This window comes from Triturus cristatus, chromosome 2_2 (assembly GCF_964204655.1).
Source record: "Triturus cristatus chromosome 2_2, aTriCri1.1, whole genome shotgun sequence".
In the NCBI taxonomy this organism is placed as follows: Eukaryota; Metazoa; Chordata; class Amphibia; order Caudata; family Salamandridae; genus Triturus; species Triturus cristatus.
The window spans coordinates 190,759,225-190,903,403 of NC_140582.1; positions in this window are offsets into that span (position 1 = coordinate 190,759,225).

Genomic DNA, 144,179 nt, shown 5'->3' on the forward strand with positions numbered 1-144,179 from the left:
TTTTTTTCAGTGAATTTCTAAGATATTTTAACATTATTTGCTAACTATAGCGTCCCTGTAACCTTTGGGTTCTGGGGGTTATTTATTAATGTAACTGGGGACCGAAGTTGAGTGTGGCTCCCCTCCCTAGGCCAATTTAGGCTCTGGGGACCCCATCCCCGAAGCCTGTCCGAGTTTCAAAAGTGGGAGGGAGCTGTGTGGCCCACTCCTGTGTCTATTTTGGCCCTGGGAACTGTAGTGTGATGTTCTAAATTACATAATTATATATTGTTCTTAGAAGTGTAAACACTGTAGAAGTGATAATGTCTTCCTAAGAACTGCCCCCCCCCCCCTCCCTGCCAGACCTGCCCACTCCCACTGGGCTACGGCACAACACTGAATGCAGACAGAAAAATAATGTTTTTAAATCCCGGACCATAGTGCTGACTCGTAAACCTGCATGTGTATGAGCATGAAAATGCACACATTCTGGCTACATTTTCAAAGCTAATATGTCTCTTAAAAAAACGGAATTATTGAAATCAGAATGGTGTTAATAACCGAAGATTCTGTAGTGTCTACATAAACCATTGTATTTCCTAATGCATATCTGAGGGTGGGGAGGAACGCAGTTTAAATATCTTTTCTGTTGAATCTCGAGGCTTGTCTACAGTTTAATGTCAAATGAAATCAACAAGTCTCTGTTATTTTAACGTTAGCACAAAATTCATCTTTTTACTTGTTCGAAGCATGACTCTCAAGGATGGATGAGGTTTTAAAAGTTCTGAGAGACTCCACAGGTCTCTTCCTCTCACACACCAGTTTTCTTCTCCCATACTACTTCTCCCCCTCTACTTCCTGTGCATCACTGTCAATGTCCCTCCAGTACAGTCATGTTTCCAGTGTACTGCACTGCTCCTCCAGTGTGGTACTGTTTCCAGTACACTGTACTGCCCCGAGAGTACTATACTGTTCCTTGTCCAATATACTGCCCCTCCAGTACAGTAATGTTGCCAGTGCACTGCACTGTTCCTCCAGTACAGTCATGTTTCCTTTACACTTTAATGCCCCTACAGTTCAGTAATGATTCCAGTGCAGTGTACTGCTCTTCCTGTACTGTTTCATGCCTATGCAGCTCCCAGCCCCTCCCCATTACAGTCTGGTTTCAGTAATCCTGATTCATCTCATATTGCTGCACTATCATGTCCTCTGGAGAGTGTGCAGAAGTTCCTTAGATTAGCGGTTTAAAAAGTGTATCAAAACCCCTCCACATTCCTGCTTTCTCCCATCGTTTCTTACCACTTGCACTTTCCTCGCTCCCATACGTCTACCTCTTCGACCTTTTCTATCTCTCATAGCATGTTCTTGCACATTGCCCACCCTCGACCCTCCCTGCCACTTACCACTTTCCACACAAGTTTACTCCTCCATTTTCCATTTCTCTCCCCTTCTCCCCACTGCACCGCTTCTCCGCATCCTGCTGTTTCTCACCATCTTCCACCCACCGCTCCATTTACCTTGCGACACCACAGACAAGTGCTCCCAACCGGCTGTACTTGCAGACTCTCCAGTGCACTCTCCATACATATCACCCAGCCCTCCCCGGTGACCAGGTGGTGTCAGGCCACTGCACCTTGGTCCTTGGACTGCCTTGCTTTGTCACCTGGACATAGAGGAGTCAGGCAAGTAAAAGCACCGGGGAACTCAGAAAACACACACTGCCCACTGCCTGCATACTTCTAAGAGCCTTTAGTTAATTTGCTATTCACCAGACTTCTGAGGAGGCGAGGGCTAGTGGGGAGACATAATTTCATTTTCAACATTCTTTTCAACACTTTGCTAAAAATAAATGCAAAAACGACAATTGATGGACAGAATGCAGACAAATGTCATACATTTACCCCAGTACAGAGACCTGGGCCTAAATCCATCGTTTTTTTGCTCACCATGTCATTCCAGTTTGGACCCAGCCATACGGAAATCAGTCTTGACCCTGCGCCAATGGAAACAGTCCAGCCCGAACTGCCAGGCCAGGTCCTCCCTGGACTGGAAACAAGCATGCTAGGACTGGTTTCAGGCTTTCGGCCCTCATCAGCCAGGTTAGCCTGACTCCAGTGGCATGGAGATCACGGGACGCACGTCTGGGCATACCCGTCCCACTCGGGATGACGAATGCAAAAACAATTGATGAACAGAATGCAGAACACTGTCATACATTCACCCCAGTACAGAGCTCTGGGCCTAAATCCATCGTTTTTTTGCTCACCATGCCATTCCAGATTGGGCCCAGCCATATGCAAATCAATCTTGACCTTGTGCCCAATGGGAACAGTCCAGCCCGAACTGCCAGGCCAGGTCCTTCCTGGACTGGAAACAAGCATCCTAGGACCGGTTTCGGGCTTTCAGCCCTCATCCGCCAGGATAGCTTGACTCCAGTGGCATAGAGAGCACAGGACCCGTGTCTGGGCATACCCGTCCCACTCGGGGTGACATATGCAAAAACAACAATTGATGGACAGGATGCAGAACAATGTCATACATTCAGCCCAGTACAGAGATCTGGGCCTAAATCCATCGTTTTTTTTCTCACCGTGTCATTCAGGTTTGGACCCAGCCATATGTAAATCAGTCTTGACCCTGCACCCAATGGGAACAGTCCAGCCCGAAATGCCAGGCCAGGTCCTCCCTGGACTGGAAACAAGCATCCTAGGACCGGTTTTGAGCTTTCACCCCTCATCAGCCAGAATAGCTTGACTCCAGTGGCATGGAGAGCACGCGACCCACGTCTCGGCATACCCGGGGTGAATGTTTTGATTTGTTCTGCATTCCGTCCATCAATTGTGTGTCTTTTGCTTTCTCACCCTAAGTGCGCCTGGTATGCCCAGACGTGGGTGCTGGGCTCACTGTGCCACTGGAATTAAGCTAGCCTGGCTGAAGAGGGGTGAAACCCCGAAACCGGTCTAGGATGCTTGTTTCTGGTCCAAGGAGGACCTGGTATGGCAGTTCGGGCTGGACTGTTCCCATGAGCCACAGGGTCAAGACTGATTTGCATATGGCCAGGTCTAAACTGGGGTGGCATGGTGAGCAAAATAATGATGGATTTAACCCAGATCTCTTGACTGGGGGTGAATGTTTTGATTTCTTCTGCATTCTGTCCATCAATTGTGTGTCTTTTGCTTTCTTGCCAAAAATAAAGCCACTAGTGCGTATTGTTTCTGCCAGTGCTGCCTCTCTTGCAAAAACAAATGTATCTATCAGGGCTGTCTTCCCCTCTGTGAAATTTCTCTTCCTCTTCAACACAGGCAGCATTGTGACTTCTCAGGAATGCAGTGGTAGCCGCACAATCCCAATGCTTAAGAAGAAAGAAACAAGATCTATGCTGAGGATAGTATTTATGTGTTTGTTAGGTAATGTAAGTCAGGTGTTTCTGATTTCGTACAGGTGCATATCATATTCCTATTAACTGCTATACAGAGGTCTGATATTCACTGCCATGAGTACCCTGTGAACGGAGATTCTCCTCATGTTTTGAGATCTCCTATTTACTACAGTGTGGAATCTCCACATTCGGGGAGGACTCTCTGCAGAGATTCTGTCAGACATAAAATATGGTTCTAAATTACATGTAGTAAATATACGGTCTTAAATTACAATTGTTCTGACTGACGGGGTGGACAAACGGAAGTCTACACTTTTGAGTAACTTTACAGTCAGAATTTGGGACTAGCCAAAAGTAAAAAAGTTACTCAAATGTGTAAGAACAAACTACATCTGTGTATATTTTCACAAGTGTAAGTTACTTTTGTGAATATCCCTCATCAACCAGCTGCTACAAAAGGTTAAGATATATGGTCGAGTAGTGATTTGTATTCTAGAGTAGTGTAATTTTGGTTTGATTTGGTGGATACGGAGAGGTTTGTTGATAATTGCTAGTCCTCCAAGCAAATTGAGTCAAGCTCATGAGGCTATTTTTAGTAAGTTAATCAGGACTAACATTTACAAAAAACAAGTGGTCACTATGGCGTATTATCTCTTAACCTCACCCTTCGACAGTCTTTTCATTCACTATTAACACGCATTATAAAATGTACCTACATTTATATTGAAATATAAGTTCTGACTGCATTACAGAGTTTACAATTGGCTTTCACAGATGTTATCAGCATCTGAGTAATGTTAATCATAATTGCTATTTCTACTAATCATACTTTTGTGCTATTACTATTTCTAAAAATAATAGCAGAAGATGGTGGAATGAGAATACAAGTGGGAGGGATCTTCCATCCAGGCTTGGATTAAACTAAGTTGCTGTGGGTCTCCACTGGATCTAGAGATGCCTAAATTTACAAGGTAGCCTTGGAGAGAGTAATAAGTCCCTTGAGATACAGTTGTAATCAATTTCCGAGGCACCTGAAAAGAGTAAAGTGCCCTCTGATGCAGAGGATGACACAGTGGCCCTATGCCTAACTACACAGCTGTGCAAGGCAGCTGCAAAGTATGATGGGTTGAACTACACCCAATCACAAACAGACGCTTGTTGCAAACAATCAGTTCATAGGGCGAATTACTCCAAGATAGCTTGTGGAGTATCACACTGCAGAGTACTCTGAGATGAGACCCACGCATGGCTTGGTGCTTCTGGTGAGCGCTATGCCAGATCCAACCCAGTGCTCTAAAAAGGCCAAGACTACCAGTATGGAGTCCACCGCTTTACTGTGTGATTTGTGATTTTACTGTGTGATTTGTGCCTAACGCCGGCTTAGAGAGATATCCAGCTATACTGACATCATTGATCTGCTGCAAGCACCTGATGAAACGTGTGGCAGCCTGATCCCACAAAAGTTGGAGAAAGGTGCACGGGATCAGACTTGGCTCGTGGATACAAAGGTAGCAGGTCATAGTACCGATAATGCTGGGGCGCGATTTACAACCAGAGAGGCACAGCTGGAGGTCCTGATAAATTTGCAGGTACAGGAGGGCCGAGAATACCCCAAAAATAGAGTACATGGTGCGGTGCAGGACTTATTTTGGATGGATTTTCCTTTTTTCTTTGTTTTTTAAATGTAAGTAACATTTAACTGAATGCGGAGGGGGTTATACACTTGGAGGAACCAAAACTGCAGCACAGGTAAATACAGAAGGGGGGTATATGACATCATGCAATCATTATCAGTCAACATTTCGCTGTAATCTGTCACTTATGATTACAAAAGTATAATTTGCATTGATCCACCACCCCATACTCTATGATGCAGCACAACTTAAAATAGTTAGCTTCAAAGCAAGAGGCCTGAATAACCCCTCCTAGAGATTAGCAATTACAAATATGCTCAAAAGCCGAGATAGCGAAATATGTTTGCTACAGGAAACTCACTTAATTGCTCAAGACTGTCTCAGACTTAAGCCACAATGGTTCCGCAGGCAGTGCCTGTCTTCAGGCTCATTAATAAAAAAGAGTGTTCAGTATTCTCCTGTTGCATGGATTCAAAGTTGAACTGGGAAAAAGATAGCATAGATCCCTGATACTCAAAGTACGGCCCGGGTGCCGCATGCGACCCTCCTGACCTTTACATGCAGCCCTCCTGACCTTTACATGCAGCCCCCTGGGCAGCAGCAGCACTGGGCTGCGGTTTACTCGATTCAGCACTAACATGAAAAAAAAATTAAATATACATCAAGCACTTATTTCTATGTTAATTGCAGTTAGCGAAAGGAAGTTAACTAGACTCTTAACTTTAGGCACACCTTAATTTCTAAGACAGCAAATGTGTACAAATAGGATAATCTTCTCAAAATTCAAAACGTGTATTTCATTGATCTGTAGAACTATTTCACCTTAGTAAATCAAATTATAGCAGTGCATTCAGAAGTCATTTTCTTAAAGTGATGTTTTTCAAACATGAATTCAGAAACGTTCATGCCCCCCCGCCCTGACAACAATGCCATTAGAGATTACATCCAAGCTCAGGAGATGGGTTTGAACAGCACACATCCTGACGCCATGTATTTCGAATTCCTTTTATATGTGATAATGAAGAAAAAGGAGGAAAATTATAATAAAACAATTGCCTAGGGTCACACAATTTGGTCAAGTGGAGAAGCCAGGATTTATCCCAGATTTTCTGGTTTCACATTGCCACTAAATATACATGCTTTGCTTCCCTTACACCGACTTTACACCCGCTGCTGAAATCAGTCCGGCCCTCAGTTACATCAAAGACCAAACTTTGCAGCCCCCGGGAAAATGTTTGTGAGTACCCATGGCATAAATAAAGGGACACATTTCAGCTGATAGATTAACAACAGGAGGGGAGTCCTTTACATTGCTTTTTTATATGCCCCTAATAATGAGTCAGTTCTCAAAAGAATAATTACGAAAGTTCTACAAACTCCTGACAAGGATATCCTGATAGGGGCGACTTTAGTCTAGTTTTTTACAACAAGCTTGACAGATCCTTACAGCGCTTGGGGCAGACTTAGACTTATTCCCAAAATGGCCTCCAGCAGCTTCCAGAAAGCAACTTATGAAGACCTATGAAGAGGAATAAACCCCACACAAAAGATTACTCCTTCGATTCATCTGCCCATGATGTATATGCATGTGTAGATTTATTTCATAGAACCACCTCCGTTATAAATAAAATTCAGGAGACAGACATGGGTGTTATATCACTTTCCGACCGTGCCCCTATTAGCATTAGGCTTCAGATTGGAGCTGCACATTTACATTGCAGCCCTTGGTAAATAAGAGATGTGATTTTACAATCCCCAGCCCACTGATTGAACATACAATCAGTAACAGATCAATATCTAGATGTGAATGGCACAATGACAGTGTCGCACCTAACTTTGTGGTAGACTTTAAAAGCGGTTGTAAGCAGAGAGCTGATGGTGATCCCTGCCAAAGAGAATAAAACAAGGTAGGAAAAAAGACAAGATCTGTAGGCGACAGTCCAGGAGATGAAAGCCATACATAAGAGAACTGGAGCACTCAGGATTCGGCGTAAATCATAACGAAAGAACCCTCGGCACAGATAAAGTTGCTTGGGTGCTGCTGTGTTTCTACCATAGATTTTATATTGAAGCCAATAAAGCAGGTTGATTGCTGGCACATAGGCTGAGTTCAAACTACTATAGATAAGGTTCGAAACATACTTAATAGTCAGGGTAAAGAGTTCACTAATGACACGACTGGAGCAGTAATAGGATCGGTTTAGTGTGCTGCTGAAGTAGCAGATGCAAAATCACAGTGGATGCCGTATTGCTCTTCTTCACCACTACGGAAGATGTTTATAGTTGTAGTAATTGGTGAAGAATTTACAGCAGGGAGCTATGAGTCGAGACCTTGTTTGGATACCTAACCAAGTGCTGACTCCGGGGGCTAGAGGACCGTGCACTACATCGCCCAGCATCGCTAGCGGCAGGACACACCGCCGAAGCTCTTCCACTACGCCGCGAGGCGCTATTAAACCCCACAACACTCTCGCAGAGTAGGACGTGCGAGAGCGTGCCCGGGCCACGCCCGGGCAAAGCCCGGGCCAAGGGCAGGCCCGTCTGCGCCTGTCAGAGGCCGGAGGAGGCTGGGCTGGGCCACCCTTCTGAGCTCCTGGATCTAAGGTCCGTCTTACTTAACTTGTGATTTGTCTGGGTGCTCTGGTTCCAGAACATTACCTGTGAACAAAGTTGGCAATAGTGAGTAAGCGAAGAGTTACCAATGGCCAGGGGGCCGCAGGCACTCTGGATGCTTTTCTACAGAGGGCGGAATCAGTGCTTATAAATGAAATTAAACTCACGGAGCAGAGGCTGTCACTAGAGTCGAACCCTCCTCACACCAGACTTTCCATGATGTCTGTGCTTATTGAACCTTGCGTGATGATTAACACTGACGTATCTTCTTCCCGGTCTGGTTCTATTCAACACGCTTGAGAAGACCCCTTAGTAGATACTGTGCCCTTGTCACCCCCTGAGTCAGAACTTAGCTCCGCTAGGCCTACAGTTACTACCAGAGGGCAAAAAACTAAGCCTAGGATAGCCCCCACTGCAGTGCCCCCGCCAAAGAAAAGGAAGACTAGGAATACCCGGAAGCAGAGCAAACCTGGGCCAAAATTAAACAGGAAGGCCGCGGAAACTTCAGACAGCCCTAGAGTGCGTAGCTAGGGCCAAATGATTGTTAATAACTCTAATGAGCTAAATAATTGTCTAGATAGTTTGCAAGTCGGAAATTTTTGGGGCAGACTAGAAACTATGATGACAACTCTTCTGGAACCTATTCAGCTAAAAATATCTGCTGTTGAAGCTAGGTTAGCTAAGGTGAAAGAACACATTAGCCACATACATCTACCCGCACCATCACACAGCCCCATTCTAAGCTCCTGCGTCTCAAATAATAGAGAGGTTGACATAGGGTCTGGCCACCCTATCAGTATTATTAAACGAGCAGCTACAGGGCAGGAATTCTACCAAAAGTAAAGACTCATGTGTAGCAAACATCTCAGCTCGCACTAGGCAGCCCTCCCTCAAAAAGTAACTCCTGCGAACATCTCAGTAATTCTTCAGACATAATGAGTGGAGTACCGACTCTTAGGTCATCTGGTCTGCTCAAAGATAGTGTTAGAGGTACTGCCCCTAGGGACCACTTTGAGTCCCCCAACCACCCTCCATCTACTCCAAATTTGCCTCCAGATGTCACCCCTTATACAGTGGTCCTGGCAAATGTTCCTCCGTTATCCCACAATACTTTCAAACATTGGGCAGCATTAAAGAATACGTCACTCCACTATTTGGGTTTAAGAACTGGTCTAGGCAATTCTCTTTTATCTGAATTTAAAATGGCCCGAAGAATAGGATGGGTTGGCCCCTCGGGGAAGACTCTTCAAAGGGCCCGACATCGCCATCGCCGTCCCAGAGGGCTACAAGATCATCCGGAGAGACCGCGACAACCAGACTGGAGGAGGCATCGCCATCATCCACAGAGACACCATCCGTATCTCGACCAACGCCGACAACACCCTGACATCCGCCGAACACCTGCACTTCCAGATCCACACCGACCCCAAGACCACCCTCAGAGGCACCCTGATCTACCGACCCCCGGGACCACGCACTCAATTCAGCGAAGACATCGCCGACTTCATCAGCCCGCACGCCCTCCCCTCGGCCGACTACATCCTCCTCGGGGACATCAACTTCCACCTGGAGAACAACAACGACCGCAACACCACCACCCTGCTTGACAACCTCGCCACCCTCGGACTCAAGCAGCTGGTGACCACCCCCACCCACCTCGCCGGACACACACTCGACGCCATCTTCTCGTCCAGCAAAGACATCTCCTTCAGCCACGCCACTGGACTCCACTGGACGGACCACAGCTGCATCCACTTCACCTTCAAAAGAACCACGGTCCACCACCACCAGCAACAGGCCGCACGAAGAAGCTGGAACAAGATCACAGCCGAACAACTCACCACATCCCTGAGCCAGCACCCTCCCGCCAGCTCACCGAACCCCAGCCAAGCCGCCGACAACCTCACGAAATGGATCTCCACCTGCGCGGACGAGCTCACCCCTCTGAGGACCCCACCCAGCAGACCCGGAAGCAAGAAGGCCCCTTGGTTCACCGACGAACTCAAGAGCTCCAAGAAGAACTGCCGAGCCCTCGAGAAAGCATGGAGAAGAGACCCAACGCCGGACAACATGACTACCCTCAAGCTCGCCACCCGAAGGCACCATCAACTGATCCACGCCACCAAGAAAACAGCATTCAAGGACCGGTTGGACAACAACGCACACAACAGCAAGGAACTCTTCAACATCGTCAGAGAGCTCTCCAACCCCAACGCCGGAACCAACGACATCACCCCATCGCAAGACCTCTGCAACTCCCTCGCCTCCTACTTCCACAACAAGATCGCTGACATACACAACAGCTTCAGAACACAACCAACGCTCCCCACGACCAAACCAACGCCCCCCACCACCACCCTCAACGCCTGGACACCGATCAACCTCGAAGACACCATCAGCACGATGAACTCCATCCACTCCGGTTCCCCAACCGACCCCTGCCCTCACCACATCTTCAACAAGGCCGACGCTGTCATCGCACCCCACCTGCGGGACATCATCAACACCTCCCTCAACACCGCCACCTTCCCTGAGAGCTGGAAGCACGCCGAACTCAGCGCTCTACTAAAGAAACCAACGGCGGACCCCACCGAACTCAAGAACTACCGCCCCATCTCGCTCCTCCCGTTTCCTGCCAAAGTCATCGAGAAGACCATCAACAAGCAACTGGCAGCCTTCCTCGAGACGACCGGTTCCCTCGACCCTTCCCAGTCAGGCTTCCGGGCCAACCACAGCACCGAGACCGCCCTCATCGCTGCCACAGACGACATCCGAACCCTGTTGGACAACGGAGAAACAGCGGCCCTCATCCTCCTGGACCTCTCCGCGGCATTCGACACTGTCTGCCACCGCACCCTAGTGCAGCGCCTCAGCAACGTCGGGATCAAGGAGAAGGCACTGGAATGGATCATCTCCTTCCTCACCGGAAGGACACAGAGAGTCCGCCTGCCCCCGTTCAGATCAGAAGCCACGGAAGTCACCTGCGGCGTCCCTCAGGGCTCCTCGCTCAGCCCCACCCTCTTCAATGTCTACATGAGCCCCCTTGCGGCCATCGCACGCCAACATAACCTGAACATCATCTCTTACGCCGATGACACCCAGCTGATCCTCTCCCTGACCAACGACCCCGCCACCGCCAGAGCCAACCTACACGAAGGGATGAAAAACGTGGCCGAGTGGATGACGACCAGCCGCCTGAAACTGAACACAGACAAGACGGAAGTCCTCATCCTGGGCTCCTCACCCTCCGCCTGGGACGACTCCTGGTGGCCCCCTGCCCTGGGCAACGCACCCAAACCGACAGACCACGCACGCAACCTGGGCTTCATCCTGGACTCCTCCCTCTCCATGACCAGACAAGTCAACGCCGTCTCCTCGTCCTGTTTCAACATCCTGCGCATGCTACGTAAGATCTTCCGGTGGATCCCCACCGAGACCAGGAAAACAGTCACCCAGGCCCTCGTCACCAGTCGACTGGACTACGGCAACGCCCTCTACGCCGGTACCACCGCCAAGCTCCAGAAGAGACTCCAGCGGATCCAGAACGCCTCGGCGAGACTCATCCTCGACGTCCCCAGACGAACTCACATCTCCAGACACCTGAGAGACCTGCACTGGCTCCCGATCAACAAAAGAATCACCTTCCGGCTCCTCACCCACGCACACAAAGCCCTACACAACCAAGGCCCGACCTACCTCAACAGCCGCCTCAACTTCTACGCTCCCAAACGCCACCTCCGCTCGACCAGTCTCGCCCTCGCAGCCGTCCCCCGCATCCACAGAGCGACAACAGGAGGTAGATCCTTCTCCCACCTGGCCGCCAAGACTTGGAACGCCCTCCCCACCGAACTACGCCTGACCCAAGACCACCTCTCCTTCAGGAAGAAGCTCAAGACCTGGTTGTTCGAGCAGTAGCGGACCCCCCCCCCCCAGCGCCTTGAGACCCTCCGGGTGAGTAGTGCGCTTTATAAATGCCTTTGATTGATTGATTGTGTTGTGTTAACTTTTAGCTCACCTCCTCTGGTGCGCACAATCCTGGAGAGGAGTAATCATGGGTCCCTCAATCCTAGTGACATACACATCTTACTATTAGGCTACTTTTATAAACCACCGAACCCCTTTGAACCCCGAGGTACTACCTCCTTGGGAGGCTACTCGAGGGGTTTCAGGGAGCCTAGATTCTTAATCCCAATGTCTAATCGCTTTGATGCTCTGCGTTCATTGGAGGACATAGATTGACTGTACACGGGAACTCGAGTACCTACAAATTCTGTAGTGGAAGGGCTTAGTGCGGGATGATCTATTAGCCCTCCCAGCGAGGACTTAGCTGGCCTGTCTCCTAGTTGTTCCAAGCTTTGTGTTAGTCAAGAGGTTCAAAAAAGGTTACAGGGGAAGATTACACCATCTGATGATACTTTGGATCCCCCAAATATTCCTCTACCCCCTAATAACATACCAGAGGATGCAACCAGGACAGATATAGTTAAATATCCTGTGAGTAGTAAATCTGACCTTTGCAATGTTCTTTCTTGGAACATTGCTGGTATATCCTCCAAGTTAAATAATCCTTTATGGGGAGAATTGATTAGCCAGTTTGAGATCCTGTGCTTACAGGAGACCTGGATTAAGGAGGCGGTTCACCTGAACGGTTACAGGACTTACCTTATGCCAGCAGTCAGCAGTTTGAGTGGTAGGGCTAAGGGTGGCCTTTGCACATACATATCGAGTATCATAAACTTTAAAAAGATAACACTGTATGCACACGATAAGTATTATCAACTAGTTATGGATCTAGACTCTATGCATTCGTTGGTAGTCATTAATTTATACAATAAAATTCCCTCTGACAATGTGAGAGTCGTGATTCATAATATGTTAAAAACGTTAAAAAATATAGGCAGAAGTAAAGATTTAATGTTGATTTTGGCTGGTGATTTTAACTGTAACCTATGTGCACATGCTGGGGATAAATTATGTGAAGCGCTAAACGACGAAGGAGCATGAGTATCCCATTTCCGACTTCAGCTTTGGGGGAACAATTTAATGAGCTTATTTTTACTCTTGACCGGGGATTTGCTAACGAAATGTGACCAACCCCTGCTCCCATGTCATGCACATTCAATGGTAGGGGCCTTTGCTCCACTATTGATTATGTTTTAGTCTCTAACAGCCACGCACACACTCTCCATTCTTTTTATGGGTCCCAAAATTCCCTTAGCGATCACTTCCCTCTTTGCCTAGTATTTTCATTTCCGTCCAACATAACATCAAGAATGAAAAAGAACAATTACTTGCCAGGTAAACTAGCCATAATGAGCACCAACGGGTATTCCTTGCATTGGACTATGGTGGATCAAGATGCTCTGATCAAATCAGTGGTGGGCAAAACCAAAATAGAGATAGAGATATGCCTGAGTGATATAGCCACCTCAGAAGTTATATTAGCTTCATTTCAGGCTATCTCAAATGCCATTAGAGAGTCTTTAACCAAACACAGAAATACCAAGGGCCCCCATAAAGGATGGTTTGATTCCAGGTGCACACAAGCCTATTCCTATTTAAAAAAGGTACTACATAAAACCCCAAGAAATAACACTGAGGTACAGGCGGCCAGAGATGCATACAAACTAGTGATTAGGGATAGGATAGCCACTATTAAGAAGGCGTTGTGGGATGCATTACTCACTGCGTCAGTGCTCAATGAAAGCACAGCTTTTTGGAAAGTTGTTAGGGCCCCTTTCCTGTCTAGAGAGGACAGCCCATCACTTGAAATAGCAATAACTGAGGAGCAATGGATTAAACATTTCACTAAGGTCTATCAAGGCACGGGAAATCCTGCTCTGAAGGACCGTCCTGCCCAGGATACCTGCAATTTGAACCTACTCTCCCAAGCGAATGCACTAACGTTTACATTGGATGAAGTAGCACGAGCCCTGTCTGTTAGTAAGGGTGGTAAGGCACCTGGTCCCGATGGGGTACCAATAGACTAATTTAATTCTGATATTACCTTGTGGGGACCTTTCTTGACACAAGTTCTAAATGCTAGCTGCAAAGCCGACTTCCCACCTACTTGGGTAGAATTAACTATTGTCCCCATATTTAAAAATGGGGCTAGACCGGATCCGACATGCTATAGGCCCATTTCACTACTAGATGCTATAACAAAAGTAGCAGGCAGAATAATTCTGGAACGTCTCCAGGAGTGGGCGGAGGAGAACTCTGTTCTGTTGGACCTACAATATGGCTTTCGAGCCGGTGTAGGAACTGTTGAGCAGGGTCTGAACCTGGTAAATACATTAGGACCAAGGTGGGGAATCTATTTTTAGCTTTTGTTGACCTCACAGCCGCATTTGATTGCATGATTCATAACAAACTATGGTTAATTTTAAAAGTGATGGGGGTTGATCCACAAATTATTTCTTTTCTTAAACGCTTCTATAGTGATGCCAATGCACAAGTGTGCTGTGGTCTGCAGGGTGAACGCTCGGCTCCCGTCTCGATCAAAAGCGGAGTCAGGCAAGGTTGTGTCCTTGCTCCGTTTCTTTTATTTTATATATAAATGGTCTGGGAGAGGCCATTTTAAATGACAATCCCAACTTCCCCCAAGTGACGGGACGACCTATTCCAGCCCTCCTATACACAGATGATGCGGTTCTGATGTCCCGTACTAATATCGGACTGCAGAGGGTACTGGATAGCTTTTCCAAATTCATGAATGAGCTAGGCCTAAGAATTAATTCCTCTAAGACTTTTATTATGCGTTGCGGCACTGGCATCAAAAAACCTAAAGATATGTTTGTGTTAGAAAAAAAGATCAGGGTCACTAAGAAATTTTCATACTTGGGCATTCTTTTTGCCCACAATGACTCATGGTCACAGGTGGTGTCGGCAAAAAAACAGGCATTACTGCGCACTACATCTGCCCTTAGAGCCTTTGCAATTAAACTTAGCAAAAGACCACCTGAGGAGCTTATCAAAATATATAAAGCTAAATGTGTCTCAGCTGTAATTTATGGGACCGGGGTCTGGGGACCAGTTGATCTGCTTCCCATTCAAAGAGTAGAAAACTCTTTTCTAAAATACATCTTATCTGTCCTGAACGGCACTTCCGCAAGTATTTGTCACGCGGAGTTGGGCCTCTCCTTTGTTTCAGATCTAACACAACTTGAGCCTGTGCTGTTATGGCATAGACTCTGGACAAAGGAAGAGACAAAACTAAACCGAGATATTGTTATGGACGTTTTGAAACTGGATGGGGCCCTGAAGATCCCATGGATAAGCTATGTTCAAAGGTTTTTTCAAGATCTTGACCATCCAGAGTACTTCACTAATCCCTGCAACATCAGGGAAATAACTAGGAAGGAACTAAAAGCAAATGGCTTGTCTCTACTAGCCACCGCCAGACTATCAACTGAAATTGCAAAACCTACAGTCCTGCACAACCAGTTGATTTTAATTACTTTTAATATCCAACCCTACCTCACCTTGGTCCTGAGTGATTTTGATAGTTTCCTTTTAACTCGCTTCCGTTTGGGATTTTTTAATAGGTTAGTTACTCTGCCCAAAGCGAATGACTGGTCCCAAGTCTTACAGTTGTGCCCCTGTGATAAAATCTCTAAACAGACCTCGATTCATGTCATTCTTTTTTGTAAACTTTATTCTAATGCCAGGAGAATGAGTATAGTCCCCGTGTTAAAATGGTTTGGGCTTCGTCAATGTCGACCTGCCCTTCTGGCATTACAACAACTAGACAATGTATATATTGTTTTTAGGATGGTAACTTTTCTGAAAAAGGTCCTGTGTCTAAGAAAACAATTGTCTTTTTCTTAAATGTTTTTGTTTTAAATTTCAGGAAAGCCTGCGAAGTTTAATAATATCTTATTTCTTCAATGAATTTGAATTAACTTGTTTAAATGTATTTTATATGAATTTTAACATTTGTTAAATGCTGCTATCGTGCTTTTATGATTGTTTGCTTACAATCGAATAAAGCTTTCTTGACTTGACACACAAATTGCAGAATTTTTGCGGAATATGGGTCCATTCACCAGACCCTGTACACAGCTCAAAATCAGACACAAGACTTGATAGGGCCATTTCTTGCGCAAACACCAGTTTTGAGTCTCGACCCCCACAGTTCAGAGATGCTTGAAAGACTGATAATGGTAGATGGAGTTATAACAACTATTGCAAAACTTAATCTAAACAAATCTCCTGGCCCAGATGGCTATAGCCCATTTTTCCATGAAACCCTTTTGCAATACACTAGTCCACTTTTAACCAAATGATTCAGTTTGTTTGCTGATAGCAGCATCCTCTGCCCTACCATGCTAAAGGCCGTAATAATTGTCATACCTGAGCCAATTAAAAACCAGCGACTGTGGTCTTGTTATAGGCCTGTCTCCCTTATAAATGTTGACACAAAGTTTTTCACAAGCATGTTAGTACACACACTTAGTCCATTCATAGAGTATGATTGAGCCTGATTAGGCTGGATTTATACAAGATTTTATGCGTTCAGATAATCAGATCCTACCAAAAGACTCCAAACATATTACAGATAAAGCCAAGAGCGTACATAGCCCAACTCTATCACCAAGTATTTTTCCTGAAAAAGCATTTGACCGAGTCCACTGGCAATACTTATTTGCTGCACTAAATCACTAGGGTCTGGGAGACAAGTTCTGTAGCTAGGTCATCCACAGCTACAGTTCGTCGACAGCTGGAGTATGAGTGAACATCATTAACTCCTCTATGTTCCCTATACAACGAGGAACAAGACGGATTGCCCCGTTTCACACTTCATTTGTGCTATTCCACAAACCTCTGGCACAATGAATCAGATTTATAGAACCATACAAGGAGTTAGGATAAGACCAGAAACACACACACTCTTACGGTGATGATGTGATAGTTGCTATTTCTGACCCAGTCAAATCCCTTCCCACACTGATTGAGGAAATACAGTGCTTCAGAGAATTCTCCTGCATTAAATGAAACCTTCAAAACTCATAGGGCTCGATTCACAGAACTAACTTAAGACAGAATCCTAAACTTACTACTTTTGGTATTCACAGAAGTTAGTATTTTGTCTTAAGTTTGTCTTAAGAATTAAGACAGACTTAAGACAGACTTAAGACAAACTTAAGACAGACTTAAGACAGACTTAAGACAGACTTAAGTTTGGATTTTGTCTTAAGTCTGTCTTAAGTCTGTCTTAAGTCTGACTTAAGTCTGTCTTAAGTCTGTCTTAAGTTTGTCTTAAGATTGTCTTAAGTTTGTCTTAAGTCTGTCTTAAGTCTGTCTTAAGTCTGTCTTAAGTTTGTCTTAAGACAAACTTAAGACAAAATCCTAACTTCTGTGAATACCAAAAGTAGTAAGTTTAGGATTTTGTCTTAAGTTAGTTCTGTGAATCGGCCCCATAGATGGTTAATAGGACAGAGCCTACTGACCAGCAGGAATCACTCCATACCCAATTTCATTCAAACAATTATTTGGGCTTACAAATAGCATACTCTTTTCCCACGATGGCTCCCTGAACTATCACATATTTCTCTGCCCAACCAGGAAGAGCCTAGAATAGATGTCCAACTGCAACTTGTTTTGGTTCGGAAGAATAGCAGGGGTAAAGAGTAATGTTCTATCTAAACTGTTTTTTGTCTTTCAATCCATTTCTTTGCAACCACCCTAGCCTACAACTAATCAAACAAGCAATTAACAACTACATCTGGAGGGAGCAAAACTCAAATGCATCACAATCAAGTTTTCTATTATTCAAGAGAGGGTGGACTTCATACTCCTAATGTGACTCATTATCACTCAGTGGCTAAACTCTGCTATATGGGTGAATGGCACTGAGGAAAGACAGATAGATATTGGTGCTTTCTTGATCAACAGGTAGCATGTTTATACATATGGTAAGCTCCTTGGCTACATCGGAAACTTAGACCAAGGGGGCTATACAGGGGCGTAGCTTGGTAAATAAGATTTGGGGGTGAGCTTCAAATTTCCCAACAGTCACACTAGGATATTGTTCTGAATAAAAGACTCCTGATCCATGTATATTTTAGGTTGGTTTATTTGAGATGGATATAATCATCTAGAGCCCCACCAGGAGCAGTCTTCCTGCTGCTCAGCCCATCCTCCAACTGACTCTCTCACTCACCAACATTCCACAGCATCCTCACACCAACATTCCACCACCACAGTCAAACTGGCTGAGCAGCAGGTATAACAGATATCTTGTTATAGCACATTATATGAGAAGCAGGACATAAAGGGGGTTTGAGGGAAACTTGAAAGAGAAGCAAGGGCAGATTGTTATGGGCACCTCATACGAATTTTTAAGGCATACAAAACAGAGACAGGAGAGAGTGTGTGTTTTTGTCAGCGTAGGCATGTAAAAATCCCCGGTGAAATTTGACAGACTCTTCATCCCCAACTGAAAGCCCTTGTACCCAATAATTTACTACAGAATATATTTTAGGGGGTGTAACACCCTAAGAACCCCACTGGAAAATACGCCCCACGGCTATACTTCTCACCACTAATGAGAGCCCTGTTGGCAGTCTGGGATGCAGTTACAGTCAGGAAAAACCTGTTCCATTTCTTCTGACTCCTATACTTTTCAACCCAGAATTTATTTCAGCTGCTCAGTGAACCAGCTATACATCCTGGCAAGTAGTTGGATGTCAGATGGCAGGCCAACTGTGTGACTCAACAGGGCTTATCCCTTTCAAACATCTTAAAACGTTTCAACCCCAACTGAGTAGACAGCTAAAACCATTAAAAAATGTCTGCTCTCCAAATTGGCTGATAAACATTTGCTCTCCGATGTAAATAAGATGCTTATCAAGGGTACCACCACTGAGAGTACGGCAGAGAAGTATACATGGAAGGAAAAACGTTAGCACACCTTCTCAGATGGAGTCAGAGAATCTATTTCATAGGGTATGCTAGAAATGGGATTCCTGATTGGTGTAAGTATGCACTCAGGTTAGGCAGGAAACACCACTCTAGTCAGGGTAAGCTAATTACATACTAAAAGATAACCTTTTCTCATCCCTCTCGAAGCTTGACACAGATCAGTCAGGTTTATCTAAAGAGTTAATGTGTATTTGAACTGCAAAACACAGTAACACAATAAATCCACCACAAAAACACTCTACACAGGTTCAGAAAAATACTGAATATTTATCCGAGCAAAATAAGACCAAAACCACAAAAATCCAATCATTAGAAGTCGGGCTACAATTCTTTAAAGATTACATACAAAAAAAGTGCTTATAAGACACTAGCTGTTAAAATGTTACTTGAGGCCGCAAGGGATCGGTGCAAATCCAAAGTTCAGGCCCATTACAATGAAGGACAGGCTCGCGACAGGACCCATGCAGGGCCCGCTGAGAAAGGACCTTGGATGGAGGAAAGCACAGATGCTTAGGACACAATGCGATTATCTTTTCCATGCAGTTGGATCACTGCGTCATTGTCGAGCTTTGCAGAGGGGAAGGCATGGCGTCACCATCAAGCCACGCAGCGTGTCATAGTCTGGCTGTACAGGCTGTAAAACCACTGTCGTCAAACAGCCTCGGGTTTCGAAGGGCTATGTGTCAGTCCTGATTGGTGCAAATGTTATAATGTGTCCAATTTGTAACAAACACAACAGCTGCAGAACCCACTACTGAGGCCCAGACATTGGAGAGGGCACCTCAGGCAAGGGTAGGACTCACAGAAGGCAGGGGCCAGCAGCACCAGCAGAACTGCGGGAAGTCTTCTGCGTCCCTGACACTTCAGAAAACAGGAGGCAATCCAGCAAGCCCTTTGAGTTCAATTGGTGGGAAGGCAGAGTCCAGCTCTCCTTCAGCCGAGTCAGGGAGCAGCAGGGCAACAAGAAGACAAGCAGTCCTTCCAGAAGAGCAGTCAACTTGAGTCCTTTAAGAAGCACAGCAGTCCTTCTGACAGAGGTTGAGTGTCAAGATCCAGAATTGGGGAGTTAGAGACCCAGTACTTATACTCAGTGCCTTTCATGTAGAGGGTGACTTCAAAGCAGCTCTCTGAAGTTCTAAAGGTTCCCTTTCAACCCAGTCCTGTCTGCAAGGCTATCTATGGGGGGTAAATTAGTGCTTTGTGTGTGGGCAGGATAATACTACTTATTGAAGTGTAGGTGTCAGCCCCTCCCACCCCCCTGCACAGAAAGATCCATCAGGATGCAGATGAATGCAAATGAGTGCTCAGAAAGCAGATGAGCCTCATGTTCCTGTATTTGGGGCTGTCTACGGGGAACGCACAAAGTGCAGCTGTCACCCAACCCAGATGTGTATTGGAGACAGGCTGTAAGGCACAAAGAGCATTACGTGCAGAGAAATGTCCACTTCCTAAAAGTGGTAACATATAACAATGTCTCAACAGTAATCAATAATGGCATGCATTTGAAAAGATAACTTAATTATAATACACATTAAATTATAACAAGAATAGTCTCAAGAATAAAATGTAATGATGTAATATTGTCAAAAAGGTCAATCAGATCAGATTTGCATAAATGAAGTTGCAGCTTCAACCATGCTTTTACACTTGTGTATTAAAGTGAAATAGTGAACACGTTGTGCTTGTGAAAACATGTAAACGACAACAAGTGAAGAAATATAAAGAAAAATGGTTCAGCGTATTGGGCCAGAATTCAAACTGAAGTTATGTGTGAATCAGTACAGTTGAGAAGAAATATAAAATCATGTTATAAGTCAAAGCCCAAACTTTAGCTTGTGCAAGTTGACGACGTTTCAACCTTCATGACTTGAGGTCATCATCAGGTTATCAATAACAGAACAGTAAGTGATAGCAGTCTGGAATAGTCGTGGGTACAAAAAAGGATTCAGACAAGAGTGGTGAATCCAAACGTCTAGGCATGAGTCATTGGTTCACGTTCTCAAGGGTACAGACATCCGTTGTGGGATCGTGTCTTAAAAACACAACCCATGAGTTGGACAGTTTTGGGATAACCACAGTAGGGGAAATTGTTTGGAGAGAAATCCTAAGATAAGGGTCCTGATGAGGTCCCCGGGAGTAGGAAATAAATCTGCTCAGTCTACCAGCACGCCGTGAATGAATCGGGAATGGGACACCACTCTTGTCCGAAACCTTTTATGTACCCATGACAAATCCAGGCAGCTATCACTCATTGTTGTGTTATCTATGTCCTGACGATGACCTCAACTCATTAAGGTCAAAATACCGTCGACTTGCAGAAGCAAAAATTTGGGCTTTTACGGTTGTTTATTAAAGTAAAAATAGTGAACACTTTATGCTGGTGAAAACATATAAACGGCGCAAGTTGAGTCCACGCTTCCCATTGTACATATTGTTGGAGTCTCCAACCAGCTAACTTTTCCAGAATATTCAATTGCAGACAGGCAAATAGCTTTGGCACTGTGTGCAGCGCATCAATCTATTCTTGCTATGGGGCACAAATAAAATCCATGAATCCAGAGAAGGGAATCACAGAATCTGGAATTTGCTAGGAATGGATAATCTCACTATGTCTATAGATTACAAAAGGAGGGTTTCAGATAGGTATGGGCACCCTCCCTAAAGCTTCTATCCAGCTAATGTAAGGAATTCGCTTGTCAGACTTACTTAAACTCTCTGGGGCTTATTTGCAAGCCCCTTGTGCCGCCAGTGCATCAGTTTTTGTGACACACCGGCAGCGCATCTTGCTGCACCATGTTGGACTTGGCCCTTCTGGCAGGTTCACCCCTGACACTTTTTGCTGTTAATTGTGACCTGGTGTTAGTAATTTTTGGCTTCTACGCACTTTACCACTGTGTCCCAGGGTAAAGTGCGTGCGTGTAGTGAGGTTGGCCTGCCCTCCCATAGGAATGCATGGGGGAATGTATGTGTCCCTGGTAGTTCCTGATGCGTGGGGAGTGCAGGTGTGAGTTTGGTATGTACGGACTCGTGTGATGAAATGCTGCGCGATGATGTGTGCGGCGTCAATGTAGCTAGTATGGACGTGCCACTTCTAGACACTGGCATAAATGTGCAGTGACTGCCTGGCGCATGATGGGCTGGCTGAGGTCATGTGATGGGCTAGGGAATCCCCAGTCTAAGGAGGAGTCACCCAGTGGTGAATGGGGAGATCAGCAGCCAGATGGGTGGGAGGAGTACACCTAGGACCTGAATAGGGCTGTGCTTTCCCCACACAATGCTGGCTCCGCCCCCTGTGGTGCGACTGATGACCCTGCGCATGTGCATTTGTCAGAAAAGTTGGAAACCAGGAAGAGGGAGCTTCGGAGACGCCGCACTTCAGGTAAGTGGTGTTTAATTTTCTTTATTGTAAATTAATGTTATCTTTTAAAAAGGAGGGCGGGCGGGAGGCGGGTGGTGGGCGGCAGGCAGCCACGCTTCGCCCTCGTGTGCGTAGGCGCTGCCTGCTTCGCCTACTTCGAAAACTGCGAAGCAGGCAGCGCTACGTACACTACGTGGGTGAAGCGTAGTTGTCAGCCCAGGGTTAATAAAAAGGGGCTGTGTCCCCTTACAAAATGTTCTCTTTCTGATCATAACTTGAGGGGGGCCTGCTGCGGCTGGGCGGCAGGAGAGACCGCCACTGGGGACTGCCTCCCTGCTGGAGGGCCCTGTGAGCTGGCCCCTGGGCCCAGTCTTTGCCCCCCTGCATCTGAAGACTTTTCCTGGACCTTGCCTGCAAGCGCCTGGAAAGCGCTGCACCTTTACTTGCTGAGGTTGTGGCCAGCAGCACTGATCTGCAATAATTAGCAAGGGAACCCCGACGTAGCGATTCCCCCGCTGTTGCCGGGATTTACAGCGGGTGCCCACCCCGCATTGTGGCGCTCGTTGGCGGGTGCCTACCTCGCTTATTTGTTTCATTTCACCGCGGGTCCCACCCCGCTGTATATTTGTTTTGATTACGAGGGAGCCTACCCCTCTTACGGCCAGAGAATCACCGCCGCTGCTGGGGAAACCCAGGAAGTCAGGCAGCCTTTGCAGGACGTGGGCAGGGCATTAGCAGGAAGCGGACGGGAGCCTACCCCACGCTCCTGTAGCCGGAAGTGTCGAGGAAACGAGGAGTCCAGACGGAGGACGGGAGCCTACCCCGCCTCCGTCGGTGAAAAAAGCCCTGTGTCTGCCCAAAAGCCGACCGGGTGAAGCGAGGTCGGCGCGGAACCAAGGAGACGCCGCTGAAGCCGCCCCCGCTGTGGGAGAAGCCCGGAGAAGTCCCGCCACCGGAGTGCTACCGGCCGGCAGCAGAGAGCGGAGAGCGGAGACGATTCGGGAGTCCCCAGAGCAACAGCCCGGTGAGTTGAGCAGGGCTGGGGGACTCCGTGCGCGTGTTGTGGGTGCCGGTCCCAGACCGGTCGATATCCTGAGCAGCCCCCCCGCCTAATGAAGGGGGCGCTCCCACAAAGGGGGACATTATTGAGTAAGAGTCCCCCGAGTGGGACTCCAACGACGGGGCACAGTTGTCAGAGCCCCGAGTGAGGCTCTAACGTGGGACCTCATATGTTTAGAGCCCCAAAGGCTCCAACCTACGGGGGCATTTGATCTTGCTGAGTCCTAGCCAAGGGCTCAAACGGTTGGCCCCATAATTTCCATAAGAGCCCAGAGAGGCTCCAACGTGTGGCATACACCATTCCAGAGCCCAGAGAGGGCTCCCAAGGCACCGTGGTGCCCAAGCCTTTTCCCAGCTGCCCAGCACTTAGTGGGCAGCTGCAACGTTCAGGTTGTGCCCTTTGCGCTGGGCGTTTTGCCTTGACTGCGTGCGCAGTCCAGCCCTGACTTTGGACAAAGGGCGTTTGAGCCCCTGAAAGGCCAAGTTGGCCTGGGGACAGTTTTCTTGTGTTGTGCCCTCACCTAGGGTACATGATTGTTTTTACCTGTGTGTGTTGGCGCAAAATTCTTTCCTTTATGCTATGTTGATTTCTAACTGTGCCTATGCGTAGGAGAGGGTTTTTCCTAGTATAGGTTACAACTAGTAAGTTCATGGTTCCCTGCGTAATATTTTCCTAAGGTGGTTAGGGTTGCGTAGGTGGTACTTACCTGTTACCAGGGTTACTGGTTGTGCGCTACATTTGCTAATTGGTGCTACAGTGATTGTATGTGCTATGTTATAAAGTGTATTCCTACCAAGTGTTAGTTCTAAAAGTGCTTATTCCTGACAGTGGTCCGTGAGGCCCTGTCCCATGTAGATAATCCCCCTGTAAATTCTGCCCGTGCCAGTTGGCACATTGTAAAGTGTGTATGTATTATCTAATGTGTTTGGTATAATACAAAGGCTATTTTTATATAATACCTTGTGTGGAGTTTCTTTTGTGGTGGGCCTTGGGTGTTGTTGCTGGGTGCACGCGCAAACGCTTTACACATTGCCTCCGGGATAAGCCTGACTGCTCGTGCCAAGCTACCAAGGGGGTGAGCAGGGGTTATCTTTGGCGTGTAACTTCCTTGCCCTGACTAGAGTGGTGGTTTCTGCCTGGCTTTGGCGCAAGCCCTAGCCAACCAGAAATCCCATTTCTAACACACTATATTTATAAGGACACGTAAAGACACTCTGCGTGGCATTTTGTGGCTTTGTAAATACAGCCCCTTTACTCGTAGCACTTTGCGTGAAAGGGGCATTCCATGGGTGTTGCTGTGGGTGTTCCCACGCAACACCCATGGCTTCTGCAGCATTTCCAGATTTACGAGAAATCGTAAAACCAGGAAATGCATCAAAATGCTACGCCTCCCATGGGGAGGCATAGAGAGGAGCATTCTGCAACACGCATAGAAAGAGGAAATCACCTCTTCTGATTTTTGTGCAGGAAGCTGTCCCTTCCTGCACAAAAACAATCATCTCTGCAACGCAGGCACAATTGCACTATGGTGCAAGGGTGCCTTCCTCTGCACATGGCAGCCCATTGTGCGCCAGCGCAGGGGAGAGCAAAGGTATCAGTCATTCCGTTGTAGATATTACGCATCCCTTTGATTCCAAAGTAACGCAGCATGTTGTAGCCAAATGGCTTGCGGCACCACATTGCGTTATTTTATTGTAAATAAGACCCTCTATGCCTCATCCCCTAAAGATGCATTCCTGACTGAGAGCGAACACATGCGTGTAGACGGGAGTCTTATGCCTGGACCACAATGCTGAACTATATTATTTTAGCATCATGAAGCTTGTCTCCGGTTGTGGGGTGTCCTACCACTTGCCTGCCTCCAGGTTGTAGGCGTGGTTTGTTTCTTTGCTGTATTTCATGCATCTTAAAAAAAATTAAAACATTGATCCCAATCATAATAGCAATACTAATAATAATCATACTTTAGACACAATTATATACCTTTTTGAAACATATTTCTTTTTTTTTTTTTAACAAAGCATCTCTGTCAAAGAGAAAAGTATAAATGGAGCGCACTTCTACAGCAGCATATGTTCCAGTTAATTAAACAACAGTAAGTGTTATCTGATTTCTGCCTCGCTGTTTGAAGTAATCTTTTATCTCTCCCTTCTCATTATGGACAGAAGAACAAAAACCGGTGTAAATTTCAAAGCTAGCTAATAATGATGGGATAAGTAGCTCCATGTTTCTCTGCATCATTGGCTTAGAGAAGAGTGCCCGCTCTGTTTCATCTAATACTTTGATCTTCATAACAGTTATCTGAAATAATGTATGCCCGCAGAAACAGTTTAACTGTAGTGATTTACTACTATAAAATGCAGCATTTCTTCTATGATACATTTTGATGAAACACGACTATGATTATGCGGTAATATTTTAGGCTTTTGAAGCAGGTCTGGGAATTTTTTAGTCTTTGTTAATCAAACATTTATCACCGTTCCAGCAACTACATAATCCAGTAAAAAGGTATTAAAAATTCCCAAGCGGCACTTACATCAAATGAACAGTGGAGACTGCAACCAATGGGGGTTATTACAAAGGGCAACAATCATGGTACATGTCATTCCATGGTGACACACACAAAAGAGGCTTGACCCAGGCAACTTAAACCTCAATTTCATGATCTCCCCCTTCGGTGTGGGTAAATACTTCAACTGAGTTAACTGAAAATAGGCCACCTCACCTCAAACACTGGGATACAGGAAAACTCCAGATCTCTGCAGAAACAACCACCGTAAAAGTGATTAACCAGAACAGCTGTATGAAACAGAACACACTGATACACAGAAAGGAAAGAGAAGGGTAACAACAACAGTGCGTTCGTTAGCTGTATGGCCAATAAATGAAAAAAACAAACAGCTGAGTTCATGAGATATAAATTGAAAATAATTGAAAATTGCAATAAAAGATAGGAAACTTTAGACACATCTTTGGCCTTTTCTTCCACTGGCCAAGGTCATGACTTTAAAATCAAATACCAGAAGCCTCATCCATCAACGTGACCATCAATCTGACACTTCAAGTACAGAAGATACAGATGTAATGGTCGACCTTTCCACCACAGGGGCTTCTCCCTATTCAGTATCCTATTTGTGACTGGAAAGTACCAACCTAAAATTTAGAAGAGTTGAACACTTCATTTTCTCCCTAACGGCATTCTCATTTGGAATATGTCTTATGCAGTCATTTGCCTAAATCAAACCTCTCCTCTTTACCTAGGCTCTCACAACTCTTGTGCTTTCAAGACTTTATCACTTATTTTGGGTCATATGTGTGGTGGGCTATTGTAGGCACTGTCCATCACTGGTGGACAATTGACTGGTATCTCACCATCACTTCTAGCAAGTATGCTATAAGGCTATTTGCAATCTTTTCTCATGTGTATCCACAACCCAAAAGCACTCTAAGGCCAAATTATGGTGATGGTTAGCAACACTTTATAGCATTTTGTAAGTAATACAACAATGTTTAATGTAATATGAGATTGGTTCTCCTTATATTAAGTCTGGCATTAGCTAAGACCTTTTGATTTTGCTAAAATTTAGTATATAATATCTCTACTCCAAGGAGCTTTCAGACAGCCTTCTATATACGTTGGTCTGTTGTGTTATTCATATTTTGCTTACTTCCACTAGAGCACTTAGCTTGGGTCAATGGGTCAACCTACTTCAACCAATGGCTACCTTCACTCTGAGTGCCTGCATTTTGCTCTTTCACAAGGAGCACATCTGAACAAAAAGTAGTTCCCTTTAGGGCCAGTTTTGTTTTTACTTTATTTCTACATTCGTGTTGGCTTGGTGTTTAGAGCCTAATGTGATGGCAGAAGCTTTCTTCCAGCTCATGTTTTTGAATGTGAGCTCAGGGCACATTCCAGATTTATCAGTTCCTTATTCCTGCCGTTGTAAATTCCTTTTGGGTTGGCCTTTGTTTATCTTACTGCTGCTATTTCACAGCATACCAAATTGTGTCTATTTAAAACTGCTCCCTATAAAGTCATTCTTTTTGTTAGTATGCATGCAGTGAAGTGCATTTATAACAGCACTTATGTATCTCATCCTGGTAAGTAGTTTCATTGAGGAGTACATTTATACTTGTAAACAAATTAAATACATATATCCTGCTTGTATGGCTTTCTAGTTTGTTTTCATTATTCTTATATGGCATGCTTATATAGACTTTTAACTATTATATTACTAATTGAAGCTGTGCTATTTGTTCCAAATTTCATACATGCGCTGTGGCAGAATACTCACTCTGCTCTTCCTCACGGTACCTTCCCCTTTGTACACCCAATGTGCTGTTCTTTTTAAAATCGCTGCAATTGTTTTAAATAATCTTGAAGAAATTGATTTTTAAAAATACTTAAAACTCACATGCTCTTCTGCACCCTTTGACACCTGGCACCCCGCATTCTCCCCGGTCCACAACGGGAATTCTTCCCGATTGATGTGGAGAGAGGCGCGGTCACAGTAACAACTTCCGGGATAGAGGGGAGGAGGGCGCAGCGTCATTCTGCACTCTGCTAATCAGCTGCATAAAAATATCATGCCACACGCTACACACAGCTGACGCGCGCAATGGGCGTGCTGGCGGCGCGCCAAAGGCACGCACGTCTGCACCCATCCGCGGCCAGCCGGGGCCAGGGGCCACGACCCCTGCTCGTATTTCCACTCACATCAGGAGCTACAGCCACAGCTCTTTACTTAAATTAAGAGGAAAGGCCTCCGCTCCATGCCTTTCTACCTGCAACCCAGCAGTCGAATGCACAACCTACCCACACTGTGGATTTCAGCCTCTCCCTGGCCCTCCAAACAAAAACACACAGCGAAGCATGTTCCTCCTGAACTGCAGGTCACTCCCTAAACACACCACAGAGATATCCCTGCTCTTAGATGAGTTAAAACCAGATGTCCTATTCCTAACAGAGACCTAGCTCCATTCCGAGTCAGAACCTGATCTTATCCAGGCTCTAACTCAAGGATACCAAATTTTACGTGAAGACCGCCTAATGGGAAGAGGAGGTGGCTTAGCAGTCAAACCCACAAAGACTGCTATGAGTGCTGTAGCTCTCCTAACCCTATACCAGACTGCGAAAGTCTCTCCTTCTCCATAGACTTTTCCCCCATTAGCACATTCTCGGGGATACTGATATATCGCCCACCTGGGACCCTGGGTCAATTTCTCAACTCCCTGCCTCCCACTATAGCCAACCTAGCTTGTAGCACATCAAATTTTACACTTTTAGGGGACCTCAACATCCACTGTGATGATATTACGGACCACACTTCCCTAGAATTGTCCACTAGCCTCTCTGTGCTACAGTTTAAACAACTAGTGCTAAAACCCACCCACTCCAAAGGTCATCTTCTTGATCCTATCTTCAGTAATTGTACAGATCTCTTAGTGGGAACTCCATCCCCCCTTCCATGGACGGACCACTTCCTTATCCTCTTCTCCTGGGTTACCCCACACACCCACCCCTCCACCACTACAGCTATCCGGAGAAAACGCAACTGGTCAAAACTTCCCCAGGCTGAATGGTCAACGAGTCTCGAGACCTCTAGACCACCCAACAATTCTGACCCCACTCTAGCTAATGAAGACTATAATAGATGGATCTCGAACTCACTGGACTCCGTACTCCCCATAAAATGCACTGAATCCAAGCGTAGTACCAGGACTGCTCCCCGGTATTCCCCTGGTTTACGGGAAAAGAAACGCCTCTGCAAAAAACTGGAGAAGAAGTGGCGATTGGATTACTCACCCTCCAGAAAAATGGCATATAGAGCTGTGATAAAAACATATAAAAATGAAATCCAAATCGCGCAAGCAAGCTTTTTCGAAAATAAGATTAACGCAGCAGCCTCCAGGCCCAAGGAAATATATCAAATCGCGAAAACCCTCCTTAAGTTCCCAGAAAAACCCCAAAACCCCCTTAACGCACAAGCCCGTTGTAATAACCTGTCAGAGTTTTTCTTCCAAAAAATACAAACCATTTATACTTCCTTTCCCCACATTCAGACCCCCATTACACCCACCAAATTACATGAGCCTGGGCTTCAGCCCCCAACAACACTCGAAAACCTTCCACATCTTGATTCCACCTTGCTACAATCCATCATGAGTCAGGTGAAATCCGTCTCGCCCAATGATCCGGCACCCCCGCGCACTCTGCTGACAGTCACCAGGCACACTCTACCCACCACCCTTGACCTGCTTAATGCCTCTTTATCCACTGGCGTTACAACAAACAAATGATGGACGGAATGCTGACAATGCAGACATTCTCCCCCAGTCAAGAGATCTGGGTTAAATCCATCGTTCTTTTGCCCACTACACCACCCCAGTTTAGACATGGCCATATGCAAATCAGTCTTGACCCTGTGCCTCATGGGAACAGTCCAGCCCGAACTGCCAAGCCATGTCTTCCCTGGACCGGAATCAAGCATCCTAGGACCAGTTTCTGGCTATCAGCCGTCATCAGCCAGGATAGCTTGACTCCAGTGGCGTAGTGAGCACGGGTCCCACGTCTGGGAATACCCATCCAACTTAGGGCGAAAAGCGTTACAACAAACAAATGATGGACGGAATGCTGACAATGCAGACATTTTCCCCCAGTCAAGAGATCTGGGTTAAATCCATCGTTCTTTTGCCCACTACACCACCCCAGTTTAGACATGGCCATATGCAAATCAGTCTTGACCCTGTGCCTCATGTGAACAGTCCAGCCCGAACTGCCAAGCCATGTCTTCCCTGGACCGGAATCAAGCATCATAGGACCGGTTTCTGGCTATCAGCCGTCATCAGCCAGGATAGCTTGACTCCAGTGGCGTAGTGAGCACGGGTCCCACGTCTGGGAATACCCATCCCACTTAGGGTGAAAAGCGTTACAACAATCAAATGATGGACGGAATGCTGACAATGCAGACATTCTTCCCCAGTCAAGAGATCTGGGTTAAATCCATCGTTCTTTTGCCCACTACACCACCCCAGTTTAGACATGGCCATATGCAAATCAGTCTTGACCCTGTGCCTCATGGGAGCAGTCCAGCCCGAACTGCCAAGCCATGTCTTCCCTGGACCAGAATCAAGCATCCTAGGACCGGTTTCTGGCTATCAGCCGTCATCAGCCAGGATAACTTGACTCCAGTGGCGTAGTGAGCACGGGTCCCACGTCTGGGAATACCCATCCCACTTAGGGCGAAAAGCGTTACAACAAACAAATGATGGACGGAATGCTGACAATACAGACATTCTCCCCCAGTCAAGAGATCTGGGTTAAATCCATCGTTCTTTTGCCCACTACACCACCCCAGTTTAGACATGGCCATATGCAAATCAGTCTTGACCCTGTGCCTCATGGGAACAGTCCAGCCCGAACTGCCAAGCCATGTCTTCCCTGGACCGGAATCAAGCATCCTAGGACCGGTTTCTGGCTATCAGCCGTCATCAGCCAGGATAGCTTGACTCCAGTGGCGTAGTGAGCACGGGTCCCACGTCTGGGAATACCCATCACACTTAGGGCGAAAAGCGTTACAACAAACAAATGATGGACGGAATGCTGACAATGCAGACATTCTCCCCCAGTCAAGAGATCTGGGTTAAATCCATCGTTCTTTTGCCCACTACACCACCCCAGTTTAGACATGGCCATATGCAAATCAGTCTTAACCCTGTGCCTCATGGGAACAGTCCAGCCCGAACTGCCAAGCCATGTCTTCCCTGGACCGAAATCAAGCATCCTAGGACCGGTTTCTGGTTATCAGCCGTCATCAGCCAGGATAGCTTGACTCCAGTGGCGTAGTGAGCACGGGTCCCACGTCTGGGAATACCCATCCCACTTAGAGCGAAAAGCGTTACAACAAACATATGATGGACGGAATGCTGACAATGCAGACATTCTCCCCCAGTCAAGAGATCTGGGTTAAATCCATCGTTCTTTTGCCCACTACACCACCCCAGTTTAGACATGGCCATATGCAAATCAGTCTTGACCCTGTGCCTCATGGGAACCGTCCAGCCCGAACTGCCAAGCCATGTCTTCCCTGGACCGGAATCAAGCATCCTAGGACCGATTTCTGGCTATCAGCCGTCATCAGCCAGGATAGCTTGACTCCAGTGGCATAGTGAGCACGGGTCCCACGTCTGGGAATACCCATCCCACTTAGGGCGAAAAGCGTTTCAACAAACAAATGATGGACGGAATGCTGACAATGCAGACATTCTCCCCCAGTCAAGAGATCTGGGTTAAATCCATCGTTCTTTTGCCCACTACACCACCCCAGTTGAGACATGGCCATATGCAAATCAGTCTTGACCCTGTGCCTCATGGGAACAGTCCAGCCCGAACTGCCAAGCCATGTCTTCCCTGGACCGGAATCAAGCATCCTAGGACCAGTTTCTGGCTATCAGCCGTCATCATTCAATTGTGTTCATCTGTGTCTTTTAAATTGCTTTTCATTGAATCTGCATTGAATCCAGATTGTGGGATTACCTACATGTTTCTATTTTTGTGTATTTATGTTATGTGGTGAATGACGATATTTTTGAATGAGTGTTAGTATGATTGTGCTGTTGTGAAGGAGCTTTGTTTGGGACTGTTAGTAATTTTATGTATAGGAATTTTGTAATATATATATATCTACTCTTGGTTCTTGATGTTAACCAACACACGTAAAAGATCACGTTATCTGCATGAACAAAAAGGATAAAAATAAAAAATTATCAAAAATTCTATAAACCTTTTTGTATCATTAAATGTTTGTCTTGGTCTGCCCAGTGGCAGTGGGTATTAATCATTCGGACCCGTATTAGGGCCTTGTTCCCCTATCAATTTGCGGCAGGCATTCTCTCTTTCTTTTGGTATTCTATGTTCCCCTGTTTTGCCTGCCTTTATTCGTCCTCAGGGGTCCCCCTTCCTAGTGGATATCAGCCGTCATCAGCCAGGATAGCTTGACTCCAGTGGCGTAGTGAGCACGGGTCCCACGTCTGGGAATACCCATCCCACTTAGGGCGAAAAGCGTTACAACAAACAAATGATGGACGGAATGCTGACAATGCAGACATTCTCCCCCAGTCAAGAGATCTGGGTTAAATCCATCGTTCTTTTGCCCACTACACCACCCCTAGTTTGTGACTGGGGGTGAATGTTTTGCCATTGTGCAACATTCCGTCCATCATCTTGTGTGTTTTGCTGTTCACCCTATGTGGGAAGGGTATGCCCAGACGTGGGTCCTGTGCTCACTACGCCACTGGAGTCAAGCTATCCTGGCTGATGACGGCTGATAGCCAGAAACCGGTCCTAGGATGCTTGATTCCGGTTCAGGGAAGACATGGCTTGCCAGTTCGGGCTGGACTGTTCCCATGAGGCACAGGGTCAAGACTGATTTGCATATGGCCATGTCTGAACTGGGGTGGCGTGGTGAGCAAAATAACGATGGATTAAACCCAGATCTGTGACTGGGGGTGAATGTTTTGCCATTGTGCAACATTCCGTCCATCATCTTGTGTGTTTTGCTCTTTATCCACTGGAACTGTCCCACCCCACTGGAAGCAGGCCATGGTAAAAGCCCTCCTTAAAAAATCCATCCTAGATCCAGACAACCCAGGGAATTACTGACCAATCTCCCTACTACCCTGGCTAAGCAAGATCCTTGAAAAACACATCAACAACGTGCTGGTGGAGTTCCTAGAGATCAACCACCTGCTCGACCCTTCCCAGACAGGATTCCGTCCCATGCATGGGACCGAAACCGCCCTTGTTGCAGTTACAGAGGAGGCAAGAAAGAACATGGATCAAGGAGGCTCTGCAGCCATCATCCTCCTCGACCTAAGTGCCACCTTCGACACTGTAAACCATAACATCCTACTGCAACGACTTGCCAGCCTAGGAGTCTCAAGGAAGGCAATGGCTTGGTTTGAGTTTTTTTTGTCAGACCGCTCCTTCCAGGTCTTTGAGGGCTAAACCACCTCCCCTAGCAAGCCTCTTGGCTGCGGAGTGCCGCAGGTCTCTTCTATGAGCCCTACCCTCTTCAATATATATATATATGAGCAACCTAGCTGAGATTGTCCGCCCCTTTGGGTTAAAAATTATCACCTATGCGGGCGATACTCAGCTAGTGGTGGCTCTCAACCAACCACACACCGCGCCCAACCACCTGAGGGACTGCTTAGAAGCAGTGTCCTCATGGATGACATCGTCTTGTCTCAAACTGAACGTAGACAAGACAGAACTGATGTTCCTTGGTAACTCCCCTAATCCTACCAACGATTCCCTGTGGCCTACCTGCCTTGGACCCACCCCCACAACCAAGGACACAATTAAGAGCCTAGGCATCCGGCTGGATAAATCCCTTAACTTTAATTGCCAAGCAGCCAAACTCTCAGCTACCTGCTGTGGTCTACTTAGGCTTATTCGGAAAATCCTTCCCTTATTACCCTTCCAAGCAAGGCAGATTATGATCCAAGGTCTCATTCTGTCGCGTTTGGACTTTGGGAAGGCCCTTTACCTGGGGGCCCCTCAGGCCACCCTGCGCAAGCTCCAGGTTATCCAAAATTGCACAGCACGAACCCTCCTCCAGATCCCTCATCGACTCCCTGTCAAAACTGAACTGAAGAATCTTCATTGGCTCCCAGTCAGGGAAAGAATTGAATTTAAGAGCTTGTGCATCGTTCACCGAGCCTTCTGGAAAACGGGCGCCATCATTAATCAATCACTGAGCTGTCGAACAGACAGCTCAGATCAACTTCTTCCTTTCTTGTCACAGTCCCCAGGATTAAGAGAGTCAGATGTGGGGGCTGTTCCTTCTCCTATAACTCGGCTAAACTCTGGAACTCCCTCCCCCTCCATCTTCGATCAGAGCCCAACCTACTCTCTTTCCACAAACAGCTAAAAACCCTACTTTTTAACAAATCAGACTAGTATCCAACTGCTCATCCACACGCTGGTCCGTAGCACTAGGACGCCTCAGGGTAGCTACCGCGCTTAACAAATGGTCTTTTCATTTCATATCTATCGATCTCTCTCTCTCTCTCTCTCTCTCCCTCTTTGTCTACCTTTGCAAGTTTAGCTATCAATCGATCTATATAGCTTGGAAACCCCTCTATCTATGTAACCTTCTCTATATATGCAACCTTCTCTATCCAGATATCTATCTATTCAAACATCTCTGTCTATGTAACCACCTATCTAATTGTCTATATATCTACCTACCTATTTGTCTATGTTACACTATCTAGCCATACATTCCTTGCTATTTGCCTTTGGAAACCTCTGTATCTATTTTGCAACTCTCTCTTTTGGCAGTTGTAGGTCTAGTATTAGCCAAGAACATTTGATTTTTCCAAAATTATGCATATAACATAGTTACTTATGCGGGTTTCAGCCAAACTTCACCCATTAGTCTGTTTTGCGTCATTCACATTTTAGTTCCACCCACTACAGCGTGCATCATGGGGCAATGGGAAAGCCAACTTTAAGCATTGATTGACTTCACTGTGAGTTATGGCATGCTATCCTTTTGCAAGGCGGGTATCGTATACAAAGTAGATTTCTTCAGTGACAGGGACCACTATGACAATGTGTGTGTATTCTTTTAACCAAAAACATATTTTTGTCTTTAGTCAAAAGCTTTTTCTTTAAATTGATGAGGGTCTGTCAGTTTCTGCCACAATAAAGTTTTGCAAAAAACGTGACAAAACAGAACAAGTATTGCCAAAAGACTGGTTGCCAACATCAGGCTTCCTGGCTTTGACAGTGTTTGTTGTTTGATTGTAAAGCATGCTGATACCCTTGGACAGAGCTCTACAGAGTAATGCAAATAAATAAATTGCAAATGAAATACAAATGATACCTCATTCACTGCATCCACCTACCACAGAAGTAGGAGTACTGCACTCAGGGGCATCATGTGTAGGTCACAAGAGGTGACAACTGCAGCTGCTAGATTGACCCTTGGTACCTGTGGCACTGCCTTTGTGATACTTAGCCATAGATGTGACAAAGAAAATAAATGAGCAGGAACAAAAGTCGAACAAAGGCTCCCTTGTGGTGGCTTGCAGTTACCTTTGACTATATCCTAAATAGGGCAAATGCGTTCAGGAGTGGAACACACACGGCAAACGAAACAAAGGGGCATATTTACAACGAAGTGACAGAGTGCGGAGTTAGTCTTCCTGGCTTAAAGCTGCACTCAGCCACTTCAGAAATGCAGGGCAGCACCATATTTACAACAATATGGTGTAGCCCTGCGTTTCCCTCTTCACTGGCGCAAAAGTGTAGCAGCCTAGCGCCAACGCAGATACCCTTGCACCATGGTGCAAGGGTGTCTGCGTTGAGGGGAAGATTGTTTATGTGCAGGAAGGTCTCCCTTTCTGCACATAAAAAATCTTTAAATGACGTTTCTGTAACTTTCATGTGTGCTGCTTAATTCAGCCCACATAGAAGTTGCAAAACGCAATTTTTTAAAATTGTTTATATGCAGGTAGAGTCACCTTCCTGCACATAAACAATAAATGGTCTTTTGCTGTTTCTATGTGTGCTGCACAACGCAGCACACATGGAAACAGCAAAAAGCAGGAGAAATAAAGTTTTTCTCCTTGTTTCACTTGTTTAAGACTAGTTTTTCCCTAATCTTAATTTTGGCACTGCCTCCTATTTGCGCCACCCTTGTAAACAGGGAGCAGTGTCAAAATCAATGTGTGTTTTGCTGTGGACACCCACGGCAAAACCCATTGCCCTCCCCTTTCACGCTAGGTACAGCGTGAAAGGGTGCCTTATTTACTAGGAAGCCTTAGTTTAACACTCCCTTGTAAATAAGGCGAAGCCCCTATCACCACCACAAAGAAACTTGACAATGGCTCCACTTCTGACTTGAGGGCTCTTCTCTGGGGTGCCCCTTAGCTAACTTTACAGTATGCAAATCTGCACACAAGATGAGATCAGAAAGTTACAAACATAATATAATGTGTTTATTTGATGTTGGAATGGGCCAAGTCAAAGAGGCGTCTCAATGTCTTGGCTGTCCCTGAGCTTGTGAGAGGAGGAATAAAATCAGCAGTGGGGAAAGGTGGGAGAAAACATTGATTGACAGAGATTAAACAGGGGAAGATGATACGGGTAAGCAGAAAGAAGCTAGGAAAAGGACTCTGCAGAGTGTCAGGTCAAAGACAGGTATTTGTGTTTCTATGGGTGTGAGCAAGAAAGATAATAGGGAGACAACTGAGACACAGAGGAGACCTGTTTGAGACCGATAGAGATCAATAGGTGTGATATCACAGGATGTTGTGCATTGAATTTTGGTGGGTTTTGTTTGTGTTATTCCTTCTTGCTTAATGGCGAATTTACTTTTTATCTTTGGTAGATTTCATCACTTTACTGACAAACAGTTTTGCTTACTGTAGCAAAGATGGAATTGAGAACAAGTCATTTTTAGCACGGTTTTTGTCACTGTAGTGAAAAGTACACTACACTTAAATATTTAATATTCTCGACGTCCCTCCAGGGTGGGGCAATAGATGCCCTTTGGCCTCAATGGCAACACAGGAAGTGACATCACACTGACTTAGTCTCAATGAGATGCCAGAAAGACGATTAAAAACCCTACCATAATTGTTTTGTTTAAAGGTTATCTCACAAGTCAGCATGTAAGACGCAGTTTGAGTTCAGGATTCTGAAATGAAAAGCAGCAAAGGGGGTCACAGCTGCAATCATTATGTTTCCTAAATTAAGCTTGGGTCATTAGGTACGGTGGCATAAAATGCCTGCTTTCAGTTCCTTACTAATTACTGCAGAAGGGAGTGGTGAAAAACAACGTTGCCCCACTCTTGAGTGTGCTGGAGACTGTAGAGATGCCTGAACTGCATATTAAAATGTTCGAGATCATGGGGCATAACTGATGGACACAATATAATATTAGTGGTATTTTTAGGTTCCATGTCAATTGTAACCAAATGTCAGAATTAATGCTAATGGACTTCGGTAGTTCCCTGTTGTGGCCTCTTCTTATACTAATTCGCAGTTGCTCTAGAATTGCTACTTTTTAAGGCTCCCATGCAATAATCTTCAGATAACTTCCTAGAAAGGCCATTTTCGGTGGAAGGGTGCCTATCAAATTTTAGAAGCTGGAAGACTGATATGTTAAAGTTTAGATAGCAGATATGGGGCAGCAATATAACACAACTCATCAGAACAAAAGCTAAATAAAACCCTAAAACAAAACAACACACTACCGCATAAATAAGCAACAGGGCATGATTCTTTGCAGCCACATACACAGCAACAAGACAACAGAAAACGAAAATACAGCACAACATAGAAAATCAACAATGCAACTGTCACGATGGTATTGTGTGAAATATGTGTATGTGCATGCTTCGACGATTCCGGAGCAAACAATACAACACCAGTTCACAAAAACAGATCACTATAATAACACAACAGCAGTACAATAGTACATAACAGCATGTACAACACAACACCTCTCAACATCATCAAACACAAAACATGGACACAATTCAAGAACGTATAAAAGTAACGGAAAGTATGGCAATAATACAACACAACAACACAACAGACCGACAGTAGCTCAAAACATGAATAACACACAACAAGAAAACATAACACAACAACAAAACAGTACACTGCACTACACCACATCAGCAAATCAAAATGCAAGAAAGCACCACAGAACATATAAAGAAGCAAAACTAGCCATTGAATCCAGCTTAAAGCCAGCAGAGAGAGAGCGAGGGGACCCGAGGGAAAATAGAAGGAGAAAGAAAGCAAATGTAAAAAGATATGACAGAGTGGGTGCACAGAACAAGACGTAGGCAAAAGTAAAGAGAATGCTTTTAGCATCTTAAATATGCTATCTGTGCCTGTTGCTCCAGAGAGTCCGGCTGTGATATGGCAGCTCACCCAAACTGAAGAGGAGGTTGAGAAGCTGGGGTTGCTGCCCCCGGGAACCCATGTACAGATACAAAGAGTTTAGTTCACCCTTAACTTTCACCATAAGAATTTTAGAACCCACCGTACACATACACCACCAATGGCGCCACCCTCTGTGAAAACTGCAGTCGAAAGAACCCCCTACCATGTCTCAAACGCTGTGCAAGTTACTGATGACAAATACAATTAAAGTATCATTGATAGTTTATACCACAGAGAATTTCAGATCACTTAATGTGATACAGCTAATACCACTTACAAGTTCAAAAACCTTCTCCAAAAAGTGTCTATCTAACACAGCCCCAGAATTCCTACCTAAATTCAGATCATTTTGACTCTTATCTCGAGGTTTGAAAGAAACATTTGATTTTGTGAGACAGCCATCTCAGGCTACTATGAGTACTTGTACCTCTCTTCTCTCCTTCCAGAAGACAATGATGATAAAGATACATTTTCGACAGACACACCCACCTATCCCAACTTTTATTGGTTTCTTGGCACTACTGCCACCTATTGTGACGTGGATAAATAGGAAATGAGTCCTATTAGATGTCCAATGACTTAAACAGAAGAAATGTGATGCTTCACTCCCTGAATTATGAGCAACTGCTGTGTTGTGTGCAATACAACTAGTCAGCCTGCCTGAGTGGACTGAGCTTATCGAATTTGATGCACAAGAGGTGAATGTAAAGTCCCTAGTACAACATTTAAATGGACAACTTAGTGACAAAGTGGCTGGATAGTTATAGTTGGGCCTGCATTTCCATAGGAAAACCCTTTTTTGTTTTCCTAATAACTTTGTCTCTGTTTGACGAATCTTCACAAAACTTCCCAGAAAAAAGTCTGTTACACCTCTGCTCCTTCCCAGAAAGTTTCAGGTGATCAGACAAGTGGGGGCCAAGAAAAAGGGGATGTCCCAAAACATATTTTCCTCATTCATTTTTCCATAGGAAAATTGAACATTGATACTACAAAAACCACTCTATTAATAAATCAATCAATCAGCATTTGTATTGTGCACTTATCACCACAGGGGTATTCAGGCGCTGCCAAACCACTGAACAAATTTGGCAGAAAGTTGGTCTTGGTCCAGAAAGAGTGTTTTTGTTGTAAATCTTTTCAGTAGATTTTAAGCAATAAATGTTAAAAAAACTTTGCACATTTCACACATTGGATGATCTGCGGGGGCAACAGGAGATTTGATTGTTTGCCACGACATCAACAATGATGTGGCAGCAACCATCTTAGGGCTCATAAGCAAAAGATTACAAAAATACATGAGGGGAAGGGTAGGGATACCCTGACCCGCTAGGCCTGGTGCAGGGGTCCCAGAGGGAGCCTGTCATGGGCCAAAAACATATTTTTTAATTTACTACAAATTGGTATCAATTTAAAAAAAAAGATGTGGGTTCCTACACTACTGCAAAAATTACACCTGGGGTGGGCCAGGATCATGAGGGGGCCGCAGAAAATCTCATTTAGGGGAGGGGGCACGTGCCTCCCCACCCGAACCGCTGAGAGGCATCAAAAATCCCATCCCTTGGGGCCATCATCATAATAAAGGGGAGTGGCAGGTGGCCCCTCTCCTTACCATCTATGGGCCCCAGGGAGCCATCCCCTGGGGATTACATAATAAAAAGGGGGAGGGGGTACATGGCCTCCCTCCCCTAGCCTCAAAAAGGCCACCTGGACCCTATTGCAGAGGGCGATTCAAAATTAAAGGAGAGGGAGCATACAGCCCCCCTTCCCCGAGCCTTAATAGGCCCCGTATACCCCATTCCCACACCCTGGCTCAATTAATGTGTCCCGGGGAGTCCACACCCAGGGCACAGTAGTTTCCCTGCCCACATTAGTGTGGGCATGGAAACCTGTCTGCTCCCACCTGCCAGGAGCATTTTTAAGGCTCCCATCAAGTTAGAGCAGACATGCCTTCCCTGCCCACAAAAATGTGGGTAGGGAAGGTATGCCTGCTCTCACTTGGCAGGAGCTTTAAAAATTCTTCTGCTCGGTGTGAGCTGACTTTTTTCCACCTGCCCATGCTCTTGCGGGCAGGGAAACACACATTCCTTTTGCTCGATGGAAAAAAAGCATTAACACCTGCTCCCGCTGGGCAGGGGCACCGCCGGCTCCCCCAGCATGCAGGCAGCTGGCTGGGGCCATCGGGGCCCTGTGGCCCCCTCCCAGAAGGTCCACAGGCCCGGAGGAACGGGGTCTCCTGGTCCTATCAAGGCTTAGAGAGGAGGGCCACCATCAATATGCTTATCATAAATACGGACAAACGAAAGCAGATCAGTACGAGGTGAATATAAGAGGAGTGTGATTTAGGAAGTGTTTAGAAGGGTTATATAGGAAGTGCTGTTTTAATAGTTTTTTTTAATAAAGTGATAGAGGGATCTCTACTGCTGTTAATTGGTGGTACAATACAAATCTTGGGTACACTGCGTTAAAAGCAGTGCTTCAATGTGGACGACTTTTAAATTCGGGTATGTTCTTTTGTTTCTTCCATGGACATGGTCTTTATGATGAAGCTATTCAAGGGTGTATAGGAATTTTGCGCGGTTTGTGTTATTCATTATACAGGCTGTTTTATATGTGCTAGGAAGGCAACCTTTTTTAAATGAAATTAACTATTAAATAGGCTATGTACATGTATGTAGCTGGCATTGCTGGATTGGGGTGCTCATATAAAATGGGATGGTGCTTTTGGGCTCGTGGTTGGTCCTGGTGCATTGTGGACATAGAGAGAAACAGTTAGCTCTAATGTAGTAACCAATAGTAAATGCAAGTATAATACATTTCTCAAAAAACAGTAGAATTGAATGGGTAATTTTCAGAGAGTTTTGCTTTTTAACAGGTTCTGGCATATATTAGGCATAAATACTACTTAAAATGTGGGCTTGAGTTCACCTAAAGGCTTATGAGACTTTACCAGAGAATATGTACCAGGGTTCAAGCTACATATAAATGTCTACTTCTCTTGAAAGCAATGGAGGCTTCCCAAATGGGTTTTAATTATTGATGCTTTGTGGATTCTTTCAGACTAATAGTTTGGACAAATACCCACATGCAGCAAGTAATTGTCCTGGATTGGGAGAAAGAATATGGTATACAGAAATGAAATTAATTATAATTTCCTACATATCATTAAGAAATCTTTCCTCCTTTTTGGTGCAGAATTTGACTATTAGCACCAAAGGAAAAATAGTTTTGTAAACAATATTTTGGACACAATATTTATATCAGACAGTATTCTGACAATAATATTCTGATACTCTTTGTAAATTAAAAAGCAAGACTCTGTAGTTCAGGTTCAGCTTTGTCAGTTAGTATGGTCTTCAGAAATCATTTGATGCTTGATTGGACTAGCTAAATCCAATGCTTGTAAGCTTAGTATTGTTGATCTTACGTAGTTTGGTGCACATGTTTAAAGACCCCCTGGCCTGGTCATTTTGAATAACACCACTGCTTTGCTACACATATTTAAAAGCCTCTTAATTGATGTGGTATGTTTTACAACCACTGGACTTTGGCTGTTTTATCTGCTAGTACATCTTTTCCAATCAAACCAGCCTTAGCTCAAAATATAGAATGTATGTCCTAACATCAATTCTCTCTAACTTGCTTTCCAATATGTCACTTGCTTTCCAATATATCACAGTTGTGTTGCTATGGGTGCTTATTTCTTCTTAGGTCATAGAAGCTTCTTTTCAATATCAGTGACTGTAAAGGCCAATGATAAACACAGAGTGCTATGAAAACACCAAGGGCCAGATGTACGGCCCTTTATTTTAGCGCCACGTAATTTGCGACACATTGCGAGTCGCAAATTGCGAGGCGCTAAATGAAATGTACAACAGTGTGTAAACACTGTTTGCAATTCCCAGGGGGTCGCAAATAGCGAGGCTCATTAATATTAATGAGCCTCACGCAATTTGCGAGCCCATTGTGAATGCCAGCCCTTCCAGGGATGGTGGCCTACTGGGCTCAGCAGACCACCATGCCTTGTACTGCTTTTTAATAAAGCAGCTTTTTTTAAAAATGCAGCCCGTTTTCCTTAAAAGAAAACGGGATGCAGTTAAAAAAAAAAATAAAGTTTTTGTTTCATTTTATTAAGGGCAGGCTGTGGTCCCTGGGACCACTGTCTGCCCTTAAAAAAGTATTTTGCATGCATTTGCAAAGAGGAAGGGGTCCCCTGGGGACCCTTTCCCCTTTGCAAGTGCATTACCACCTACTTGAAGTAGGTGGTAATAGTGAGTGTTTTGCAACCACAATTGCAGTCACAAAATATTAGTACATTATTTTGAGACTCACAATTTGGAAGGGAACGCCCCTTCCAAATAGCGTGTCGCCAAAAATTACGAGCCACTAAATGGGCTATGTACATGGCCCAATATGTTTTTGCATGCGCAAACAGAATCGCAAACCTGTTTGCGCTTGCAAAAACGGGTCATACATCTGGCCCCAAATGACTGCCTATGAAAAGTAAGTTAAAAAATCAAATGTAAGATAATCAAAATCATACCTTTGCATTTTAATTTTCTTTAAAACAGCATCTTAACTATAAAAGAATATAAGCTCTGGCAGTTATGTATTATACTACTGCTGCACCAAAACAGCTATAGGCTGGGAACCCTTTGCTACAACCTGTCACATTGCCCAACACCTGTAAAGGTTTAGGGACAGATTTTCAAAGATTTGGCTTCGGGTTTGCTTCACCTGTTTGATGCAGACCTAACACAAAATCCTTTGTGGTGTTTTCAGAACAATGCAAATGATTACTTGTGTTGCTTTGTAAAAAAAAAAGAAAAAGTAACAATACTCAGCGCATTGTGTTGTCTAGCATTACATTACATCAGGTAGGCATTCCACAGGTGGTGCCTGGGCATATCCATAATTCCACCGATGTTTTTTGACACAAATCCATATAAAAAAAGACTTATATACATGGGATTGTGCCTGAGGCTGGCATAACGAGGGTAAAGGAGGAGAATTATCTTTATTTCTCCTCATTACTTCCTCTTTGCTTGTGTGCTGCAAAAGAGGAACTAGCCTCAAGGGATAGTTTTTGTGCAGGAAGGGTGCACTTCCTGCACGAAAACTAGACTGATCCTCAGAGCTAAATCCTCCACCAAAATAAATTCCAAGTTAACAATATACTGTGGTCATCCAAGTTTGGGCTGTAAAACCCAACACAGATGAATTCAACATCTACACATTTCATTCCTGCTAAAACCCACCTACTAGTGCCATCCATTTTGGAATACTTAACCTCCACGCCTGAACCCTTTCTTGTCAGGATCACTACCTCCTTACAGCATTGGTCTTGACCTAACACTGCAAAACTCTCAATCCATTTATACATGCAAAAAAGATCTTTACTCTCCCTTGCAACCAGATGCGTCCCCTGAAGAAAAATAATCTGAGCGTGACTTTCTTCCAGATATGTCAGCACCACCCTCTGCCTCACGCAAGACCGAAGACCATTCAAATTCCAAGTTAAGAAGTCTATGTCTTTACATGCGCAAGCACACCTCCTACACCTCCTACCCCTGCTTTTAACAAAACAAACATAGCTAATTTGGTGATACTGAGGACTTTTTTTTAAATGGTTTTTGCACAACTGCTCCCCACCTGTGTCCCACCTCCACCCCAAACCCAACCTCTCCCCTGTGCCCATCCCTGGGGAGCCCTCCCTATCCTATTAGGCAGATATATGCCTCCTGAGATGCCTACTGGGGATTACAAAACTAAGCTCTTAATCAACATATTTGGCCGTTCTATTACACATCAGGAATTTGGCTCCCGGCAAGAAAGCTTTTGGATCTATCCTCTACTGATTTTATCTTTTTATAGAGTCAGTTAGTGCATCCACATCCTCTGCTGCCCTGTAGTTATACATTTAATTGTAGCACATTATGTGGAGCATTGCAGAACATTTCAATTGCAACTTTGCCCCCAATGTCCTCAGCTCCTCCATTCTATTGCCCAACTCCCATTGCCTCTGCTCTGTTGCTTTACGTATATTGGATCTTATGATAACAGAGAACCCCATAACCGCATAAGGCACATCCCTTACTGAGAATAGCATCCTAGACCAAGTACGAAAGTCAATTTGCCAGTATCTTCCTTGGTCCATTGAGGAGTCCCCCTAAAAGGATCTCTGTGCACTCTCTGGATCTCCTGTTCTAAATTGATATCCTCTCTGTCCTCTAAGAATGTATCTCGCAAAAAAGATTTTACGTGCGTGCCTTCCTCCATCTCCGGGATAATCAAAAATCTTAAGTTGTTCCTACAAGAGGGATTTTCCAATCCATCAAGATCCTCTCTTAAATATTGGTTTTGTTTAACCAGCAAAGTGATCCCCATGGCATTTTTTACCACATCTTACTGGAAAATTCCAACTTCTTCCTGTGCTTTAGTTCGTGAGGCGATCTCATCGAGTTTCTGCACTAGCTCCAAGCATGAGGCCTGGGTGCCCACCTGATTGGCCTCTGAGACTTCAAAACGGCTCTTGATTTCTTCTTTTAGCCCCAAAAGGCTACCTATCAATGCACCTCCAACATTTTCCTTGGGTGCCTCGTCAGGTTTGCCTTTCGCCTTACTCCTTACGGGTAGATCCTTCATTTTTCCTGATCTTCCCCTGCCGCCAGTGCTTCAAACCTGTTCCTGAGAGGGACAGGGACAGTGTCTATATTAATTTGAACTCTTTGTGTCATTGATTCTCCCTCATTAACCTCCATTTGGGGTCATTCTGCTGCAGCACTTGGCTCATTTATGGTAGAAACCTCAGCAGTTGTTTCCACTCTAGGGCTTTCCATTTGAGCAACTCCAGTAACATTCTCACTCCTCTGAAGGTCCAGCAACACCCGGAAAAAGGATTTAAGCGAGGGGGTTATTCTTATCTGTTACGTAATTGATTTTATACCTCTCTTTCCTGTATTCTTAATGGGGGATTTACCTACTTTTTTATTTTGCTGAGACCACGCCACCCCTCTAATGGCTCTGCCTAGTATCCCGTGCTTACCCTTCCTAATGTCCTTTATGTTTTGTGTGGTACCTAAGAGGGTTTCAAAGGGGTGGTCAGGGACTTGTCCCACCTTTCCAGCCCCAATAATCCTAGTGTGCAGAGTGCGTCTTGGTGGCTTGCCCCCAGACTTGACCTCAATTTTATTCTCAAATGAGGCGCCTTTCACAATGCGCTGGAGACATCTTACTTGCGCTTCCTCTGGTCCATGCTTCCACATTTCCAGCTTCAGATTGTACAGATCTCCACAACTCCCCAGCTGCAGGGGCTGAGGGGAGCTCTAGTATCTTGCAGCCTGACTTGTGCTGCCTCTGCCACCAGTTCTGGCTCCAGCCGATCGGCAGCGCCACAGCTCCCTCACTGCCTCTTCCAAACACATGGCCATGACTACACTGCTGAGATCCTCACACGTTTCCAGTACCTTATCCCGGGGCATCTTACTACCTGCAGTGACATCTGTTACCAACATCAAGGGCCCCGGTCAACTCCGTGATCCTGCCAGTAAGCACTATCTCCCGCCGGGGGCATGAAATTAATTAGCGTGCTGCAGCATAATCAGTTTCTCCAGGGCATCTGTGGCTGCTTAGATTGCAGCCGCCATGCTTGAACGATCAAATTGGCAAGTAGGTGCCCAGACCCCCTGGACTAGAGGAGCTCTCAGGAATATGCTTCAGGATCTATGGTTGTTGGATGTATGGAGGTATTTAAGAGAGCAAGCGAGAGGGGGCACTTTCCACAGTAAACAGTATGGGCATTATTCAAGGTTGGACTATCTTTTTGTGGAGAGGCAATTAGTAAAGAACATAAAAGAGGTTAAACACCATCCAGCACATATTTCAGACCACTCTGCTGTTACTATGACTATACAAGTCCCCACAAGTAAGACTAAGATTAGGCGGACTTTAAAGCGTAGCCTTCTTTTTGATAACAAAGTGGTGCTGGCACTAAAAAAGGCTACATCTGAGTTTTTCCAGACAATACAGGATCAGCCTCCCCAGGAATGGTATGGGATGATTTTAAAACATATATTCAGGGGGTACTGAAAAGTTTGCGCTATTCAAAAAGGAGGAGAGGAGAGTGCTGGGTTGCATGCAACAAGTTAATGTAGCTCTTGCGGCCTCTCTGCAGGCCTCTCTGCAAGTGATGACTGGGTGGAGAGATACGGAGATACTTCTGAAACAGCTTGAAGAGGCACAGCTAAATTATAGAGTTCTGTTGAATTCAAAATTCAAGGAAAAGTGGAGGATTGGAAATTTGACACAGTTTGAGTATGGGGAGAAAGCGGGAGCTATACTGGCATAGAAGGCAAGGGTGGATAGATCAAGTAATGTGATCAAGGTATTTGTAGTGGTTTCTCAGAGTGAGGTTGTACACAAATTGGGAGACATGCAGACTCATGTGGTCTCCCTATTTTCTGCAATTTATAAGGAAGAGATTTTTCCAGAACCACGAAGCCTTAGAGATTGATTATTTGACGTTGGCTTAACTGAGTTTACGAGAGAAGGAAAGGAGCGTATTAAATCCCTGATTACCCAGGAAGAGATTAGAAGGGCCATGTCAGATATCAAGGGTCGGAAGGTTGCTGTGCATGATGCTATCGCTGCGGAGGTGTACAAACTCCTTATGTAAGAAATCGTCCCAGTTTGGGAGACTTTGTTTAATCTGGTGTATAAGGGGAAGACACGGGTCCCTTGGTCTTGGAAGAAGGCTCTTATAGTACTGATTTTAAAGCCAGCAAAAGATCCCAATTAAACGCAGATTATAAGGTATTTGCAAGCATTCTGGCATGAAGATTGGCTAAACTGGCACCTTAGTTTATATACATAAACCAGAAGGGATTTGTCCCAGGTAGGCACATACATGAACTTACCTAGCAGTTAATTGGCAGTATCGATCTTGCCACGACCCGGTCAAACCCCCTGGCCATTGTGACACTAGATGCATCCAAGGCATTGATCGTGCCTGCTGGGCTTTTTCGTGGGAAGAACTGGCGGCTATTAGAATTAGTCTGTGTTTAATTGGAACACTAAAAAGATTATATGAGCATTCTACATCTAGAATCCTCCTTAATGGCTTTCTCACATGCAGTTTTCCGGTCACCAAGGGCACTTTCACCATTACTGTTCGATATTTACATTGAGCCACAAACTCAGCTTTTGCAGAGGAATGGGCAGGTTGTTCCATTCAGTTCAGATGGCTACAAAAATAAAATAGCATTGTATGATGATATTACAATATTCACCTCAGATCCAGGCCAAACTATACCAAGGGTGGAAGTTTTGGTGAGAGAATTTGGAGCATTATCCGGATATTTAATAAATGATCTGAAGTCCGGGGTAATGGGTTGAAAGATAACAGACAGGAGGGGGGAAGTACAGGGTGAGATCAGGTACCTTAGAATTACTATTTTAAAGTCAGTAGAGTTAAAACCTCAGCATAACCTGGAAAGTGTAATGAAGGAAGTGGATGCACTACTTATTAGATAGAAGAATTTGCTCCTGACCATATACGGAACAATACATTTGATTAAAATGGTGGTCCTCCCTAAACTGACGTACCATTTTAACTGCATCCCCTGACATTTCCAGGAATGTTAATTGATAAGATCCAGGGGAAAATAGTTGGTTTCATTGGGCCATCAAGGGAAGTATGGATGGCCTGGAAAAAATTAAGAATGCGGCTAGAAAAAAAGGTGGATTGGCCTTTCCGGATATTAAATTATACTGTAGAACCTTTCAGTTTAAAAATTGCAGGGTGCTCCTCGGTAAACCAGGCCCCACAATAGTGGAAGGTATGCTGGAGGAAATGTTAAAAGAATGGAACACTAAAGTCTTCCTATATAAGTTTGGTGCAAGAAAGTTTTTCAAGAAGGTTTGGTTGAAGATTTTAAAGGCAGCTTTGACTGTCTGGTTTGGAGTTAGAAGGATTCTGGGGATGGGTTACTTCTCGGATTTCTCCCCAATTTTGGATAGTCCTGGCAAACCGGAATGTCTTAAGGATGGTTGTGTCTCCCATCGAGGAGAGCTGGAATAGAAGTTTGGGGGGGAACTACTGACAGTACAGGGTATGTTGCCCTGGGAAGTGTTAGCGGCAAAGACTGGCAATTCTCTGTGCAGATTTAAGTACTTAGAGTTATTATCTTGGGCCACAACCAATGTAAAAGAGTTTGGGGGCGGTGGGAAATTGAGGTAAAACTGCAGGATGGGCTCTCCAGGGAAAAGGAGGTCATGCTGTGTTACTGGATGCACCATGATGCTGAGGATGGGAAACGGAAGGCATCGTATTCAGTTTGGGAAGCAGTTATTCTGGAGACCGAGTTACGAACAGTATGGCTTTCCTCCTTAAAACTACAATACTCTGTAATTGAGCCAGCCAGTTTAAAACAGAACCATTTTTCTTTACTATCAACTGGATATACTGGACACCTCAGAGGCTACCGACATTTGCACATGACCTGGTCCCAAAGTGTCGTAGGTGCTTCATTCTAAGAGTCAATGACCAACACATGTTTTTTAAGTTCCCAGATTTGCAGGTGCACGGGCAGGGTTTGGAGAATGTGGTTAAGAATATCTGCGGGGTGAATATGACGTTAGGTTTAACATTGGTATTAATGGGGGTGGAAGCCTGCCTGAGCCACCCACTAACAAAATCTAGGAGGTCCTGATATTTTATATGATGCTCCTATCCAGAAGAGAAAACTGTAAGCGCTGGACGGAATCCATGCCACCAAAGGCGATTGACTAGGTTTAGGCGGTCAGAAACATTTGTAAATTGGACATCAGTTCTGGAACCGGGGGGCTGATTGCAGCTGCCTATGGGTTAACCTCCAAAGATGGAGTGGAATGTTAACGACTTAATGTGTGGTCCGTTGATTACACCTGTGAGATACCAGGTACCAGGAAACTGGTAGGACTGGTCTGGCGGGCCAGAGATAATATGCAACGGGCCTAAGGTGGCAACAGGTTGCGTAGAATGGCCTGGCCTTGCAGATATTGGTGATATGAAGACACAAAAAAAAGAAAAACTTTCCTGATCTTAATGCAGACACCTTTGTACTATGGGGCAAGGGTGCCCGTGCACCAGCGCAAGGAAAGGGCAGAACTGAGCTATTTCTTTGGAGATATGTGCACTTCCCCTTTCTCTGTTCATGTAATGCAGTGCAGCAACATCATTTGCTGCACAACTTTACGTGAACTCCATGAAAATACAACCATTATTATGAAAAGCAATCTATAAATTACCACAGGACAAACTGATTGAGGCGGGAGCACATTTTGGGTCTGTAATGGCACTAAGGAAATCAGGATCTTTCAATAAACTGGCAAGTATCATTAGCGAAGACTTAACTGCACATCTAATTTCATAAATAGTCTGGCTGTCTAATTCCAAAGAGCATTCTAGCATACATAAGACAGCGACCTTGCCAAGACATATGGATGCGCAGCACCTACGTCTAAATGTTGAGTCGGCAGCAATTTAAACAGTAATCCCTTGTATTATTTAAAGCTTGATTTAGAGTTTGGCAGATGGGTTACTCTGTCACAAAATGCTGGATATCTTGGCCTTTCTTATTACAAGTACCACAGGATATAACCTACTTGTATTAAGGCAGACGTGATATCATTCATGTTTGTGAAGGAGTACTGGTGTGCAAAACTCTTAATCAAGCCCTTAGCTTAATCTAGCTAGAAGCTGTCCCTAGATTTCTTTTTTATAATATGTTGAAACTAATTATCAAGAATAAAGACATGCACATTCAGATGGGGTGATATTATGTCACATAACCAATTTGTCCAATCACAAGAAATAATATAACAGTGCTCAAACCAACAGCTGTAAAAAAAAACAGCCATATATATGAAGGGAGAATGGAATGCACAAGTCTTAATTTGACTTTCTTTTTTAAGTTTGAGTTTATTGAAGAAATAAAGAAGGGAAGGAGAAGGGAGGGGAACGGGGCATAGTCATCACGATGAACATATACAAAAAATAAGCAATTCAATGGAAACTCTCAATAAAAGCAAATATAACAGCATGAAGCTTACCTAACAGAGCCTACATATAGGAATAAAAAATATCATATAGTATAGTAGAACGTAAAATCATAACAAAAAAGGCATTAAAGAAACAAGAAAATCATGGTGGCTTACGCACCTCAACTGTGTTAGGGTCTGGAGAGGCGTGCGCTGGAGCAAAGGTGGAGAGATAGGATACCAAAGGGAGCCAAATCAGGTCGCGTTTAATTGCTAGGGAAACGGGAGATACGTAATTAGTATCTAAGCGATGATGGAAGCAAACTGCATTCCACCAAGATTGGTAGGAGACATTTGCAGCCTGCTTCCAATTAGAAGTAATGGTATGGAAAGCCACAGCAACTAGAAGGTCAAGTAATAGATAATGGGAAGGAGATTGCGGGAGTCTCGGTGATAGGGAACCTAGAAAAACTTGTGGAGGGGAAAAGGGAAATTGAAGTTGGAATATCTTTTGTATTTGCGTCCAAACTAGGTGCCAGAACTTGGAGATAGGAGGGCATTCAAACAACATGTGTTTGAGATCTGCAACGGGACAGGAACAGGACCAACAAATAGGGGATGTGTCAGGTGAAAAACGGGATAAAGCATGTGGAGTACATAAAGTTCTGTCATAAATGAAGTATAAGGTTTGGGTAGTATTAGCAGCTCTAGAGGATATATGAAGCTTAGCCCATATTTTGTCCCACAAAGGTATTGGCCAATCCTGAGAGAGATCCAATTCCCATGCATTCTCGATTTTAGATTTTAGTCTGTCAGTGGAGTACCGGAAAGAGTTATAAATAGCAGAGGCTGAGGGAGACGTCTCCAATAATAAAGAAGAAGTAGCTTTGCGGTCCAGAGGAATACCGGTAGATGGCGCCAAAGAGCGAAGATATAAGATCAGGACTGGGAGAAGGGCATTGTATTGCGATCGAGCAGAGGAGGGCAGTGAGAAAGAAGATTGAAGTTCCTGGAATGAGAGAGGGGTGTCTTGGGAGATTAATTGAGAGATCCAGCACAAGAGTTGTGCCATATCGGTTGTTCGTGAATGGAAAGGAAGGAGGGGTAAGATGATATTATGTAATGGAGAAGGAGAGCACGAGAATGAGAAATAACAGGCGTACGAAAGCGAACTAAAGAAGACGTGAAGGATAAAAACTCGCAAAAGGTAAAGGGGGATAGAAAGGAAGATTCCATACTTAACCAGACGGGCGGATAGTGCGGAAGATTAGAAGAGAACCAACGGGTCGATTGTTTCAAAGAGAAAGCTCGATGATATTCTCTGAAATCCGGAAAGCGCACACCAGACTGAGCCTTATCCTTGCGCAATGAAGCTAAAGCTATCCGAGACCGTTTGCCATTCCATAAGAATTTCAGCAACAAGGAATCAATCTGTTTGAAGAAGGAAACTGGAATGTGTACTGGAAGCATGGAAATGGTATAAAGAAGAAGAGGGAATAACATCATTTTTATAGAATTGAGCCGGCCCCACCAAGACAGAAAGAGTGGGTTCCAACGTTGAATAGCCGTGTCCATTTTCTAGAAGACATAATCAAAATTAAATTTGAGCGTGTCAGACAAGAGAGGAGCGAACCAAACACCCAGATATTTGATCTTAGATGGTTGCCAGGAGAAACCCGTTTGAGAAAAAAGATGCTTTTGACAAATAGGGTTTAAAGGTAGAATCTCGCACTTATCAGCATTTAGGCGATAACCAGAGACCGCGGAGAAGGAAGACACCTGTTGGAGAAAAGAGGGAATAGAGGAAACAGGATCAGAGCAATAAAAAAGAATATCATCAGCATAGACCGAGAGTTTAACCTGACGCAAACCAAATTTAAAACCAGAAATACTGCTGTTCAGACGAATTTTGGTAAGAAAGGGTTCCAAGGCTAAAACAAAAAGTAGGGGGGATAGAGGACAGCCTTGTCGCACCCCCTGTGTAACGAGAAATAATCCAAGGTCATCCCGTTGACAAAAATGGAAGCCTGGGGATTAGAATAGAGTAAAGAAATAACAGAGATGAATGTGGAAGAAAAGCCGATCCAGCGCAAGGCCTGAAACATAAAATCCCATCCAATCCTGTCAAAGGCCTTCTCCGCATCTAAAGAAATTATTTTCAGGATTGTTCAGGGCCAATGAGATCGGGTAAAAGGGGATCCATGCGCAATGCCAAAATTTTAGCCAGAATTTTATAATCCGTATTGACCAGGGAAATTGGTCTATAATTTTTGCATAACGAGTGGTCCTTATCTTCTTTGGGAATTAAACAGATTAAAGCCGTTGGAAGCAGCCGCTGGAAGAACCCGCTGCAAGGAAGGATTGGAATAATAGTTTAGGGAGAAGTAGAGAGGCGAAGTGGCTGTAAAATTCAATAGTGAAACCATCAGGGCCTGGAGACTTACCGTGCCGCAATTTAGAAACAGCATGGGAGATTTCAGAAAGCGAAATGTCCCTATCTAGGGCAGTAAAATCAACGTGAGAAGCCGGGGGGGGGGGGGAAGCGAATGAAAATATGAAAGAAGATCCGTAGTCTCCGGGATGTGTTCGGGGGTATAAAGATTGTCATAAAATTTAACAAACTCAGAAAGAATGTCTTTATCTTTAAAGCAAGAGTTCCCAGTGGAAGTCTTAATGGATTCAATCTTTGTACGCTCCTTTCTTATCTTTAAGTAATTGGCCAAAAGTTTTCCCATTTTGTTCTTACCCCCAAAATACCTGGAATTACATTTTAGCAAAAGGTTAGAGGCAGCATCAGTTGCAAACCTATTGAAGGAAATTTTCGCATCAATAAGCTTTTTAAGAGTAATCTCAGATTTAGAAGCATGATAATCAAGCTCTAAAGTCTTAATATTAGCTAAAATGCGTTAGGATTTGGCTTCTCGAAGTTTCTTTCGTCGGGCTACAAAATTAATGATAAAACCCCTAGAGGCTGCTTTAAAAGAATCCCAAACAATAACAAAAGAGGAATCAGGGGTATGATTGAGAAGGAAAAATTCAGTGGCAAAGGCAGTAAATTCAGAACAAAAAGTAGGTTCCAAAAGCAAAGTATTGTTGAAACGCCATCTGCCAGAGTGAGGGGAAAAAGGAAGTAGGTCAAGGTCCACATGAACCGGAGCATGGTCCGAGATTAGGATGGAACCAATGTCAGAGCATATAGCGTGCTGGGATAGGGATTTACTAAGGAAGATATGATCAATGCGGGATTGTGATTGATGTGGAAGGGAGTAAAAACTGTATTCTCTAAGATCAGGATTACACAATCTCCAGATATCCACCAAGGCATTATTTTGAAAGGTGTTAACAAATTGAGAGTGCATCCTAGAGGGGGCAAATTTAACATTGGAATGACGATCGAGGAAGGGATCAACAACTTGGAGAAAATGGCTGCTGGGAAGTGGCCACGCAGTGCCGTAACTAATGTTGTTATGCAGTGTCAATTGCTGCCAAGGTGAGCCCGCTCCAACAAGAAATGAAGGGAACGGCCACTGGAAAAATCTACGCCACGACATCTAAACCATTGAGTGAATGCACAATCCCAAGATTCAGCGCAGCACACAGGAAGAGGATTATCTGGAATCAACATCAAGAGCACACACACACAGGACTGCTGTCAGGAAACTGAAATTGCTTGGAAGTCAGAGAATGAAAAACAGCATCATCCAAATTGCATTGCCAGCACTGCTCCAACATCCTATCCTTGTCACCATTGTTGAAAAGAACAATCCAGACAAGTAGCTTAACTACTTTAACTTTCTTTCCAGGAAAAAAGAACTGGTAAAGGAGTAATGCTGGCTGTTTCCAGCAATGATATTGTCAGTGCTCCAACTGTAGCTCACCATTTGCCCCCATACAGAACTCTCCCAGTGTTTCTGTTCCACCCTAGCATTCTCCCCACCCTAACATTTCACCTGGACAAAGCCATATCCTACACTGCCTCATGTATAAGGGGCTAGAATAGATCTACTCATGCAGCTGATATTGCAGTGTTTGTTGGAGTAAGAAAGTCAAATTAAGGGTGTGGCTAAGGCGCCACAGGAAATGGCCGCAGTTCTGAGGAGTTCCGTCATAGCGAAGACGAGACGGGAGCCTCTCGGGTGGTGAAAATGGTCATCCGGCTCTAAAACTGCATCAATCAACCGCGGTATGCTGATAGCATCTCAGGAGGAACTTTGGGACATGAGGAGCTAGAGGAAACTAGACAATGAAAACATCAGAGGGTCCCTGTACTCAAGAATAGCGGGGTACAGTATCAGGGAATACACAGTTCAAAATACGAGAGAAGAACCCCTATTAGAAAGATAACCTCTCAAGACCCCCAAGAAGTATGTAATCTCCAGAAAGGGAGGACAATTTAGTTGAGATAGAGGGCCAAAATAATCTGTCAATCCCAGTTGGAGCATACACATTAAAAAGAGTAATAGGAATATTATCTATAAGCAGTGTAACAATAACCCATCGACCCTCAACATCACATTCGTGAGAAATTGAGGAAACATTTAACTTTTTATGTAATAAGATCACAACACCATTTTTCTTGGAAACTGTTGGGGAGCAAAAAACATGACCCACCCAACAACGCTTGAGTTTCAGAGCCTCCGATTCAGAGAGATGAGTCTCCTGAAGGAGGGCAACATCAGACTTAAGTCTCGCTAAATGTGATAAAACCCTTTGCCTTTTAATGGGATTGTTTAAACCCTTAACGTTCCACGATGTAACACGGAATGGAACAGCAGAGAAAAATAGCTAACAGCAACATGCTGATTACTGCAGAAAAAATAACTTGAAAAAACTGAGAGAATTGTAACGAATTGATGAAGGAGAGAGGGCAGAAGGAGAGAAAGCAAAGAAGAAGAAAAGGAAAGGAAAAGAAAGAAGGAACCACTATGAATATAATACTGAATCCAAGGACAGGAAGGAGCAAGAAGGGGAGATGGGAGGTGAAAGAAAGTGAAAAGAGAGAGGAAAGAGCGAAAGGTAGGAGATCAAGTGTAGAAAACAGGACAGACACAAAAACAAACAAGAAGACAGTACACGTTCGAAACGAACGACTGAAAAACATACTTACGGAACGAAAAACTCAAGAACAAGGATGGGGTGGTGGCGCCGGGAGACAACGACGACAACAACATCCAGAGCAGATATCAAACCTCAACCACCATGGATCCAAAAACGCAGCATATAGAAAGTAGCATGGCACATCAGGGTAGAAGGGAGGAAGGAGATGTTTGTAGAAACAAGAGAGATATACAATTGAAGGGAAAGACGTGTCACAGGGGAACAGGAAAAAACAAACTACAATTGAACTACATAGGGGACACATGAGAAGGAAACGGCTATCGGAAGAAGAGACAGTAGGGGATTCACAACATCAGCGATAATGGAGAGACAACAGAATCATAACACAACGAGTTCCAAGAAGAAGTAGCAGCAGGTCTTGTCAACCAGGTCAGGATACATCCATAACATCTGGGCCTTGCCGTTGGAGAAACACCTGCAAGGCTGCAGGATCTTCATACGTGGTTGTTCTGTCTTTATATGTGACCTTGAAGAGACAAGGATGTAGTAGACCATATCTAGAATTCAGGGCCCGTAGTTGAGGTCGCATGTCCAAGAACTTCTTCCTTCGATCTGCAGTGGCCTTGGAGACATCTTGTGAAAGATAGAGGCGATGTCCTTCCCACATAACTTGCTTCTTGAGCTTGGCAGCTGAAAGGACCTGTAGGAGGTCAGTGAATTGCAGGAATAACATAATGACACCTCTAGGCTTACTAGCAACCTTCGGTCCAAGGCGATGAGCCCTTTGGATGTTAACGGAAGTTAAGGCCGGAGCATCTAAGATTTTGGCAAGAAAGGATTGGAAGAGGACGGTGGGGTTTGACCCCTCTGTAAGTTCTGGAAGGCCATATAGGCGTAGATTGTTCCTACGATTCCTGTTTTCCAAATCCTCCGTCTGACGTTTAAGTAGAAGTATCTCCGCCTCCATTGACGGAATATGGGAACAAGAGGATTGCAAAGAGTCTGTGGACATTTCCAAAGTTTGAACACGGGACTCCAGAGACGACCATTTTTACTGCATAGCCTGCATGTTCTTTGTGGTAGCTTCCATAAAGGGTTTGAACGCACAAAGTTCTTCCAAAATGAGATCCATGGAAGAGGATGAGGAGTTACTCTCTGGGGATGGTGGATCCTTCTTCAGGCGCTTAGAGAAAGCCAGAGAGGACGCCACCTTTCCTTTGTTGCGCGCTTTTGGGATGGCTCCTCGTATTAAATCTGATTTTGGTACCATGGCGTCTTCCATGTCCTGAGGAGGAGACTCCGAATCTGAGTCCACAGGTAATTGAGAAGAAGTAGCCAGCTTTAAATTCTGAAGTTTTCCCATGAGGAGTCTAAGAGTCAGTGGAACGAAAGCAATAGGTCAATGATGAAAATACAGGAAACCTGAGTCCATGGAAGACAAGCAAACACGAAGGACAGGCAGAGTTCATCACAAGGCGAAGCAATGCTGAGCCGAAGCGAAAGCAAGCAAGGTCACACAGAGGTAGAATGAAATAACAAAATGTGTGAGAGGAAATGTCCACCTGATGGGTGTAGTACGTTGAATAAAGAATGAGCAGCCAGGTATGATGATGTATCCTGTGAGAACTATCAAGCAGTCAAATCTTAACGGAAAGAATCACTGCAACAACTGTTGTACATGTAATATACTCCATCAGAGCAACTTAATCTTTTTTTCTTCTTTAAACTGCTTCATAAGTGCCAACATTTAGAACCAATGAATGAAGAAATCGAAAATAAGCAGCAATTGAAAGGAAAACAGTATCCTGAACTGTATGGTAAGGATGGCAAAGTAGAACCATAAAGAACAAAATTGTAGTTGCTTCTAAATTATGCTATAATCCACTTACTCCAATGTCGACAGAATGCACAAGTCAAAGTTCAGCTTATTGTGGCATAAAATGCTGGATGGCAGTGAAATGGTTCATTAGATACAATCAAAATGATGATTTTCCCTCAGCTATGAGCTTGAAAATAGCAACAAGAGAGTGGATTTTGAAGAACTTCTTACCCCGTGTATTGATAATGGCAACATTCCAAATTGGAGTACAGGGTATTATGAGGTAAAATATGCAGAAGATACAGAGAATTAGTGAAATATTCAAATATCAGCCGCTCTTCATGCACAATTTGCCGATGATAAGAGTAAGAAAAATAAGCGGCAAAAATCTACATCAGAGTGATGCTTATTTCTTATTTATGTAGTAGTAAAATAGTCTCTGAAAAGAAAAAAAAAAAGAAAAGAGAAAAAAAAAAATGAAAAAACCTCTTACCTCATTTATTGGTAATGAGGGCATTTTGAAACGTGAGGCTTTTCTAGTGATGCAGCACTTTCTTGATTAAACCCTTTGTTTGAAAGGGAAACGCAAGGTGAAATGAGCACAGAGAGCGCCGAGGATTATTTGAGTCTCAAAATGGCGGCCGCTCTTCAGGCGCGATCCGCCGATGCAGATATTCCGAGGTATGGCAGTTTCCTCTAGCTCAAAATACGAGAGAAGAACCCCTATTAGAAAGATAACCTCTCAAGACCACAGAAAAGAAACAGTCTGCTATAACATTCTTTTGTTTTTTATTATAAAAATATAAAGTTGTAGATACATTTTTCTTTTTTTGAATAAATCATTTCATTTTTTGTTCAGAAATATTACAAATAGCCAGCTATTCATCAGGCTAGAATCGACGAAGCAGTACAAATATTAACCCCTTCTGTGCCACGCCCTTTCCCCCTCCTGTGCCGGGCGTTTAATTAGTGGGTGGGGTTCATGACGAGATAGTCTCGTCATGGGCACAGCGCGACCGTGCTCCATGACGAGACTATCTCGTCATGGGCACAGAAGAGGTTAAATAATACATAAACAATAACAAAATAACATTTAGACAATAACAATCAGTGCAGTGTATACAAAAGTGAACAGTTCAATAAGAACATACACAGTAATCAAATACATATATGTGAACAATACAATACAAAAACATAAAAAACACACAAAAGCGCCGACGCGCGTTTCGGAGTCTTCCTTCCTCAGGGCGTAGATGGCATTTCACAAACAGTGAAACTCAATACAATATGATACGGTGAACCAACAAATAAATCAAAAATGACTACCATAAGTTAACTTTTATGCCTCATCAGTCTTATCTGTGGGAAAAGAGATAGCTAGGTTATCTTATTATTAAGTGCATGATAGCTAATATACAATAAGGACATAAGAAAAACTTCAAAGGTGCTTAGATAAAAGGAGAGCTACCGAACAAACAGTAACAGAAAAATAAGAATAGAAAGTGGAGGCAGAAAAATGGAAAAATGAAACCTCATAAACCATTGGTGAAAAGACTAAAGAAAAATTCAAACACCTTCAAGTGCACCCCCAGAAGAATGTAGATAAGTGTAAATTATATAGACATAATACACACTTGTTAGGCCTCAATAACTTCAGGTCAGATATAATCCTGAATCGTCAAAATGAGTCTCGGGATCCAGTTGAACGAGGGATGGGGAGCAGGAGAAGAATTTCCAAAAATTGTGTACACTCTGGTACAGAATAAAGAGGCTTGATGTCCCAAATCTAATTCATGTTCCACAATATGTCTCAAGAGACTGTAAAGAAGAAAAAACATCAATATGCTTGAGAAGCCCTAGTCAATAATTAAAGCTAGAAGTATTGCCCGATCAAGCTAGTCCATTAATATAAAACGTCTGGTCATATTTAAACAGATACATAGGACTTACTTAGTACACTAGTATTATCATAGTGAAGGTGAGGACTCATGCTCCCAGTATCAGAATACTTACGGAGCAAGCAATAACAGTCTTGCTATCATGGCCAGAGATCAATCTATATTCAACAGAATCTGTAAAGAAAACGAGAAAGAACTCCTAATTGTGACAAAAAGGACTAATAACCTAAACTCAAAAAAGGGGGAGTAGCTGACACGAGCAAGATTTAGATTAGACCTAGTAGTATCAACAAACCCACAAAATATAAAAATGGGCAACTCACGCTTAATGCGAAGCATATCGAGAAAAAGGAAACAATTTAGATAAAAAGACGAACAGTGAAATTGGCTATGCAAGATGACAAAGAATGAGAGTAGAAATAACAGCTATGGCCCACCGTGTTGACCCTGTTGGCAATGCTTGATGCTGTGTGGCAGGGTTTTACACGTCACTACAGAGGCTTTTTTCCTCTGGCTTCTTGTTGGTGCATGGTCATCATAGCAATGCTTGACGCTGCGCTGCGTTCTTCAGGTTACGAGTGTTCATGTCAGAAGGGTGTCTCCAAAGACATACGTCATGCATTCACCTGCATTTCGATGGATCTATGTTTGTTTCATTTTTTGTGAATATAAGCACTGTGTAACTCATTCTTCCAGTGATAGGCACACCAAGTAATTATTATGTATGTACAGTGACAGTGTCAGTCATTTTTCCGATGATTGGAACACCAAAAATGTATTACGCATGTCCAGTGTCACAGCTTATATTTGGTATTTAGAATTTTTTTCCAGTTCTTTTTTTGCATATGTTGTGCTTATGTAGTGTCAACTGACAATACTTTATTTAGTATGGGGCATTAGTTCAATTTTATTCAGTAATTTGTATGTGGTTGTGAATTTATTACAGTTCAGTACTATTTACATCAGGAATGGCAAGCATACAAACTCCACCATTTTTCCTAGCCGAACCTGGAGATCTCTATTACAAAGGGAATTGTTGCTTGATTTGTTAGAAGCCCTTGTGGAAGTATTAGAAGATGGCGATTGTACGTCTGAAAGACGTTTATCTTTACTCAAGGAAAGATTGGGTAGCATTGGAATAAGGCAATTTAAGAATTTGCCCCCTTTTAAGAATACTGGTAAAGTGGATGTGTACCAGTATGCCATCATACAGATGCTTGAGCGGAATGTCAGACAAATTAATGTAGTTATGGAGCTGTTAAAATGTTATTTAAAGTATCAAAAGGAGGATGACATTTTTTTTAGTGTCTCTAAGAGGGTTGGCGGTGACGTGTTATTTTGAGCATATGTCATTTGACCAAGTATTAACAGATCAAATATTCATGAAAACTAAATTCAAGATAATACAAGCAAAAATATAGTCATGTGGGGAAATGTGCTTGAAGGCAGTAGTGGACATTGCTAGAAGTATAGAAGTATCAGATAAATGCATACAAGCTGTGAGAAAAGAGAGTGAAAGCATTTAATCTGTTTGTGCAGTTGGAGGAGGTAAGGATGCTAGAGAAAAAGGAAAAAATAATGAAGCAAAAATTTATGATGCAATGTTAACTGGTGGAAAAAGACTGTCTTTGTATCAGTGTGGGTCAGTTAGGCATATGCTAATTCAAAATGTCCTGCAGTAAACAAGATTTGTAGTACTTGGAAGAAGAAAGGGCAATTTAGCAGGGCATGTAAAAGTACAAGTAGAAGAGTTAATCATATCATTGAAAATGCTTAGGAGAAAGAATTGAGAATGCAGGAAGTAGTGTTGCGTATAAAGGATAATGTAGTAAGTGATCAGAAAAAACAATGAGATAGCCTAGTTGTACATAAAGCATTGATGGAGTACAAGTAGAAGCAATGGTTAGTTTGTTTGCTTGGTACACAATTATAAACAAAGACATGTTAGACAGATTGTGGCATGGTAGGAACTTGCGCCAATCTGATGTATTTCCAGGAAGTTATTCAGGTCATAGAATTCCAATGGTGGGGTTTAATAGGCAAGTCTGGAATTCAGTTCCAAGAATTGCCATGGAAAAGCTTACTTGGCCACTAAAGGTGCCATGATTTTGGGTTGGCCTCACATCGCTGATCTAGGTGTTAAAATAGATCCTGGTGCTAATCCACCAGTGTGTAGTTCATAATGGAGAACAAGTAACAAATGTGGTGGACACAGAATATGTGAATTTAAAGAATTAATTATCTTATGTTTTTGGTGACTGTTTGGGTAAACTAAATGGTTTCAAACATAAGATAATTCTCCATGCAAATGCTCTGACTGTTAAGCAAACATTGAGGAATGTGTCTTTGAACTATAGAGTCAAATTAAAAGAAATACTTCAGGATCTGGGTGAAAAAGACATAGAAATAGGGGTGGGTGGAACTCATGGAGCTTCACTCCGCGGATCTTACATGAAGGCTCCGTGAGATTCCATGAAGTTCTGCGAGCTGGCGAAATTCAGCAAGTCATGATGTTTGTGCTGATTTTAGTGGCAGGTGTTTGTTCAGCGAGAATGACACTATGCGGCAGACCAGTGGGTGCTGCTTCTTTCCGCCACTTGAGTAGACTCTCTACTCAAGTAGCAGCTTTCTCAATGCGAATGGTCATGACCTGCTGCAACCACCTGCATTGAGAAAACCCCAACCAAGACCGCAGAATTGCTTTAGGATGAAGGTATTGCTTTGCACATGCCGGTGTGGCGGCCACAGTTTCACTGCTACAGCAGCCTTATTGGTAGCACGGCTTATATAAACATTACAAATAATATATCCTATGTTGTGACATTTGTCAACAAATTAAAGCTTCCACTGTGCCTCGCCCACCGCAGACACACTTCTTAATTCCCAACAAAACTTTTGGCTGAAATTATCTGGACCATTGTGGTCCACTAATTTTGGACACTACGTTTAAATGTATCCTAATTGCAGTTGATTCTTATTCCAGGTTCTTCTGGGTTTGGCCACAGCATTTAGCGGATGCTTGCACTGTTAAAGACATGTAAGTGTTCATCAGGACACATGCACGCAGTACACTCCTATCTGACCAGGGACCGGCTTTCAATTCTAATGTGTACCGGAACACTATGGCTTCCCTGAGTGTACAGGTGCATTGTTATTCTCCATATGGACATGAGGTCAATTCTGTTGTAGAGAGGATGAACCATGCCGGAAAGTAGAGCTTAACAGCTAGAGTATTAGGCACAGGGTATAGTTAGATCCATCACCTATATTTGGTGCAGTGAGCACTTAAGAATCTCACTTAAAGATCTCTGGGTGGCCGGACACAATGCGAGGTCCTTTTAGCATCAAAATGTTTGTTCCTGACTTTGACGGTACACATTGAGAAACAAACCATGCCATTTGACTTAAAGTATTGTTATGCTGTCTAACAGAATCCACAAAACATCTGTGACATCCAATCCAATGAGCAGTTGAAGATGTCTGCAGGAATCAAGGAGAAACCAGAACCTTCCAGTTTGATTCCATAAGTTGGGGATCTTTTATGAGAGAAGGTGGCTGTGAGGAAAAAGTTTGGCCCATCATATCAAGCACCGGTGCCAGTCCTTGGCATTCAAGGTACAAGAACTATAATCTTGCCACAGCTTCCTGGTTCTAAAGACAATCGATTTGTATCCATTAAATGCATCAAGTTGCATTATTAGGCCGATTCTCCACAGTAGGCCATGAGGAGTTATTGGTTGTTCCCAAACATCTCTTGCTACCATGCAGGAAATTCTTCTGCAGCTTGTGAGCACCACCAAAGCTGTTTCTCCCCAGATTTGGGAGAGGGGTGAATGCAGTACAGTTAATTCCTACATCTGCTACAACTACCAGCACCACGACTGAAGTGAGTACTGTTCTTACTGCTGCATCTTATGTAGCTGATGTCATTTATACAGATCCACCTCTTTCTGAACCACCTCTTCTGGATTTTTCCAGTCAAGCTTTGATACCTTAGGCACCACTTTTTGACGAACTGCTTCTGGGTATTATGTGGGTCGAGATTATTTTTTCTTCATATTCTTTTGATGATTCTTCAATTTTAGACACTTATCCTGTAGGGATCTGTGTTATCTTTTCACAGCTAAAGTTCCCTTCTATATTTTTGGACCTACAGAGATTCTGCAGATACCATATGTATTTAGGGTTTTTATGGGTGATGTAATTGTTCCTGAGTTACATTCTGATGACTGGGATTTTGAAACTGTAATCCCCATGCTCTCTGAGCTGGAATACCACACTGTCTTTAATTCATAGGATCTGAACTTAAATTCTGTGAAATGTTCTGTTATCATCATTACGGACATCACTATTTACACTGAGCTAGTGTTCAACACACAATTATTAATTACATATAATGGGAACATTGCCTTACACCCTCACAAATGGAGCTCCCAACCATATAGGGATAAATTCACATATTTTGACCCAACATTATTTCAATCTGGTCCCCACACTATCAAAGATTTAATATGTTTACACAAACCAAGCTAATATACACAGACTCATTTGTCGTCCAATTATCTGTGAACGGCTAAGGTTATTGGATGGGTTCAATTGACAAGAAGTCCATTTGGGGTGCCAAACCTTGGCAAGTTCAGGGGATGGAAACCTTGTTCTAAGCCAGTTTTACCCCAACACAAATGATTTTTCTAAATGACACCGTCCAACTGACTGCACGTCTAGGATTGGCAAAAATGAAAGACATTCCCTCAATATCCTGGTTTGAAAATTGCCAAAACTTGGCAAATTACATTGAGGAACAGCTCAACAGTATGTTGCAGAATGGAACATTTAATGCCACACTTTCAGGTGCTCATGGTTGGTTATTGTTGCCAGTAGACACAAATGGTTGTCATGCTTGTTTCTTGAATACCACACTGGGCTTTTAAGACAAATAGACCGGAACCCGATATTCCCACTCACAACATTCAGGTATTGTTACCTATTCATTAGGGAAATTTGTCAACCATGGTTGTAACATTCACATTGTCTGCAGTAAACAGTGGACTCACCCGACTTCCTATTAGATCCTAAGACCCCATGTTCGAAAAGATTTATTTATGCCACATATAATGACATTTTCAAATTGTCACAAATGGAAGCTGCTGAACGTTTAAGACAACTTGATTAAGATAATTTGGATAAAGTGATTACTGTTATTGATAATAGTAGTAATATGTTGTCTTCTTGCATTTACAATTTGAATAACATTGCCATCTGTAATTGATATCATGCAAAGTGATATGTCTACATTGTACCATAGACAAAGTCAGCTTAGATCTACTATGCAGTTTAGCTAGACACTCCAAATGGGTTCCTTGCCATTAACTAAATTCTGGCCAACTACTTCTGCTATTTTTTTCTGTTCAGTCTGACAAGTAAACAATGACTCATCGCTAAGAAAGATGCCAAATACACAATGTTAAATCTAGAGAAGCTAGAACAGCTCCCATTCACTATTGCAGAAACATCTTAAAACATGGGGTAATATCTTTGCTGATTTCAAAATTCCAGTTCACAGCTTGCATGAAACATTTCCCTGTCAGTAGATATGAAGCCCTAGGAGTAAGCTTCATTCATGAATTACAGTCACTCCCATTTTGTTGTGAACGTGGCAACAAAGAGGTCTTCCTTACTGGAAAGGAATGCAACTCCTCTGTCGGACAGTCACTCGTTTGCAAACATGTTACCATTCACGGCACATGTAATGCGTCAGAAGGAAATTTGGCCTGTTATCTAAAAGAAATACCACCCCCTGCATTACTCCCCCTAATTAGGGAACTTTCCAAATGAAAGTTATTTAATGTTAAGCGATCAAGACTGTTGCAGAATTAAAGCTGAGATCCCATACATTTTATCGGTTTCCAAGATAGTGACCTGCTGTGACAACATCCCTTTCCCTCCCACTCAAGGGGGTATGGATAACTTGTCGTGGTCTTCCATTCGAACTCTGAAGGGAGATTTCAACAAGTTAAGCAGGCTCAAAGCACTATTGTTTCGAAAGATGTAGCTCTTACATCTCCTCAAGAAACTTTTTAATCTTTGAATCACAAGTTCCAAGGACATCCAGTGAAATACAGTTCTTGTTGAACACCAGCCTTCCATTACATTTCGATAAAATTAGTTCATTGTATTTTTATCAATGCATCGCATGCTGCCAGCCTTGCTCACTTTTTAAAAGTTGCTGGCTCTGGCTTAGTCAGTACCTTCCAGACAATATTTGGAGTATTTTTTTTTTGGTGTGTATTTATTTATTTGCATAAATTAATTAAAACCATTGCATTACAATAAAACATTTAAAAGGACATTGTGGTTCATAAAGGTTAAAAAATCTAGTACGGTGCAATAGTTAAGTGCCAGCGTTTGACTAGGGGCTTCTTATCCTGTTTGCAGTTGGCCATTGCTCTTTCGCCGGTCCCATAGAAGAATATCACCCTACTGGCTCCTTCAAATCACCAGGACTACTTTTGTTTCCATTCCATTCATCTCGCTGGTAAAGGGCTTGTGCTTTGCAGCTATATCGAAGAGTGTTCTTTTGAGGTACTGTGTTCCAAATAATTCAGTATTAGCGTTTGGACAATACAAGGTCTAGATCGGGAGGCTGTGCCGGGGTACATAGTGCCCCTGATAGATTGTACAAATCTTCCGCAGCGGGCCAGGATATACGTTTTTTTTGTATAAAACATACTGCAGAGGCCTCATGGCAGGTGGTTACTTTTTCTCTCGGGCATAGTTCTCTAAGAAGGAGCCTCCTTTCAGTTGCTAAGGTCCGGCAACAGCACAGGAGGTGTAGCCATGATTCTCGTTTGTATTCACACAGTCAACATGCTCCTCCTGTGTTTTGATTTGCCCAAGCCTGGCTAAAATCCGTAATTGGAAGTGCCAGAAATCGCATGTACATAATCTCTCTTCTGGCTTTAGGGGTGGAAATTTAGGGCTGCAGTTTATTTACTAAATGCGAGTCAGTCAGCGGGATCAGGAAGGATAATGTTTTTAATGTTGCCTGGTCTTGCTGGAACCCAACTTGTTGATCTTGATATCGATACGCGTTTTCCAGGTAGCGTATGAAATGCAAGGCAGAGCGAGTCCTGGTTTGTTTATTTCTATGGAGACCATAGCTCTCATGAACTGCTTATTCCATGGCAATCTAATTTTTTCAAATGTGTCTTTGAGGCAGCTCTTTAAAGATTCCCCCGGAGATTTTAGTATTATAATATAATATTTTAAGAAGTCAGCCTCAAGGGTTAGTGATTGTTTGACAAACCGGAGCTCCAACCTAAGTCTCGCCCTGAGGAGGTGTATTGGGAGTTGAAAAATTATTTTATAGGCCCCACATTGAGCCCACTCTAGGACTTCTGAACAAGCACCCGGAAACGCTTGATGCTTATACGAGAGTGCTGGGAGAAGGGAGGCTTGAGTGACCTTTCTAATGGCCTCTGCTGTCAGACGTTTTAACTTGTTCAATTTTATTAAACCATACGTTATTGTCGTTGACTTATTAGTCAGATCCTTTTTATGGGCAGTGGGTCTTGCTGTTTCGGTGAACCAGATCTCCAAGTACTTATATTTCTGTACTGAGTTAATTATCCTGGAGCCTATGGTGCATGTAATATGTTTTTTGTGTTTTTGCAGGCCTATTACTATGATCTTGGTCTTATCTGATTTGATGGTAAGGTGATTGGATGTGCTATATTCATGTAAACTGGTCAAAGTTCGTTGGAGGCCCACTTTATTTGGAGTAATACCAGCTTTTATTCATTCTCTTTTTTCCAGTGTGCTCGGGGGATTTCCACTGCTGTTATTCTTCAGTTGTGACATGTTAGTACTATTATTGCTCCTCCACAATGCATGTTACATTTGCAAACCCACTGGAACTACCAGCTCTGCTGTGAGTGCATGCTTCCATTCTTTGGAATCCTGTTGCCCCAGGAACTGGACCTTAATTGGTCATTGTCATTCAGACCTGCCAAGTTTACCTGCATACAACCTGTGTTTCACTTCCGCTGGTACACCTTCGACACCTTCGAATGGGCACTAGAAATTTGCCTGACTGTGCAGACACCTGCTTCCGTGGACAAAGACCTGTTGATGAGTTCATCAGTCACCCATTTTCAAAGTTGTCCCTTGGACCTAAGGCTTCTTCAGAATGTGAGCTATGAGCCACTCCTTTCAGCAGAAACAAGTGCTTCAGCACATGGATCATTAACTGCTGACTTTAATAACATGTATACGGGCTGCCTGACTACTTTCTCAGCACCGGCAGAGACCGAGGATCATGTCTGTTCTCTGAAGATTGTGAACTGGGCTGTAAAACAATATTCGTTCACAGAGATGGAACCCATTTTGGATTCATTCACTTTTGCACTTGGGAAAGACATCATGGGCACCTCTGACACACCTTAGTTTGGCCACCTTTTCAAAATTGGCATATTAAATGTTTTCTATTATGATTATAAATCTCTTTTTTATAAAATGCTTATTAGGAAAGCTTTGAATTTGATTATCTTGTGCCTTAAGTTTTTATTATTTAGTTAGTCATTACTTTATTGTCCCAACCAAAGGGGGGGGGGGTGTCGTGAGTTCCCTATAAAGCCCACTGTAGTTCTCCCCTATGTTAGCCGAATTGTAGTTTGTAGGCCGCTTTTGCTTTGCACACGTTACTAAGTAACACGTTTGTCTTTGAGCCACATTATTATTTTAGAAATAAGCTGCACATGTTTTGTTATTCGGCTCTTCTGCTGGCATTCAGTTCAAACATTTTGTACATGGTCAAGCAACATTGTGCCCTGTTTTTCTCTGTGGTCAGTCAATAACACATTTTAACATGTTGAGATAACAGAGAGACCCAAGTGCTGTTTACTAGCATGGCATTTCTTCTCATATAAGCCAAGACTTGCTGTTTTGAAAATAGAGAGGAGTATTTCTAGCAATGGAAAGGTCCCAGAACGAGTGTGCAAGCTCTGCACAATCTGAGATGCAGGCCAGCGAATGGCAAATGCCAGGTACAGGGCCTAGCTATACTCCCAGAGATCACTGATATATCATTGTGCTCACGTAGTGAGTTTAGGCTCAGGTAAATATATCATTCGCCATGATAGGGCTTTTCATTGTATACAGTTTATTGATAATGCTAATTACTTTGCTCGGTTGCATATGTTTTTGAATTGCAGTACAGTTGCTACATGATAGAGCACAATAGTTTCAATAAATATTGTAAACGTTTCTCACGTCTTTCATTTGTCAATTATGGACATGCATGAGTGAGAGAATGAAAGGTGATGACCTGTTACTGAGGACCCCCTGGGGACTTGAGTGTTGTGTTCTGGGGTGTCGATTTACCTGTTACTTTGGGAAGGTTAGGAAGACAGGTAAGGCACTATGAGCTAGTCAGGACTTATGCCTATAGGTACTGATGTGGCATGGTGACTCAGTCCCTACATACTGACATTCTGTGATCCCAGGCACAGTTCTGTTTCCTAACAGAATGCCTGCAACACCAGTTTTCAACAGTCTCCCCACAGAAAGTTTCCATGACTGCAAAAAGTCTCTCAACAAACTTGTTATAGCTCACAGACTCTGTAATATCACTGCCTATCAGAGATGGTCAGCTACTCATTCAGCATCTAATTAAAGATCTTTGACATTTACTCTGAAACTCACAGAAGAAATGTGTTGATCCTTCAGCCATGACCTATAGAACATCTGTCCTATCCTGACAATTCTGACCAATCCAGGACACTCCAGACCAGCTCTTGGAGCTTCTTATTTTACCCTCATAGACCTTTGGCTCAGCCAACCTTTCAACACCCATTTGGGCATCAAACAGCATGTCTAGCAGTCAATCCACATTTAAACAATCCAGCTAGTAATTAGACACCATCAACTGTCTCTTAGAAAGTGTCATCATACCTACAGACGCTGCCAGCATGCCCTCAGTGACCCTCAGTTGGCATTCCAAATGGCCCTTTGCACACCTTCACCTACCCCCAGAGCAGCCTAGATCAAAACCAGAGGCCCTCCGCCTACCATGAAGTAACTGCAATAGTTCTTAAATGCTACTCTGAGACTATTCCTTTAGATACCACAAATGGTTTCTCGGAGATTCTAAGCACATCATTACACAACCTCACTTTGTCCTTAGTTAGCCACAGCTGTTACGTAAACACATATGACATTCCTTCAGACAATCTAGGTATACCAAATAAAATGTGTATCATACCCTTAGAGAACTCCAGCATGCCTTCAGGTAAACTTAGCCGGTTCTCAGTCACCCATAGTTAGTCATGCACTAACTTTGTTGTCCTTTAGTGGTTCTACATAGATCCATAAATAACCTTAGCAGGCTTTCAAAAACCCTCAGCAATTCTCAGATAACCTTCAGACACCAAACTTGTAGTTGAAGGCCATTAGCCAGCTTTCAGACATCCACAGTAGACCCACAGACACCATCAGTCTGCCCTCCGAGAGGTTCAGAAAACCAGGGCACCTGCAGATATCATACCCAGAGAGTCATCTCACCAACAGTGATCCACAGCTTTCTATCAAACACCCTCAGCAAATCTTTCAGGACCCACAGATGGCTCTCGAAGACCCTTAGCATACTCTCAGATACCACTGGCAGGCCCCCAGAGATGGTCAGCCGGCATGTACAAATCTTCAGCCTCCTGTGGGTCACGCCCAGCCACCTCAGCCCTTCCAGCCTGCAGTAAACTCCTTTGAACCCTACATCAATGATCCTTTACTCACCCTCAGACACCCTAAAGTTTAGACAAACTTAAGACACAGTTTTTGGTCATTGGCTATTCACCAACCATCAAATACTCCTAGCTGGCCATTAGATTCCACCACATGTCCTTTATAGACCCTGAACGTGCCTGCAGACTTCTCAGCAGACCTAATAGACCCTGAGCCAGCCACTAAACACCATACTTTTCACTTAAGGCACATCCAGACTCAGAAATCCCAAACCAACTCTCAGAAACCTCCAGCAGGTTTTCAGCTTGCCCCTTTAACCTGGTATTTGTAAAGCGAGAAATTATCACCCCTAAGGGTCTCAAGGCTCTGGGGGCCGTCAGGGATGTTAAGTGACCTATTGCCCAGAGTCACATGGTGCCGGTCTGAACTGCCGCCGGTATCGGGAATCGAACCATGAGGCCCGTGCCCTGGAGTCAGCCACCCTGGCCGCTGTGCCACACCTCTCCCTTTGACACCCTTTGACACCTTCACTTATCCCTTAGACATGGTCAGGTGTCTATCAGTCTGCATTCAGACACTACTATCTAATATTTAAACTAGACATGCTCTGAGAGACCTGTGATGTGCCCAAAAGACACCTCCTCTAGAAATCCACAAGCCTGTTTTAGTCACCACAAGTTGTATTAACACTCCCCTAGTGTGCCCTGAGACGCCTCCAGTAGGCCCTCCAAAGACTCTTGTTCTCCCTTAGAAACCCATACCTCGACCTCAGAGCTCACAACCAGATGCAAACACATACCCTTTAGAAAGCTTCAGTGAGCCTTCAGACACCCCCATTTAATCCTTAGACACCATTGTAACTGGCCCTCTCACAGTCTCAGAGAGTCTTCCTCACCTTGACAAGAATGTCCTGCTGGTCACCAGTGACTGATTTTGCAGGTTACCCACTGCCCCTCGAGTTCTCGCACTGGCTATTTACATATGCAATCCAAACATATCTGCCTATATATTCCAAACATATCCATTCCCATGGTTTGTCAAGATGGAGTACTCTTCTGACTGGATAGATGATGTACATGGGAAAGAGGTGTGGCGCCGCGGCCAGGGCGACTGACGCTGGAATCTGGGGCTCACGGTTTGATTCCCGGCACCAGCGGTAGGTCAGCCCAGCACCATGTGACTCTGGGCAATAACTTACTTAATCTTCCCTACGGCCCCCAGCGCCGGGATCCCTTCAGGTAGCTGTTTGCGCTTTACAAATACTGGATTTATTTACATGCAACAGGCGATCTTAGTCCATACTTCACTGGCTTATGAAGCATTTTGAGAAGTTGGAAATGAATTGGTTTTGTTTTCCTTGGTAGAAGAAAAAGACAAAATGAGTCTATTTTTTTCCATTTTACAAACCTAATTATGTGCATTGGAACATGCTTTTAGTTCATCAAGTAGAGTAATGACTGTTCATACGGTTTTAATGTAAGGTTAGTTTAATTAGTTGCTTTATTTGTTTTGTAATTACAAACTGACTGTGAAAAGAATTGCACACATGCTTTAATTATTTTGCATTTTGTCAACAAAGCTAGCATGTGTAATAATGCCCAGAATTCATGATATGGTTTTGGATGATTCTTTAAAAATAGTTCTGTTTCAATCCTAAAAGTTGGCATGGAAAAGCTTCATAGTAGCGATGTGCAATTCATAAGGTTACATTTATACACGTTAAAAAGTACCATACAACACCGACAAAAGACGGAAAGAGAGAGACAAAGGGGCTTATGCTCAATAACGTGTGATAACCATCGCAAAAGTTACTTAACGCGACCTACAACATCACAGTCTATCGCAGGAATTTTACGCCGTGTTAACCAAGTATTCACAACACGGCGGTACCATGCGATAGTCACCAGATAACGTGCCAAATAGCTGCGCTAAAATCAACGCCACGCCGCAAAACTGCGAAACACGAACACCTAAAAAGCTGCGATGAGGCCAAGCGTGATACGTAAAGCTGCGAAAACCAGCCACAGGCCTGCAAATCCCACGCATCTTGCAGGAAAATGCACTATAAAAGCAGAACAAGAAAAACACATCAGAAACAATCCAAAGTGAGCAGCACCATGGATGCACCCTGACCCAGCGCAGAGGCCAACTCGAACCCCACAAGCCCCACAGACCACCAAGGTACAATGGGGTCGGGGAAGGCCAGGGAGAAGAGGGAGAGGAAGACGGGGTGCAGTCCACAGGAAAACAAGACGAGCGTCACGAAGGTGACAGAACACTCCCAGCAACTGTCCCACAATCAGAGTACCTGGAATGCAGCTTGAGTGTCGAGGAGGCCAATGGAGGAGGCCAAGAGGCGCTGGCATGACCTGAAAACCTAAACCAGGCACAAAGACGCTGCCAACAGGAAGGCAGCAACGGTGTTAGGAGGTGGGAGTCCTGCACCACAGGAGGAGCAGGAGGAAAGGGAGGCTAGTCATCAGTGTGGAGACGGTGCAAGGAGGTGGGAGTACGGACACAGCTCGAGAGGACCTGACACAACAACAGGGTGAGTAACTACCAAGGACTGCCGGGTCTGGTGGCTCAGTGGACTAATGCATCCGTTGCAGAGGCCTGTGTTCGACCTCATGGTCACAGGTTGAAATCCCGGCAGGTCCACTCAGCCTTTCATCCATCTGAGGTCAATAAAATGAGTATCATTGAGTTGGGTAACAATAAACATCTGCTATTCAGTGCCAGGAGACCAATTGGTGAACGTGCGCTTTACAAATACACATGTTATGTTACAAATACACATGTTATGTTATGGACTGGGGGGACGGGGGAGATGGGCACAATGGCACACATGCACAATCAAGTATAGCACAATGCACACCCACAATGACCCAGGATCATGTCCCTCATCCCCGTGGCACACTGCAGCACACACACATAGCAACCACAGCACATCCCATGACAATGTGGCACCAAGTACAACACCCACACTGCAGAGCAGGGGACACAACTGGGTGTGCTCATGCGCAGAAACAGGCCAATCACATTGGACAGAGCAGGGAACTGTGAGATGCATATGCATGGGTACAACCTCACATCCGTCATGTAGTCCCAATGTCCACGCTCCCCCCAAATTGCCAGCACCTCACAAACAGTCCCAATATACACTGTCACACAGTCTGCAAGTCAACAAGAACACTGCGCAAACATAAATGTCAACACAATGTCAACATGCATCCCCCCTTCACATTGCAGACAGACAAAAACCACCTCCAGCAGGTCAGACCAGACAACCCATCAGTGATGCTGAAGACGACCACCACACCTCTGACACCGACGCCCTACGACAGCTCATGGACTTCTCAGGCAACCCACTCCCAGTAGCAGGGCAGCCAAGCTACATAGAGAAGACCCCAGCCCCTGCACAGACCACACAGCAGGAAGCACCCGCCACCAGGGCTGGCTCCCAACACTTCACCGAGGCACACATCGCATTCCAATGCGAGGTGTCAGAATGCCCAAAAGAGGTGGCCGAGCAGGTGCGGGTGGGCTCAGAGCTCATGGAAGCCGAACTACAGCACATACGTGGGTGTTCAAGTCCCATCAGGGAGCACATACACCCCACAAAGGAGACACATATGGCGACAGATACACATGCATGTGCACATGTCCTGCAATGAACCACGCCCTGAGCCACGGAATCATCATTCACACACCCACGCTGGACCTCTGTACAACAGCCCAGTCCACTCCTCATTCACATTGAGTGGCTGACAACAAAGCTACATGTCCAAGGTCTCAGCTGCTGCCTGCGGTGAAATGTCTACATCCACTGTACACAGCACAATGTAATGTCGTAGGGCCTCATGCATACAACAAGACCCCAGGGACAAACGCATATATCATGTTGAACTGGCTACGGGCATGTGCGGCTGGCCCCTTTATTGGCAGGGCCACATGTACAGTGACGCCTGTGCAGGATGTGTGTGGGGTGAGTATAAGCCAGCCCGCACGGAGTGCTTGGTGCTGGCAACAACTACAACAGTGGGCACCAGTGCAATGGAAACAAAACACAAGCATAACAGAGTCAACTGCTGAGCAACGTGGAGGGATCCGGAGCAAGTACAGAGGTCACCCAACATACAAACAGAAGTGTCCGTGGGTTGCAGTGCACTGAGGTTGGGGCGCTAGAGATGTGAAGAAAATGTCTAGGACTGGGTCCCTTCGGGTTATTCCTGAGGCAGCTGCAGGGGTGGGGTGTCACACATGAATGATCTTCCTCATCGTCGTCCCCTGTCTCCCGCACTGCCTGAGGTGACATTGCTGCGTGAGCTCTCCACAGCACATAACAAAAAAAGTAATGGAAGATGATTTGCGGTGCACTGAGTTAGTGGCACCTAGAGTGCTGAGCAGGGGATCAGGCAGATGATGGCATCCACGACAGGCCTGAGCAACTCCGTTAGTCTGCCAGTACCACTGCTTCGACTCTGGCAGATGGTGGATGGAGTTGGCCCTTGCGATGGTGGCGTGTGCCTCCTGCGGTGATGCGACGTCTGGCCTTGTCAGGACTCAATTTGATGTGTGAGTCCTGGTGGTCTGCAGTTGAGGCCGGAGGCAGCAGACAGCGCAGGGCCACATGCACATGGCGTCGATGACCCCAAGATCACCATCACAGAGGTCATCCAATATTCATTCAGAGAGGGTCCCTGACGTGAGCTGCACAGAGTTAGTGGCCCCGGATGCACAGCGGTCAGCACAGGCACACCGCCACGGGACGGTGACTTGGGGTGCACTGAGGTAGGGCCACGCGGACTGGGCAGGTCAACATCGATGTCCGAGGTGAATGGGACGGAGGGTTGTGGGGGACAGTGGAAGGTGTCCTCCAGGGCATGATGCAAAGGTCTGATGTTATCCGGAAGCAGCAAATGGAGGAGTGGAAAGCAACGCAACAGCCTCGTTGCCTACACCAATTCGGTGACAGCCACATGAGGATGAAAACTACCCCCTAGTCCAAAGACTCAAACTGCACCAATGTACGACCAGAGTGTGTCCATGTCTGTCGGGGAACAGACTTAGTGGCACCGAGGCTGGGAGGGGGTGCAGTCTGCGATGATGTTGGTACACTGAAATGAACTCTGCCATCGCTAAATCAAGACTCTGTGACCTACTGGACCACAGTGTAGGCCAGAAGCAGCGGTCAGCAGTGGCCCACAGCCACGTGTCGTTGGCTCATGATGCACAGAGTTAGTGACACCAGGGCAGTTGTCGATAGTGTCCGATCACCTCCGTACGATGATCCTATTCCCTCCAGACTGCAACGCGTCATCCTCTTACGCCTCTCCTTGTGTGCAATGATATGTATTCGGCCTCTGAATGATTGATGTTCAGTTCCAAATCTGTGACCTACTCGTGTGCAGCGTAGGCCGAGGGCAGTAGTTCGCGTTGGCCCAAAGACACATCTGGTTGTAATGCTATGCACAGACTTGGTGGCACCACATCGAAGGGAGTATAGTGACATAAACTCTGCCTTAAATTATGTTCACTGCCATGGTGTAATCAAGACTCAGTTCCAAATGTGTGACCTTCTTGACTGTAGTGTAGGCCAGAGGCAGCAATAGAGTACGTCAACGAAAAAGGAGTAAAGCGCGCCTGTGTCGTGTAGGCTGTGATGGTCTGAGGAGAATGCCAGGGTCACGGGCCTCGGGCTTGGAGCTTGCGCCGGCACGTGGTGGGCCCTCCTTGACACACGTCGGTGTCAGCAGGTGATCAGTGTGGCCTGGCTGCGCAGGGGCTGGCCTGATGGGTTCAGGGCCCAGCAGGCCGGGGTACGGCAGGCGCACAGGTTCGCAGGCGCACAGGTTCGCAGGCAACTCTGCTCAGGAGGACAGCGTCGGCCTTGTGGCGGGTTGAGAGGCGCCACCCTGGCAGAGACGTTGGGAATTCCAGATGGACGTAAGAGGCAACATTTCTGCAAACTCCCCCACTGGCTGGGGTGACATGGTTGCGTTCACTGTCCAGTACACTCCATACACCAGCGGTGTATGTCGCCATGGATATATCTGTGGTCTGCATACTGCGGTCTGTCCAGCACATCACTGTCACTCTTGGCATTGTGTACTTTCCCAATCATGGTTCTCCTGCCTTCACACATGCCTGGCTCCCAACTCTCCCCACATTCCGCTATTGTGTGGCTGAGATGCCATGCCGTTTTTGGCTCATGTTCACGGCTTGCCTAGGTTACCATTGTAAGTTGTTCTGTCGTGTCTGGTGGGTGGGCATGTTGTTTTGAATGTTGTATGTGATTTTGTGATGTGTGCATTTCCAGAGTTGTGAGTTGCATGGTTGTGGAGTTGAGGTGTGTGACGAGTTTATTTGGTACTTGGCAACGGGCAGTGCATTCCCATTGGTGCCATCCTGGAAGCGCTGGTTGATTATGGACTGTCAGAGGATGATGGAATCATGCACACTGGCTGGGTATTTGGCGACGACGTTGGTGGAGATTCCACGGTGTTTGGATATTGCCTCCACATTGATGTGAGACGTGTGCTTTCTGTTGCGGTGATTGTGTGCTGTGTCACCAGGGGGCACAAGTAGGACATGTGTGCTGTGGTGCTTGCTTGGGCTCCAGCGGATCCTGCGCATTGTGGTGGATGTATAGATACTGGGGTACAAGGCTGATGTTGGCATCAAGGACAGGTGTGAGGGACTTGGATGCAGCTGACTGTGAGACTCCTATGACTCAGGCGGGTGTTGGTTGGGGTACCAGAGGCCAACAGGTGCAGCACAGCCAGCAGCTTGGTGTGGGGTGGAATGTTGGTTTTCCGCTGTGTTGGTGCAGTTGGCCTGTTGGGCGATGATGGTCAGGATGCGTAGGATGGTTGTCCTTTTGAGTCTGTGGTGGGCAATGACGTTCCTAGGTGTTGGGTCTGTGGGGTTGGTGCATTTTCAGCAGGTCGCCGTCTTTGTCTGCTCTGCCTCAGTGTTGGTCTGGGTGGGGGGCGGGGGGCTCCTGGGGGTGGTGGCGGTGGGTGTTGTTGCCCTATTGGGGCTCCGGGCTGCATGTTCAGTTGCCCGGGTGAATCTGTTGTTCTTCATGTTTGGCTCTGGGCTGTGCTCCATTGTCTCTTGCCGGTTGTTGTCCGACTTTGTACCAGGTGTTAATTTCCTGCTGCTAATGCGCCTTATCACATGTTTTGTGATCTTATCGCCGATGTGGCTGGTCGTTGAAAATGTTGTGGAGTGGTGTTGTTGCGGCTTTTTGCTCAGGAATGCCTACTCTGCATCTCATTAGCGATAGTTGCCGGGGTAATCTGTGGTGATGTTTTTTGCAGATGCCATCACCGGAAAACTGGTGCTATGGGCTGTTAGCACCAGCTTGTGAATGGGGTGATTAATTTATCGCAACTTTGGCTGCGCTAAAGTGCCATTAACTCAAAGATAGCTCCTTGAGAACATGGCCCAAAGAGTGCTAGGGGGGAGGTAGAGCGTGAAAAAAGGTTTCCATCTAGAAAATATAGTGTTGAGATCAGTGGAAGTGGGAGGATAAAGCTAACTGTAGGACGGGAACAACAGAGTAGGGGGAAGAGAATAACACATTATTGGGTCATTGGCTTAAACTCCACAAACAGCCACAGTGACAAGAGGCCACAATTTTGTTGATACATGGCATTATTACATTAGATTGCATGTATCATTCCAATTATTGTTTTGAAAGATTTTAAATTATGGCTTCAAATGTCCTCTCAGCACCGTTGTCTTCAAACTACTAGGCAGTGAGGTGTTTGTTGGCATTACCTAGAAGGTACAGCTGATGGTCCATATGGCAAGACTGGATAAATGGTGATGCAACCTTTTAATGATTACCTGGGTCCAGCAGTCTGACCCTGGCACCACAGACATTAGTATTCCTATGATCTGTGAGAGATGTACAGGACATCTGATAGAAGGAGAAAGGAATGCCAAGAGACATTGAAAGACTAAATGATGTGATGCTTTGGCATCTGGGTATTTATGGTCAACCTGTCCTATAACGGCAATATCAGGGTTTGGTCAAGTGACAAATGTTACCTGTGTGTTACACATTTCATAGGCGTCACAAGGGTGTCTCAGAAATGTAACATGTATACCACATATTTGCTATATTTATGCATGTCTGTGTGTTTCTGTTTCTGTGTCTGTGCGTATGTGTGTGTCTTTGTTGTATGATTGTGTGCATTTCAATGGGGTGATGGATCATGCAAATTGAATCCTGCAATTATATTATGCAGAGGACCACTATTGCATAATTCAGTGGCAGGGAATCTACCCAATGCTGAGTTACTTGAAAGCAGGTACTGTTCAATATATTTATGCAGAGACCTGTTCAGAATAACCAGCAGGGATGTCTACATCTATCTTTAAATCCAGACTAAATATGAGGCTTTGGCAGCAAAAGAAACACTTAAGGATAATAGATATCCACCATACCGTGTTTGAATCACTTAAGGATTGTTTCTATAAGGAAAGGAAGATCCAGCCATTGAGACTGAAATAAACAATCTGACATGACAGGAACTGTAGGTAAGCAAAAGCAGAGTTGTCAACAGTGGTTATAAGTGGTAACAGGGTAGCTATAATTGAGAGAAGAAAGAAATGCAAGCTCATACAATATATCAAGTAAAAGAAGTTGAGAGTAACCAGTAGGGAGAGATCTTTTAGCTGCCTCGAGGAATGATAGCAGATCTTTCTGGCATAGTTTAACACATGATAATTGAACACCAGCCAGGAATACATTACATTACCTACCACCTTAGGCTTGGTTTAAACAGTTTTCAGATAAACCTATATCTGGTGGGGAGCATCAAAAGTCTCTAAAATGTGTCAGAGCCCCAGGATTAGACAAGATCTTTAAAGATAAGAGCCCATTGTCTGGGGACGTATGTGAATTTATTGTCAAATGCCATTGCGGCTGGTGTTAACATTCGCTAGTCCTGGAGAAGGGCTGAAGTCAAATCAAATCAAAAGAGACTTTATTCGATTTTTTTTTCAGAAAACCATAAAAGTACATATAACTAATTAATTCATTAAAATTGTGAGTTAGAAAAAACTATGCATGATTTACCTTGATAAAATCAACACATAGACAAGCTTAATAGTCTCCGAAGTTACAAAGTAATACATTTCCTGTGGCTAAGGACTTTTTTTAAGAATGTGCCAATCCGCCAATCTCTATGTACGTCGTCCAGGAGCTGTAGCACCAGCAGTGCAGGGCGACATTGTCTCAGGCCCAGCTCCTTTAGAATCGGAACCCTACACAGTTTCCTGTAAAACCTACAAAATAACAGGACATGGATTGTCGATTGGTCCGAACGGTTGTCACACGGACACAGTCCTAAAGTTCGCGACCAATCGTTCATGCCTGGGAAGCTTAGTAGCCTGTGGAAAATGTTCATCTAAAGCGGGTTAATAAAAATCTGTCATAGCCACCAGGTACAATCAATAAATAGGACTGAATATTAAAAGAGGATAAAATCAATTGATTATATTGCACAGTGGGTTTTGAGCTCTCACTAGCCAATCTAATTGAGTCCAAGTGAAATAGGCCCTGTTTTTTAAACTCAGGTTATTATAGTACTCCGAGTGGCCGAGATCAGACATAAAATTTCTAATAAACCTCAGCCATGGGATCAGCAGTGCACCTTCAAGCTTTAAGCTATCTGCTAAAACTTCCTGATTTAGCTTGCTCTCAGGTTTCGACCAAATTCTGTGCCACAGAAGAACAGGCTCCATTTTTATCAGATCTAAAATAAAAGGAAGCCCGAGCTCTGAGTGACAGACATATGCTGAGATACTACTGGGAACAGCTAAAATATATCTCAAAAAGATATTCTCAACGGTTTGAAGTGACTGAGTCTCCACAAAGCCCCATACTCCCGCTCCGTACATCACTGCAGAGACACACTTCGCTTTATAAATCTGTAAAAGTTCCCGTGGAGGTCTTCTCCCTCATTTCCTTGCAAAGTTTACTAGGGACGACGTTGTCCTAGCCATTACGTGATTTTTGGCAGTAATGGCTCGTGTCCAAGAATCAGTGCACTCAAACAGACTTCCTAGATAGGCAAAGCTGGTTGTGTGATCTATTTTCTTGCCCTCCAGGAACATATCCTTACATATGTGGCTCCCAGGCCCACATCTCATGATGTAAGTTTTAGAAATATTCACCCTGAGATCCAAATGTCCCATAAACTTAACAAAGCTGTTTAAAACTTGTTGCAGACCTATTTGCGTACGGGACATTAGAACAGCATCGTCTGCATAAAGAAGGGCAGGAATGGGTCACCCAGCTATTTGTGGAAAGTCATTATTAACCTTAGTTAATGCTTTACATAAACCATTGATAGAAAGTTTAAAAAGGAAAGGAGCTAGGACACAACCTTTCCTGACTCCTTTTCTAATGGGAAAAGGGGCCGTACGTTCTCCATCTGGGCCAAAACGAACTTGCGCCTTAGCGTCACAATATAAGCATCTGAAGAAGTGGATTATGTGTATATCTGTTCAAGGATAGCCCATAAGTCCTCATGTTTTACAGAGTCAATGGCAGCAGTAAGATCGAAAAATGCCAAGAACAGTCTGCCTTATTTCACTCTCATGTATATCCCCATTAAGATAGATAAGTTTAGACTCTGCTCCACTGTCCCCAGACCTGCCCAGAAACCATATTGAATGTTGGCCAGTATGGTGTTTTCCTCAGCCCAGTCACCTAACCTTTCCAGTATTATACGACCAGCTACTTTAGTCAAAGCATCCAGTAAAGAAATGGGTCTATAACACTTTGGGTCTGGACGATCCCCTTTCTTAAAAATTGGAACAATGGTGGATTCCACCCATGTAGAAGGAAAGGGGGCAAGGCAGCTGGCGTTCAAAAGCTGGGTAATGATCGGGCCCCATAGTTCATTGTTGGATTTAAAAAGATCTATGGGAACCCCATCCCGACCCCGGGCCTTCCCCCCTAAGCTTGCGTTAAGCGCACAAATTACCTTCTCCAATGTAAACCTCAGCTCGTGGTACATGTATTCCGGGTTATTAATATTTTCCCTAGACATTCTATTGGGGCGGAGACAGTGTTTCCATCAGCATTGTATGCCCTCGAGAAGTAGTCAATCCACTGATGCTCGGCTATAGCAGCCTCTATGGATGGCCCCTCACCCAAATTCAGGAAGGGGGTCTTTATTACCCTCTAAAAAGCCGCACTGTCACCCCTTCGAGATGCTTCATGGAGTGATTCCTACGTCTCGTTTCTCACTGTGGCCTTACGTTCCCTGAGAGCTGCTCTATGTTGCCGCCTTGCACTCCTGGTATCTTCGATATTTTTAGGGACCTTATGTAATTCCCTTTTCAGGTTAGAATATGCTCACAAGCATTTTGAGTCAAACCAGCCATGGGTATTGTTTTTTGTTGTTCTTTGGGACAAAAAGTGAATCCCTAACAGCCTCGGCTATTAACTTAAAGGATGAAAGAATACCAGATGGAGTTACTGACTCATCCAAACGTATTAATTGCTGCACTGCACTTACATACCACTTTTTTAGTGGTGGCCACGGGGTCCACTTTCGACCATCGCAAATTATAGCCATTGAGCTTGTTAATAGTGATGCCTTTTAGGATCTGGTCTGTTACGTCTTGCCTATATATTTTGCTAGATGGAATCAACACTGAGAGGCACAAAGGATAATGATCGCTCAAAGAGTTATCATCCACAGAAAATGATGTCAGTCTATGAGCATGACTATTCGATACGAGAATATAATCAATGGTAGAGTGACAGCCCCTGCCATTAAAAGTGTGGGGCATAGGGGTAGGTGTGCTAATTAGTTTATTAGCAAAACCCAGATTCATGCTAAAAATCTGATTGTTATACAATTCCCCCAATGGGGAATGACGGAAGTGGGTATTACCAATACCGTCCTCAGGGAGAACGCCGCAGATTTTCCCCCCTCCGCTTGAACAAAGTGCACAATTAAATTCACCTAACATAATCAGCATCATATCTCTATGGTATTTCCTATGTTCAGCCTGCAGATTGTTTTGTATTTTCAATAAGGCGTCTCTCACTAAAGCCGGGGGAATGTTGTGGTAAAAGTTTACTAATAATATACAATAGTTACCTTCAACATGGATTAACATTAGTTGATGATCAGAATCCCTGACAAGGATCGCTACCTTTTTTAAGGCCAACCTATTAGAAATGTGGATACTAAGACCCCCTTTTGCTCTACCGCTAGATCCTTCAATAGCTGGAGTGTGGAAGGTCTTAAAGCCATTGAAATGAATTGGCTCCTTAGCCCACGTTTCTTGCAAGCATACAATATTGAATGTTGTTATAAAGTACCCAAAAAGTGGATTAGTCAGCATGGACGACAAACCTGCAATATTCCAAGACACTATATTGCAACATGCTTTTTCTACAAGGACTTGTTGAGATGAAGTGCCTGATAAACACACCAAACCGTTGTCACTACTCGGTGGGATCTGTTCTATCGTGCAGATACTTCTAAAATCATAAGTGGCCTTAATGCTGGGAACCAAGGGGGCCTTATCCTGAGCTTCCGCAAAATAAAGGGTATGTTCATCTTGTGCTACAATATTGTTAACATTACAAGTCCCATCACTGTGACAGTTGTTTTCTAAAGAGGGGCTTGGGTGAAAAGTAAGTCAATCTTGTTCGTCTAGCGTGCTAAGGATGCCAAACCGGTAGCTGATTGGGATTAAATATCTTGGGCAATGATTCCTTGATTGTAATTCCCCCAAGGTGCTAGTTCTCGGGGATCTTCGGTAGAATCCGCACGGTTGGTAGAAATACCCTAAAGGTAGTATGCTTATATTATGGGGGGAAATGATCTGTGTCCCTGCAACATCAATGATAGACTACACCAAACTAGGTGACCTAAAGGTTAAAACTACGCAGTCTCCCCCCAGGGACTTAAAAGATTTACCCACCTAGGGTTTTCGCCGAACCATTTTAAATTCGGAGAAAAGAACATCGGACATCCCAGTTCTACCTGATAGTAAATTGTTCCTTAGCGTAGACCAATGCTCACCATCATTGCGACATTGGCCAATACTATCGTCTATGGTGTGTCATCGGGTGGGAGATCCAGGAACAAACCTGTGTCAGTTTGAATTCCCTGATTATGGCCCTGATCATGACCCTGAGTATGCATAGACATAGATAATCCCAACCCATGTGCAAGTACAGTACCTTCTGACGTACTAGCTGCAGTAATAGCTGGGTTATGAACCTGGTTGCTACCAGAGTTTAATCCCCTAGATAATGGCCGTGTGCTCAGATTATTTGGTAGGGGGAGTGCAGGAGGCAAAGATCTTTGGGTCGGGGGCTGAATCTGGGGCTGATCTCCAGGAATACCAGTATTCGAATTGCAACATGGAGTAGGCCGATTGTTATCTAGTGACCCCCTTATACTACTCGCCTTCCCCCATAACTAACTTCTGGACATTATCAGTAATATTCATAACTGACCTCTCCAATCTCGTGAGTCTGTCCTCTATGGAAGTCAGTTTTTGGCCAATGGGACTAATAAGACAGAAATCATCATTTCCAGTCTCTTACAAAGATCATCCTCTTGTAACGAGGGTGGTAAACTATTTAATACTAGTGGCTGTGCCATAGTAGTGTTTCCCTGGCTGGAGTTTTAAATATTATTTCTTGATTTCCGTCTCATGGTCATTGGACTATCTACTTTGGGATTAGATCTCAGCGTACCCCTCCCCTTACTTTTCTTAGTAGGTGGCTCTCGGGTAGTGTTGCGGTTTGCCACAATGCTCTGGCCTTTGGCTAATACATGGGGGCTATTAGGAAGAATTGATTCCGGAAGATGATTGGGTGGAATTATGGCGGCTCTCTTATAGCACCTTGTTTTCAGTTGTGAAACCAGCCTGGCTAAGAAGAAAACATTATTTCACCACACATAGGGCCTATTTGTCCCCGGCTAGGCTTACAAAGATGTCCAACGGCCCTCCGACCAGATGCAAAAAATGCGGTTTGGAAAGGGCCCCCGATACACACATGTTCTGGAATTGCCCTGCTATTTCTGAATTCTGGCAAAAAGTGAGCTCTACTTTAAAATCTATTCTAGGCTATCCAGTATATATCACACTTAGTTAAATAATTCTTGGCATCCAATCTGATATCACTGGCCATACCAGAGGGTTTCTTTTCTTTGTCATTTTGCTGGCCAGAAGAGAAATTTGCAAGAAATGGGCTACAGTCCTGCCTCCCACACATTCAGAATGGCTCTCATCTGTCTATAAGACATCTAAAATGGACTTGATCAGATAAAAAAAATAGCAAGAAGAGCGCCATATGGGACTGCCTGTTAAATTGGTCTCCAGCCTAGTCTTCTCACAAACCAATTGGTCTCCTTCCTATGATTAAGCCTTTTCGGAAGCTCTCAGACTGAGCCGAAGTTCTCAGTCTTTCGAATTCCCTGGAGAGCATGACCCTCCCTCTCACGAATCAATGAGAGGTTAAACAACGAGTATGAAGCAGAGGAACCACTGGTAGGTGGACAATATCGGGATGGGGCAGTACCCCTTAAACCTACCTCTCTAAAATGAGAAGCAGTGGCGACCTTTGGACTACTGGTTTGTTGAAATCTGAGGCGAATGAGGAAAAAAAAAATGCTCTGGCCTTTGGCTAATACATGGGGCTATTACTTGTATTTAATAATTCTGGGGAAGAAGCAGATTCTGTTATAGTGTTGGGCACAGGGTTACTCCGTGGGGTAGCCTTATTAAGAGGCTGCAAGGGAAAGGGGGCGGTAGTATCCGGAATAAGCTTAACTTGAGACGGCAATGGCTCCAGAGACAACCTGCGCTCAGTTAGTTCTATCTCGTCAATAAGTGCTGATTCTGCTCTCAATATAAAAGTGTCTAATGTCCCCACCACCCCCTGCCCTGCAATGTATTTCTGTTTACTCATTTCAAAGTACCACACAAATAGACTTATGTAATAAACTTATATGATAGTAGGTCTAAGCGAGAAAGTCTTTGGAGAAAGTCACAAAAACAAATACCTCAAGTCCCAGTTCTTGGAGATGTGGCCCAGCCCAACCTCTAACAGACTCTGACGGGCTCAGATGGGCCCGCCCTTGGCCCGGATTTCGCCTTGCGTGCGCCCGCACACGTCCCGCAAAGCGGGTGCCGCGAGCAGCTATGTATTCCCCGTGGGCGTGGGCGCTCAACTGTAGCACGTTGTCCTCCAGCACGGCTTCCTGGGGCTTGCAGTCCCTTCTTCCAAATCGGCAAAATCAGTGGTGATGCAGCTCCCACAAAGCGGGTGCCGCGAGCAGCTAAGTATTCCCCATGGGCGTGGGCACTCAGCTGTAGTGCGTTGTCCTCCAGCAGGGCTTCCTGGGGCTTGCAGTTCCTTCTTCCAAATCGGCAAAATCAGTGGCGATGCGGCTCCCACAAAGCGGGTGCCGCGAGCAGCTAAGTATTCCCCGTGGGACTTGGCGCTCAGCTGTAGCGCGTTGTCCTCCGGCAGGGCTTCCTGGAGCTTGCAATTCCTTCTTCCAAATCGGCAAAATCAGTGGCGATGTGGTTCCCGCGAAGCGGGTGCCGCGAGCAGCTAAGTATTCCCGTGGGCGCTCAGCTGTGGCGCGTTGTCCTCCAGCAGGGCTTCCTGGGGCTTGCAGTCCCTTCTTCCAAATCGGCAAAATCAGTGGCGATGCGGCTCCCGCAAAGCAGGTGCCGCGGCAGCTAAGTAATCCCTGTGGGCGTGGGCACTCAGCTGTAGCGTGTTGTCCTCCAGCAGGGCTTCCTGGGGCTTGCAGTCCCTTCTTCCAAATCGGCAAAATCAGTGGCGATGCGGCTGATGTCAATCTAACATGTAAAAGAGGGAAAGGAATTACCCTGGGAATTCCTAGCCAATCATACTGATTGATAATTTACTGAAGATCTATTGCAGGAAAATACTGGGAAGGGGCCAGGACTCGATTCGTGAATCTCAGGTCCTATCCCATCTTTAGGTCAGGTTTGGACAAAAGATAAGTACTATAGATCAATTTTTCCGATTTATATCATTTCTTTGGAAGACTGTCTTTTTGTACTACAATCACCTTTGTGTGGTGTTCATGGATGCAAAAGTAGTTTTTGATTTGATCTGCTATGCTAATTTGTTGGGGGGTCGAAGAAGCATAAGTATGCAATAAATCTACTTCAAATGATAATTTGTCTTTACAACGCTCTATTACTTTTGAAATCCCCGATGGTCTCCGAAGTCTATTTAAAAGATTTGTCATCTACTGTACCATCTTGGTCTGGAAAATATTTTGAACAAGATCAAAATTATGGTTTTTAATCTCTGAAGGACATTTAATTTGAATCAAAGTGAGACTGGGGGAAATGATGCTGGAGAGAGTGAGTGATTTTTACTAGGGGCGAGGCTGGCTAGCTAGCTGTCTTTGTACAAACAGCCAAATGACTCTTCAACACTGAGCTTGAATGCTACTGAAACTACAAAAAGGCACTGTCTTACCAGAATGCACCACTGGTAGTAGAATATATATCATGCTAAAGGCAGCATTGTATGTGGCAGAGTTGTGGAATAATAAGAACTTAGTTTAACAAAAAGAGAGATGACCCAAACTAGTTCCAGGGAACCGGGTACTTTAAACGAATAAGCAAGAAAGTAGCTCCCTGGAGAACACACTCATACCATCCTCTATCGCTTTCCACTAACTCAAGCAGTCATCTTCCGAGACAAAAGTAACAATACAAATTGAAATGCAATGCATACACTTGTTGTCAGATAAAATCAATTTTACTATTCTTAAAATTTCGAAATGGTACATAGTTTTTAATACATGAAAAACTTCCACATTTAATAAATAGCAGTGTCCTTAAATAAAAAAATCCTAAACAATCATAAATGCAAAACCTGTTGTGACCCTACTAACTACAGGCAATCTATATATCCTGTTTAGAACTGTATTCGACTCCACAGCTTAAATGAATCTATCTGGCACTTTTTAGTGGGGAAACTCTTCCTTATCATCTAAAAGTCGTTTGCTGTTAGGGATTCAAGAATTGGAAGGGTGTCGACGCGTTTCGGTGGTCTATAAGCTTAAAAGCTTCACCACCTTCCTCAGGACAGATTACGAAAACAGGTCACAAATCTTCTTATGGTATAGGTTGTATCTATTATGAAAAAAGGAATGTATCAACTCTCATCCTAGTATTTCATAATGTTCATCCCATAACATATTTTTAAAGAAAGGCCCCCCATGTATCATATATCCAAACGATTCTATGCACTATACACTTTATCTTGTAAAAAAAGTTTTTATTCTAAAAGAGTTTACTTTGCATTTCAAGATGAGATATACGTACATCAGTCTCACTCTCCAATCATCCCAATACTTGTATATTTAGGCGAACATTCATTTCTCACTATTATACAGTGTATAACTATAGATCCTATTTGTTATAATGGTCTATACTTGATACTGACCGTGAATGACATCCGTCATGTATCAATTTTGAAAATAAAATTAGTCTTATCCTGTTACTTCATCCAGCTCTGTTCCTTTTCTGAAGGTATAAAATATAACATATTTGCAGATGACATAATGGCCATTATTTTAGTTAAACATTACAAAAGTTACAGTGCACAACTCTTTTGTCAACGTAATCTTGGCTTGTGAACGTTAACCTTTATTTTCCTTTTGCGTGCTCCCTGGCGAACGTGATCTGCCCTTTTCACGCTGAAATTAGTTCAAACAGTAAACGGAGCAAAGTTCCACTCCTACACCAGGCGCACAGCTTTAACGTGTAAATGTAAACTTTCTTTATCATCAACTTTCCCAAATTTGAATAATCTTCAAAAGTGTATTCCAGAACGTTGATCCAAATTCATTTTTCCTTTTTCTGAGATGTCAGGCTCATGTGTGGACGCATATCTGGTTCTAGTTAATTAACCAGTTTTATTTCCTGGGTGCAACTTGTAGGTAGAGCAGATTTCACTTATGATAAACATTACAAAAGTTTAAGAAAGTTTAAATTTACACGTTAAAGCTGTGCGCCTGGTGTAGGAGTGGAACTTTGCTCCGTTTACTGTTTCAACTAATTTCAGCGTGAAAAGGGCAGATCACGCTCGCCAGGGAGCGCGCAAAAGGAAAATAAAGGTTAACCAAGTGTTCACTTCACAAGCTTTTCCTTTTTCTGGACGCATATCTGGTTCTAGTTAATTAACCGGTTTTATTTTGTGGGTGCAACTTGTAGGTAGAGCAGATTTCACTTATGATAAACATTACATAAGTTACAGTGCACACCTCTTTTTTCAACGTAATCTTGGCTTGTGAACGTTAACCTTTATTTTCCTTTTGCGCGCTCCCTGGCGAGCGTGATCTGCCCTTTTCACGCTGAAATTAGTTGAAACAGTAAACGGAGCAAAGTTCCACTCCTACACCAGGCGCACAGCTTTAACGTGTAAATTTAAACTTTCTTAAACTTTTGTAATGTTTATCTTAAGTGAAATCTGCTCTACCTACAAGTTGCACCCACGAAATAAAACTGGTTAATTAACTAGAACCAGATATGCGTCCACACATGAGCCTGACTTCTCAGAAAAAGGAAAAATGAATTTGGATCAACGTTCTGGAATACACTTTTGAAGTTTATTCGAATTTGGGAAAGTTGATGATAAAGAAAGTTTACATTTACACGTTAAAGCTGTGCGCCTGGTGTAGGAGTGGAACTTTGCTCCGTTTACTGTTTGAACTAATTTCAGCAAGAAAAGGGCAGATCATGCTCACCAGGGAGCACGCAAAAGGAAAATAAAGGTTAACGTTCACAAGCCAAGATTACGTTGAAAAAAGAGGTGTGCACTGTAACTTTTGTAATGTTTATCATAAGTGAAATCTGCTCTACCTACAAGTTGCACCCACGAAATAAAACCGGTTAATTAACTAGAACCAGATATGCGTCCACACATGAGCCTGACATCTCAGAAAACGGAAAAGCTCGTGAAGTGAACACTTGGTTTTCAGCAAGTTTATGGACATGAAAATCATGTATATCACGTATGGAATGTATTTGTTTATCGTGGTTACATTGTTCTAACATAGATTCACACGTGATTAGTTTTTGTATATCACATGCTTGTGTCTTAGACGAACCGTCAGATTGTAATTTCTGTGCTAAAATTGATAGCATTAAGGAGGGCGGGGTATTCTAAACAATTGTTTGGGAACGTGAAGTGCCGGGGGAAAGTGAGATGAATCACATCTTGGTCTAGCGGTTGGATGTGATGCATTATGGGGCACGGAGTTTTTCAAGAGTACATAGCGAGGTGGTGGGTGATGATTGGTTAGTCACGAGGGTCGGGGTAACAACACTTGAGTTTAAATGCAGTGGGAGTGGAGAACGGGTTGATACACCATTTTACCTTTGGGATTGTTTGAGATTGAATTCAAGAAGGAAGTAGCAACAAAGGTATGTGAGCTGATGGGTGTGAGGTGGGGGTTGAGGTTATGGGTAATGAATTTAGTGATTAGATGGGCATTTTTCAGTATTGTGGGGGAGTAAGTAGGGGGACATAAGGGTGGAAGGGTTGAGAGCTCTGTACAAAGTTCATGAAGCGGGAACCTTCAGGGTTGTGTGTTTAGAGGGAAAGCGCAGGGATGGGATGATTCTAAAATCTGACATGGATTCATTATTGTAAATAGCGTACAGTGTGAATCAGGGTAGCTTGAAGCCATAGATGAATTGCTTTGTTCTTTTATTTGTAGCTAAACCCCTGAAGAAGGGCTATACAAAGCCCGAAATGCATTGGGTAATCCATGAGTTGCATGTGAGAATGTTTTACGTTTATGCACGTGCCTAGGAAAAGGCTCGGATGGGCATACCTGAGGCATATGAAGCAGCTGAAATTGTAATTGTCTCATGTGTGTGAATCAAAACAGCAAGAAAATAAATGAAGTTGGATCAAAGTTCTGGAATACACTTTTGAAGTTTATTCGAATTTGGGAAAGTTGATGACAAAGAAAGTTTAAATTTACACGTTAAAGCTGTGCGCCTGGTGTAGGAGTGGAACTTTTACGTTTACTGTTTGACATTATTTTAGTTAACCATTTCTGTTTGTTTTTGTTGCTGGATTAAGTACCTTAAAAAGTTTTCTTTGATTTATAAATCCAAGCTTTATCCCTTTCTTCTTTATTTTATGTCGTGTTAAGTATGCACACGTTCGATAGTCTGACCGGTGTCTTCGTATCAGCCGTACATTTCTGTCAGTCACGGATATATAAGGGTGCTGTTAGAAACCGAAGCATAATATTCAAGTAGATATCTACCTTTGCTCTCAGACTTATCTTAATACCATAATAGTTATAAGCTTACCTCAATTCGATTTATTTTCTTAAAATGTCATGGGCGAAGGTAATGTAGCTCGTACTGCTCTCCTTCCCTTGCAGATTTTTGATGTGTCTGTCTGGGTTGTATTCAGCACTCTGTAGGTAGACACATAGCTCTATTTATACCCACTATTCTGTTTTTCTCTAACAGAGACAGTATCTTTATTTATGACCGTTAACAGTATGAGGGAGTTTCTTTTAAAGGTACCAGATTCGTTCTCTCCATTTATTATTGCTAAATTCTTCTACTTATCATAATTTTAAACGTTAATTTTACAGTTCTACATTTGATGTCTCCTTATTTTCTCACTATCCCTTTATCACCCTCACCACCCACCCCGCACTTTATACTAAATTTTATTTTCAAACCGGGCACGAATAATATAGTGAACCTAACGTTCTCTTCTGTCCCTCGCACGCCGTATCAATGCTTACCTTATTGTTTGAGCGGCGTGATTCTCCCTCTCCCCGCTTTCGATGCAAAGAGCCCGTATCTACCAAAAATCTTTCTTTTATGGCCTCATTAATGCTCCATCATCCCCTGGGCGGTCGTGACCTAATTCCGGGGTAGGCGTTTTCTATGTTGCCATATCTATTATGCATTTGTCATTGGCCGCCATCTTTAAAAGGGCTCATGCCTTGTATGCGGTTTCTGTTTAATGAATACGTAATAGTGTTCACCTTACCGGCACCGCCGCCATCTTTGAATAGGTGCCTACCTAATCCATAATTACTGCTAAAGGGGATTCGTACCCTCATGGATAATTAACCCCATAATATCTTATTGTCAGTGATAACGGAATCTCATTTGTACTAAACTGGAAAATGAAAATTAACATTAGATCCATGCTCAAGTCATAACATCTCCTCAAAAGTGCCCCGTCCTCAGCGTGAGAGAGGGGGAACGGGAGAGAAAGGCATGGCTGTAATTCATAACCCACTGTGATAGTTTTTTCTTACACTGCGCATCCCGATCCCTATTTAGACTGTTTACCATGCCTAATAGTCGGGGCTCTATGGTTCCACTGCATGAAATAGATGGAGCAGCCATCCATTAGGATGGTGTAGATATAAGAATCTGTGTGGGAAATTCCAGCTCTGTTATAAGATCTCCCTCTTTATATTGTACTCGTCTGCAGGAACAAACAATATAAATATAAAAATAAATTAAAATTAATTTAAAAAAACGATAAAAAAAATGTTTAATGTGACTCAGTATATATTTCCATTTATAATATTTGTATATTCTTTTGCCAATTGTCATCTTACTATGTGTATACCCTCTATCCTCAAGGTCCATTCAGGTTTGTATAATGGTTTCCCAATCCTCTCTGCTATTTAACCCATTTCTAATAGTGTCAAAACTTATCATAAACCACTGTTCCTGCTTCTTTCTACGTTGTACACAGTTCCCCTTTCTTGTCTGCTCTATGATCTTTTCTAAAACAACTCATCGCAGATCACTCGCATTATGGCCTTTCTCTTTCCAGTGATTTACCCGAGGGGCATTTTCTTTGCTAGTGTTAATGGCTGATTTGTGCTCACACATTCTCGCTCTCAATTCTCTACCTGTTTCCCCTATGTATCCATATCCACATGAACAAAGAATAAGGTACACAAGATTTTTAATCCTACAGTTGTTCAAAGTTTTAATCTCATATTTAGAGGAGTTTAGGGTAACTTTGTAACTAGACATTGATCACACACGCTGCAATTGCCGCATTTATTGTTGCCCCTTGCTTTGCTACCAAATATAGTTTGTTGGGTTTCTGTTTTATCTTCCCTATATGTGTGGACCAGGGTGCTGTGCAGATTTTTGTTCTTTCTGTAAGCAAATAGTGGTTTTGGGAGATTGACTTCTGCTCCATCATTTAAAATATTCCAATTCTGATTTACTATATTGTTTATTTTATTACTTATACCAGAGAATTGACTCACCATAACTATGTTGTCCATAGTTTTTTCTCTTTTTTGGCTCTCAAGGAGACTTTCCCTGTTGTAAAATCTAGCTCTTTTTAGGGAGTGATTGATAAGTTTTTTTGGGATAACCCGTCTCTAAATCTCCTCTTGGTTTCTTCCGCATGTTTATAAAAGTCCTCTACGGATGTACAATTTCTTCTGAGTCGGAGAAACTCCCCAAAAGGTATACTATCTTTTTGACTTCTTGGGTGGTAGCTATTATAATGAAGCAAGGTGTTCAGATCAGTTTCCTTTTTAAAACGTTTCACTGCTAGTTGTCCGTTATCTTGTTTAATACTAATGTCTAAGAAATTTACTTTATTGTTACTATACTGTGCTGTAAACTTTAAATTCCTATCTCCTAGGTTAATCCATTCTAAAAAATCCTTTAATTCTGACTCAGGACCTGTCCAGATGAAAATAATATCATCTATGAACCGGACCCAATTCCGTACATTTTCATAAAAGGGACTCACTTCATTGTATATGTGCGTTTCCTCAAACATACTCACATATATACATGCCAGGCTCGGCACACATGTGGCTCCCATACTGGTACCTTTATGCTGGATATAAAGATCTTGTTTGAATAATAAGATATTATTTAAAAGTACCAATTCAATTCAATTCAAATGATCTTTATTCGGATATATTTAAAACATCCATAAAAGTACATACAAATTGCAACATTCATCCCTATACACAATAAAAGTTACATCAACAATAATAACTAAGATATGTGCAAAGCAGCCAAAAAAGTGCAAATAACAATGTACAGATAGTACAAATACTTCTGGATCTAACAGGCCATTTCCATTTTGTTCGACATCAAGGAATAAAAAGATAAAATTGATAACTCTATAAAATACATCCATTTAAATATATATAAAACATAAAAGTCATCCCAATGAACAAGGATAAAACAGATCTTATTAATCAAAGCACATCTAAGGGAACGCTCATTGTACAAAAATGCAATGTGCAAATAGTGATGCAAACTGTCAGGCCAGGTTCATTATGGTATATAAACACCCATTATGCAAAAAGGTGCAATGTGCAAATGGTGCGAGATGGTAAACAACCTATCAGGCCGTGTTCATTGAGGCGCGAGAACGAACAGCAATTTTGAGAAAGTGGCTAACTCTGGAGATTACATCGTCAGTGCTTAGAATCCGTAAGGTTCTGAAAGCCTCGTTAAATTCCGTCAAAGCACTAACTCTAAAATAGGGAATTAGGAAGTGTTTGGTATATTTTGCATAAAAGCCACAAAACAATGTAAAATGCAGCAAACTTTGCTTCCCACCTTGGTTACATGGACAATCTAAATTTCCCAAATTATGGGTATAACTCAAGGGGAAACAAAGTAAATTTACCACACTTCCATCCCTAAACCTAAATAGCAAGCTCCTGTTCCATCTGCCCAGTTTCTTGCGCAAATAACCTTGGGGCATATTATGTGGCCTAGCACAAGGTTCTTGAATAGGAATATACCTGAGGATTGCTGGCATTGCGAGTTCAATAATTTCTCGATTCACTCGGTACAGATCGAATAAGGCCCTTCTTACTATATTCTTATGCGAAGAGTCTATTGTTTCAGGGGCTAAGAAAAGGTGCCCCATTTCTACACTTGCTAAACTCTTCTGTACCGCATTAAGCCAGGGAATGTAATTGGCCCGCTCGCTTTTTAGGCAGTCTGAAATGATATCACGGGTCAACGAGGCAGCGGGGTTACGCCAAATTTTTAACCAAAACAAAGCGGGTCTTGATTTTATAAAATCCTCTATGTAGGGGAGATTCAATTCTCTATGGCACACATAGGAGGGTGCCGAAATAACCCCCCCAGGGCCTTCCTACAGAATTTATTTTCTTGTGTCTGAATGTTGGTGCAATTTGAGTAACCCCACACCTCGGCACCGTAGGTTCCTGTAGGGACGCACTGGGTCTTGTAAATTTGTAAAAGGGATGGGATGACCTCAACGTGCTTTGGTTGGCGTAGGGTAATTATAGAATTGATGGCTTTGCCCAGTTTATTCCTCCCTCTGGCAACATGAGGTTGCCAGGATCCAAAATCAGAAAACAACAAGCCTAAATAAGGGAAGGTACAAGTGCTGTTTAAAACATTATTCCCTGACATAATATGGCGAATTTTATGTTTCTTTGGCCCGCAAGACATTATGTAGGATTTTTTGAAATTTGTACATAAGTCAAGATCAGCCATATAAGAAACGAAGCCTGAGATTAAAGTGCGCAGTGCATTGGGTGTACGACCTGTAAGTACCGCATCGTCGGCATAAAGAAGTGCGGGGAGAGGGTTGCCATTGACGAGCGGAACATCGGTGGTTAGTTTACCCAAAGATGTGCTTAATTCATTTATATATAAAATAAAAAGCAGCGGAGCCAGGACACAGCCTTGTCTTACTCCCCTGCCAATTAAAATCTCGCCCGAAACCTCACCATCGTTATTAATACGGACACAGGCTTTTAAATCACTGTGTAGATGGGCCAAAAATTGAACCAACGGTTCATCCAAACCGTATCTCAGCAAGGCTGTCCATAAACGGGAACGGTTAACAAAATCAAAAGCAGAACTTAAATCCATAAAACCTAAATAAAGTGGGGATTTTTTAGCTATGGTATATTTATCTAAAACTAAATTTAAGTTTAAGCACTGCTCCACCGTCCCTACATTACTTCTAAAACCTAACTGACATGGGTGTAAAATTTTATTTTCTTCAGCCCAAGTACTAATCTTATTAAAGATGACCCTACTCAAGATCTTCAATGTATTATCAATTAGTGATATTGGGCGATAACTGCCAGGGTCAAGTCTATTACCTTTTTTGAAAATAGGTACGATGGTGCTGTTAGACCAGGAATCGGGCAGTGAAGTAATAGATAAATTATTAAAAACATTACACAATAATGGTGACCAAAAGTCAGGCTCTGATTTTATAAAATCAATGGATAATCCATCGGGCCCCGGCGCTTTATTTCCTGCGCTTTGAAAGATTGCGTCCTCCACCTCCATCATAGAAATGTTCGGAAACTTAAAAGTTTGGGAATTTACTCCGGAAGGGATCGGTGCCGTGTAAATATTTGCAAAATGTTCCACCCATACATCCCCTAGTATGCTACAGTTTATGGGAGTAATGATGGAGCCAAACGATTTCAGGTTCTTAACCTCGCTCCAAAACCCAGCAACATCCTTCGTTGCTGCTGTGCGTACAAGGGATTCCCAATGGGTTTTTAAGAGCTCCTCGGAGCGTGTTTTTAAAGTGCATTTATAACTAGACCTCAGAGACCTCACCAGTAACTGATCAGGTGGGTCAGCTTTTAGGGCAATTCTCAATTCTCTGTTTGCTTTAGAGCAGGAGTTATCAAACCATCTCGGGTTAGTATTAGTATTAGTTAAAGCTGGCTTAGATATCTCCTTTTTTATGGTCTTACACAGCTCCGAAAATGCTTCCACAATCGCGTGTCCAGGGCAGTCGGAGGATAGACAGGTGGATACTAATCGGGGGTTAGACTTTATAACACGAGCTAACACCCCCTTATTGTCAATCCCCTTCCAGACCACCCTGAGTTTATCTGTCGACGCGACTATGTTTTTAGCCCCTATTTCTGTCCGTTTCACCTTTTTGTTAATAGATTTGAAACTAGATAAAATCGGGTAGTGTTCGCTATGTGCCGTCCTAGCGACTATGGCCTCTAATAAAAGATCCACAAGTGGGGAGGTTATGAATACGTAATCAATTGTAGATGCACACCCATGCCTAACATAAGTAGCCACAGGACATTTATTTTCAATAGTATTTGCCTTTTCCATAACATTAATTAAGTCCCTTGTGGCCAGGTGGTTAGACAGTTCTTTACCTCTTTTACAAGGAGGGGTTTGACGGTGAATGTGTGCATTAAAATCTCCTCCTAAACATATCCCATCAAGTTTACCACACTTTTGTCCTTCTGTAATGTCATCAATAAAATTAAACAACTTTATAAAATTCATATTAGGATGTGTTTTAAAATCATTATTGTAAAAATTTATTAAACATATTCTTATTCTACTGATGTAAAGCAATGCCTGAAAGCTCCTGTCATATGTTTCCAGCTGTTCGACTTTAACATCTGCACTAATTTTAACCCAGATGGAAAGTCCCCCACTGGGTCTACCCAAAACTGGGATTGGTGCAGTTTGGTTAAAATAACTGTATCCATCAAAAAGTAGGGAAGTAGTGCACCAAGTTTCTTGAAACATCAAGATGTCAAATTTGGAAACCCAATCCACCCAGTCCCCATTTGTTACTTTAGCGTTGAGACCTGCTATATTCCAACTCAGGATTGTCAAATTATTAATCGATGTACCAAAGGTAGACACATGACTGTTGCCCTTAGGTGCCTTGGCATCATTAGCAGTCACTGTAGTCGGATCAATAGTTAGATCCCCCGCTGGGCCAGATATATTAGGATAATTCCTGCTTACTAGATCTGGGAGGGTAGTTGGTAGTCAGTCCAAGGTGCCCAGATCAGACAGAGCACTGAACCTGTTGTGCAGGGGAAAAGGTGGTAAAGCAGGGCTAGGTGGTCTATAGTGGGGTCTGTAGAAATACCCCAATGGCAGAGAGGTTATGACAATGGAGGGGGAAAAACACGTATTGATACTACCAAGAATAAATTTAACTGTAGAGGGATTTCTAAAATTAATAACGATACAATCCCCTTCTATATTCTTAAGTAGTGGTCCAACCCAGCTCACCCGTCGAACAGTCAAAATTTCTCTCATAATATTAGGGCCTACCCCTTTGTGTTTAGATAGCCAGTCTATACACTTGTTGTTTAGCTGCATCCATGACTCACTCTGTCCCTCCCTTAACTGAGGTACGCCTGCCAGGATTATTACATAAGGGCAGGCGTCGGGGGGCAGATGGAGAACAGACCCTGGGTGTATTGTTGGCCTTGTAGCGGTGGTTTGGCCCTTATCTAATCCAATGGTGGTAGTTACCTCCCTCCTTGTAGCTGGCAGGGTGGGAGCATCCTTTAACATATTAGTGGCCGTACTAGTAAGGTGTACTGGTTCCGTTGCTCCTATCAGGGTATGCTGGGTGGTTTTTACAATGTGACTTCTCCCTTCGTTAGCACCTTTGGATGGAGTATTAGAGGTAGTTGCGCCACTAAAAGCATTTGGCCCTTCACTCAAAGCGCCCCTATTAGCGACTTCTAGCTCCTTCAAAAGGCGCTCTCCCCTTATTAAATCAAGGCTAATAGCCCCCTTCCTTTTGACATCTTCATTCTTTATCAGAGTTTCAATTCGGTCTAATCTTTTAAAAATATTATTAAACTGCTTGATCATTTGACATTCTAACTATTTAAAAATGGTGTCCACAATGGTTTCCATAAAATTCACGTTAGACTTCTTTGATGTGATGCTTTCACTAACAAAATCGGTCTGTGTGCATGTGCAATTATAACCACTTCTTGGAGGGGTAATATCCAAGGGTCCTTCAACGAATTGTAATTGTTCGGTCATAACGCTACTACCCCCAGTTGTTTTTTGCTTCCCTCTGGTCCACATACTCTGTGGTGTAGGTTGGTCCTTATTGCATATAGCTTGTTTCTTTTTATTGGTTAATGATTTTGGAGGGCCTCTTTTCCTTTTTCCTCCAACAGGTTTGGTTTTCGGGGTTACAAGAGGGATAGAAACATGTGCAGTGGCATCAAGCTGGGAGTCCACGATAATAGTGTCACTTTCCCCCCCAGGGGTATCAGATGGTAAATGAGACGAATTGGGTTTGTTAACTGTAACAATTGGGGATAAAGATACAATATGTTCTATACTTAAATCCCGGGGCTCAGAGTGTGCACGTAAGAGCTCCAATGACATCCGTCTCTCTGTGCTCGCAATTTCATTTGCAACCATGTTAAAAGCATTGTCCAGCATACTTTCTAGGGATAACGATGTTATGGGGTCGGTCACTGTCGGTTTACCAATAGGATTTGTGGAGAGTTTCCCCCTGATGGACATGTCGCCTCTCTCACCTGACTTCTCGACTTAGTGGGGTGGCCCGCCCGACCACTGATGACCTCTGAGGGCCTCAGAGGGCCCGCCCTTTGCCCGGGCTTCGCCCGGCGCATCCCGCGCGCGTCCCGCGACGCGGCCCTCAGCTGTTCTTATGTGCGCATCCTGGCGCTGGCGCTGTGTTCAATGAGCGCGCCGCCGCTAGTGCTGCCGGGAGATGGAGTCCCGGGGCGGCGACGCTGACTCTGGCACCGTTTGACTCTTGGCGGTGGCGGTAGCAGCAATGGCGTGGACCGGAGTTATGCAGGCTGTCCAGGTAAGTTTCTCAGCTCCCCCCCGCTCTGCCGCCCTCAGCTGTATTTATGTGCGCCTCCTGGCGCTGCGTTCACTGAGCGCGCCGCCGCTAGTGCTGCCGGGAGATGGAGTCCCGGGGCGGCGACGCTGACTCTGGCACCGTTTGACTCTTGGCGGTGGCGGTAGCAGCAATGGCGTGGACCGGAGTTATGCAGGCTGTCCAGGTAAGTTTCTCAGCTCCCCCCTGCTCTGCCGCCCTCAGCTGTTCTTATGTGCGCCTCCTGGCGCTGGCGCTGCGTTCAATGAGCGTGCCGCCGCTAGTGCTGCCGGGAGATGGAGTCCCGGGGCGGCGACGCTGACTCTGGCACCGTTTGACTCTTGGCGGTGGCGGTAGCAGCAATGGCGTGGACCGGAGTTATGCAGGCTGTCCAGGTAAGTTTCTCAGCTCCTGGTAAAAGTACCATTGACACACATTTGAGGATAAACTCCTTATTGGCACTCACAATCTCTGTTCTTTCTAACAGATTTTTTATGACTTCTATAGTGTCTTTCTGGGGGATATTTGTATATAGTGCTTCTATATCTAGAGTCACCATAAATTCCCTATCATTATTGAAAGTAATCCCCTCTATTTTGGAGATCATGTCCGTGGTGTCTTTTATGTACGATTTTTGTTTCTGCACTATCGGTTTAAGGAATCTGTCTGCAAATTTGCTCAAAGGCTTCAACAGAGAGTCTATGGATGCAACGATTGGCCTTAGGGGAGGGTTATTTAGGCACTTATGGATTTTGGGTAGCCCATAAAAGGCTGGCGTTTTAGGAAAACTAATATTTAAAAACTTATATTCCTCCTCACTAATTATATCGTTATTTCTAGCTGTCACCAACAGATGATCTCCCTCTTCCTTTAAGTCTACTAATTTAGAATGAGGCACCCTTGAATAGTGTTTTTCGTTTGACAGAAGTTCTAGTGCTCTACGTTCATAGTCTTGGGTGTCGAACACTACTACTCCCCCTCCGTTATCTGCTGGCTTTATAGTAATGGTTTTATCTTTAGAGAGTGAGTCAATTGCCTCTCTCTGGATTTTGGTTATATTGTGTGTTGGGAATTGTTTGTCGGTGAAAAAATTCCCCACTTCCATCTTAACCATTGCTTCAAAGATTTCCACATTTTTTCCCACCATACCTAAATTCGGGGTGAAGGGATAGTGAGAAAATAAGGAGACATCAAAGGTAGAACTGTAAAACTAATGTTTAAAATTATGATAAGTAGAAGAATTTAGCAATATTAAATGGAGAGAACCAATCTGGTACCTTTAAAAGAAACTCCCTCATACTGTTAACGGTCATAAATAAAGATACTGTCTCTGTTAGAGAAAAACAGAATAGTGGGTATAAATAGAGCTATGTGTCTAACTACAGAGTGCTGAATACAACCCAGACAGACCCATCAAAAATCTGCAAGGGAAGGAGAGCAGTACGGGCTACATTACCCTCGCCCATGACATTTTAAGAAAATAAATCGAATTGAGGTAAGCTCATAACTATTATGGTATTACGATACGTCTGAGAGCAAGGGTAGATATCTACTTGAATATTATGCTTCGGTTTCTTACAGCACCTTTATATATACGTGACTGACAGGAATGTACGGCTGATACGAAGACACCGGTCAGACTATCAAACGTGTGCATAGTTAACACGACATAAAATAAAGAAGAAAGGGATAAAGCTTGGATTTATAAATCAAAGAAAACTTTTTAAGGTACTTAATCCAGCAACAAAAACAAACAGAAATGGTTAACTAAAATAATGGCCATCATGTCATCTGCAAATATGTTATATTTTATACTTTCAGAAAAGGAACAGAGCTGGATGAAGTAACAGGATAACACTAATTTTATTTTCAAAATTGATACATGACGGATGTCATTCACGGTCAGTATCAAATATAGACCATTATAACAAATAGGATCTATAGTTATACACTGTATGATAGTGAGAGATGAATGTTCGCCTAAATATACAAGTATAAGGATGATTGGAGAGTGAAACTGATGTACGTATATCTCATCTTGAAATGCAAAGTAAACTCTTTTAGAATAAAAACTTTTTTTACAAGATAAAGTGTATAGTGCATAGAATCATTCTACTATGTGATACATGGGGGGCCTTTCTTTAAAAATATGTTATGTGATGAACATTATGAAATACTAGGATGAGAGTTGATACATTCCTTTTTTCATAATAGATACAACCTGTACCATAAGAAGATTTGTGTCCTGTTATCGTAATCTGTCCTGAGGAAGGTGGTGAAGCTTTTAAGCTTATATACCATCGAAACGCGTAGACGCCCTTCCAATTCTTGAATCCCTAACAGCAAAGGACTTTTAGATGATAAGGAAGAGTTTCCCCACTAAAAAGTGCCAGATAGATTCATTTAAGCTGTGGGATCGAATACAGTTCTAAACAGGATATATAGATTGCCTGTAGTTAGTAGGGTCACAACAGGTTTTGCATTTATGATTGTTTAGGAATTTTTTATTTAAGGACACTGCTATGTATTAAATGTGGAAGTTTTTTATGTATTAAAAACTAAGTACCTTTTCGAAATCTTTTCGAAATTTTAAGAATAGTAAAATTGATTTTATCTGACAACAAGTGTATGCATTGCATTTCAATTTGTATTGTTACCTGTGTCTCGGAAGATGACTGCTTGAGTTAGTGGAAAGCGATAGAGGATGGTATGAGTGTGTTCTCCAGGGAGCTACTTTCTTGCGTATTCATAATAAGAACTTAACCATCTTAGTTACAGCTGAAAGCAAGTTTGTAAGAGCATTACTCAGTGTGCCAAAAAGTGTCCTTATCACACCGTTATGACTGGACCTAGGGCTGAAGAAAACATACCATATCCGGCCAACCTGAGACCTCAACTGTACTGGAGGATATTTGGCAAAACAGTCAACTGGAACCTTACAGAAAATCATTTATACAGCCAAACATTTTGGATCTTGAGCTCAAATTACCACGATATACTCATGTGAAATCTTAGTTTTATCAATTGAATTTGAAATTGATCTGGGAAATATCATAATCTATCCCCAAGGTCCCAGCATCTTTGGTAAAATCACAATATTGGCCATTTGTGCAGGAAAAATGGAATGAAGAGTCAAGAAAGTGTAGATTGGTGGGGACGTTTGTTAAGGGAAAAAGTTTGTTGTTGTTTGAACACATTGTAGACAGAATTGAGCCAACTAAGGCAAGAACTCTCTATTTAAAGCTTAGGATGGGGCTCTTACCAATCAATAGTTTTGTAGTACATAGAGACTTCCTCCTGCAGAAAGCTCAGACTAAAGCAGAAGGTCATCTGCTTTTCTTTTGTAAAAATGATCATCTCATCAACATGAAATGGTTAGTTCCAATATTCCGGAATATGATGTAAGGCAATATGAAATTACACTCAGGATTAACAAAAAGGATAATATAGAACTAATAGTTTTTGCTCTGTCTAAATGTTATGCTCTGCTTAGCATTTCAGATAAAGATTATCCGGGCAACTATAAGAGGAGTATGATGCTTATTGTTTTGCCCAATTTATCTCTGATTTTAATGGAACTCAATTTGTACATATTAGAGATACTTGTGTATGTTATTGTGTTAAAGATTTGATGGGGCATAACACATTTTTAGGATCGATTAAATGCTTTGTTTAAACATTTAATTTAGTGCTGGGACAAGGGTCTGCCATATGTGGTGCCAAATGCAAAAATGTCTCTATGCCATGCATGGTCACTAGTGAGTTCTTTGTGGATGTAATTCTTGAACCCCCTTCCACAATTTTCATTAATATTACATTATTCAGAAATATGATTAGAAAGCATAGCAAATTATGTTGAGCGTCTTTTAATGGTTTTGTTTTGCATAATGACGTCACAAATCTGTCCTATGAAGAATTGATCGGAAAGCACAATTGTTTTAATATCACCCCTCCCCAGACTACATGACAACTTGATTCACATTGGTCAGGTGAAGTAAATTCTTGTGCATTGCAGACACAATCCATTTGGAATATAGTAGATTATTTTTACGGAACTTGGGAATTCACAACTTCTACAGCACTATGGTCCCTAGTCATAAAAGGCATTTTGAAATCTGTAAAGTAGTGCTACTTTATGTACTCTAAAACATTATGCATAAACCTCTGGCTGAAGATCTCCCCTCTACAACATACAAACAACTGGTATAGAGGGATAAATCTCTCTTTTATTTTTGCACAAGAGTTTATAAATTATCTTGGCAAAACACTATTTCTTATAGCAAATTCAATGCTTAATTTTCAGGTACAAATATCCATCAGTGAGCATCAAAAAGAATTGTACACAAAACTGAACAAATTCATTACAAATATTCAAAAATAAATTAAAAAACAATCCATATATACATAATCATATATACAACAACTACATCAATTATATTTTCCCTAACTACTTCTTAAAAATGTACACTTCTCCATCTCAGTGGCACATTCAAAGGTAGTCCTCTTGGCATCAAAGGTGTCATCCCTCTATCTTAATTTGTCATGCCAAATAACTAATGTTTTAATTCAAACAATAGGCGGACTCCTCCTTCGTCTATGTGTCGACTCGTTCGCGTTTCAGCCTCCACTTTCTTATTGGCTTCCTCAGGACGGGGGTACACTCTACCACAATGGTTAAACTTATATAAATCATATGTTCTATCGTACTTCACTCTATCCCTTATTTACCCATACAGTGCTCGGAAGGGAGGAGACATCTCAAGGATTCAGTGACTCAAAATCAAAAAATCTATAATCTATAAAAAAATATATATATCTCTAAAGAAATCAGAAGTGACTAAATCAAATGGAACTGCACCACAACGGCGCGCTGCTCCTGGAAGTGAAGCATTCAGGTGTGGGTGTAAAGAGATAAGCTACGTCAAAACCACATGCACATACACACCGATAATGTGACTGTGTGCCAAACTAACCAAGCTTCATCATGCCTTATCTAAATTAAAACCAGAAATCTACCTGTATACAGTCCAAATTAATCAGACTTCAGAGCAAGTAGGCATCTGCTTTGGCCCCATTTGTCAATCTCGTAATCCTACAATAATGGACAATTACTTATAGAGAACTCCTATCAATCTCATTTCACGGATTATGTCATTAAACACGTGGTAATTAAATCCAAACCTCTAAACACTTGCTTCATCTAGAGGGGACCTGGCATTCTTCACGTAAATCGTCGTAGCCTCAGGTCACTACAAGGAAGGAAACAAATATACTATCTGTAGGTAGCAAATCTCTGTATTTTTATACACACCAACTAATCTCTCCCAATTGACAATGCCTTCCCAGTGAGTCGAAGGATCCAAACTTACATTTAATTTTTAAACCAAATCACTGCGCAATCGTCCGGCGTTTCTTCCTCTCGCTTCAATATACAGACGCTGCTTGAAACTTCCGGGACGTGTATAAATACGTTATAGATATAAACAAAAGGCTAATCTCTAAGATATGCTTGGGCTAACGTACTACTAAGTAGTATCGACCTTCGACACAATACTCAATGCCCCAACTTCAGTACATAACCCAAGATAATAATTAAACAAAGTAAAATGAACTAAAATATAAAATAAAAACCTCCCTTAAACTCCACTTCAAATAAGTAAAGCAAAGAAGATTTTTAAACTAAAAATACTGAAACTAACAAATTCTTTCTCCTATCTTCTTCATAGTCACCTGGGCTCTCAGCTCCTCACCCTGCACATCAAAACGTGCGTGTGTGTCTCTATATCACATAACCTTCGATTTAAAACCCCATATAGGCGTCGCCATTCTGTATAGTGTAAACCTTATTTCTAACTGTTATAAATTCTTTAGGCAGTACTCATCGCTCCCACTGTTAGTATCCATCCATCACAATGTAATATAATATAACAAAGAGAATTCTCAACGACGAAATCTCCAAGTAATTTCTCAGGACCAAGAAGTAGATCACATATTTCATGCAAGTTCAAAACTTTAACAATGAACCCTCCAAGTTATTTATTCGAACTTAGTGATAAATTGCACGACTCCTGTCAGTGCAAAGGATAATATATAACATCTATACACCAAAAGTATCGTAAATTCCACTCCACTGTATGTTCAAACACATGGGCTTACATTCTGACAAGGAAGCCAAAGCCTTACTTCCTAATATTTAATCTCTTATTTGCCCAGTTATAATTGTAGACAAGGTGAGAGGATAAAGTCACATTTGTCTAGATGTTACGAATGCCTCCCTGGTTAGATGTTTTATACCTGATACCTGACGAATAGGGATGCCTCTTTCTATTTTAAATCAAGGCCGATAATTCATCTCTCTCATTCAGACCCTCTGTCGTTGTATGATATCTTTCAATGAGTCGCGCTTCTATGCGATTTAACATCATCTCCAATTCTCCTTTGTTGCTTGCCTTAATTACAGCTAAGACTGTCCACTCCATGTCATTCTCGTTATGGCTAGACTCAGCGTAATGTTGGGGCGTAAAGTGGGGCTCCCTGGGTTTTACATCTAATGCAGGATTTATGTTGTAAAATCCGCATCTAAACCATTTGCGTTGTCTGCCCTATGTACCACAGGGACAGATCACAGCATACACCACATTTTTGGTGTTACAATTTGAGAATGCTTGCATCACATGTTCCTTGTTATTGATCATCAGTGTTTTAGAGTCGTTTGTGCTAGCACAAGCAACGCAGTTGTTACAACGGTAATGCCCTATAACTGCGGGGAGGCCCAACAAAGTTCTTGTATCTTTTTTTGTCATTGGTTCTCTCATGGCTTTTACCAAGTGTTGTTTCAAATTTTTACCTTTTCTAAAGGCAAACAATGGTTTCGGTATATTGAATTGGTCAATCAACCTCCAGTTTTTTAGAATAATCTTTTTAACCTTGTTTGCTTTTGGGTTGAATGTCAGTACACATGTCATAAGTTCTGTCTTTTCTTTCATTTGAGGAGTGAGTAAACTCTCCCTAGGCGTATATCACGCTCTTTTCAGTGCCGTTCGTACCAGTTTTTTGGGGTATCCTCTGGCACACAATTTAACCTGTAGTTTCTTAGCATTATCAAAATAATCATCTTTGTTAGAGCAGTTGCGCCGTATTCTTAAAAACTGCCCATAAGGCAAGTTTTCTTTTAAACTTCTTGGGTGCCCTGATGAAAACTCTAAGAGTGTGTTCCGATCAGTGAGTTCCGAATACAGATTCACCTCCAATTTCCCTTTATTGTCGAAGATCCACACATCGAGGAAATTAATACGTGTATTACTAACGCATCTTGTAAATTTCAAATCTGGTGTACATCCGTTCAACCAGATATGAAATCTCTCTAATTCCTCCATTTTTCCATTCCAGATAAGAAAAATGTCGTCAATGAAGCGCACCCACCTATGGGTGTGATGGAAAAATGGTGCTGCTTCATTGTAGACATATTGTCTTTCGAATTGGTCCATTACTTGGTTCGCTATCTCCGGGGCGAAGCAACAACCCATGGCTACGCCCTTTATTTGTAGAAACAACTCATTCTTAAAAGAGAAGAAATTATTTTTTAAACAGATTCTCGCCAACTCTAGTAAAAATTCGGTTGGGACCTGATGGGGCCTAGTTCTTTGTTTCAAGAACAATTCCATTACCAAAAGTGCCTCATCTTGAGGGATGTTAGTATACAGGCTCTCAATATCGAAGGAGACCAACAATTGTTGTTCTCCATCGAAAGCCTGATCTTCAATTTTAGAGATGAGGTCCATGGTGTCTCCAACATATGCCCGTGTTGTACTCACAAATGGTTTAAGAAATGTATCTAAATATTTGGCAAGTGGTTCGAGCATCGATCCACAGGACGAGATAATCGGACGTCCCAGTGGATTGGTAGCATTTTTATGCACTTTAGGGAGTACATAAATCAACGGTACTTTTTGCTTCGTAAAATTTAGATATTCATATTGTTTTTTACATAAGTACCCAGATTCTAAAGCCTTAGTTGTCAAATAAAAAATTTTTGCTTTTAATATAGGCATTGGGTTATCGCAAACCTTCCGGTAGTGTATCAATCAATCAATCAATCATAGGCATTTATAACGCGCACTACTCACCCGGAGGGTCTCAAGGCGCTGGGGGGGGGGGTCCGCTACTGCTCGAACAACCAGGTCTTGAGCTTCTTCCTGAAGGAGAGGTGGTCTTGGGTCAGGCGTAGGTCGGTTGGGAGGGCGTTCCAAGTCTTGGCGGCCAGGTGGGAGAAGGATCTTCCTCCTGTTGTCGCTCTGTGGATGCGGGGGACGGCGGCGAGGGCGTGACTGGTCGAGCGGAGGTGGCGTTTGGGAGCGTAGAAGTTGAGGCGGCTGTTGAGGTAGGTCGGGCCTTGGTTGTGTAGGGCTTTGTGCGCGTGGGTGAGGAGCCGGAAGGTGATTCTTTTGTTGATCGGGAGCCAGTGCAGGTCTCTCAGGTGTCTGGAGATGTGGCTTCGTCTGGGGACGTCGAGGATTAGTCTCGCCGAGGCGTTCTGGATCCGCTGGAGTCTCTTCTGGAGCTTGGCGGTGGTACCGGCGTAGAGGGCGTTGCCGTAGTCCAGTCGACTGGTGACGAGGGCCTGGGTGACCGTCTTCCTGGTCTCGGTGGGGATCCACCGGAAGATCTTACGTAGCATGCGCAGGATGTTGAAACAGGACGAGGAGACGGCGTTGACTTGTCTGGTCATGGAGAGGGAGGAGTCCAGGATGAAGCCCAGGTTGCGTAAGTGGTCTGTCGGTTTGGGTGCGTTGCCCAGGGCGGGGGGCCACCAGGAGTTGTCCCAGGCGGAGGGTGAGGAGCCCAGGATGAGGACTTCCGTCTTGTCTGTGTTCAGTTTCAGGTGGCTGGTCGTCATCCACTCGGCCACGTTTTTCATCCCTTCGTGTAGGTTGGCTCTGGCGGTGGCGGGGTCGTTGGTCAGGGAGAGGATCAGCTGGGTGTCATCGGCGTAGGAGATGATGTTCAGGTTGTGTTGGCGTGCGATGGCCGCAAGGGGGCTCATGTAGACATTGACATGGGTGGGGCTGAGCGGGGAGCCCTGAGGGACGCCGCAGATGACTTCCGTGGCTTCTGATCTGAACGGGGGCAGGCGGACTCTCTGTGTCCTTCCGGTGAGGAAGGAGATGATCCATTCCAGTGCCTTCTCCTCGATTCCGACGTTGCTGAGGCGCTGCACTAGGGTGCGGTGGCAGACAGTGTCGAATGCCGCGGAGAGGTCCAGGAGGATGAGGGCCGCTGTTTCTCCGTTGTCCAGCAGGGTTCGGATGTCGTCAGTGGCAGTGATGAGGGCGGTCTCGGTGCTGTGGTTGGCCCGGAAGCCTGACTGGGATGGGTCGAGGGAACCAGTCGTCTCGAGGAAGGCTGCCAGTTGCTTGTTGACGGTCTTCTCGATGACTTTGGCTGGAAACGGGAGGAGCGAGATGGGGCGGTAGTTCTTGAGTTCGGTGGGGTCCGCCGTTGGTTTCTTTAGTAGAGCACTGAGTTCGGCGTGCTTCCAGCTCTCAGGGAAGGTGGCGGTGTCGAGGGAGGTGTTGATGATGTCCCGCAGGTGGGGTGCGATGACAGCGTCGGCCTTGTTGAAGATGTGGTGAGGGCAGGGGTCGGTTGGGGATCCGGAGTGGATGGAGTTCATTGTGCTGATGGTGTCTTCGAGGTTGATCGGTGTCCAGGCATTGAGGGTGGTGGTGGGGGGCGTTGGTTTGGTCGTGGGGAGCGTTGGTTGTGTTCTGAAGCTGTTGTGTATGTCAGCGATCTTGTTGTGGAAGTAGGAGGCGAGGGAGTTGCAGAGGTCTTGCGATGGGGTGATGTCGTTGGTTCCGGCGTTGGGGTTGGAGAGCTCTCTGACGATGTTGAAGAGTTCCTTGCTGTTGTGTGCGTTGTTGTCCAGCCGGTCCTTGAATGCTGTTTTCTTGGTGGCGTGGATCAGTTGATGGTGCATTCGGGTGGCGAGCTTGAGGGTAGTCATGTTGTCCGGCGTTGGGTCTCTTCTCCAGGCTTTCTCGAGGGCACGGCAGTTCTTCTTGGAGCTCTTGAGTTCGTCGGTGAACCATGGGGCCTTCTTGCTTCCGGGTCTGCTGGGCGGGGTCTTCAGAGGGGCGAGCTCGTCCGCGCAGGTGGAGATCCATTTCATGAGGTTGTCGGCGGCTTGGCTGGGGTTCGGTGAGCTGGTGGGAGGGTGCTGGCTCAGGGATGCGGCGAGTTGTTCGGCTGTGATCTTGTGCCAGCTTCTTCGTGCAGCCTGTTGCTGGTGGTGGTGGACCGTGGTTCTTTTGAAGGTGAAGTGGATGCAGCTGTGGTCCGTCCAGTGGAGTCCAGTGGCATGGCTGAAGGAGATGTCTTTGCTGGACGAGAAGACGGCGTCGAGTGTGTGTCCGGCGAGGTGGGTGGGGGTGGTCACCAGCTGCTTGAGTCCGAGGGTGGCGAGGTTGTCAAGCAGGGTGGTGGTGTTGCGGTCGTTGTTGTTCTCCAGGTGGAAGTTGATGTCCCCGAGGAGGATGTAGTCAGCGGAGGGGAGGGCGTGCGGGCTGATGAAGTCGGCGATGTCTTCGCTGAATTAAGTGCGTGGTCCCGGGGGTCGGTAGATCAGGGTGCCTCTGAGGGTGGTCTTGGGGTCGGTGTGGATCTGGAAGTGCAGGTGTTCGGCGGTTGTCAGGGTGTCGTCGGCGTTGGTCGAGATACGGATGGTGTCCCTGTGGATGATGGTGATGCCTCCTCCAGTCTGGTTGTCGCGGTCTCTCCGGATGATCTTGTAGCCCTCTGGGATGGCGATGGCGATGTCGGGCGCTGAGGAGTCGTTCATCCAGGTTTCCGTGAGGAAGGCAACGTCAGGAGCTGTGGTCTCGAGGAGGTTCCAGAGTTGAACGGCGTGTCTGTGGACGGAGCGGGTGTTGAGCAGGATGCACTTGAGGTGGTTGCTGCTGGTGTTCCGTTTGGTGGGTGCTGAAGCAGTGCAGGTCCGGATGCAGGAGAACTTGCAGGACTGGCAGGTGAAGGGTCCGTGGGTGCGTCTCGGAGTGGCTCGGTAGCACCCGGGGGTTCGGCCGGTGTTGAGTGCGTTGAGGGTGGCGGCATCGTAAGTCCGGCGGGTGGGGTGGCCTCTGCGGGGGCCAGGGGTTCTGGCGCTGGGCGCGGTCCAGGCACGGACGGGCGCAGACGGGCTTACCTTTGGCGCACCTTCGGTGCTCAATCGGTGCTCCCGCTGCGCGCGTCCGCTGCGCGGTCGCTCTGGGGGCATCATAAGAGGGGAGCCGGGAGGGAGGGTCTGCGGGGAGGCGGGGAGCGCGGGACCCAATCGGCGGGCGGGGGGGCGGGGTCTCGTTGGTAGCGGCGGGAAACCTGGGGGCTCGGCGGCGGCTCTGAGGTGGCTGAGGCGGCGCTCGGCGGCCCTGTGGCGGCTGGGGCGGCGCTCGGCGGCCCTGTGGTGGCTCAGGCAGCAGGTGGCAGCAGGAGGCTCAGCAGGTAAGGAGCAGGCGGGAGGTGTGGGGGCGACCAGGCCAAGGGCGCAGTGGTCACTCCTGGGGCAGTGGTGAGGGTCCCCTTAAGAGGGGAGCCGGGAGGGAGGGTCTGCGGGGAGGCGGGGAGCGCGGGACCCAATCGGGGGGCGGGGGGGGCGGGGGGGCGGGGTCTCATTGGTAGCGGCGGGAAACCTGGGGGCTCGGCGGCGGCTCTGAGGTGGCTGGGGCGGCGCTCGGCGGCCCTGTGGTGGCTGGGGCGGCGCTCGGCGGCCCTGTGGTGGCTCAGGCAGCAGGTGGCAGCAGGAGGCTCAGCAGGTAAGGAGCAGGCGGGAGGTGTGGGGGCGACCAGGCCGAGGGGACAGTGGTCACTGGGATTATTCAATTGTTTAACCACCTCTCTGTCATAATCATCGATATCCCAAACAACAATTCCCCCTCCCTTGTCAGCCGGTTTTATTACCGTTAGGGGATTGTCCGTTAGCCTTCTCAGGGCCATATGTTCTTCTTTATTGAAGTTAGACTTAAATGTTAAATGATTACTGTTCAGATTGTCTATTTCCTTCAATAGTTGATTTTCGAACAATAAAATCTCTTCTGGGATCATCTCACTCTCTGGGCAAAAAGAAGATTTATTCTTTAACCCCTTCAGTGCCACGCCCTTTCCCCCTCCTGTGCCGGACGTTGCATTAGTGGGTGGGGTTCATGACGAGATAGTCTCGTCATGGGCACAGCGCAACCGTGCTCCATGACGAGACTATCTCGTCATGGGCACAGAAGAGGTTAATCCACTCACATTGTATTCCTGTGTTTCATTTTGGTGAGCAAAGAATACTTTCAACCTGATCTTACGTAGAAATTGTAGTACTTCAGTCTTAGTGTCCACTGGATCTTGTAAGACTATGGGCACAAAGGATAAACCCTTTTGTAGGACTCTCATCTCCCACAACACAATCCATTTGGAATATAGTAGATTATTTTTTATGGACCTTGGGAATTCACAACTTTTACAGCACTATGGTCCCTAGTCATAAAAGGCATTTTGAAATATGTAAAGTAGTGATACTTTATGTACTCTAAAACGTAATTCATAAACCTCTGGCTGAAGATCTCCCCTCGCCTAACTTTTCTGTACAGAAAGTATGGATTTTATTAGTAAATTAATGAGGGACAAGGAGAAGTAGTGGGAACATGACAAATAATCACTAATAAACGGGTGATGTTTAGGGAGACGAAAGAAGGGATTTAGTGAGAGGCAGGGCAATACAAAGACACACTTATAATTTAGTAAGACAATTGTAATTCATAAAATACACACCTATATCTATGGCAGTAGTACTACTGACAAACCAGGTTTAAATCTATCCAGCCAAGCTTTGGAGTAAGTCGTACATCACACAAGGACAACCACTGGTACTGCAATACACATCATAGAGATCAATGGAATGCAGCAAGAAATAACACTAAGGGCCCACTTATGATGCAACTCGGAAGACTCCGACTGATGGCCAGAGCCTTCCGAACCGCATTGTAATGTGCTGGTTGGAATTCTTTCCGACAGTCTCATTAAAATGGAGGCGGTCGTAAAGGAATCCAATCAGTCATTTCGGCAGGCTTCCGACGAGCTCAGAAAGCCCGTCCGCCAGTCGGAATGTGTCAGGTAATCTCATGGGCGGGCCTTTCATAAGTATTGTCATGGTGCTCAAACAATTATCATCATTAGAAATACCATTGTTACTGTTGCATTTTTTCCACAGGTACCATTGCCTTTTGATATACTTCTGTTGATCCCTGCACCTTGCGGTGCCTGCCAGGGGGTTCAGGGATGAACCATACCTCCCATTTTACAATGGGAGCATGCATTACAGCCAGTTTATGGCCGGAATGCATGTTCTCATTGTACAATGTATGAATGCGACCAAACAGTGTTAGATCGTATCCAAATGTGGCGGTCGACACTGCCGACTGGGTGGCGGTCGGTCCCATCACTGATGTGGTGTCGTGTGGAAGTGATTTTGCTCAACATTGTATTGAGGGTCTAAGACTAACAAGATGTAGAAACAGATGTTAAATAAAAATAAAATAAATTGCATTTTGAATATTTTTTAATGTGTTATAATTTAACATGATAAATATTATTTGACAAAAATTACATTTTATTTTAAATTATTTTATACCAAATTTAAATTAGTTAAAAAAATATATTTACATAAAACATAATGAGGTGGCATGGTGGGCAATAGGTTGGATTGCTACCCAAGCAATTGCCACTTGTTAGACTTGTTAGACTTATTGCAAGCATTACTTCAATCACTTTTTGTGTGTTAGATGTAACGCTGTACATTGCCAAGGATATACCAAGATGTGAGTCCTTTCACACTGTGCCACTGTAACTGTGATTGGAGGTGAGTGTCTGAAAAGTTTTAAGTGCTCTGTCTATCATTTTCTTGTGTTTGCTTTGTCCGCCCTAAGTTGGAAGAGGATGCCCCAACATGGGTTCCTTGCTCACTTTGCCACTGGATTCAAGCTAGCCTGGCTGATAAGGGGCGTTGCCCCGAAACTGGTCCAGATTGCATGTTTCCAGTCCAGGAAAGACCTGGCTTGGCAGTTTGGGCTGGACTGTTCCCATGAGGAACAGAGTCAAGACTGATTTGCATATGGCTTGGTCTGAACTGGGGTGGTGAAGTGAGCTGAAGAACAATGATGGATTCAACCCAGATCTGTGAATGGGGGTGAGTGTCTAAAAAGTTTCAGTGCTCCGTCCATCATCTCCTTGTGTTTGCTTTGTTCGCCCTAAGTTGACAGGGTATGCCCAGATGTGGGTCCCTTGCTCACTTTGCCACTGGATTCAAGCTAGCCTGGCTGATGAGGGGTGTTACCGTGAAACCAGTCCCACAATGCTTGTTTCCAGTCCAGGGAAGACCTGCCTTTGCAGTTTGAGCTGGACACTTCTCATGAGAAACAGAGTCAAGACTGATTTGCATATGGCTGGGTCTGAACTGGGGTGGCGAAGTGAGCTAAAAAACGATGATAGATTCAACCCAGATCTGTGACTGGGGGTGAGTGTGTGAAAAGATTCAGTGCTATATCTTTCATCGCCTTCTGTTTGCTTTGTAACGCTGTAAGTAGCCAAGGATATGCCAAGAAGTTAGTCCTTTGACACTGTGCCACTGTAACCTAGCTTCACCCAACTGAAGAGGCCCAATCTTGCCGAAACCTGTCTTGGGTTGCTTGTGTTCCGATTCAGAAAGGACATGGCTAGGCAGTCCGGGATTGACTGTTCCTCTTGCAGCAGAACCAAGACTGATTTACATATGGCTGAGTCTAATCTGAATTGGTGTGGTGACAAAAGAACAATGAGTTGGAATGCTACTCTGAGCGATTGCTAGTGTTTAGACTTATTGCAGGCACCCACCCATCATCTTTTGTGTCTGAGGCTTAGGAATTCAACATCCCATCCTTTTCCAACTTCAGCTAGTTCTCCCTATAGAGTCTATTATTTCAGCACCATTATTAAAAAAATAAAGTATTTGCCTGCAACAAATCGAATTTTTTTCTCAAACAAAAATCTCCTCTGGCAAGTAATATTCAGAACTAATTTGACTCTGAATCTTTGCAAGAAGTAAATTTGAGTCACTGAGATGATCTGTTAAATTTGACCTATAGGTGTCACTTTAATTTTAGGGGAATTCTGCTTCTGTAGCATTTTTCTGTCTGACACTGAGAAATTCCTTGATTTCGCCCTATTTAAGAGGTGCAGTGCATGCTTGTTTCTATATGTTCTGGCATGTCCCTGTGTGCTCTGTTCATATCACATCATTTTGGCATTTATTTATGTACTCCACAAGGCTTAATGATCCTATGTTTCTTCAAGGTGTGTTGTGTGCCCTGTCACAGTATCTGTTAAAGTCTGGCAATTCAAAAGCACAGCCTTGTCAAAGGTGATTGCAGTTGCTGTGTATCTATTAACTTTGTAAAACTTTGGAATGCTAAAAGGTCCACTGAAAACAAAGGAGCAGCAGTGGGCTATAAACATTGGCATAGGCCTGCTGCTGCTGCAATGTCTTAATTTACAGCCTCTGACCTTCCCTCTCACCATTTTCTCCATACAGAGATTGCAGGGGAAAGTGACAGGCAGAAGCTGTGACTGAAAACCCACAGCAAGCCTTACCCCTCTCCATCCTCCCATGCTTCACAGTGACGCTTGAGCCCCAGGAGGAGGAAGGGGAGAGTCCTCTTCAGCTCCTGTGCCTTCCTCGGCAATAGGCATTAAGCCATCCCAGAGAGTAGAAGAGAATGAGAGAAGATAGCTGTAGTTCTAAAATATGGATTTGTGTGTTAAGACGTGATGCAGGGGGAAGCAGCAAAGTCCCAGACATAATAGAAGGATGTAATTCATCACAGACATCATGTCAAATGCATGCCCCACACATCCCATTAAGGATGGTAGGTCAAAGTCAGTAGAACAATTTAGAAAGTTTTAGACAAGGTCTAGGAAAGTCCTAATGGATAAAGCTTAGTGTACAAGAGGTGACTCTGCCGAGGTTTCTAAGAGGGAACATTTGCAGGTTCGCTTAATTCTTGTTCTATTAAAAGTGATTATGAATGATTCATTACTAACCTTTAAAAATGGCCTAACACGTTAATCACTGCATAGGGCTATCATTTACATCTGGAGGATTTCATACAGTATAACAATTGACTAGATAGATGAGCTAACATTGTGAGGGATGCAGCTGCAATTTAATAGAATTAATACTGAGAAATCACTATTGTTGGAATACACAGGGCATTTACAGCAAAAAGAAAACGACCTTGTGGTCAGCTTTGCTGGGATACAATAATGGCCCGAGGCCTCTGAATGCATTTTAATCAAGCCCTTGTATGAGAATCCTATCCTTAACAGAAATGTTACATAATCTAATTTAAAATTGAAAGATGTCCTCTCCGAGATTCAAAACCTTTAATAAAGTTCTTTAATAATTCAGTAGTGAGTCAATGGCTAGTGTTATCAATATTTGTACAAAGATTTACTCTAGCCAGCCCATGTTTAATTAAATGTTCTATAATTTGCATATTGCATTTTTCAGTAATAAGAGAATGCACACGTTGTGAAAGCTGCTTAGTTGAGTCATTTCAATTCTGCGACAAGCATGCAAATTCTGAGAGGTGGATTTAAGTGGCAGAACAGATTCAAATTACCTCTGCACCTAGCATTGCAGGAACATATAGCAATATACATTTAACATTTTAGCAAGACTAATATAAAGGTTTTCGTCACTATAACAACCATTGAGAAGAGTGATGTACAGAAGGTGCTACAGTGCAAGTGTGTTTATCACGAATGTTGACTGTATGTGATACATCTTACCATACATATATATCTCATAGAAATCACAGCTGTTCTACACAACAATTATTTCAAGGAGAAAACCCCTATCAGTCCAAAACTAGTGGGAGGTGTTTAAGTGTACTCTTGACTGTTATAGCCCCTTTGACTGTATGACCATTCCTGCCCAATGTTAAACATTTTGGTTGCCTGAGGCTACAATTGTAAGTGCCTTGAAGAAATAAGTTATTATTAACATGGTGATTCAGAAAAAGCACCATTTACTATAGTCAGATAATGTAAAATACTTTAGCTAAGAATTTAATCAGTAAAAAATGAATACCAAGGCTGTTGGCATATAGAGGCCCTTTAAGGACCCATGCAAATGAGAATATGCCATTAATAGAGCAAATAGACTCTGTGTGCCATGTAGGGAGTAGAGCACAGATTTTGCTCACCCACACCATCCCTGCTGTTACAGGGTGGAGCAGTGTCCCACCCAAGGATACCCCTCCACTCCATAGTTGTAATAAGGGCTTAAAAGGCAATGCAGTGATAGCTAACCTGTCCCAAGGGTTAGATCATATGAAGTCAGAGACTGGGGTCGTTTGGCTAATGTGCTGGCCTCCGTTGATCATCATTACAAGAATTCATAACATAAAACTTAATTGAGGAATCTAACCTCAGATTTTACAATTGAATGTAGTGGTGGAACCACCTCACAATCTATCTAAAAAGCGAACCATGGATTTCGTATCACGGCTACAAAGATTTACAGCTTTGGGAGGACAGCAGACTGACTGGCTTTTTTGTGTCTATTTCACTGCAATGGCTTTCTGCTGAACTACAGACATCCAGCTTCTTTTCACTACTGTGATAAAGTACAAGGTTGCTTTGTAAAGCATCCAAAATGTTGTTAACTATAATCAACGTGTTCATGCAGCCAGGTATTCCCAAGAAGAAAACAGTGGGCCTGATTCACAGAAGTAATCGAGACAAAAGCCTAACTTTACAACTTTCGGTATTCAACAAAGGGCATTTACGAGTAGTAAAGTTAGACTTTTGGTCTAAACTTAGACCAAAAGTCTAACTTTACTACTCGTAAATGCCCTTTGTGAATACCGAAAGTCATAAAGTTAGACTTTTGTCACGGACTACTTCTGTGAATCAGGCCCACTGTTCGGAGGGCTCTTACAGACTATCCATGAGCCCAGCACTCTTGGTTATATTAGTTGATTTTAATAGTAATCTAACAAAAGGAGTTGTTACTGACAATAGAGTAGATTTTCTTGATATGGCCTAGAGGATCCTGCAGGCTGATAGTTCTGAACACCAGTGAGAAAGATTAGGTACCGAGATGCTCACAGGGCTCCTGATTGTTTAATAATTGGCTTTGAATGGACAGTTCTGTTCAGGTGTAACTTTACATTTTGCACATATAGTACCCTGAGTGAAACAATATGGTGAAAAACAGATCTCCCCACAATTTTCGTCTTGGAACAGTTATACATGCTGACTGGCGAGTTCACAATAATAATGATAACTGAGGTAAATTATGAATTACAAATTTGGGGGTCTGTGAACCGCCGTACCGGCACTGGTGGTCTGACTGATGTGAGCTTGGCGTTCGGATCGCCGTACTATGAGATGGGAGGATTGCGTTGCTAAAGACTGCGACTAAACCATTGACACTGCCAATACACCACTGACCGCTGGAGTCACGGTTGGGAAAAGGCAGCTGCCATAGGGCGGTACTGAGGAGCTCCACCACCGTCCATATTACAAGTTGGCTTTCCAACGAGCCCACAACTATGCTCCAACCACCAGTTTCGAGTCGGCAGTAAGGAAGGATTTGGGGTACATGCCCACCCCTCTCCTGTTCTTCCAGGCAGAGTGCAATGGGATCCCTTTTTCTAGTTCCCCCCTTTACAGCAGCATCTGCATCCTGAAGAATACAATCATGTTTGCTGCAATCTACAGGTGAGTATTTTTTCTACCATATACCCATTGCTGAACTGGCCACATATGGGCCAGATTCCGGCAATGGGTAGGTGGAATTTTTCCATATGTATCATGCATATGTGTACATTCAACACATTTGCAGTTAAAATGTACTCACGGGTATCGATACATACAGAAAAGTATTGCCCACCTCCCCAAGACTGCCACAGCTACACTGCGGTCCGTGTGGTTAATTCGTAATATGGTGGTCTAAAGACCGCTAGCACTGTGGGCTACTGGCTGCCACGGTTTTCAGACGGTCGGATCACCAAACTCTTAATCAGGCCTTAAGGCTACTAATTGGAAGTTTACTTAATGACAGAGCAAGGACTAAATTACTTAACTAAATAAACTGATTAAAAAGAGTTTATGATGCTAAACATTAGTTTATTTCAAAACAGTTCACACAGGCATAGAGTTTCAGCACACATCAGTGACACTGGGTGCATGTGTGTCTGATTCTGCCCAAGTAGGAGTGTGTGTTTAGGGGGAAGCAAGAATGGGGGTTACATGAGCCTTGCCTTGAAGATCATCGAGCAGAATGTCACAGAGGGTGGACATACTGACAAACATGCTACTCTAATGCTTCTGCTGTCAGAGCACAACAGGATTCACTACAGCTGAACACATGGCTTGGATGAACAAGATTTGAATGGGCTTCTCATGAATGGAATGTTGTCACTGCTGTCACATGCATTGTTTGGGAAAGAGATTCCTGAAACCGAATCGTTTTCCATTATTTTAGATGGAACTGCAGACATCTCTGTAGTAGAACAAGTGTCTGTCTGTTTGCTTCTATATAGCTATAGAGGATCTTTGTGTGGTTCTATATGACAGCTAGCACTACTGCTCAATTGCTATTTACCATACTAAGAGATATTGTTTTACTATTGAACTTTGTCATTAAAAATTGCTGGCCTTTGTTAGGATGGCTCTTGTAATGTAGCTTTACAAAGTTTAGTGCATGAGAATGAACTCAGGGGATGCTACTTTCACTGCTCTGCACATAATATACATGTAGCAGTTCGAGATGCAGCTCATGAAATTCCAATGACCAGGAGTTTGTATTACAATGTGGCAGGTGTAATCGTGGGTATTCATAAATCTTTCATATGTCTGACATGTTTTGAAAGATTTCAAAGACATAGCCTCTTTGGAATCTGTGAGCACCAACAAGGCACATATTGTGGACTTTTTAGATGAGGCTTCTATTGAAAGCAGTGAGGTAAAAGCAACAGCTTGTAGGTTCCCACTTAAACTTTCATTTCCTTAAGTGTTCCTTTTTATTGTTAAAATTATACAAGACATTCCTATGCTTCAACTTCAGCAGGATATAAACAACTCTGTGATTATTCCACAGACTTCCAAAAGAAATCTGCGGTGTCTGCCTCAGAGATGAATTTGGAATGGAAGGAACCCAAAATTCAAAGAACACGTTGCCTCTGTGAAGACAGTTCATCGCCTCACGCTCTCGAGTCTCAAGAAGGCAGGTCCCGCCCGAGTTACTATGAGCTGATAGACAGCGCAGTGATTACCTTATGGAAATGTTCCAAGGTAACAATGTGTGGTCATATGCCCAGCAGTCAGATGTTTGGTAACGAAAATGCCAGGTACAAATATGTTTTGTATTTTTATAAAATTAGTTTTGATGATTTTAAACCTCCACTGTGACACGTTTCTAACCTTTTGAAAACAGAGGAAAATTTCTGAAACCTCTTTTCAGAAGGGTATGTGATGCAACGTCTGCTAGCACATCTTATTAGAAAGATAGTGTCTAGATGTATGAAGACATCGTTTTGCGATTCCCTAATTGCGAATCTGCAATTGGGAAATTGTAAAACGGCATGTATGAAAGTGTTTTGAACACTTTTCGAGATTCCCAGTGGGTCGTAAATGACCTACCTCATGAGGTAGGTCTCCATTTGTGACCTATTAGGAATCGCAAAAATCACAGGGATGGTGGCCTGCTGAGGTCAGCAGACCACCATGTCTGTGATTGCTTTTAAATAAATCAATCTTTTTTTTTTGTAAAGTAGCCCTTTTTCCTTTAAGAAAAACGTGATGCTTTACAAAAATAAAAATTAAAAGCTTTCCTTTCATTTCAGTTTTCCGTAGAACCAGTGCCTGCTCTTAAATAATGCTTTTACAAACATTCACAAAGGGGAAGGGGTCCCTTAGGAACCCTTTCGCATTTGCGACTGGGTTACCACCTACTTGAAGTAGGTGGTAAAATGTGAATGTTTTGCAACTGCATTTCGGTTGCAAAAGATTCTTTCATAACGATGTGATTTGGTGTTAGGAAGGGACGCCCTAAACACGACCCTTCCGAATACTGAATCGCAAACACAAATTGCTATTCCGAAAACAGGTTACCGAATTGCACTTTGGGTTTGATACATGTGAAAAGCCTTTTTTTGCGTTCACTAACAGGCCAATATTGTGAAACGGCCCATTTACGACCACAAAAAGGCTTCATACATGTGGGCCATAGTCACTATGCCACTTTCCTTCGCTCTATCAAGACTTACATTGAACAATGGGACAAGATGGACTGATTATTGTTGCTGCACTTGATGGATATGAACAAGATGCCACTCTCTTGCATTTTCAACCAGCTCCAGATGAGTGTCTTCAATGTACCGCAGCTCAGTGAAATTCAACCTGCTTGTGGAAATAAAAGCAGCACCACAGCCATGTGTGAGCATACGTGCCAAACTGAGAAAGCGTATGCAGAAAGCATTGACTCCAAAAACAGTTATTGATAGAAGCTTAAGGCATGTGACATGTTTTGGAAAACTGAAAGAAAGAAGGGAACTGACCTTCATCTTTTCTGCAAGTACCGGTATTCCATGAAGTTATCAAAGTCACCATTTGTGTCCTCTTTTTTTTATTTAATTGAGTGGACTAAGACATAGCTAAAATTGATGAAAATGCAACAATAAAAAAAACAACCAACCATTAAACAAAACTGTCCTATATAGCAATCAATACGTGGCATAGGCATAAAGAAAAGAAGAAATGCAATACAGTACTAATGCAATAAGGTGCTAAGATTCCAGCAAAGAAGACAATATTAATTCTTCAGGAAGAGCATAAAAACCATCATGAGTTACATAAATAGCATATCAAACATAGATCGCCCTCTCCAATATTAAGTCAAATGGCAGTACAATTCATAATATAACAAGAAAAAGTTCCCATCAAAAAAAAAGAAGAAGAAAAAAATAAATTCTACAAAAGATTAAAGACATTAGCAGTGAGAGTGCAACAAGGAGATCCTTCTATACAAAACAAAAAAAACCCTGACCAGATCGCTTTAAATCTACGTAAGGCATCTATACATTTAGCATATGCTTCTTCCCAAATATATGTTCTCGCCATTTTCTCATGTCAACGGATGTATTTTATCGGATTTTCAGTTCTGAAGAATTAATGACCTGATAACTGCCATAGCTATGGAGAGAAAATATTGCTGGTATTTTGTCAAAAGGTGAACCCCAGCTGAAGAACCAAATAAAACCATTTGAAGGGAAGGGATAATATAAACTGATAATGATTGATTATTCACTTGAAACACTTCGAGCAAAAATTGTTGTAAATGGCGACAATTCAAGAAAAGTCCTTCCAAAACCTATCGCTAGATCCCAACACCTAAAGCAGTACTCTGGAGAAAGTGGAAACATCTTGTGAAGCCTTTTTGGCATAAAGTAGGTCAACCATCTTGACAAAAATGGCATTCATTTAAATAGTTATTAGCTCGCAGCACTCTATGCCCTACTTCACATAGCGTCTGCCACTCTTTGTTGCTGAGACTACATCCAGTTTCCTTTATTAGTTTGGAAGGACATTTACCAGTCTCTTTCTGCTCCCCCAGCTCAGATAGGAAAGAGTACCAATTGCAGAGTCCAGTGAAGCCATGATCATATAGTTGGCTTAACATCCTTGATGCCAAATTATTGACCATACCATAATTTGATCTTAAAAAGCTTGCTATTTGATTAAAGTTAAAAGAAAGGGCTGAATTTCTGGAGCCCAACTGCTGAGTCAATGATTCACAAGTAATCAAGTTTGATAGATTATAACAATCCTCCAGTCGTTCAAACCCCACCTTCTTGCATAAATCTATGAGTCCCTAGGAGAACTGTAAACCGAAACCTAGACAATCGACTATTTTTATAAATGGAAGATAGCTAGGAATTTTATGTGATATAAAAAAAGATTGCACACAATAAGCTAAATCTAGTATTGTCTTATAGCTTGATTTCTTTGGTAATTTAGAAAAACGAAGAAAATCAGGTAAATGAATTGCACTCTCAACCAACATTGTAAACAGCATAACATTTTCAAATTTAGAAGATGACATTGGGAGCTGAACCAAAACATTGAGCAAGGCTGCATGATAATAAAATTAAAAAAATTGGGAGGCCGAGCTCCCCCTGTGTTGAGTTTAATTGTAATATTGCTAATGAAGTTCTTGGCTGTTTATTTGCCCAAATGAAATTCCAATTTATTTTTTCTAAATCTCGAAAATAACATTTAGGTATTTTAATATGGAAAATAATAAACAAGAATAAAAATAATGGTAAAATAGACATTTTATGCAAATAAATATTCAAAAAGAGGGTCTAAGAGAAAATATTTATAGACCAAGAAGTATTCTGGTCCCCTACCTGAACTACTCACACAAAAAGAAGAAAACTATGGTCTCTAAAGAAATTTCTAAGTCAGCAAGAAAATACTAAATAGAATGAAAAAAGTATTTCAGGGAAACATCGGAGTCCCATTACCCACCGAGGTGGCTTGCTTCATCATTTGGGATATCCACTCCACTGCACGCCCTTATTAGATCAAGGGCCTGCAAACTTCTCAAAAGTAGAAGGGAGTTGAAACAAATGTTTTCATTAGTGTGATATCGAAATGAGGAGATCATAAAAATATTCAGAAGGGTGATGGTTGCAGTGCTAATGTGGTTGCGTGAAAATCTAGTGATGTTAAAATTGGCTAACAGGATACTGACCAATTTTAATTAATGCTACCCTGATGCCAAAACTAAAAACAGTGCAAATACAGTTTAAAAGAATAACTGTTGTAAGTCAAAAAGGAGAAGGTCTATATGTTTCAGCCCTAGGCTATTTTGAACCAGGCTTTCTTCAGGACCTATAAAGATGAATTATGCTACTGCAAAAAGTGAACCAAAAAACATATACACAATTCTCAATCTAAAGCAGTTGATACCATACAACCTGCCAGAACCTGTGAATCCTGAATGTGGTAAATCACAGGAAAATTGGACTCATACCCGTATTCGTACGGCTGTATGCCTCACCTCACCTGGCATCCGCTCAGGGAATGAGCCAGCTTAGTCCAGATCGAGGTAACGACGGACAGAGCGGGCCATCATGAAATAGAAATGTATCCACTGTTTATAAATGACTTGTGTAGAGACTTGTGTAACGGGTGTGCATTAAAGAGCGTTCTTAGGTTAACCAATTTTGTAGGCCTAACATTCTTTTTTCTTAAGTTTTGTTTCTCCTTGCTTGCTCTCAAGTTATAAGTTAATTAGAATGTATGTGTGTGTAGAAAGTTTCCTTTCACCCCTACTGCAGGTGCAGGAATTCAACCTCATGATTTTAGGTTTAAGAAAATACCTGGGAGGAGAGGAATGTCTTTGGAAACCTTGAACAGAGAGAAGGGAAGACACTTTTCGTGCCTGGTGAAACCTGGGAGCCAAGGTCATCGGAGAGAGCTCAAATTAATTGGAGTTTGTGGAAAGTTACTCAAATCAGGTGTTCAAGGAACAGCTTACCATGTGACCTGTTAGGAGTGTAACTTTGTCTTTTTGTATTAGGCACAGGGACAGATTTGCAGGACTTCTGCTTTGGACTGAGGAAAGGGAGTATCTGGGAACGAGCTCCGTATCTTTACGCTATTTGACCCATTTAACGTGAGTGTACTTCTTAGGAAGTCAACATGTGCTGACACCTTTTGAGTGGAATTCAACTGGGAAGCTAGGTAGGGATGTCACTCTAGAAGTAGAATAGGGACAGAGTATTCTTTATTTCCTGAAATACAAATGTAAAGGGACTTGGACACAGCGTCTATACTCAGTTGTGTCTTGATATTGGAATTCATTGTTTTATGCCTAGTGTGCCGAATGAACTATATTCGTAGGTTTCGGTCTGTATTAGTATTCATGTATCTTTATACTCTTGTATTGAGGTGTGTCTATGTTCTGCTATTTTTGGCCATATAATAAATTAGCAAAAATTTAATTAAGAGTCTGTAGTCCTTTGGTTGCATGGTGAAGGGAAATGTATTATTTGTAAATTGTTTTTCTCCCCTCCACGCTTTCACTTTCCTAGCAGGCAATAAAGACCAAAGGCCAGGGGTCTCCAAGTAAATCTAGAAAGTGGAATCTGGCCTCATCACCCGTTTCTTGATATCTGATCTGAGTTACTAAATTTTCACTGCTATGGACTTTAGCCCAAGCCAGATAGCGTCCTATATTTTGGCTTTTGTCTTAGAGTTTTTGTTTATAAGTCTTATTCCCCTTGATTTGCTCTAGGTTGAAAAATTGCCTCAAGTTGTCTTTATCTGTCACTAGATCTAGAAGAGAAGCCGTTTTTTGGGATAACAACCTGGCCTTACTTAACTTTTCTCTGGCTCTTTCAACCGCTGTCTGCGATGACAACCCCACTTGTGCTCGATGTTTACTCATCGCAGCCTTATAGCCTAATACCTGGCCTCTGAAAGCTGCTTTAAAAGCCTCTCAAACAAAAAATACAGGGGCAGAATTATCATTAATTGCAAAGAAGTTTTTTGTATAAAAAGCTGCGTTTCTTTAATTCAATCCAAATCTTCGAGAAAAGATTTGTCGAAATGCCAACACTTAGTAATTCCCGGCCCAGGTTTATTTAATTTGACTATCGTTAAAATAGCTGATCAGAAAATGAGTTACAGACGATCTCTGACTCCCCTCTAGACAACAATTTATCGATTAGGTCAAAATCTATTCGAGAGGCCATCTTGAACCTGGAAGAATAACAAGTATAATGAGACTCACATAGATGGCCTTGACGCCACGGATCAAGAAGGGCGAGTTCCTGTTTCAACCTATCATTCAACTTAGTTGTTTGAGGCTTTGAGTACTTCTTAACTGTGTTTGAGGTGTCAAAACGAATGTCCTCAATATAGTTAGAATCCAGCCTCAAATTATAGAACCCTCCAAATAAATTAATAGATCATACATTTGCTGTAATGCCTCAGTATCATCTAATATGAGGCCATAGTAATTCAAGAGATTGAACAGTACACCTAATTTTTTGCCAAATCCAACACTCTTGAGAATCTTGATTAACTTTCTATACTTCACAATTAAAATTATTGCGAAATATTATGGTGACCCCTAAAACAGACATACTTGCAGAAGCAAAATAGACTTGATTGTAAACCTTAGGTAGGGTCATTTTCAGTGAATTTGACTTAAAATGTGTTTCCTCAATAACCAAGTTCTGAGGGGAAAAAGATGACAACCAGCTCAACATAGAGCCTGCTTTTCTATGATTCAATAGCCCATTCGCATTACATACAACTATTTTAATACTCTGAATTTGTTATCAAGTTATGTTCTTTCTTTCACCACAAAACCAAAAAAACGAAACGTTAGAAAACAAAAAAATCAATGCAAATAAAGAGCAGCAAAAACTGTTTTAAATCCACTCATTGTTCTCTGCAATCCATCCCATCACCGACCCTAGCCACCCAAGTAGCGGAAATCCCCCTAGGATCCTCCCTTGCAAATACCCCATCTGATGGTCGGCAGCTGCTGCCCCATGTACTGCTGCTGACGCCTGTGGCACCGGCTTCCCTAGCCCCACCCTCCTGCTTCCATCAGGCGTTTGTAATCGCAGCTGGGGTCCTGAGGTAATGGTGATTCTGTAGAGCTGAAAAAGCCAGAGGAGCTGCCAGAGGAGCTGCCAAAGGTACGCCATGTCAGTGCTTATTTCTTTTTTATGCGGATTTAAGCTTCCTGCTTAAGGATTGAGGGGGAATAATTTCATACTGGTATCCATGCAGGTTGCAGACGAGTGACCAATAATCCATCCACTGGCACTTTTCTTTATGTTCCCAGGGCAGCATTGCCCAAGTCTGTTCGCAGGAGGAGGCACGGAGACCCCATACGGTATGTGCTTCAGCTTGGTTGCTGCCTAAGTGGGGTCTCTGCAGGTGCCAAGCACTGCCGCAGTCTAGGTGATCCACTTTTGTTTAAAGTATCTGCGGCCTACTGTCATACAACAACTTCGCCCCAAGCTGGCCTCTCCAGTACCTCCAAAACAGCACAATAAAGCCTCACAAAGTTGAGTTGTCGGATGGCGTGACAAACAGATGGAGAATCCTGCAGGCTCTTCTGTTTTTCCATTGAATCTTGGGCAGATGATGGAAAGTGAGGGCGCAGCCTGTGTCCCATTCCTTCTTAAGACAAGTATTGCAGAGGGAGAAGCAGAAGGAGCACGTAACTCTTTTCAATTTCTAGTGGCTCTGAAAGTTAAACTCCTTCTCCAGCCCAGCTGATGGCAAGAGTCGAGCATGATAAAGGCAAAAACCTGCCCCCTATTCTAGAAATTTGGGCTAAAGACTGCCTATGTGCCTCACAGAATGAGCCTACACAGATGTACATGTGCATACTTCCTGACTGCATACACACTTCACAATGTCATGCTTTGGAACATTGCCCCAAAGTCTTGGAAGTTTTGCAACCATGTGTGTCATTGCCTCCATATTTTACCTGGGTAATGAAGTCCATCAATGGATATGTGTGACTCACTAACCCATGTCTAAACACTACAGTATGTGGTAACACATACTCTGTATACCCATCACTTACTTATATTGTCATGTACTCATTAGCCAATATATAAAATAATGTGGGATAATGTCAGAACAGCTTGTAGAACCTCTTTGTCATGTATGGAGCACTTATACGTGTGGCATTACAACACCTAAATGTACACATGCCAGCATGTAGGCAACAAAATATATTCCATCAGTGATGTTTACCGACTTGTGTTACTCTACATTCCCCTCTTACCAAGGGGATTAAGTGCTCAGTGCCTGCATCCAGAGTGCATTGTGTTACATTCCATAAGTGAGTGGTCCGCCATCAGAAGAGACACAGTAGTGCAGGAGCATCACTCCAGACACAAGGTTGATATGTGGCCTGTTTGGGATCATTGTCATACATTTCTTCCAAAGATGAGGTTGGTTTTTTAGCAAATAGTCAGACAAGTGGCTGCTCAACAATGGACACACATGTGTGACTTCAGCACAGTTAGTTCATGGTTGCATGTACAATAGTCAAACTGAACACCATGCTCCTACTACCAGACCTACACATGCAACAAATTTCACATGAGTCATCTTCCACCTGAAATGGGCAATAGCAGCCTGTATGAAAAACAGATGGTCATGTATAACGGAACACTCAGGGAAATATTCACCCTCCCGTAGCTACTACTGAGCTCTCCACTGCCCATCAAGGTCTGGGTATGCCACCGCCACTATACAGGCCATTAGAGGGCTCAGGGTTTGGTGAGTGCCCCTTCTGCCTGAGGAGGACAGTCCCAGGTGGACCTCAATGATCTTCCTGATCCAGCGTGTCAGGTACCCCCAACTTTTCTTGCAGTGAGCACTGCACCGACAAACAACCCACAGGGTCCGCACCCTCTGGGTGATGGCTTTCCACATTGACACCTTATGATGGGCCTTGACCTGTAAGGATGCAATAGATGAAGAGAGTGGACACACAAGATATAGGTTATCAGGTAGGGTGACACAGAGCTACTACACAGCTAGCTTAGCCATCTCACAACATTGCATACATGACATCTTTGAAGTACAGATGCTGACCTACAGAAAATCCATTACTGGTTAATTTAATTCTCTCCTGCATACTACCCTCCATTCTGATCGTGTCTATACTCACTATGCAGACCCCTGCTATCACATACCCATGGCCCTCACCACATGTGCTGTGAAAGGTGTTCAATTGTTTCTTTTGCATATGTCGCCTTAAGTGGGAAGGGTGTGCCCAGACGTGGGTCTCGTGCTCAGTACACCACTGGATTCAAGCTAGCTTGGCTGATGAAGGGTGATGCCCTGAAACTGGTCCCAGGATGCTTGTTTCTGGTCCAGGGAGGACTTGGCTTGGCAGTTCAGGCTGGAAAGCTCCCATAAGGAACAGAGTCAAGACTGATTTGCATGTGACTGGGTCCAAACTCGGGTGGTGTGGTGAGCAAAAGAATGATGGATTAAACCCGGAACCTTGTGACTGGGAGCGAATGTTGGCATTGTCCATCATTTTATCCATCAATTGTTTCTTTTGCATACAACATATTACAGCACACCAACGTGTCCTCCAGAAGGCCAAACAAGTGTATTGCAGCCATGGACAGACACCTGTACAGTCAGGACAATGACTTTAATCTCACTCGCTACAACATCCCTTCTACCATTACAATGAGCAAATGCAAAGTTTATGCTCTCAAACAACAAGAGGGCTGCCATGCATTTAAATGAAAATCTGAAGTCTGTGGACCAGTGGACATGTAGTTTTCTGATGTGAACTTCAGATTATGTTTGCAAGTGTCTATGTGTTAAGTCCTGAGATCACGGAACACACCGTATGCCATGTGTTGCAGGGTGTGTATGAGACAACATCTACATAGCATTGTACATACTGCACAATTGCACATTTTCACACACCTGATGAGGTACCTTGAACAGCTTTGCAGAAGTGCCACACTATCAGACGTGAAAATATTTGTTGTGAACAATGTTTCTGTATAATGGTAGCATCACCGTTATGTCAGGTGAAATCCAAGGCATGCAGGAGCAAAGAACCTTTGCTAAGGCAATGACAAACACTGACAAAATGTGCCCATGGACAGTAGTCTCTGGTGTGGGGCTCTAATCTTACACCATCCCCAATCTAGTCTCGCTAGTTGCATTCATGTCAACTCATGTTCTTTTAACACTGTTTCAGCCCTCAACTGAGGATCTGCAGTTCCACAGGGGGAGTACTTTGTGCATCTGATAAACTCTGCCTCAGACTGGGCCATGGTGCATGCAACACACATATCAATGTCACTATTTGATCTCAACATGCTGAGCACACTGTACCCAAATGAATATCACATAGTCACATATATCATTGCTTACGGTACATCTAGGGTCCATCCTATATGTCACTTTAGCGTAGTGGGTCACAGTGAAGGGGTCTGTGAGGTCTTGTTCCCTGAATGAAGACAGGTTGGTAATGCCTTGTGTGCTGCTCTATTGGTGGGACTGTGCAGTTAGATCACATGTCCCATAAAAAACAACTCATAGTACACATACTCAAATTGGGAAGTAAAGTCTAACATGTGTTCATGAAATCTGCAATAACATGATAAGTCAAGTTAACATTGTCACACAATAGGTCCATACATGCATAACTATGTGCATTCAACTAGTGTATGGTCCAGTAGTGTGTGGTCATCATCTTGAATCAGTTACCTATAAAAAGATCAGTGCCACATGTACCATAACTGTTAGAGTCCTATGTTGTGGCCACCAGATAATAATTACAATACATTGACATCAGTATGGGATTCTGACTCACAGTGTGGGTCATTTGCTTGGCTCGGTTAATCCCTAAGGAGTAGAAATTAAATCAGCAGTACTCACCTGATCCTCTGGTGAGCCATAGAACTGGCGGTACAGGGGAAGTATGACTTCTACTAGTGTCTGAAGTGCCTCTGGAGTGAAGGGAGGGGCCCTGTGTCCTGCACAGTGTGTCCCAGAGGTGGCAAACAGCAGCTAGCTTGAGATGAGGAGGTATAGTTAGCAGCAGTGTCTGGAGGCGAGTGTTTCTTTTTCCAAACCACAACCTTTAAATACAACACACAGATGGTGTGCAGTGTAGACGGCCATGTACATTGGACCAAGGCAGTTACATTTTACAAATCTAGCCAATGGCTGTGACTGTTGTGGTCGACTCTGCCTACTGCTTGGTTCAAATGATCCTGTGCTCGCCGATTGAGCAAGTTTTCTACATACATATTCAAAAATATATGAATGTAGTAACATCACACTTGATGTATGACACCATTCTCCTGCCTGTACCTTTGCTCAAACATCTGTGTTGAACATGACTGTGCATGTACACATGTTTACAGCGGGCCGGGTGCAATGGCCGAAACATAACTAATGTGTGCAATGCAGACTCTCCTACATGAGGGAGACGACCAAACCTAAGAAGGGTCCAAGATGTACATAGTGCTATTATAGACACATGTGTTCTCCAGATTGGTGATGATGGCTGCACAGTCTATGTAAAGCAGTGCATCTTAATCATCTTCTTGACTCCAATAAATATACTGACATGTGATATGTGTATGTTGCTCTTTTGGCTGTCTTGCACATGGAATGGACTTTCCCACAACAGTGGGCACTGGAGGAAATGTAGCATCCAGCTTTGTGCAATGCATTTCATTCAGTTTCAGCATACAAGAACTATCCATGTTTGAAAGTATTTTGTGGTAAATAAAGTGAAGTAAACTGCTGTGGACATGTTTACATATGCATTAATGTATTTTCACATCACTTTTGGGTGTGTCTTGGTAAATGTACGGGTGGACACTATGACCTGTATCCATATGTGTCACTTTTCAACCATAGGTTCCATGCCAGAGGGAGGAGACGACAGCCTCCAGTATACCGACCATTCCAGACCTCCTAACTAAGAGACGTTAGCCTGAAAATTCTTCTTAATAGGCAGACAATATCACTATCAGGCATTTTCCCCTCATCATGGAAGAAAGCTTCTATTCAACATCTCCTAAAAAAACCCAACCTTGATCCCGACACTCCTTCAATCTATCGACCTATCTCCAGACTTCCTTTTCCGGCTAAGATCATAGAAATACCCAATTTACACAGTCTATTTATTAACATAGTCTCGAGACGCAAAACAATTTGGTTTCAGATCAGATCATAGCACTGAGCCAGCACTTATCAAAGCCAATGACGAACTTAAAACCATCCTTGATGAAGGAGGCAATGCAGCTATGATCCTGCTGGACACTATGCTATTGTCTAGAGATCATGGGCATAAAGGGTACAGCCTTAGATCATTTCTAAAAAAGAGGGAAATTACGGTGATGCTAGACAATTTTCAGTTCCAAAACCTTTTCTCTACTTTTTTTTTTTGTATATAACTATAGCTCGAACTCGACCCGAAGGTATTGGATCGCTTTACATGAGCACCATATTTACATTACACATTCAGGCACGGGGAGATTAAGTGAATTGCCTAGAATCACAGGATGTGGACGCAACCCCGAGGCTCGAACACTGGTTTCCAGCACCAAAGTCAGCAGTCTAGCCGACGGACCACATCCCCTCCCCTACTATGCAAGATTCCGCAGGGGTCCTTGCTCAGTCCTACCCTATTGAATTTATACATAGCTGAACTTGCTCCGCTGATCCAATCTTTTGGTCTTTCACTCACATCCTATGCAGACGATACACAAATTGTGGTTTCTGCATCAAACAAGGCTAATAATACGAGCGCTCAGCTTCATAACTGTTTGAAAGAAATAGGCACCTGGATGGATAGGCACTGCCTTAAGTTAAATTTGGATAAGACTGAGGTTGTTTTCTTCAGAAATAACCCTCGCTTCTGGACTCCCGATTGCTAGCCATTGGAGATGAGCTCACTCCCAATTCCAACTCCCAAAGTCAAATGCTTGGGAGTGATTCTTGACGACAATCAAAATTTCATTAAACAAGTAAAACTTCATCATATCCGCTTCTTATAATTCTTTAAGAACTATCAGAAAGTTCCTCCCTTACATACCTATTGACATATCCTCATATCCTCTCTCATTCTATCCAAAATTGACCATAGCAATGACTTATATATCAATCCTCAGAAACAATACACCAATACATTCCATGTCCTCCAGAAATCAGCTGCTAGAGTAATCTCAATCTCCGGTACCATCATTTTGTATCCCTTGCCATCAAGGAACTGCACAGGCTTACAGTCAGTAATCATATCAAATTCAAAACACTTTGTCTCACTTTTAAGGCCCTACATGGCATGTATCCAGAAATGACATCTTTTGGTATAACCCTAATAGGAATCTCAGATCTCTCTGTACCTACATAGTCAAAGCCCTTTAGATTCACAAAAACTAAATGGGGCAGCAGCACCTTCCTTGCTGGAGCTACTAGACTTTGGAACACTTTGCCCATCCACTTTAGATCCACATTGTTGCTACTGGCTATTAGAAAACTTCTTAAAACTTGGCTTTTCAATAGGTAAACTTCCTTCTTTACTGTTCTCCTTTACTCCGCTTAGTTATCAGTGCCATGACACCCTCGGGTATACGTTGCGCTAGATAAATTCATTTAACATAACATAACAGAACAATTCAAGATTTAAGTGCCCAGTTGGAACCTGACTTATGTCCTTGAAGACACTATCCCATGGCTCTGACAACAATGGTGAAAGTCATGGCAGCACTACATTTCTTTGCCACAGGTTCCTTTCAGTACACTGCAGCCATATCTGGAGGAATGTCACAACCTATGTTCAGCAATGTTCTGCGTGATGTACTTGCAGCGATGGTGAGACACATGGACAGCTATATTCAAATCCCAAGGCGTGAAGATTTGGGCAATGTGAAGGCAGGTTTATATGGATTAGGTAGCATTCCACTTGTGAAAGGATCAATAGATGGCACACATATCGCCTCGGTAGCACCACAGGCCAATGAACAGGTACATCGGATCAGGAAGCACTTCAACGGGCAAGTGGTGTGTTTAGCATATTTATACATCTCACACGTCTGTGCTAGATTCCACGGTTTCGCCCATGACTCCTTGGCAAGGTGGAACTGCACCATACCCCAGCTGATGTCACAAGTCATACCGGAGAGTTGTTGGTGAGTATGATGCGTCCAACCTTGCCTTTGTGTGTGTGATGTCAGGTGGTATGATTAGACCCATGGTTGTTAACACTGCTGAGGAATCCAATAATACCAGGGGAAGTCCATTTCAATGAGCCCCATGGAAAAACAAGGCGACCAGTGAAGCTTGATTTTGGGATCCTGATGGTCAGATTCAGATGTCTAGATCAGACTTGGGGGACCCTCCTCTATCCACCCAGAAAGGTGTATTAGATCACCGTTGTATGCTGTATGCTCCATAAACTTGTACTGCGATAGAACATCCTTCTCATAGCAGAGTATGGAGACCAAAAGGTGCCACCGGGTGAGGATTCTGATCTGCCAACGGATGATGATAGTGGTGAGGAGGGAGGAGTTGACATGTGTCAAGTGTCAAATGTATGGCTTCCTCTGTAATCTTGTTGTATTGGTATGTTGTAGGTACCTTCACCATGTCATCTTCAATTGGGCATTTCGGAGTTGGGAAATCATCAAGTATGTGATGCTGTTACAAAGTACGAAGTGGACATAGATTTTTCCTGGAGATGTCTGACACAGATTTTGGGTGTACAACTCTGATACCAAGCCTGCTTGCACTGTGATAGGATGGAAGTTGCAATGAATCTATTGGACTTGTTCCCTGTCCTGCGGTGGTCCTATTGCCCTATGTGTGCCATCATGTGCTCCAATAGAATGTTGTTGCTGGGCCAACTCATGCTAGTCTCCCTTCACACTGGCTAAGTTCTCAATGTGTGTGGGCTGGATATAGCTTTTGATGTGTCTCATGATTGTGAGCCACAGTGTATGTGGCACACCACTGATATTTGTGTGTGACATCCACCAGAGACAGCTACACAGAATTGGAAAGGACCTGTGCAGTAAAACCTGTTTTTCTGCTATATATATGTTTATTTTTTCTCACTGATGTGAAATTCCTATCATGAGTTAGTGACAATGGCACCAGCTGATGACATGACCAAATTGGCATGCGGGAAATTGTTTTGGCATTGTGATGTGTATGCCCTCCTACCATTTTGTTCTGTTCTCAACATGACCTTTGTGGTGCTTGAGACTGATCCTTTTATTGTTTTATAATTTTGGCTCTATTACTGACATTATGCCAGCCTAAGGCTAGTGCTCTGTAATAAACGTAGGATTAGACTAGACACTTGTTTGTCTGTGTTGGTGTGAAATGTTTGTGATACTCATGTGCACATAGTAGACAATCCACATGTTGATGCTTACTCACATTGGTCATAGCTGGAATTGGTTTTTCACTCCCGAAGTACATGATACCTTGCTAGATCTCGATGATGTTACAGAAGCCTGAGAAATTGTGAGCATTGAATATATTGCAGCGCACATGGTGATAAAGCAAAAAATAGGATGTAACATTAAAATAGTGAAGGTTGAAAAAGTACAGTAGTCAGTGTTGGTGAAAAAAACATTATAGTAGTAGCCACATTGCCTCTAGTCCAAAATCCTCCAATCAGAAATGGGAGTGCGTACTTGGGGAGTCAACAAAGTGAAGGTGTGGCACACACATTGCGACATCGGGTGTGATATCTCTTACTGCCAGTGGTTGGTGCCTTGCTACCCAAATCTCCTGGAGTTTTCCTAGGGCGTCTTGTACCGTGATGGGTGGAAGTATACGCTGCTACAGAGTCAGGGGTGTCTGAGGGCTCATCTTCTGCCAGGGCCTCCCTTTTTGTGGCAGCCACAGACGTTGAAGGGCAAGATGTCATAGTACCACAGGAAGGGGTAGTTGTTGGCAGAAAAGCCCTGCAGAGTGTGGTACTTATCTCCTTTAGCATCCCGATCAGCTCAACAGTGTTTTCATTCTGTTTTTCGAGCTGCTGATCTATGGACCTGCTTCATCTCTCGGAGGTCCTCTACTATCTCTCAAGGTTGGCCTGTGCTTCATTAGAAGCAGTGGCCTCACTTAGGTGGCCCAATGTTACCCTCCCATCACCCCTGCCCCCACGGGTCTGTGTCCTTGACACAGCCTGCACTCTTCCATTGCCTCCTACGTCCTCAGTGGGAGGATTGTTAATTCTCACCTCTTGAGGTTGGATTGGGAGGCGTGAGATGTTGCTGGCTGTGCTAGGAGCAGTGGTTGTTGGGGCAGAGGTCAGCACAGATGTTGCAGCTGGGGTGGAAAACGTGGTTGTGGGTGTGGTGAGACTCACGATCTGTCTGCCCAGGCCCACCAGATGGGCCAGGTCAGTCAGCCAAGTCCACTTCTCCTGGAGAGCCAGAATCACTGAAGGCTTGATCATGGGTTGGAGATATAGTCTGAGGGGTGTCTTGACTCTCAGAAAAAGTACATTGTTGTAAATGTGTTTTGTACAGCCACATCATCATTGACACAGTGGGTTTGAACCTGTGAAGAACATTAGAGGTGTAGGTTAATATTGCAAGCTCTCCCCTAGGGAACAATTGAGACATAGCTGACAAGTGAACATGGGCAAACAGCAGCAGTACATCTTGTTTAGTGGTCAAATTACAGGGTCTCATGGTAGATTTAGTGACTTCAGGCTCCCATCTCCTATACTTGAGCCTTGTCTGCCTGCATGTGAGCGACACTTCGCCTGCAAGATGGCTGACAAGTGGGCATGGAGGAAGGACACTGGGACATCTTGTTTGGTGTTGAAACAACAGGGCCTCATGGTAGATGTAGTGACTTTAATCTCCCAACACCCAGAATTGAGCATTGGCTACCTGCACGTGAGCTAGACTCCAGCTGCAAGATGGCTGAGAAGTGGGTATGGAGGAAGGACACTGGGGCATCTTGTTTGGTGTTGAAACAACAGGGCCTCATGGTAGGCTCCCATCCCCCAGACTTGAGAAATGGCTACCTAGATGTGAGCTACACTTCAGCTGCTAGATGGCTGATAAGTGGATATGGACAACCAGCAGTAGTACTATTGCAAGAGCTGTGATGTGTGCTTTTAAACATATATGTTGTGACAGTTGTTGAGGTGTTACTTACCAGTCTCCAATCACCCAGGTAATCAGACCAAGGCCTCTGAATGCAGGATGGTGTGCACCTTGTCCTCCCAGGTTAAGAGTTCCACTGATGGTCTAGGAGGACCACAGTCAGTCTTAAATGATGCAAGGTGTTTCCTGGAGGTCAGTCCCTTGACCCTCATCTTCAGGTCGAGCCACCTCTTCCCGATGTCCTCCATAGTGTGAACGGTGATACCAGCAGCATTCACTTTGTTGACTAACCGGTACCATATTTCGATTGAGTGAAGTTTGTTCGACTTGAGACCCAAAGATTTGTAACTCTACTCTAATGATTTCATCCACCAGCACTGTCAACTCGATGTCTGAAAAACATGGATTTTGACTGGTGACATTGTGAAAATAAATTATCAATAAGATTTTTGACAGTGAAGGAAACGAACAATGTGATCAGGCCAAGGAATGAATGACAGGTGCATAAAATGTGTGTGGAATGTGTGATGGAATTGTGATAAATGCTGCTTTGTCAAAAAATGGTATCTCGATGTGCTTGAGTGTAGTGTCAAAGCATCATAGTCTGGGATGGGGTGTACTTTGTACTTTGAATTATAGGTTTGTCTACTTTGGAAATAGTCATCAGCTGTGTTTTTTTCAAAACATCCAATCGACACACTTGGCGACCACCATGGTCCATGGGCAGAGCTTAATGACCGCCGCACTCCATGCCAGGTGCTTGACGACTGCCATGCACCATGTACGGAAATTTGTGAACTCCATGATCCATGCCCAAATCATTCTGACCGTCGCAATTCATGCCCAGATTTTCCGACCGCCGAGCTCCATACAACTGGCTTTCTGACCACTGTGCTCCATGCCGATGTCTTTCCATCTGCCGTGCTTAGAGATTGAGCCAGAATGCATCGTAATGCAGCAGAGATTATTGTGCTTCCTCTGCAGTCCGAATCGGACGGCGGCCACGGCAGGCGGACGGTCTGTCTGTCCGGTATCGTAATGAGGCCCTGAGTTTGAATTATAGACATTGTAATATTTGTTATGTATATATTTATTTAAATATATATATATTGTATTTATAAGATTTTAAAATGTATTTACATGTTATATTTTATCATTTTAAAATTTGAAATGATAGTTTAATATTTTATGGTTTAGAATTTAGGAATCTAGAAATAATAAATGGGGGTAGCTGTGGTTTAGTATCATACCTCGAAGAAGGCCTAAGTTTGCTGTGGGTACATTACCAAAGGTAGTTATCTATAACCATGATGCAAGGGTGCCTGTGCTGTAGACAGGAAGGGGCATCTTCCTTCACAAAAACAATCCGGTCACATAGAAAGAGGAAAAAACAAGAAGAAATAAAGGTATTTCTCCTTGTTACGCATCACCTCATGAGTAAATCTAGGAAAGCATCACAAACCATGGAAGTTATTTGGACACAACCACCACAATGCCCATGGAATCTCTCCCTTGTGCAGAGTAAGGCAACACAGTGATTTGCTCTGCAATGCATTGCTCCATGTAAGTGAATCCATTTAAAGCCATGCAAGGTCCAACAACTGCCTCACTGCGGGGCCACCTGCAGTATTACAACTGCTATGGTTGGACCACCACCAGACCGCCGCATTTAGGGATCCCGCTGGGCCAGTGGTGTTTCACTGCCAAAGTCCGCACAGCCAAGCAAATTTTGGGTTGGATCATCCCACCACCCTTTTCATGGCAGTCGCACCACCATAAAAAGGGTGGTGAGGCAACAAAGGGGGTCCTTCATAACCCCCCCCTTGCCCCTGTGGGGTGCATGCAGGGGGGCACATGTTGTTTCCCCTCGTAATTTAGCAACCTTAGTTCCTGCATGGGAAGGAATGAACAACATGGTGCATTCATTCCTGTGCAGGAACATGCAGTGACGGTCCAGCGCCAGTCACAATGAGCTTTTAAACAGCACCCCTGAGGGACGTGCTGGCCAATCACCCGCCAGAACACAAAATGAGTTGTAATCTAGCAGGTGGGCGGCATTGAGTTTCGGCAGTACTGGAGCAGAGCGGTGGCATGCTGCCCGCTACAGGACCACCTAAACCTGAAATCAGGCCCTAAGTCTAGTTAGCATAGCAAGAACTTGAAAACACACACAATTTTTATCTGTTCAGTGGTTTCCTTACTGCTATATAATATACTCATGGCTATATAAACATGTGGGTGCCTCTGAACCCCTAAATCACAATTTTTGTTTGTCTTTCAGTCCTTTTTATTGACTGTAAGTATCAATTTAATTTTTCTGTTTTACACTTGATTTAAAGAGAGAAAACACTTCATCAATAGACTTTTCACCTGTCTTTTACATGAAAATTTACAAATTTCTTGTAGACTTATTTACACTTTTTAGCATTAACATATAACAAAACGTGCATCTATTGCTCATAATAAATCACTTACATGAAAAATATTTACAGTACATAACAATACACAAATGTCCAGCTGATTACACTTTTGGAACCCTAACTTAGTTGGTCCTCAATCATCACAATCTCTTTTGGTCCTTAGCAGGGTCAGAAAAATAATTTTTTAATTGGTTTTATGGGGGAACTTTAAATTAATTATTGTTCCTATTCAGGGGAAGCATAAACACTTAGGTATTTTTCCCAATAAGTTCTGAATTGCTGCTTGTATGTTGCCAACGCGTTTCGACCTGTAATGTATGGACCTGCGACTTTGTGGTGAAGTCTTCTTCAGGGCTTATTAATGTTCTGGTGGGACATCTTTTGCCTGTATAGGTAACAATGTATCTAATTTTAGTGTACATTCTTTTTAGTGCATCTTACGAATAAAATAGGTCTGGTAAACTTACATACCATATTTTCAATTATTCAGATTTTTCCAGGCTGGCAGCTACCTTTGTCCTGCAAGGATATATATATATTAGGATAGGGGTACCCCTCTGGTCATCTAACGTATGCATCCATTGTTGGACTTACTGGGTTTGTTAGTAGTGTACCTACCCAGTCTGATTCGTAGGGAAGTGCAAGCCTGTTCAATTTCATGGAATGTGCAGCTCTATACGTTCGTGCAGTGGCTCGTTTCTGAAAAAGTTTAAAGGTTATATTTTAGGAGATCAATGGAGAAAGAATTTTCACTCTGTTAACTTGCATCCAGCCCGTGACTTGACTCACTTCTTACTATTTTTTAGGAGCGGCTTCTGTATGAAGAACGGATGGACTACATTTTTACTTGTGTTGTTAGAGCGGATAACGGACTGAGAACGCTTATTGTGTGTTTGTTCTTGTGCCCGAAGGAAAACCTTCTTGTCCCGCATATCACCCGTTTGTGGTGTTAGTTCGTGAATCTTAGTTCTTTTTCTCTCGTTTGGACTTACTTTCGTTCAAGGGTCTCGGATTCCGCTTCTCATCCAGTTTATTTTCTCCGCGTCCACGCCGTTTTGGAGCCTCTTACGTTTGGGATGCCGGCTGTTTGGTCTATTTGCCATGCGTGGGGTGCACCTGCGTTCCACGTCATGCCGTTGATGTTACCATGGAGATATTTTGTTTATGCAGTTACAATTCTGCGTTGTCCATTGGCTGTAGCCGTGGGGATACTTTGTTTGTTTTGGTCGTTTTCACTGTGTTTGTTGTTCAATAAAGTTGTGGATACTTTGCTATTATTGCGTCCACGGTGTCCTATTAGTCGATATTTCTTTCCTTTTGTCTTAGAGTTTTTTTGCCTACGTGGAAGGGCGTTTCATGTTTGTTAGTCAGGGGATGTGATTATGAGCCTCCTACTCGGCACGTTTCAATGAGTGCTTAACTGGTCTCCTTGCATGGTAGCCCTATCTCTGTTTACTTTGCCTTTGTATCACCAATTTGCATTTTGTGGGCACTGATTATTTGTTTTAGAGCAATATATTCGATCGTCATTTTCACCCAATCTATGACTTGTTGAAAACTGATTGACCTGTAATTCCAGTACACATGGGTGGGGGAATACAGAAGAAACCTTTATATGACATTCGATGGTTCTGTCATTTCATTGAGTCCATTTCCAATTGTACCCAAGAACATTATAGTTTTTGCTTCTATCTTGGATAAAAGGGAGTCAATATTTTTGCCTTTTATGTGTCGCAATAATGTCCATTTTATTTCATTGGATCCATGATTTCTTTCAACGCAGTGTGCAACCATTGGTGCATTTGGAGTCTTGCATTTGATTCTTGACCGATGTTGGGAAATCCGTTTTTTTATGGGTTGCGTCGTTTTTCCAATGTATGCTAGTGAACAAGGGCAAACAACACAGTAGAAAACATTTTGAGTATTACAGTTCGTAAAGTCATCATGATTAATGAACTTGGTGCCATATGTGAATTTTGTTCCTTCAATTGTACTGTCACATGAGACGCAATTACCACATCTTCTGTGTCCTTTGATTGGTGGCAATGACAACATTTTCCTTAGTGTAGTTTCTGGTTTTGGCATAGTTGTGTTTGCGCGTACTAGTCTTTCTTTTATACTCGTGTTTTTTTTCAAGGCGAATATTGGTGTCTGTCTGAAAGGAGGCAAACTCTTGACTGTGTTCCAATTCCTTCTGATGATTTTTTGTATTTCATTTGTACATCCTGAAAATGTTGTTACGCAGACAAGGGGCATGTCTTCCTTTTTGTTTTTTGGAGTCAGAAGAGATTCTCGCGGAGTATACCACGCTCTTTTCATTGCTTTCTTCAAAAGCTTTTTTGGGTAGTTTCTCTTTTTCAGTTTTTCCAAAAGTTCTGTCGCATTTTTGAAATAGTCTTCATTTTTTGAGCAGTTGCGCCTCATCCTGAGAAATTGGCTGAATGGTAAATTTTCTCGCAAGTTTCGTTGGTGGAAACTTGAAAAATGTAAAAATGTGTTTCTGTCAGTTTTTTTGGTGAAAAGGGTGGTATATAGACGGCCGTCTTCATGTTTCACCACAATATCAAGAAAATTCATTTCTGTTTTGTTGGTGTTTACAGTAAATTGAATATTCGGGTTCCTGTTGTTAAGCCAAGCCACAAAGGTTCCAAGTTGTTCTTCATTACCTCTCCAAAGCATGAACACATCGTCGATATATCAACGCCAGATTTTGATGTGTCCATCATGGGGGTTGTTGTTATATACCCACCTCTCTTCGAATAAGGCCATAAACATTATGGCCATTTCTGGAGCGAAAGGACAACCCATCGCTGTACCCATGATTTGTAGAAATTGTATGTCATTGAATGTGATTTTTTTTTATTTTAATCATATTTCTGCTATTTGTAGTATTGAAGAAGTTGGAACAATGTGTGGTCGAGCTCGTTTGTCTAAAAAGACTTGTAGGGCTTCAAGACCTGCTTCTTGAGGAATATTTGAATAAAGACTGACAATATCAAGGGTCACTAATATTTCATTGTCCTCATCAAATAGATGGATTTCCAGCATGTTAATTGCTTGCATGGTGTCCTTTATGTAACTCGGGGTATCCCATATTAGTGGTTTTAAGAAAGTGTCCACATATTTAGCGGGTCGTTCTAATATGGAATTAACTCCCGAAATTATGGGTCTTCCCGGTGGACTTCTCGGGTCCTTGTGTATTTTTGGAAGGACATACATGATTGGTGTCCTTGGGCTTTCAAGCAGATGAACAGAATGGTCACCTCATGTCCATATGTAAGTGATTTATTTTGAGCAATAGATGCACGTTTTGTTATATGTTGATGCTAAAAACTGTAAATAAGTGTACAAGAAATTTGTAAATTTTCATGTAAAAGACAGGTGAAAAGTCTATTGATGAAGTGTTTTCTCTCTTTAAATCAAGTGCAAAACAGAAAAATTAAATTGATACTTACAGTCAATAAAAAGGACTGAAAGACAAAGAAAAATTGTGATTTATGGGCTCAGAGGCACCCGCATGTTTATATAGCCATTGTACTGATTCCGGCCTCTGAAACACTTATCGAATCAATCCCCCGTTTTTTATACACATATAATATACTCGTGGCAGTGTAACATCTGGTGATGTTACTTGCAATGCTATCTCCCTGGTGATGTTATGTCAGGTGTGATCACAAAACCTTGCAGCTCACCATGAACCCCAAGAATCATATCTCCTCAGAATTATGAAACTGGCTACCCTGATCCCTCAAACTAGCAAAGTCGGGTCTGGGGATGAGGGTCTCCAAATCAGTACACCTGTGTTATACCTTTTAGATGACACTGAAATTAATATATAGTCACATATGGTGACATAAGGACCAAATCATTACAACTTTTGCAAACTTAGCTGAAAAAAAGATAAAAAATCACACTGGTTTTCAAACGTCACCCCAACCTAGGTTGCTCCAATGGAAGGGCACAATGGGATGTAACTCCACTGAGCACTACAAATGTGAAGGGCATAAGATTATTCAAGCTTTGTCCAGGCATGCTATCCAGTGTCGTTGAATATGTGAATCATACAAGAAGTCATTCCAAAAAGAATGTCAGAATAAATAGTCATTGTAATAAAACAATGGCTGGTTTAAGCATGAACTGAAAAAAAGAACGCTTTGAGGGTAAAATTGCTTAAAAGACCGAAAAAAAATCCCTATGATACAAATGTAGGAATCAAATATTAATTCACTAATTGAAAAGTATAGCAAAGAACATTAGAAAGCTAGGGATGTCTTTCAATTTAAGAGATGGACAGATATTCTATTTTAGGCACATACACATGACACAATGACGTTTTGTCATTTAAGGCCTCATACCGATGGCGGTGGGACCACCACCGTCAGCTCGTCTGTGGCGGACCCACCTCCATTGGAAAGCATTACCGCACGCCGTGTCATGATGGCGGGCAGATGCTTGGCGGTCGGGGAGACCGACCACCATGGATCCGACGGGCACCAACAGCCCATCGGACAGAGTGTAATGCCTAAAATGGTGGCGGTGCCTGTTTCAGGCACCACTGTAGGTATTACAATGTCAGTTTCTCCCGGCTGTTTCAGGGTGGTTTAACCGTCATGTAAAGGCAGGTGGAAAGGGACATTAGGGGCCCGTAGCCGGCCACCTTTCCCCCCTGGGCCTCTGCTATGGGCTCTTAGGTGCCCCCCTACATATCCCTGCACCAGATGGCAGGCACTTCATGGTGCCTGCCAGATAGTGCAGGGATATGTACTTAGTGAATCTTTTGAACTGTGGCATGTGCTGTAGCCCGTAGCTCACACAGCAATACAAAAGATACAGATAACGACCGCCTTGAAGGCGGTTGCATCATGATACCGGCTGCGGGACTGCTGACAGCTAGTCAAGCGGTCCTGTTTCCGAAGCATCCGACCGCCATCTTAATCAGGCCCTCAGTTACTATTCTAGTGGTAGGGGGGTTCGAATACCAACAAAGCAGATGGCAATCAAGCAGATGAACAGAATGGTCACCTCATGTCCATATACCTCAGAGAATGAGCCAGTTTGGAAACAACCAGAAAAGTGTAAATTAAAATAGAGTTGATAAACATAGAGTTGATAAACATAAATGTTTACCTCACAAGTGCCTGCTACCTGTGCACCACAGGTTCCACAGCCAAACGGCCGTCTTATTAATACAAACAATACTGTTATTTTTGGTGGCATCCTTTAACTGCACTGTTTAGCGTAACACTAGTATTACAAGCCATTCAAGATTCTTGGAGAGGCTCAGTATTATACCTTATCTCTGAAAAGTGAGACCCAAGTAATCCACAGAAATGTTCATATACAATTGCACTGCTAGATAGTGAGGCAAAGCTCAACATCAAAATGATACTTGAGCAATTGGAAGCATGGGTAGAAGAGACTATCCTCTTACCTTTGGACAAAGATGGGTTTAAGAAAGGATGCAAGTCTTTAAAAATATATGTGCTTTGAAAGTAATTGCTCACATGAAAGTGAAGCATTGTGAAGGTGATCGTTTTAATACTTGCTTCCTTAACTATTCATCAGCCTTCAACAGGTGATTCTATAGACTAAGTTGTAAAATTGTGGAACTAACTCCTTGTCTAATTGAAGCAACACAACTCCTCCAATGGATGGTTAATATAGGCATTGGCACATTGGTTTTAAAAAGTCAACCATGAGTGAGGAATGTGTTTGTGAGCTCCCCTCTGTTATTTAAATGTATGCATAGCCATTATAGATTCATGTCTTGAAGGGCTGAGGTACTTTCCTCCTAACATAGGTAATCAGCACTCACCCCTGGTCAAAGAGGCAAATTACATAGTTATTATAAATGTCACTCCAATTGGATTAAATAGGGTATTGGGAGCCATTGATGCCTATAACGAGGCCAATAATCTAATATAAAATGAATAAAAACCAACATTATTTCATATGGAAAAAGAAAAAGAGACTTTTCGGTGGAGAGTGGGTCTTAAAAAGGTTAAAGCATATAATTATTTTAACATGTGGTAGGCTAGAAGAGTTGACTCAAAGACTGAATCGTGGACAGTGGTTATGAATGCTGCACACCTGCAACAAATATTCAAAGAAATATATCTGAATCAATATGGTCCCACAGCTCTATCCATCCTCACTTTTGTCGAAACAATGTCGGGACCCTCACTTGTATATGACTTCCTGACCTTTGGGGATGGGATGAGTGTGGTCATAAAAAACCTTATGGTAATAGTCTTAAATATATAGTTGACTTCCTAAGGCATGCCCACCAAGCCAGCTAAGATTACAGCTGGGATTTAGTACGGTGTGTATGTGAGATGCCTCATTTATGAAATATTGATCTTCGTAATGCTGGAAGCACTTCTATGGTGGTATAGGCTGACTGCCTTTACTCTACCTGCCGAAATTAGAGAATATCCGCTGGCCCTCCAAATATTTCTATACATTGTCAGGAACTCCACGCAGTCAATGCAGGAAAAGTTGGAAGGATTGCATTGCCGAACATGATGGTTGACCACCAAACTTTTCTAGTTTTTTGTTTAAAAAACAAACACCAAAAACTAAAGCTTGTTTTGAAAAATTAAAATGTAATGGAACCTCCGATGGTGTGGGTGGCATTTTTCAGTTTTTACTGTTCCTCACTGCCAGGATATGCTTGGAGGTGATGGACAGTAAAACAAAAAGCCATTCAAAATAGGGCATATGGTTGAATGCCTTACATTTGATGGCATCTACTCTCACAGGCTGTCCGAGCAAGGTTTACATTAACACTATCAAATTGATTCTGTTGGTAAAAAAAACCTGGCGGCGCGCCCACCTCTAAATCAGAGGGGA